The sequence below is a fragment of the Moschus berezovskii genome, chromosome 3, assembly GCF_049115385.1.
Source record: "Moschus berezovskii isolate FMDL1 chromosome 3, NW_MosBer_1.0, whole genome shotgun sequence".
Taxonomy (NCBI): Eukaryota; Metazoa; Chordata; class Mammalia; order Artiodactyla; family Moschidae; genus Moschus; species Moschus berezovskii.
In genome coordinates, this window is record NC_142462.1 from 92,370,928 (window position 1) to 92,477,889 (window position 106,962).

The following is a 106,962-nucleotide window of genomic DNA, read 5'->3' on the forward strand; positions in this document are numbered from 1 at the left end:
AACTGAAAATAATGATGTCATGTGACAGACTACTTTGCATCTTTAAAAGATGTAGATTATTTTTAGAAATGCAACATCAATCAGCAAGTGTCATTGAAAAAATAATCTGCATTATGGAAGTGAAAGTCACTCAGTTGCGTCTGACTCTTTGTGACCCTCTGGATTATACAGTCATGGAATTCTCCAGGCCAGAATACTGGAGTGGGTAGACTTTCCCTTCTCCAGGGGATCTTTCCAACTCCAGTCCAGGTCTTCCGCATTGCAGGTGGATTCTTTACCAGCTATGCCACAAGGGAAGCCCAAGAATACTGTAGTGGGTAGCCTATCCCTTCTTCAGTGGATCTTCCTGATCAAGGAATTGAACTGGGCTCTCCTGCATTATAGGCAGATTCTTTACTGACTGAGCTATCAGGAAGCCAATCTTCATTATAGCATCCATCAGGAATTTTGGATAGTATCTTTGCATGGATCTAAAATCAATCAAAACACTCTAAAAAATACACCAAGTAACTTTGCTTTAACCATTTACCTTGTATTTACCTTTCTTCCTCTTTAACATTATGCTTTTGCTTTCTCTGAATCTTTTATAGCAAATATGAGTGTACATATAAATAAATATGCATGTATACATACTTTAACTTGCCCCTTTATACTCAAAGGTAGTATACAGCATATACTGTTTTGAACTTCTCTGTACACACAGCCTAGAGCTCTTTTTCTCCTAATGTACAGAGATGCTTGAATAGCTAGGTGAATGTACAATAATTTATAAAATAATTTCGCCTCACAATACACTATTATCTTACACATTTTGCTATTATTTTTAAAATGCTGAAATCATAATAGTGTTTTATATCATTAAGACTGTGTGTATTTGTAATTTTGATGGAAAAAAGTGAAAGTGAAAGTTCAGTGGAAAGAATCTGCCTGCTAAAGCAGGAGACTCAGATTCAATCCCTGGGTAGGGAAAATCCCCTGGAGAAGGATATGGCAACCCACTCCAATATTCTTGCCTGGGAAATCCCATGGACAGAGGAGTCTGGTGGACTACAGTCCATAGGGTTGCAAAGAGTCAGCCATGACTTGGCGACCAACTTTCACTTCACCTTTTTTTTCCAATCACAAAGTGAATGTCGGGAGACTGTTGTGAAATGTAGGATTTTTCTAGTTGGACAAGTGAAAATAGATAAAACCTAATCTACTCAACTCCTTGTTGTTTAGTCGCTGAGTTGTCTGACACTTTTGGGACCCTATGGACTATAGCCCTCCAGGCTCCTCTGCCCATGGGATTATCCTGGCAAGAATATTGGAGTGGGTTGCTATTTTCTCCTCCAGGGGACCTTCCCAACCCAAGGATCGAACTTGGGGTCTCCTGCATTGGCAGATGGATTCTTTACTGCTGAGCCACTTGGGAAGTCCAGATCAACTCCTTGGTTCTTAGGAATTTGATCAGACCTCTTTAGATGAAATATGTGGCCCTGGTCTTAGAGATTTGGAACTTCCTTCACTGTGAAAAAACAGTGTATTTAAGTGTAGAAGGGAAGAAAGGGAAACGTGCAAATCACTGAAAGTTTTATTCAGCTGATGTCATAGTCAGGGCCCTACTGGGCATCTCTTCTCTGGTTGCCAACTTCTCAGAAAACTCCTGCCCCAACTTGCCCTGGACTGCCCTGGCCTGGGAGGTGCAGAGAGGGAAGGGCAGTGGAGCTGGGGGTGACAGTCTGCGTGGCAGAAGGAGGGGGCTGATGTGCTGATGTGTTGATCAGGTTTCATTTTCTCAGGCTTCTTTGTTCACCTGTTCTGTCGAATGTGGTTGATTTGTGGAAAATGCTCAAACTGGCCTCTAATGGTTGGGACTGTGCAAGGGGTAGGTGAGGTGTAGCAAGGAAATGAGAACAGTTAAACCACAGCCAACTTTGCTCACTTTCAAAGGGTCACAGCTAATGGAAGAAAAGATCCTCTGCAAGCACATGTGATTGTTATCAAACATACTCTAGACTGTGTGACCCGAATTCCTCATTATTTCTTTGTATAGTTCCTCTGACGAGCTCCTACGTGAGTTGGGAACTTTATGCTCAGGATGTTCCTATCTGCATCTTTATCTATGCTCATGACCCTGAAGAAAGCAGCAGACAGGACTCCTTGCAGCACTAAGATCATCCCTGACTTTCCACTAGCCACCTAGGATCTTCCATGATTTGTAGCTTTCTGAGGCTGCTACTTCTTGGTTTCATTTTTCTCTGTGTAGACTAGGTGACACAAGACCCGATCTTGAACCAAGTTTCATGGACAGATGTGACATGCTTGGTTCCTCACAAGAACAGAGATTTGGAGGCCTGATCTCACCTGCAATTGAGTCTACCATATACTAAGTCATATAAGTTCTCTAAAAGGGAAAAAGTGATTTCATAGTCAATCGGAGCAAGGCTTCCTAGGGGTACTAACATCAGGTGACAATGTAACGGGTGAATAGCAGAGGGCTGCTCAGACACATGAGCATGAAGAGCAGGTGTCCCACCCCTCCCCACCCAGCAGGCCCAGGATGGAGTCCACGTCCTGGACTCCATCTGTCCAGTCTCAGAGGGAAGCAGGGCTCTACTGCTGAGGTCATGGCTTCAGCTCTCACATTTTGACCTCCGGGCACATTCAAGTCACCTCCTTCATTCCTCTTGGTCTCTGCTCTGAGAGTCAACATCTAGGGAGACTTGCCCTCCTAGGAGGACTGGCAGCATCTAACGGGTGCAGCCAGTGTGTCAGGAGTGGAGTCCCTTCTCAGGTTAAAGTCACAGCCTGACGTCCAGCTCAGGCCCCATCTGTGGTCGTGCTGTAGACACGAGTCCACTCCCGACACAGGACAAATCAAGGTGATGACACTACTGAATTCTTGAGGTTTCAGTCCAAGCTCAGACTCAGCATGTTCTCCATGTAAGGAGCTCTCCCTTCTGAAACCCCATCCTCCCAGGGAGCCTCCGTCTGCATTTCTGTCCTGTGGCCCATTCTTAGACCAAGTGTGGACAGAGTTGATTCAGTTCAGTTCAGTTCAGATCAGTTACTCAGTCGTGTCCAACTCTTTGTGACCCCATGAATCACAGCACGCCAGGCCTCCCTGTCCATCACCAACTTCCAGAGTTCACTCAAACTCATGTCCATCGAGTCGGTGATGCCACCCAGCCATCTCATCCTCTGTCGTCCCCTTCTCCTCCCACTCCCAATCCTTCCCAGCATCAGAGTCTTTTCCAGTGAGTCAACTCTTCGCATGAGGTGGCCAAAGTATTGGACTTTCAGCTTCAGCATCAGTCCTTTCAATGAACACCTAGGATTGATTTCCTTTAGAATGGACTGGTTGGATCTCCTTGCAGTCCAAGGGACTCTCAAGAGTCTTCTCCAGCACCACAGTTCAAAAGCGTCAATTCTTCGGCGCTCAGCTTTCTTCACAGTCCAACTCTCACATCCATACATGACCACTGGAAAAACCATAGCCTTGACTAGACGGACCTTTGTTGGCAAAGTAATGTCTCTGCTTTTTAATACGCTATCTAGGTTGGTCATAACTTTCCTTCCAAGGAGTAAGTGTCTTTTAATTTCATGGCTGCAATCAGCATCCGCAGTGATTTTGGAGCCCACAAAAATAAAGTCTGACATTGTTTCCACTGTTGCTGCTGCTGCTACTGTTGCTAAGTCACTTCAGTCGTGTCCGACTCTGTGTGACCCCATAGACGGCAGCCCACCAGGCTCCCCTGTCCCTGGGATTCTCCAGGCAAGAACACTGGAGTGGGTTGCCATTTCCTTCTCCAATGTGTGAAAGTGAAAAGTGAAAGTAAAGTCGCTCAGTCGTGTCCGACCCCTAGCGACCCCACGGACTGCAGCCTACCAGGCTCCTCCATCCATGGGATTTTCTAGGCAAGAGTACTGGAGTGGCTTGCCATTGCCTTCTCCGGTTTCCACTGTTAGATCCACATAAATGACCAGTTTCCACCCAAGCCAGACCATTTCCTTCATGCCATTGGATTTTACTTGAATGACGGTACATAATGAAAGGAAACTGACAGACACGCTGCCTTACCATGAAGCATTGCATTGAAAGTTCTGTTTTACAAAAGCAACTGAAAATATAATTGAGTTCATTTGAATTCAAACTAGCTAAACTGGCTTCAAAATAAGAGTACTCAGACTATCTTAGGGGCTACATCTGTAAGAAAACTATTATTTCATGATACATAATACAAAATGTCTGGTACCTTTTATATATATTCAAAATCCATCATGTCTTCTTGTTGTGATCCCAGTACTTCAGGCCAAATACATAATGCAAAATAAGAAAAACAAAACTAATCATTTTGATATGTTCCGTATTATTACTTTTTACAGTAGTACAAATAGTGCATGTGCATGAGCTAAAAACCAGAAAAGAAATGTAAGGTGTTGAAAAACACAAAAAAGAAATCTGAGACATGAAACAAGAATTACCTTCTGCAAATTAAAACAGAAAGTGATTTTGCTTACAAATAAATGCTACTCAAATTTATTAAGAGATTTTTTGATCAGGAACACAGCACAAAACTTTTCTCCAACTTTTCACTAAGAGATCACTCAAGCTCACTGAATAGAGGGTGGACCTTAACATTATCTTACCAGCTACAGTCAGGTGTATGTATATGTGTGTGGATATGATACCATGTCTGTGAATCAATAAATTCTTTACTAGCCATTCACTAACATCAGCAGTGGGTGTCCTCATTTCAACTTTCAAAAAGGAGATACAATCTTCAGTTTTTTCCCTTCTGGTGACTTTCAATTACGTTGTTTTTTTTAATTAATAAATTTATTTTTTTATTGAAGGATAATTGCTTTACAGAATTTTGCTGTTTTCTGTCAAACCTCAACATGAATCAGCCATAGGTATACATATAACCCCTCCCTTTTGGAACTCCCTCAATTATGGTTTTTTTTCCGTGCTGAAAAAGACAAAACCTGCCCAAAATTTGAGATGCAATGAGAAAAGCAAAAACCTACATTTTACTCTGTATTTATAGCAGTTTATGTATCAAACATGAGCCGTGAGATAGACACTGAAGAGACCAAGGATGAGGTCACCCAAGAATTTACTTTAAAGCATTTTACAAAAGGATCATACTCTTCACAGGCCCACATTTTTGCTGTATGTCTGAACTGCTACTGCTAAGTCACTTCAGTCGTGTCCAACTCTGTGTGACCCCATAGATGGCAGCCCACCAGGCTCCCCCGTCCCTGGGATTCTCCAGGCAGGAACACTGGAGTGGGTTGCCATTTCCTTCTCCAATGTGTGAAAGTGAAAAGGGAAAGTGAAGTCGCTCAGTCATGTCTGACTCGTAGCGACCCCATGGACTGCAGCCTACCAGGCTCCTCCGTCCATGGGATTTTCTAGGCAAGAGTACTGGAGTGGCTTGCCATTGCCTTCTCCGGTATGTCTGAACACTGTTCTGGAAAAGAGAGGCCGGAGTGTCTTGGGAACCATGCATTCAGGGCAGGGCTCCTGTTTGCTGCAACTGGCTGCTTCTGCCGGCTTGCTTGCCCCTATGCCTGTGCCCAGATACTCCATTCAGTCCACTACTTTTCCCTCTTTTTAAAAAACATATTTTTAAAATAAAATTGACATAAATATTACATTATTCTCAGTTATATAAGATGCTGCTGCCAAGTCACTTCGGTCGTGTCCGACTCTGTGTGACCCCATAGACGGAAGCCCACCAGGCTCCCCCGTCCCTGGGATTCTCCAGGCAAGAACACTGGAGTGGGTTGCCATTTCCTTCTCCAAATACAAGATTGAAATTTGATATTTTATATATATTGAAATGGTCACCACATTGTCAATATCCCTCACTGTATATAGTTATAAAATTGTAAGATCTACTCTTTCCCTTTTTGGTTAAATGTTTAAGCAGAGTTACTGCTTTTATAATTGACTGTATGTTTATATGCTCATATTTGTGAGACTGAAATATTTCCTTTGATGTTTGGAAGGGACTGAACAATATTATCTGACCTGGATACACATGGATTTCCTCTGTAGCTGGACCACATCTGTCATCTCAGAAGCTCCAAAACACTCCAGTAGAGCTCTCTAAATCCACCACATAATTAGGGCACAAAATGGTAATTATCTCTCTCTCTCTCTCTCTCTATATATATATATATATACACACGACACACATATATACCATATATATATATATACATATATACCACATCTAGTTTATCTGTCCATCTGGTTTTGGGCACTTAGGTTGTTTTTGTGTCTTGGTTGTTATAAACAATGAACATAGAGGTGCTGGTATCTCTTAGTGTTTTTGTTTTCTATGGATAAACACTCAGAAGTGAGATTGCTGGATTATGTGGTAGTTCCATTTCTAACTTATGGAGGAAGCTCTATACTGTTTTCCACAGTGACTACACCAGTTTACATTCCCACCAACAATGCACAAGGCTTCTCTTTCCTCCACATCTTTAACACTTGTTATTTCCAGCCTTGTTGATATTAGCCATTCTGACAGGAGTGAGGTGAAATCTCATTGTTGTTTTGATTTGCATTTCCCTGAATTTCAGATAAACAAAATATATATTTTTAGTTTAAGTTTGTTCCAAATATTTCAAAGTTCCTTGCCTTATTTATTTTCGTTTTTTTTTTTTTTTTTTTAGAAATCTGGAAACCCAATATGAGGTGGCTTTTTACTTAGGGATGAACATACACTCTCTATCAAAATGATTCGTAATGCAGACATACACACACATATCCCTTTACTATTGAGAGTCAAATGCAGACCAACATTATAATCTTAATTTTAATAAAACAGGTTCAGTTCTTATTGGATTTGCTGTTTGTTGTCTCAAAGTTTGCTTACAGGTATAAGAGGAAAGGTAGATCAGGGAAAGACTATAGACGTTTCATCGCTAGAGAAGACCATGGCAGCAGCATTAACACTGAAAGCTTTAATTGCAGGGAACTTAGCCCGATTCAGGTCTGCTCACTCCACTAGGCAACAGGCAAGCTTTGTCCGTGTTTCTCCATCCACCCCCGACCTGATCCCTCTGCTTGCAGTTCTGAGCTTTCAGAGCTCAGGCTTCTCTTCTCCTGTGGGGGAGGTGGCTGCTCCCAGCCTGCCACAGGGGGCCCTGGAGAAAGCGGTTGGTGTAGAGAGGCGGGGCTCCTCCCAGGCTTCCCCCAGCACCCACCCATTCTGGGCTCAGCCTGGTGGTCTTTAAGAGAGGTCCTTGCTGACTCCCCTGCCTGTCACATCTGCCGGGAACCCCAGTCTTGCTATTGTCCCAGCCATGCTGCGGGCCCCAGCGCTGCTTCTGGTGTTCCTGGCTCTTGGTGAGTGTGTTGCCTGGATGCTTCTGGGATTTTTCGGCAATGGTGTGTGTGTGTGTGTGTGTGTGTGGTGTGTGGGGGTCATACTAAGAAATGCTGTTTCCTCTTCCTCATGATTTTTTGTTGTTTTTCCCATTGCAGTCACTCAGGTATCTTCCAACATGGAAGATGACAGGATGTCAATCACCAGGGCAACTGGGTCCTCTGCTGTAATCCCCTGTGATCTTCCTACACAAAACATCCAATATATCCACTGGTACAAATTCCAGGAGGGAACTGTACCCCGACGCCTTCTCTACTATGATGTCTCCTCCTCAAAGGTTGTGTTGGGACCAGGAATCAGTCCAGGGAAATACCACGGCTATGAAGGCACAGACAAGATGTATAAATTTGTAATCTCAAATCTTCAAGAAAGTGATTCTGGAGTGTACCGCTGTGCTGTCTGGGAGAAGTACAGTGGTTCAGCCTTCCTTTACACTGCACTGAAATTTTGCTTGTCGCTGGCAAAAAACAGCCCGGATACACAGGATAGACCAACCCCTGCCTCACTTCCTGCTGTCAATGCCAATTCTCTACTGTGAACAAAGTGAAATCCTGAGCTCATCGCCCATCCCCCAACTTTTATATTCAATTGTCACTCACCCCTCCCCACCAAAGCCACAGTTTTTTCTAAAACAAGGCTTCCATCTTCACGCCTCAGACAAGCAACTGTCAGGCTTCATCTTCTTTTAACTCACCTAGGAGCTTCTGGAGACTATTCAACCTCCTTTTTAGGAGACAGGGCGCCTAGGATTGATCTGTTAAGGGAAATATTTAGGAGAGCACGGAAAGGTTGGGAACCTCACAGTGGTTCAGTGTTTAAGAATCTGCCTTGGAATGCAGGGTACTTGTATTCTGGAGCAACTACACTTGCATGTTTTGAAGACCCTGTTCCACAACTAGAAGTTCCTGTGCCACAAGGGAAGACCCCACACGATGCAACAGAGATCCTGCATGTCGCAACTAAGACCTGATGCAGAAAGTAAATAAGTTTTTAAAAAATAATAAAATAAAAATCACAAACATAAAAAAAATGAAAAGCTTAGCTATACTGAATCTTTTATGTGATCATTATCCAGAGAAAATGGCTGGGAATGAAGCATCTTCAATATTCAGGCATATGAAGAGTAAGAAAAGATGCAAATGAAAACTTGGACTTCCTGAACCTCAAGCTGGTATCATATTTCTCTTGGACAAACTGATATTTTCCTCATATAACCAATCAGGGCATGGCTGACGTAGTGAAAGTATAGGAAAACAGTGATTTCTGTAACAATGTCAACCATTGTATTTTTCTTCCACTTTCTTTTGAATTCAGCCCACAGCCAGAACTATTCTGCATTAAACAAGTCAAGCCAGGGATTCTTTCCACCCCTACCCGCTACATTGACATGGCCAAGTCCCAAACTGGAATGAGATTTATCAGATTATTTTTTTTCTCAATAATTCATCTTAAAGAATGCTTTGGGTGAACAATTAGACAATAAATAGTATCTCTTTCAGCTGAAAAGTCATGCATGAAAGGAGTATGGCTTTCTTACTGGGCTAGATTTAAGGATGTGAAATTCCTGGTGGCTCAGCGGTAAAGAATCCAACTGTAATTAAGGAGCTGCAGGAGACCTGGGTTTGATCCCTGGGTCGAGAAGATCCCCTGGAGGAGGGCATGGCAACTCACTCCAGTGTTCTTGCCTGGAGAATCCCATGGACAGAGAAGTTTGGTGGGCTTCAGTCCATAGGGTCGCAAAGAGTTGGACACAACTGAAGCAACTTAGCATGAACAGAAATTTTCGATTCACATGTATGTGATCTCCTGTGTATTGGATCCTCCAAATTTCTATCAGAGCAGTGTTTCTTAAACTGTGGTCCATCGCACATGCATCAGAAGCACCTGAGTTGGATTAACAGTGCTAATTCTAGGTGGCACCCAACACCATGAATACAAACACAGGAATGAAGGCTGAAAATGAGCATTTTTCAATAAACTCCATAGCTGATTCTTATTCAAGTTGATTTTTAAGAACTGCTGCCCTGGTGGTAAAAGATAAAGTGACACATTTCTCTCTGAAATGGACAGGTTCCCAGCCTGACACAGAAATGATTTCCAGAATGGTACTCTTGGGCTTGTTCCCAACCCCAAAACCCTTCCTGTCTTGTTGCACCCTGGATGCTCCTGCTTTCCCAGGTCATATTTTTCCATGACAATCCCACAACCACAGGTCAAGTTTCAGGTTCTTCTTCTTTCTGTAATTGCAGGGAAGAAGGAATTGCAAACAAACCAACTTTAACTTGGTCCCCTGTACCAGGGACCATGTATTTTAACTATTTTACAACTTTAAAAAAGATTGAAGCATAAACTTATTGTCATTTGCATTTTTCTAATATTGTTTAGGTTTTGTTCTGCATATTTATTTTCCTGATCTGCTTTACATTGAAATTTTGTGTATTGGGAAAATGTGGAGAATTCTCTGCAAAGAGATTTTTTTTATGCAATGAATTTTTCCTGACTTCTGAGTTCTAGGAATTTTTTTTTCAAGGCAAAAGAGACTTGACAAATCTCTTGAGCAACAGAAAAGCATCAAGATGAAACACAAAGCTATGCCCTTTGATTACTGCATTTAGGGTTTCACTGCCCCATCTACCCTGCTGGGAAAGACAGAAATATTCTTCACAGGTCATGGAAAAGAGTAAAGGATTTCCTGTTCAATCGTGGGGCCTGAATTGAGAGGTTGGTTTGACTGGAGTTCTTCACTGGAATTCTTTTGGACACACTCCAGACCTCACTGCTAGCAACCTGAGAGCTGCTCAGAAATGAAAAACCCTTAGTGATAAGAACCTGAAGTTTAGGGTGTATGGTGGCAAGGAGGTCATTGTGCCTTAGCTGGGAGAGGATAGGTTCATGGAGGAGGTGGCCGCCATATTGAAAAAATTCAAAAGTGAATCAAGGATTTTTGGGGGCATCTGTACAAAGTCTTAATGGACTTTTTGTGTGCAGTTCAAAAATTGTAATGGAGCATGCCCTTTCTATCTCAAATGCCCATTTTTTCCCCCTAATATGCATAGGTGCCCCCCAACAGGATACACAATTACCCTATTCAGCATTCTCAGTTTCAATCTCTCCCTCAGGTAAAGGGTTGTAATAAGTGTTCCCAACTTTGAGGGTTTCTGGAAAATTCATGGGTCAATCCATGCATGTAATGAACTTAGACCCATGCTTGTCACACAGTACGAGTTCAATAACTGTTAGTACTTGTAATTGTTATCTGTGGCCTGGCCTGTATGTAAAGAATATACAGACGAAGCAGACAGGAGTCTTCCTCCCAGGAGCCACTTGCAGTCCAGACAGTTGAAGACAAAACTGCAGCCTTGGCTGAGATGGCCCCATTATTCTGTGCTTCCTCTGTGGCTGCTGGGGACACTTGGCAATGGCTGAGCACCAAGTAATTTCCAGACCTGAACTTGACCTCATTTTTCTGACTTAGGTACTATCATATCTTCCCCCACCCCTAATGCGTGATGAACTTGGGATTCAGAGAAACTCTGTAGCATTCAAGATCACAAAGGCATTGATATAACAAGAGATGCAGTTTGAAGCCAAGTATAAATGTCATTTAAACTTATGCTTTTTCCTACACTCTACCCAGAACCAACAAGAAGTAATGAAAGGATAAAGATGAGAAGTGGGGGAGTCAGGGTGATCTGCATATTCACAGAGATGCAGCATGTGTTCTTGCAAATGTATCCAGGTAGGAAAATTGATCCTTTAATGAAAATGGTTGGAATAGAAGGAATTCCCATCTTTTGGATAAAACATGATTAAGCAATATAACAGCTCACATATTTAGAAAATAATGATAGGAGTTGCACTGTTATTTAATATGTACCTCAAAGGAAATATCAAATTAAACTAATGATTTGTTCATTTCCTCTAGTCAGAAATTAATGAACCATTAAGAATGCTTTGTGGAGCCAGAAGATCCAAGTCAATATGTAGCTGAAAAGTGAGAGGGTCTATATATGTCACACTTGGCATGGCTGAACCAATAAGAATGATCAGTAAATAGCTTCTGTCGTTAAGTTTTCTATACTGAAGGGACAGATATTTGTAAAATAGCAGCCTGAATTTTCGATCATCCTCTATCTGAAAATTAGAAAGTTTACACCCAGCTCCTTCCTTGCCCTTGATTGCTGTGAGATGGGTAGGAATTTCCCTGAAGGATAAGGATGTGTGTGGGTACCCCACAACCTTGACCATGAAGCTTCATCACACAGAATGTGTCCCAGGATGTTAAAACATCTTTTTCTTTACTTTCAACCTTGCTAATGGTCATTTTATTTATCCCTTGTGAATTCCTTAGAAACTCTGACAAACCTGTTAATATTTTTTGCACCAGCCCTTCTATGCATCCCCACTGTGACTACAGTAACCTGGGCGCTCAGAGACCTCTCAGTGGCTCATGGCGACCATCTCTGAAATGTGCCTACTTCCCCGGGATTGCTCCCCTGACAACTAACCTTCCTGCTATTTTTCTTCCTAAAGCACAGATCTGATCATATCACTTTCTTCCCTACCATCGTCAGTATCTCCTCATCATCCATTCTTTTCTAAAAATATATATTTGAAAATGCTGTAAAAATTGCTCACATTCCTACTTCTTAAAAAATATCTATTAAGTAAGCATGTCTCCTGTTCTCTTTCTATTTGAAGTTTCTCTACCCAAGCAGTCAATTAGTCTCTTACTTGTTCCTTTTAACTCACATCTCTCAGTTCAGTTCAGTCGCTCAGACATGTCCAACTCTTTGTGATGCCATGGACTTCAGCACACCAGGTTTCCCTGTCCACCGCCAACTTCTGGAGCTTGCTCAAACTCATGTCCATTGAGTTGGTGATGCCGTCCAACCATCTCATCCTCTGTAATCCCCTTCTCCTTCTGCCTTCAATCTTCCCCAGCATCAGGGTCTTTTCCAGTGAATCAGTTCTTCACATCTGGTGGTCAAAGTATTGGAGCTTCACATGTCTAGACGTTTTTGAATATGAACTTCACTTATATTGTGTTTGATAGAAAACTATTTCTGTGTTCTCAACAGATAATCAATCATCCTGATCTAGTTTTAAGATAATCTCTTTGTTTCCCTACAATTTAAAAATGACTTACCATATTTTTATATCAACATATACTTGGAGTATTTGCTAGAGGATTTCTGTTTCATTTATGTCTCAGTATTCATACACCATTATCATATTATGTCAGTAACTTTGCAATAAGGGTTTAGATCTGTTAGGCCAAATGTCTATTCAATATTATTCTTAATCATATTTAATGTTATTTAACTTGCTAACCCTGAACACTTATACCATAGAACAAAAAATGAAATGTTTTCTTAATTCTCATAAGAATTATAGTAACTTCATAAATGTGAATTTAGGAAAGATCAGTATCTTTATGATATTTAGTTTTTCTTACACAAATATGATATGTCTCTTTATTTATTCAGGTTTAATTTTATGCCCTGGGCGCTCGGTCCGGGAGCATCCGACACCCACTGGGACGCAAAAGGCACTGGAGCCCCGGCGGCAGCGGTGGCGGTGGCGTGCAGGAGCGGCGCGCGGCACAGCAGAGCCTTCAGAAGTCTCAAAAGTGAGTTTTGTGGAGAGACGCCCCGCTCCGGCGGCGAAGACGCGGGAGACGCCCGGCTCCGGCGCAACCGACCACGTGCAGAATCGTGGATGAGAGGAGCTACCCCGCGCCCAGGGTTAGGGCGGTGGCTGAGAGGAGCTGTACCACGTCCAGGAGGCGGTGGCTGCTTGGGCACCGGAGGGCCGAGAGGAGCTGATCCACATTCAAAGCAGGAGGGGCGGCCTTGAGGAGATATCCCTCGTCAAGGTAAGGTACAGCGGCTGCACCTTGCTGGAGCAGCTGGGAAGAGATACTCCACGACCAAGTGGAATATAAGAATCCAGTGTTCTGGGGAGGAAGGAACAAGATGGCGGAGGGATAAGACGGCGAGACCACTTTCTCCCCCACAAATTCATCAAAAGAACATTTGAACGCGGAGTAAAGTCCACAAAACAACTTCTGAATACTGGCAGAGGACATCAGGCTCCCAGAAAAGCAGCCCATTGTCTTCTAAAGGAGAGAGAAGAAATCCAGCTCCACCCACCAGAACACCGACACATGCTTCCCTAACCAGGGAACCTGGACAAGTCACCCGTCCAACCCCACACACAGCGAAGAAACTACATAATAAAGAGAACTCCACAAACTGCAAGAAGAGGGAAAGGCCACCCCAAGCAAAGCAATATAAGCAAGATGAAGAGGCAGAGAAATACCCAGCAAGTAAAGGAACAAGATAATTGCCCACCAACACAAACGAAGAAGATATAGGGAATTTACCTGTTAAAGAATTTCAAATTTTGATGGTGAAAATGATTCAAAATCTTGAAAGCAAAACGGAGTTACAGATAAATAACCTGGAGAAAAGGATTGAGAAGATGGAAGAAAGATTTAATAAGGAATAAAAAAGAGTCAATATACAATGAATAATGCAGTAGATGAGATCAGAAACACTCTGGAGGGAACAAACAGTAGAATAACAGAGGCAGAAGACAGGATAAGCGAACTGGAAGATAGAATTGTAGAAATAAATGAAACAGAGAGGAAAAAAGCAAAACGAAAGAAATGAGGACAATATTAGAGACCTCTGGGACAATGTTAAACGCTCCAACATTCGAATCATAGGAGTCCCAGAAGAAGAAGACAAAAAGAAAGACCATGAGAGAATACTTGAGGAGATAATAGTTGAAAACTTCCTTAAAATAGGGAAAGAAATAATCACCCAAGTCCAAGAAACCCAGAGAGTCCCCAACAGGATAAACCCAAGGTGAAATACTCCAAGACACATATTAATCAAGTTAACAAAGATCAAACACAAAGAACAAATATTAAAAGCAGCAAGGGAAAAGCAGCAAATAACGCATAAGGGGATTCCCATAAGGATAACAGCTGATCTTTCAACAGAAACTCTTCAGGCCAGAAGGGAGTGGCAAGACATACTTAAAGTGATGAAAGAAAATACCCTACAGCCCAGATTACTATACCCAGCAAGAATCTCATTCTAATATGAAGGAGAAATCAAAAGCTTTAGAGACAAGCAAAAGCTGAGGGAATTCAGCATCACCAAACCAGCTCTCCAACAAATGCTAAAGGATCTTCTATAGACAGGAAACACAGAAAGAGTGTATAAACTTGAACCCAAAGCAATAAAGAAAATGGCTACGGGATCGTACTTATCAATAATTACCTTAAACGTAAATGGGTTGAAATTTCCAAAAAGGCTAGGAAACAATTCTCATAGCCATCAATAGTTCAGTGTTGAGTTCATGAATAGTTTTTAAAGTTTGGGACAAACTGTAGTATTTGCTATTTGAAGTACTATTTGTAATTGGCATATTACGATGTAACATTGGTCTTCATTTCCAACTTAAAACGCCTAAAAATGCCTAACAGGTTTTTAGATTTGTGAATTTTAGTTGAAATGTATTTTACGATGTTACTAAACTTGCAGAAATATTGAAATATTTCAGAGAACTTATTCACTGTACATTTAATTTATTTTATTTATAAAAGTTATGAACTGTAAAAAAAAAAATTTATGCCCTTTATAAAACCTTATACTCTTTCTTCTTATAGCTCTGAAATTTTCTTATAAATTTTACAAATGATTTTATAACTCTTTACTTACTCTTTTGCATTTTATTGGTAAAGCTTTTGTGGGTTTGGAAAAATAGGCAACTCCTAAAGCTCCTGATAATTTGATTCATGGTCTAGAATAAGGGAAAACAGTACAATTTACCAGAGTGGTACCTCAGATACCACTGAGATCTCAATAGGTCCAAATGGTATTTGACAACTCAAAGTATTAATACTAATAACTTAATTTTCAATTTAAAAAAGCTTTCTAAACAAAATATTCATCCAGATCTCTCATCTTCTCCTGTGTATTAGGGGCTCAGCTACTATGAATGGACAGTTGTCACTGTGACCTTCTATTTTCATTCTCAGGGCAAAGGCACTGCTTGGTGATAGGACTTAGGCCAGGACCAACCAGGTGGATCTGGCATGGACAGAGGGATACTTGACCTGTCTTGTGAGGGTCCTGGAGGATGAACAGCTCATCTGTGCTCAGAGGAGCACCCAGATGCCTCTGACAACCTTTTTTTGACCCTGATCCAAGATGAGTATCTCCAGATTACAAAACGGTCTCTAAGAGTCTTCTTATAACATACCAGAGAAATGTATATTGCTTTAAAGTTTTAGTTTCAATAAGGAATCTATTATTTCAAAGGAGAAAAAATTCTACAAATTTTTTCTTTTATCCTAGGGAAAGAAAAAAAAAAACTCATCACAGAACTTATTTTTTCATCTTGTGTTGCCATGGTAAAGAATGCTACCCAGTGAATGGAGAACTTTGCTCACATTTGACAAGTACACTTGTGATGGAGTATTTGCATTTTCAGTGACTGAAGAGTTTCCTCCTTTCAACAATATAGCCTCAAATCCCTAAGGGAGAAGTTCTGGTGTTTGTGAGAAGGAGTTTGCATCAAGGATGCAGTCTCAACAGTTTCAAAAAAGAGCAGTTTCAACAGAGTTGAACACATGGAAATTAAAAAAAAAAAAAAGGTTTAATTCTTTGAATACTATTACTGGAAATTTAGGAAGGCAGGTGGTTAACCCGTTGGTGGTGAACTCTTCTTTTCCTGTTTTTATTCCTTTCATCTTTCATCATTGTCTTCAATGATTTCTCCTCCATGGAAAGCAGATATTTGGGTCCATTTGTCTGAGGAAAATTAATAAAACTTCAGATACCATAAAACCTATGTTTAAGAACTTTCAAAAGAATCCAGAAGATCAAATTTCCAATGCAAAATTTTTAACTTCCAGTCATGATATGAAGTTAGGAGAAGGCTAAGATTATTGTAGGAGCTTCAACCAGTGTGACAGCGCAGGCTGGAAGAAGATATTTGGAAAAGCAACTGAGCTCATAGTAGCTTCCCCTGGTAAGTAATGTTTTTCTCTTTTTTGCCTTAGTTATGGGAAAGTGACAGGTGTTTTTTTTAGAGAAAACCATCTGTGTTGTGTGTTAAGTCGCTTCAGTCATGTCCGCCTCTTTGTGACTCTATGGACTGTAGCCTGCCAGGCTCCTCTGTCCATGGGATTCCGCAGGCAAAAATTCTGAAGTGGGTTGCCATTTCCTTCTCCAGGGTATCTTCTTGACTCAAAGATCTAAAGTATTCACTTTATCTAGCTGCCACATGCTTGGTCTTAGCGTATGAACAATAACTCTTCAGGTACTGGTCACTGTATATGGAAACTCAACTACTTTGTAAATGATTTATTCTCTCCTCAAAAACAGAATGGAATTTTTCTTTTAAAACACACACACACAAACATAAACTATTAAAATAGACTCAGACTAGATAGCAAAATATTTGAGAACCGTGTCTTTTTTATTGTTTCATTTATGTGTCAATATTCTTACACCATTAACATATTATGTCATTACATTGGTGTAAATTATTGATTCAATTTCCTTTTCTTCTAGACAATCTATTAAGTGGGATTCACTTATCTTAATTATTTCTTCTCTACAGTTTGAGATAAAACACAGTGTCCTTGTCTCCCAATACTTTACAAAACTACATTATCGGTTTTCATCTCATTCCTAAAATCAGTACATAAAAATTCTTATAGTAAATGACTGTAGAACATCAATAAATCCCATTTGTTATTACTGTAGCTTCTTCGAGGGAGGCTGAGATCAGTTGAAATTTATGCAGTCACATCTCTTGTTACATTGCCTGGATATGGATCAGTTTCATGGAATTTGGGGGCTCAATGAGCCCTGTTTTCCCTGGTGGCTCAGGTGGTAAAGAATCTGCCTGCATTGCTGGAAACCCAGGTTTGATTCCTCGGTGAAGAAGATTCCCTGGAGAAGAGAATGGTTACCCACTCCAGCATTCTTGTCTGGAGAATTTCATGGACAGAGGAACCTGGTGGGCTACAGTCCATGGGGTTGCAGAGTCAGACATGACTGAGAGATTTTCACTCCCTAACTTATGAGCCATATCAGCTCCAAAGTCCATGAAAACAGTTTACATGGTTGAATATCCTCATCTGCCCATTCTCTCAGCATTTATTTATTGAGGACAGTTTCTGTGTTGGATGCTGGAGATAAAAGAGTAAGATAGACAAAGATAGAGCAATTCCCAACATTCAAACAGTTTCTATTCTACCGGATGAGCTTTATAGGTTCTGACTTGATTGGGACCCATGTTCTGTGATCTGTGGCTGCTAAACAGACAGCAGATCTGGGATTGACGGGCTTGTTTCTTTCTTAATTGATGCAATAGTTATAGCTTATAAAACTCATATATTTTATCTGGTGGAAGAATTTAATGAAATGCCCTTAAGTCATCCCACTAAAGAGAATTTTAGTATCAGGTGCTATTTACTGAGAATCAAACAGCATAAGAAGTTTCAGTCCTGTATCTCATTCCTCAACAGGAATCATCTTATTCCCATTTCATACATAAGGACACTGAGGTTTAGAGAAGCTCAGTTACCAGCCTAAAGTCACCTGACAAGATACATTGCAAAGTTTAGGATTCAATAGGGATTTGTCTATTCCAAAGCACATGGTCTGGACTGTTATTGATGTTAGAAACATTTAAGTCATGTTTTTATATCATGAGTATTTACAGTTCCATAGCCTGACCTTTTCCAGTTTCCTCACCTGAAAAATCCCATGGTCAGAGGAGGCTGGCAGGCTACAGTCCAAGGGGTCTCAAAGGGTTAGACACAACTAAGTGACTAAGCACTCAGCCTCACCTTTTAAATGAGTACTTTGACTGACTACTTAGCAACTTATAATTTGCTTTCCTCTCACGTGTGAAAACAATGCTTCTGTTCCTCTTTGGTAATTAAAGACATATTCACTCTAAGTGACAGTCTTGACTAAGAACTGACTTTATACTGAAAAAAGTTATGGAAAGGAGATTTAAAAACATTCAGACACAATAGTGAGAAAAGATGGAACTCTACTCCCAGTGGATGTGAGATGAAAACAGAGGTAATCCAAGCAGCCCAGAGAGAGAAGGGACAGTTCTTCAGTTCTTGACACATACTTACCTTATGTGGTTTGCTGAAAGTCACCTCTGTGTCACAGTAGCAGGGTCAGTTTCTCCATATATTTATGTAAATATTGAAAAAAGTTGGACACAAATTCAAAACAGACACAGTTCTGTATATCTTGCATCTATCTCAGAACTAGGATTTGCAAACACGTTATCTGATTCCTCATGCTCTGTTGGAGTTCAGTTCAGTTCAGTTCAGTCTCTCAGTCGTGTCCGACTCTCCGCGACCCCATGAATCATAGCATGCCAGGCCTCCCTGTCCATCACCAACTCCCGGAGTTCACTCAAACTCATGTCCAGAGAGTCGGTGATGCCATCCAGCCATCTCATCCTCTGTCGTCCCCTTCTCCTCCTGCCCCCAACCTTTCCCAGCATCAGAGTCTTTTCCAGTGAGTCAACTCTTCGCATGAGGTGGCCAAAGTATTGCAGTTTCAGCTTTAGCATCAGTCCTTCCAATGAACACCCAGGATTGATCTCCTTTAGAATGGACTGGTTGGATCTCCTTGCAGTCCAAGGGACTCTCAAGAGTCTTCTCCAACACCACAGTTCAAAAGCATCAATTCTTCGGTGCTCAGCTTTCTTCACAGTGTAACTCTCACATCCATACATGACCACGGGAAAAACCATAGCCTTGACTAGACGGACCTTGGTTGGCAAAGTAATGTCTCTGCTTTTTAATATACCATCAAGGTTGATCATAACTTGCCTTCCAAAGAGTAAGCGTCTTTTAATTTCATGGCTGCAATCAGCATCTGCAGTGATTTTGGAGCCCAAAGAAATAAAGTCTGACACTGTTTCCACTGTTTTTCCATCTATTTCCCATGAAGTGATGGGACCAGATGCCATGATCTTTGTTTTCTGAATGTTGAGCTTCAAGCCAACCTTTTCACTCGCCTCTTTCCCTTTCATCAAGAGGCTTTTGAGTTCCTCTTCACTTTCTGCCATAAGGGTAGTGTCATCTGCATATCTGAGGTTATCGATATTTCTCCCAGCAGTCTTGATTCCAGCTTGTGCTTCCTCCAGCCCAGCGTTCCTCATGATGTACTCAGAATGTAAGTTAAATAAGCAAGGTGACAATATACAGCCTTGACGTACTCCTTTTCCTATTTGGAACCAGTCTGTTGTTCCATGTACAGTTCTGACTGTTGCTTCCTGACCTGCATACAGGTTTCTTAAAAGGCAGGTCAGGTGGTCTGGTATTCCCATTTCTTTCAGAATTTTCCACAGTTTATTGTGATCCACACAGTCAAAGGCTTTGGCATAGTCAAGAAGCAGAAATAGATGTTTTTCTGGAACTCTCTTGCTTTCTCCATGATTCAGCGGATGTTGGCAATTTGATCTCTGGTACCTCTGCCTTTTCTAAAACCTGCTTGAACATCTGGGAGTTCACGGTTCACATATTGCTGAAGCCTGGCTTAGAGAATTTTGAGCATGACTTTACTAGCGTGTGAGATGAGTGCAATTGTGCGGTAGTTTGAGCATCTTTGGCATTGCCTTTCTTTGGGATTGGAATGAAGACTGACCTTTACCAGTCCTGTGGCCACTGCTGAGTTTTCCAAAAAGTGCTGTTGGAGTTAGAACTTACTAAATTATCAAAACCCAAGGCAGACAAAGAAACATGCTATTTGTCATTTTATATAAGTTGCTTGTTTCCAAATTTTATTTGAGAAGATCTAAGATAAAAACACACATACAGGGACTTCCCTACTGGACCAGGGACTGGATCTCTGAATTCCCAGTGCAGGAGCCTGGGTTCATTCCCTGATAGGAGAACTAGATTCTGCATGCTGCAAAGAAGATCCTGTGTGCCACAACTAGAGACCTGGGGCAGTCAAATAAATGAATATTTAAACACACACACACACAGGTTCAGGAAGGGCAAAAATAGGAATAGAAAATCAAAGGCACTCATGGAAGTAGAAGGAAGACCTGTGAAGACCTGGCAGAAGCACAGGGTAAGATTTCATTCTCAGAGATAGGAGAGATATGTGTATGTTCTATCTCTATAAACAAGTGATTAAAAATTTTAAAAGTTGAAAAAATGTAGTGGAATAATATTTTTAATAAAGTGATAAAGAAGCACACCAAATTTTCCAATAAGCTATGTTAAAATAATATTAGAAAGAGATCTCAATGCAGGAGTCTTTGGGAGGAAAATGAAGTAAAAGGGGGACATTGGCTTCAACCTCTGTTATACAAAATGGAAGAAATGGTCTTTAAATAAATCCAGTTCTTCCTTCCAGGGCATCAACGTTACGAACATCACAAAGTTTAATGTCATTCAGAGATTACCCTGAAGAGAGGGTCAGGCAGGGAAGGTTTTCGTGATGCAATATGACTCTAGGAGAATTTGAGGACAGGTCCAAGGTTTAAATTTGTTATTACAATAAGTTTTGTGAGTTGACACATTTCCTTTCCTGATGTGGAAGGGTGTTTTCAAAGAACCTGGGCTTTGGAATCAGGTTGACTTGGAACTTCAGGTGCACCACTTACTGCTTATGTGAATTTGGGCAATTATTTTCTGGCCATAGTCTCCTAATCCATAAAGTGGGATAATAATATATACCCAGTAGGGGTTGTATGAAAATTGAATGAGATAATGTATAGCTATCATATTTGGTACATTGTCTTTGCAGATGATCGGGAATGTATATATGTACCTTCACTCAATTCAAATGTTAAGGGAGAACTGTATGCAGTAGGGAGATGTTTGCAGACAAGAACGCTGACTGAACAAAAATTCCCCAGAAAATACAGTTGTGCTTTTAACTCCTCAAATGGAAAGTTATCTTACTGTCCACTCACACACAAAAAAATGAATTTGGAGATATTTGTCTCTCTTTAGCATACTTTTTCCCACTTGACAAGAAAAATGAATTATAAATATGATTTTTAATATGTCCTATAGAGACATTTTTCATAGTTACCTGGTCTTCTCCCACCACATACTCCCATTCACCCTAAAACAGTCTCCATTATGATAGAATAAAATATATTTTTAAACAATAAATGTGTTCATGAAGGCTGGAAGTCTTGATATGGGGCAGTTAAAAGTCATACCCCATCGTAACATGTGGAGAAAGAACAAATGTCAAGGTTAATCCAGCCTCTGTTACATATTGGCTGGGACTTTAAGTTTTATGATGTCTTGAACCTCTCTTCCCATTGAAAATAAGAACAATAAAACACACCTCACCACCTACTGTGGATGAACAACCAGGCTATAATTGAATGACAAATTTTCTTCCTCTTACCACTTGCTAGGTTGTTCCAAATCACACCGATATTTGTGTCTGTGAGGTCAATCCTGGGTGTTCATTGGAAGGACTGATGCTAAAGTTGAAACTGCAATACTTTGGCCACCTCATGTGATGAGTTGACTCACTGGAAAAGACTCTGATGCTGGGAAAGGTTGGGGGCGGGAGGAGAAGGGGATGCCAGAGAATGAGATGGCTGGATGGCATCACCGACTCTGTGGACATGAGTTTGAGTGAACTCCGGGAGTTGGTGATAGACAGGGAGGCCTGGAGTGCTGTGATTCATGGGGTCGAGGAGAGTTGGATACGACTCAGCAACTGAACTGAACTGAATAACTCATTTTAATTACTATTTCATTTTCCCCTACAGATAGAGACCTTGATATAGACATGTCCCCCAAGCCCACTATGTTTCTTCCTTCGATTACTGAAATCAAGCGTGATAATACTGGAACATATCTTTGTCTTCTGGAGAATTTTTTCCCGCATGTTATTAAGGTTTATTGGAGAGAAAAAGGAGGCAACAGAGTTTTGCCATCCCAGCAGGGAAATACCATGAAGACTGCTGACACATACATGAAGTTCAGCTGGCTGACCGTGTCTGGAAACTCCATGGATAAACAACACATGTGTATCGTCAAACATGAGAAAAATAAAAAAGCAACTAATCAAGAGATTCTTTTTCCATCAGTGAATGAAGGTATGTGAATAGAAATATGAGTATAACCTCCTAGAACAATTTTTCAAAAGGATACGCCACCTCTTCTGTCAAGCATTAATGAAAAACAAATGCAAATCTTTCTTAAATTTCAAGCGATTTCCTTACAGAATTAAAAAAATAAGTGTAAGGTTTGAAATGTAGAAAAGAAAGAGAAAAGTTTACCTAAACTTTATCAGCCTTGGTTTCATCATCCAAAATATTACGGTCATATAAAGTATTTTGGGGTTGTTATACGGTTTAAATCAAACAACATATATGGAAGTACCTAACAATTTAGTACACTATAAACACACAAAAAGAGATTCCACTGTTGAAGATCGTAGTTTATTAGGAAGTAAGAATAATTGTATGTCTTTTATGAATGTTCTATTCATCAAACAAAGTCATCTAACTTCAATCTTGCTTTACTCAAACTGTAGTCCAGAAACGAGTCTTAACATCAAATTGATGTTCTTATGAGCGAGCCAGATCACAGATCAACAGAAAGCAGAGTAACTTGGCTACTGTACATTTATTAGGGTCCATGGTGTTAGGTTTTCAAGATTTGGATTTTTTTATATATCACTTGGAGTAAAATTTTGTGATTAAAGATCGGGTGAGGCTGGAGTATACAGACTTACTTACATTCTATATAATGAATGTATTTCTTGTCATTGGAAAATGCCTCTCGCCAACTTTCATTGCGGCCTAGCATGTGCCAGGCCTGAAGGGAGTATGAATGAACACACTCAGGTGAATTACTGTCCTTTCCATAATTACTCAAAAGTCCTAAGAGTCACTTAAGAGTCCTGCATATAAACATACTGACTAAAGGTCCCAGAGGGATCATATGAAGGAATCAGAAGCCCTTTTAAACAGTGGGAATCAAACCCATAACAGTATGTGCAGCCAGTTTTGCTGTGTGCCTGTCTGAATTTCTTTTTTTTTTCCAATCTGAATTTCTGAAGTAAGTCTTTATCTTCTCTGACCCTTTGTTTATGTCGTCAACAAATTAAGTCCAAACATTTGCTTTGGTCTTTTCTTGGAGCTGTGAAGAGCAAATGAAATAATGTCAGTGAAAATCCTTTGCTTTAGATAACATGACATAGATGTATTTATTCATATATTCATTACATTTTTATATCTTTTCCTAAAACTCTTTAAAAGTAAGATTACAAAATAGCCCTAAATTTTTGCTTTACCATAAGAAAAAGAAGGGAAGCAAATATGCAAAATGCTATTTTAATATAACGATGGACTTATTTGTCTTTATATTTTAATTTTTCTGGTGATCAGGGAAAAATAAGAATTAAAATAAGTTTCATGGTGATGATTATCATAAAGGAAATAAATTTCAGTTTATAATGTGTTTCACTTAGCACTTAATTGACTAGGCAATATTTCCCATTGACTACTCATGGCAGCAAAGCTAACGAGGGCATATCTATTAATGCCATTTTACAGCAAATTTCTAAGGAGGAACCAACATGACTATTGTGACTGTTTTCTTCCATCCAACAAACTATTATGTATTCAAACAAATATTTCACTTACATGTATGCCTTTTTAACTGGAGAAGGGAATGACAACCCACTCTAGTATTCTTGCCTGGAGAGTCCCATGGACAGAGGAGTCTGGTGGGCTACAAGTCCATGGAATCGCAAAGAGTCTGACATGACTGAGTGGCTAAAAAGTTGATGCCTTTCTAAAAATTGTAAATAAACCCAACTCTTGCCTCAGGTTTTTTTTTTTTTTAACTGTCTTTCCTTTTTAAATAATTTTATTTCTTTATTTATGGCTGTGCTGGGTCTTTGTTGTGCATGGGCTTTTCTCTGGTTGTTGTGAGTGGGGGTTACTCTTCCTTGTAGTGCACGGGCTTCTTGTTGTAGTGTCTTGTCGCGGAGCACGGGCTCTAGGGAGTACAGGCTCAGTAGGTGTGGTGCATGGGCTCAGCTGCTCCACAGTGTGTGGAATCTTCCTAGACCAGGGATTGAACCCATGCCCCTCGCACTGGCAGGCAGATTCCTATCCACTGCTCCACCAGGGAAGTCCTCCCCTTAGGTTTTCTATAGTTAAAGGACTATAAATGTGATTTGGCCTATTTTTCAGTCCCCAAAGGAATTGCACTGAAATGCTGAGCTCCTGTAATAAAATCATCATTGCTAAAAATATTTAAGAAAGGAAGCTTGTTTTGGTGTGGAATTCTGTTTTCTGTCTATAGATTAATTTTTCTGCATTTCTATGGATTATTTCTACAAAGTACTTTTCACAGCTTTGTCTCATTTAATCTCCCTCAAGGATCCTTAGAGTTCTGGCTCTGCCATCACTGATATGACTCTAAGCAAGTTACTTACCATCTAATTCTTATTTCCTCTTTTGTAACATGGAATCCTCCAAAATACACCTCACTCCAGTGTCAGTGGGAGATTAAATGACATATTGGATGTGCAGTATGTGAGCGAGTGCCTGGCACAGTAATAATCACTTAATGGCTATTAGCCTTATTAGTATTGTTTTCTTTATTCCCACACATACCATAACTGCAAGAGTATCAGATGCTGGAGATATGAGTGATATAGAAAGGTGTGGCTGGTTTTTTATTTTTCTGTGATGGGACATTTGCCGGAGCCAGACTCCTTCAAATAAGAGATTCTGTTTTATTTTCTGGGATTGGATGAATTATTTTTTTTTGTATTTATTTTATTATTATTATTTACATTATTGTATTGGTTTTGCCATACATTGATATGAATCTGCCCAGGCTGTACATGTGTTCCCCATCTTGAACCCCCCTCCCACCTCCCTCCCCATCCCATCCCTCTGGTTCATCCCAGTACACCAGCCCTGAGCATCCCGTATCATGCATCGAACCTGGACTGGCGATTTGTTTCACATGTGATAATATACATGTTTCAATGCCATTCTCCCAAATCATCCCACCCTCGCGCTCTCCCACAGAGTCCAAAAGACTGTACTATACATCTGTGATTCTTTTGCTGTCTTTATACAGGGTTATTGTTATCATCTTTTTAAATTCCATATATATGCATTAGTATACTGTATTGGTGTTTTTCTTTCTGGCTTACTTCACTCTGTATAATAGGCTCCAGTTTCATCCACCTCATTAGAACTGATTCAAATGTATTCTTTTTAATTGCTGAGTAATACTCCATTGTGTAAATGTGCCACAGCTTTCTTATCCATTCGTCTGCAGATGGACATCTAGGTAGCTTCCATGTCCTGGCTATTATAAACAGTGCTGCGATGAACATTGGAGTACATGTGTCTCTTTCAATTCTGGTTTCCTTGGTGTGTATGCCCAGGAGTGCAATTGCTGGATCATATGGCACTTTTATTTCCAGTTTTTTAAGGAATCTCCACACTGTTCTCCATAGTGGTTGTATTAGTTTGCATTCCCACCAACAGTGTAAGAGGGTTCCCTTTTCTCCACACCCTCTCCAACATTTGCTGCTTGTAGACTTTTGGATAGCAGCCATTCTGACTGGCATAAAATGGTACCTCATTGTGGTTTTGATTTGCATTTCTCTGATGATGAGTGATGTTGAGCATCTTTTCATGTGTTTGTTAGCCATGTGTATATCTTCTCTGGAGAAATGTCTGTTTAGTTCTTTGGTCCATTTTTTGATTGGGTAATTTATTTTTCTGGAATGGAGCTGCAGGAGTTGCTTGTATATTTTTGAGATTAACCCTTTGTCAGTTGCTTCATTTGCTATTATTTTCCCCCATTCTGAAGGCCTCTTTTCACCTTGCTTACAGTTTCCTTTGCTGTGCAGAAGCTTTTAATTTTAATTAGGTCCCATTTGTTTATTTTTGCTTTTATTTCCAATATTCTGGGAGGTGGGTCATGGAGGATGCTGCTGTGATTTATGTCGGAGAGTGTTTTGCCTATGTTCTCCTCTAGGAGTTTTATAGTTTCTGGTCTTACATTTAGATCTTTAATCCATTTTGACTTTATTTTTGTGTATGGTGTTAGGGAGTGTTCTAGTTTCATTCTTTTACAAGTGGTTGACCAGTTTTCCCAGCACCACTTGTTAAAGAGATTGTCTTTTCTCCATTGAATATTCTTGCCTCCCTTGTCAAAGATAAGGTGTCCATAGGTGCATGGATTTGTCTCTGGGCTTTCTATTTTATTCCATTGATCTATATTTCTGTCCTTATGCCAGTACCATACTGTCTTGATGACTGTGGCTTTGTAGTGAGCCTGAAGTCTGGCAGGTCGATTCCCCCAGTTCCATTCTTCTTTCTCAAGATTGCTTTGGCTATTCGAGGTTTTTTATATTTCATACAAATTATGAAATTATTTGTTCTAGCTCTGTGAAAAATACCGTTGGTAGCTTGATAGGGATTGAATTGAATTTATAAATTACTTTGGGTAATATATTCATTTTCACAATATTTGTTCTTCCAATCCATGAACATGGTATATTTCTCCATCTATTAGTGTCCTCTCTCATTTCTTTCACCAGTGATTTATAGTTTTCTATATATAGGTGTTTTGTTTCTTTAGGTAGATATATTCCTAAGTATTTTATTCTTTTCATTGTAATGGTGAATGGAATTGTTTCCTTAATTTCTCTTTCTATTTTCTCATTATTAGAGTATAGGAATGCAAGTGATTTCTGTGTGTGATGAACATAGATGCAAAAATCCTTAACAAAATTCTAGCAATCAGAATCCAGCAACACATTAAAAAGATCATACATCAGGACCAAGTGGGCTTTATCCCAGGGATGCAAGGATTCTTCAATATCCACAAATCAATCAATGTAATACACCACATTAACAAATTGAAAAATAAAAACCATATGATTATCTCAATAGATGCAGAGAAAGCCTTTGACAAAATTCAACATCGATTTATGATAAAAAAATAACCCAGAAGGCAGGAATAGAAGGAACATTACTCAACATAATAAAAGCTATATATGACAAACCCACAGCAAACATTATCCTCAATGGTGAAAAATTGAAAGCGTTTCCCCTAAAGTCAGGAACAAGACAAGGGTGCCCACTCTCACCACTACTATTCAACATAGTTTTGGAAGTTTTGGCCACAGCAATCAGAGCAGAAAAGACATAAAAGGAATCCAAATTGGAAAAGAGGAAGTAAAACTCTCACTGTTTGCAGATGACATGATCCTCTACACAGAAAACCCTAAAGACTCTACCAGAAAATTACTAGAGCTAATCAATGAATATAGTAAAGTTGCAGGATATAAAATCAACACATGGATGAATTATTTTGATGCTGAACTGATCTACTGAATTACATACAATCAGACCAACTCTTCCTGGATTGTAGGGCTCATTTTTTTAATGAATGTTTCTTTATCAGCAGATTATCTACTTATATATGTGTATTTTAATAACACATATATAAACACAAAAGCACATTGCCAAATAACAGGTGTGAAAAATTGACTATTAATTGTTCTCATTTCTTGTTGTTGTCTCTTCAGTTGTTACTACTACTAAACCTCCAAATGATGGTTTGAAGGATAAAAGTGGTAAGTTTTTGTATATGTTTTCCATTATGTCATGCTTCAGTCTTTTTATCCTTCTTATCCCACATCTCCTACATTGCTTTCTGATGAATTTCCCTTTTGAAGTCTACCTGGCTTAAAGTAAAAAGACCAATTACCTGCAATTGTGGGGCTCATCATTGTTATACTTATTGACTCTTTTGTCAGGAGAATATATTCTATCAGGGGAATACATATATGTGTACAGACATATAGACATAGACACAGACACACACATATATGTACAGACATATAGACAAACTAAAATAATAGGCAGGGACAGTTGATTATATGTTTTGTGTGTGTGTGTGTGTGTGTGTGTGTGTGTGTGTGTGTGTGTGTATGACTTCCCAATATTAAGAATCTGCTTGTAATGCAGGAGACCCGAGTTTGATCCCTGGGTCAACATCCCCTGCAGAAGGAAATAGCAATCCACTCCAGTATTCTTGCCTGGAAAATCCCATGAACAGAGGAGCCTTGTGGGCTATAGTTAATGGGGTCACTAGAGTTGGGCATGACTTGGTATTTAAATCACAACCATGGCTTCCCAGGTGGCCCAGTGGTAGGGAATCCACCTGCCAGTGCAGGAAATGCAGGAGATCGGGGAGATGTGGGCTCAATCCCTGGTTCAGGAAGATCCCCTGGAGGAGAAAATAGCAACCCACTCTAGTATTCTTTCCAGAAGAATCCCACAGACAAGGAATCTGACTGGTACAGTCCATGGGGTCACAAAGAATTGGACAGGACTCAGCAATGGAGCATGCACAGAGATGTCTATATGCACACACATATGCACATACATATCACACTGTCAAAAATAGATATACACAGTCAACTAATACTTGCTCTCCTTTCTTCTAGAAAAAGAAGTCCCTGATGTAAATTCTACAGAAGCATGTCTGAAAGATGAAAACAGTAAGTTTTTGTTTACTTTTGCTGTTATGTCAGCTACAGCACTTTTTCCCACCATATAAAATTAACTTTTGAACTTCTTTGGTTTAAGGTAAAAAAGTTATACTGTTGGGATTTGCAGAAATAGACTGAGTGGTATTTTAAGTAAATCAATCATCATTTCTTGGGCTTCCCAGGTGGCTCAGTGGTAAAGAATCTGCCTGCCAATTCAGGAGACACAGGTTCAATCCCTGGGTTGGGAAGATCCCCTGGAAAAGGAAGTGGCCACCCACTCCAGTATTCTTGCCTGGGAAATCCCATGGACAGAGGAGCCTGGTGGGCTACAGTCCATGGAGTCTCAAAAGAGTCAGACACAACTTACCCACTAAACGTTATAATTTCCTAGGGGTCATCTTAGCACAATAAATGCTGGTTTTGGTGTGAGATGACTCTAAATTAGAAACTGTCATGATAGACTCTGAACTGTTTACACATTGGATTTCATTTGTTAGTGTGGCTTTTGTTTCTAATGACCAGGGACACATGATATGTCTTTGCTTCTAGTATTTTGGTTGTGCTAGCAGTTAATACGTGAAATGACACTTACTGAAATCTTCTTATATGGAAGGTATTGTGCTGTGTCTTGCATGCATTTTCTGTGAATGTAATGTTCTCTTGACTAAACCCCACTATCCACCCTCTGTAAACACCAGAAAACTTCATGGATTGTAACTTTTGTAGCAATCTCACTAAGGCACAACATATAATGGCTTAGATACTTCCAAGTCAGCGATTCCACTTGATGTTTATGCTAAGACTTTTCCTGTCTGGAGTATTTATCGCATGTGGAGATGCAGGGCTCCAGAGCAGTTAAGAATGTGTTCTTTACACATTCAGGTTGCTGGGAATGAAATACGGTTTCTGGTATTTTCTAAATGTGTGACATCTGGCAAATTAATTCTCTTCATTCACAGTTGACTTGTAAAAGGGAAATGAAAATAACAATCTTATAAATTATTGTGAAATGAAGTAAGATTAGAGCTTTGCTTGCAAAGCTCTCAGAATAAATGTCTGATATTTGGGGTTAATGAGGATTAGCTGTTTTTATTACTTAGAGACATAGTGAGGGCAAAAAAATGCTAAAATCTCTTAAAAATTCTTTTTTCCCACTGCACTAATTCATTAAAAACACAAACTTAACTTTTATTCACTGGAAAAGAGTCTGATGCTGGGAGGGATTGGGGGTGGGAGGAGATGGGGACGACAGAGAATGAGATGGCTGGATGGCATCACTGACTCGATGGACATGAGTTTGAGTGAACTCCGGGAGTTGGTGATGGACAGGGAGGCCTGGCGTGCTGTGATTCATGGGGTTGCAAAGAGTCGGACATGACTGAGCAACTGAAATGAACGGAACTGAACTGAAGTGAATTTAGCAGAAGTTGTCGATTGGCTTGAACTTTGAGTTGAATTCTGAGTAGTTCTGGTGGTGGTGTGATGGTAGTGGTGGTCCTTGTTGACTGTGGGGATTGGTGATGCTGGGGTGTCACTTTATAATAGGTCGTCAGAAATAAATAATTGTGGCTTCCTTCCATCACTGTGTACTGACCTTTCAAAAGACCAGGCAACTAATCAAAGGACTTCTCCTAGATACCCTGCAGCTGCAGCTCATGAACACCTCTGCCTATTACACCTACCTCCTCCTCCTCTTTAAAAGCACGGTCTACTTTGTCATCATCACCTCCTGTGTGTTCAGGAGAACAGGTGTCTGCAGCAATCAGAAGAGCTCGTGACAGAGGGGCCCCATAAGAGGATCAACGTTCCTTCATCATCTATGGTCTCTAAAAGCTCTGCTGAGAATCTAGCCTGGTTTTTATTCTGGATTCAGGTTATTTCAATTCATGTGTTATTTTTATATTATGTCTTTATTTTGTAAGAGTTTTTCAAACCATTGGGCAAACAGACAGTTTGACTCTGTAACAAGAAATTCTGCCATTACTCAGGGGCAGGACCCTGGGCAGGTCTGGAGAGCCTCTCCCCTCACTGTCCCCACAACCTCATCAGCTCCTTGGGCTCCTGAATCTTCACGCCTTCTCAACGCACACAGTGGGTAGCTCCCCGTCTCTTCCCTCAGTGCCTCCCCCAGATCATGACCCTGACCCTCCCTGCCACACACCCTGGGGCTGCCAGCTTTGCTACTTGAATTCTGTACTTTCTATTTCATGATAGACACGATAAATAAAAAGAAAAACTCAAAAGTCTGTTTTTGTCTGTGTGTAATTTCATGAAATCTAACCAAGGTAAGAGACAGCATGACAACTGAGCAATTAAATTCAGCACTGGTTGTAATAATGATCAACAACACATTTCTAAGTCTTTCCCTGGGATGGTGGTTATGGTGCTTTCTTTGGGGCACTGGCCCCAAGGGGATCCATAGCCAAAGAAAGGTGCCTGAGTTCTTTCTCTTTTAAAGTCAGCGTATTCAGACTTATTGGTTCGGGATGTTCCTGTGGTGACTATTTGACACTTAGCATGCCTTTCACAGTGTGTGCTCAGATCTGTGCTAGTGTCTCAAAAGTGCTGCCTCCTGATCCTCATATTAACCCCGTGAGAAATGCACCAACACCAAAGGGGCATTGGGTGGGGGGTGAAGCACTCAGACCCTAATCCCTGAGGGCCTGCATTTGAACCCTGGGTCTGTGTTAGCATCTGTGTGACCCCAGGCAGTGATTTGAACTCTCTGTGTAATGAAGTTACACTCTGTCTCCTGGAGCAGGTTAAGTAGATAAGTTCATGATGCAAGCCCTAAGCAACATTAGCACCTACTGTTGGTAGCTCTACTGTAGAATCCACAATTACATAACTGCACTGAGAATTATCTCGAATCTCACTCCCCATGGACAGTTTAGATATGGATGGAACAGGGATTCAGTTGATACAGTTCACCTAGATAATCCCATTAATCCTACAAGCACCCTTGGAGGAAGGTACAGTTAGAGGCCACAGTTTTCAGATGGAAGAGGTTATCTGCTCATCACATCTACTTTTAAAGTAACAGTTATTTAGAACTGGGTTTCTCTGACCTCCGAGCCTGTATTTTGTTACCTAGCATCTCCAATTCACTGATAAGAAGATGAGGTCCCAGAGAGGTTATGAAATATGCCCAAAGTTAAATGGGGAGCAGTGCCAGAGTCTGCTTGGGCCAGGTCTGCCTGACTTAAAATCCTGCTCACTTTTTCAGTATACCAGTGGCTCTCTTACTATAGCTACAAATAAATGATTAGAAAAATAGATTGATAGACATATAAGAAAACAATGACTGATGTCCAGACTACATCACAGGCCAGGCATCAGACTTTGAAGGTCCTCCTTCATTAATCCTAATGCACAGCCGGGCTGAGGCATCAAGTGACTGAAGCGGTTCCAGTGCTGCCAGCTCAGATCTCAGGCGGCGAGAGGCCATCACAGAGCTCATTACAGAGTGTAGACGTGCTTTACTTGGAAAGTGACCTTCAAGCCCAGCCATCAATTTCCTAAGGGAACAAAATGTACTAAGATTTATGTTCACTTACTGAAGCCCACAATGAACCCCAGTCCCCAGTAAGAAGCTAAAAAATAAACTAAAAGACCACTATGTGTCTTCCAAAAAATATACATCATTTATTGACTACTCCAAAGCCTTTGACTGTGTGGATCACAATGAACTGTGGAAAATTCTGAAAGAGATGGGAATACTAGACCACCTGACCTGCCTCCTGAGAAATCTGTATGCAGGTCAAGAAGCAACAGTTAGAACCGGAAATGGAACAACAGATTGGTTCCAAATAGGGAAAGAAGTATGTCAAGGCTGTATATTGTCACCCTGTTTATTTAACTTATATGCAGAGTACATCATGAGGAATGCTGGGCTGGAAGAAGCACAAGCTGGAATCAAGACTGTAGGGAGAAATATCAGTAACCTCAGATATGCAGATGACACCAACCTTATGGCAGAAAGTGAAGAAGAACTAAAGAACCTCTTGATGAAAGTGAAAGAGGACAGTGAAGAAGTTGGCTTAAAGCTCAACATTCAGAAAACTACGATCATGGCATCTGGTCCCATCATTTCATGGTAGGTAGATGAAAAAACAATGGGGACAGTGAAAGACTTTATTCTCTTGGGCTCCAAAATCACTGCAGATGGTGAGTGCAGCCATGAAATTAAAAGACCCTTGCTCCTTGGAAGAAAAGTTATGACCAACCTAGATAGCATACTAAACAGCAGAGACATTACTTTGCCAACAAAGGTCTGTCTGGTCAAAGCTATGGTTTTTCCAGCCGTCATGTATGGATGTGAGAGTTGGACTATAAAGAAAGCTGAAAGCTGACTATAAAGAATTGATGCTTTTGAACTGTGGTGTTGGAGAAGACTCTTGAGAGTCCCTTGGACTGCAAGGAGATCCAACCAGTCCATCCTAAAGGAAATTAGTCCTGAATATTCATTGGAAGGACTGATGTTGAAGCTGAAACTCCAATACTTTGGCCACCTGATGCGAAGAACTGACTCATTTGAAAAGACCCTAATGCTAGGAAAGACTGAAGGCAGGAGGAGAAGGGGACAACAGAGGATGAGATGGTTGGATGGCATCACTGACTCAATGGACATGAGTTTGAGTAAACTCTGGGAGTTGGTGATGGACAGAAGGCCTGGCATACTGTAGTCCATGGGGTCGCAAAGAGTTGGACACGACTGAGCAACAGAACTGAACTGAACTGGTCTTAGAGATTTGGAGCTATTTCTTCATTGTGAAGAATCAGTGTATTAAATGTAGGAGGCAAGAAGGGAAATTTCCAAATCACTGAAAGTTTTGTGCAGCTGATTCCACAGCTGGGGCCCTGCTGGGCAGTGTCTCTTGTGGTTTCCAACTTCTCAGCAGGCTCCTGCCCCAACTTGCCCTGGGTTGCCCTGGCCTGGGAGGTGCAGAGAGGGGAGGGCCTTGGGGATGGGGTGATGGCCTGATTGACAGCAGGAGGGTGCTGGTGTGGCTGATGGGGTTTCATTTTCTCAGGGGTTTTATGTTTACGTGCTCTGTCAAATGTGGTTGATTCGTGGAAAATGCTCAAACTGGCCTCTACTGGTTGAGGCTGTGCAAGGGGTAGCTGGGGTGTCACAAGGAAATGAGAACAGTTAAACCACAGCCGACTTCCTGCAAGAAGCTCCTGTGTGAGCTGGGAACCTTATGTCCAGGATGTTCAGTTGCTGCACTTCTGTCCATGCTCAGGACCCTGTTCTGGAGGAAAGGGCAGACAGGACTCCTTGCAGCACTAAATTCATCCCTGATTTTCCACCAGCCACCTGGGCTCTTCCATGGTCTTGAGTTTCTTAGGCTGCTAGTTCTTGGTTCCATTTTCTCAGTATAGATGGGTGACACAAAACCTGATCCCCTGAACCCAGTGACATGGACAGACCGCAGATGTATGCAACAGTGACAACTGTGTGCTTTTTCAATAACAACAAAAATAGTGTGCCTTTTCCCTCATGAGAACTGAGATATGGAGGTCTCGGATTTACCTGTGCAATTGAATATCACATACTGAGTCATATTAAACTCTCCTAAAAGGACAAAATGACCTCAGAAGTAGCCTGAGCAAGGCTTACTAGGGGCACTGACATCGGATGACAATTTGACAGGTGAATAGCAGAGGGCTGCTCAGACACATGAGCATGAAGGGCAGGTGTCCCACCCCCTCCCCATCCAGCAGGCCCAGGATGAGGGTCCAGGACCTGGACTCCATCTATTCAGTCCCAGAGGGAAGCAGGGCTCCACTGCTGAGATCACAGGTTCAGCTCTGACAGTCTGACCTCAGGGCACATTCAAGTCACATCCTTCATTCCTCTTGGTCTCTGCTCTGAGAGTCAACATGTGGGGGCCTTCCCCTCCTAGGAGGACTGGCCGCATCTAACTGGTGTAGCTAGTGCGTCAGGAGAGAGCTCCTTCTCAGGGTAAAGTCAAACTCTGACTTCCCGCTTAGGCCCCATCCGACGTCGTGCTGTAGATGCAAGTCCACTGCTGACACAGGACGTACTCATTGTGATGACACCACTGAATTCCTGAGATTTCAGTCCAAGACCAGACTCTAGTGCTCCGCTCCCCCAAGTTCTCCACGTAAGGAGCTCCCCCTGCTTAGGACGCAGACTCCCAGGGAGCCTCCAGCTGCACTTCTGTCCTGTCGCTCATTCTTAAACCAAGCATGGATGGAGTTGATTAGATCCACACAAATGGCCAGTTTGCACCCAAACCAACACCATTTTCATCACACAGAGTTGAGGTTTTATTGAATGACACAAGTGAATAATTAAAAGAAACTGACAGACATGCTGCCTTCCCATGAAGCATTGCATTGAAAATTCCTGCTTAACAAAATCAGCTCACAGTATGAGTTAATTTTAGTTCAAACTAGCTAAACATAAGGAAAAACGATGGCAATGGTTTCATAGAATAGATTCAAAGTAAGAGTACTTGGAGTGGTTTAGAAGATATGTCTAAGAGAGAAATATCTCATGCTACATAATAGCTTGGTTCTTTTATATGTATTCACAATCCATCTTGCCTTCCTGTTATAATTCAATACTGTAGGCCAAATACAAATGCAAATCAGGAATGAAAATAATCATTTTGATAGATTCAGGGTTTTTTATTTTGTTTTATTTTTTGGCTGCAGTGGATGTGCTGAGTCCTAGCCACAGGACCAACAGGGAACTCCCGACATATTCTGTTTTCTTATTTTTTACAATTGTACAAATAGTGCATGTGCATGAGTTTAAAAACACAATAGAAAGGTAGGGTGTTAAAAAAGATGTTAAAAAGAAGTCCAAGACACAAAAGGAAAAAATACCCTCCATTCTGCAAATCAAAATAAAATAAAAATAAAAAGAGATTTTGCTTACAAAGAAATGCTACTCCAATATATTAAGAGGTCTCTTAATTAGGAACACAGCACAGGTCTTTTCATTAAGAGATCAGACTCAGTCTCATGAATACAGGGTGGATCATGACATAATCCTATCAGCCACAGGCAGGCAACTAAATCTATGGTGCCATGTCTGTGAGGTACTACAATCAATAAAATCTTTATTAACCTCTGAATAACATCAGCAGTGGATGTCACCATTTCAGTTTTCAAAAAGAATAACCAATTTCCAGTCTTTTTTCCCCCTCTAGTGACTTTCAGTGAAGGTTTTTCATGCAGAAAAAGAAAGAACACAAAAATTATTTGAGATGTAGCTGGAAAAGGCTAAATATTGCATGTTACTTTGTGTTTGTTTTCAATAACAAAGTCTATGTATTTCATGGGCTGTGAAATAGACACTGAAGTGTCTACATGATTTAGGCCACTCAAGAATTTATTAAAGCATTTTAGAAAAGGATCTACTCTTCACATACCTACATTTTTGCTTTATGTCTGAACACTGTTGTGGAAACAAGAGACCCAAGTTCGTTGAGAACCACAGATGCAGGGCAGAGTCTCTGTTTGCCTTGACTGTGGCTGCTCTGCTGGCCTGCCTGTTCCTATATCAACTGCCCTGCTACTCCATCCAGTCCTCTGCTTTCCCCTTCTGTTAGAAAAGATTTTATTAGCTTTCAGTGGGGCTATAATTGACATGAAACTTTACATTAGTTTCAGTTATCAGCATAATGATTCCATATTTGCATACATTTATAAATGGTCCCTGGGCTTCCCTGGTGGCTCAACGACATGAAGTTTTAAGATCTACTCTCTTTTCCCTTCTATGGTTAAATAATTATGCAGAGTCACTGCTATTACAACTGATCATATGTTTATTTGCTTGTATTTCTGAGGTTGAAATGTTTCCTTGGTGACTTGAGGGACTGAACAATGAATGTGCCTCGACTTGGAGGCACATGGAGCTGCACTGCTGGCACTGGACCGTGTCTGTCATCTCAGAAGCTCCAGTATGCTCCAGAGACATCCACTGGTGCAGGATCAGCACGGATCCTGGTACCAGACAGGGCGCCTGAGTCCTGGCTCTGCCTCTGTCAGTTGTGGGACTCTGGACCAGTCACTCACCCTCGGTCTCACCTGTCTCCGTGTAAGTGGAGACAAGGACAATACCATCCTCCCAGGACTGCTGCTTTCACTGCCTGCAGAAGTTAAGGTTTGTAGTTAAACCATGTCTGACACAGAGACATTCTGGCTACATAAATAAAAGTGAACTAAGTCATTATTTGGAAATTTGGGACTCTGGGGTGATTTTCATGCTTCACAGATTTATACCTGAAAGGAAAAGGTTAAAAAAATTTCATCTTATAAAATCACAGTCATATTCCTGAAATTTTACTTTGAATCTACTCAAAGAAAAGCTCCATATTTAACTACTTTGCCATATAGTTTCACTTTCAAAGACTTATTTTAAAAAAAGAGTTCTCATTGTCCTAAAAGTGGTTTTTCACTATCCTGCTTTTCTTCTGCTTCTCCTGAAGATCCTAGATGGTAGGAAAGGGGAAGGAGAAAAAGCACTGCATTTGATTGCAGTAACAAATGATTTCTGGTTAGAATAGAAAATAAGAGGTACGTAGGTTTAATCCTTGAAAGATTTAGGTTAACACAATGCCAACTGTAAACTAAAGTTTTATTTTATTTCTTGTCAGAGGAAAACCTGTATAACAGGAGCTACCTGTTGCACTAATTTGTCAAAAGGGGTTTCACATATGTCCATCTAAAAATATTCATCTAGACCAAGAACTATTATCCACCGTTCCTCCTCCTGCATCTCTTTACTGACAAGCTTATACAGGGTTTTCAAGTGCAGTTACTTTGGACTTTGGTACAAATAATTTACCCATCATATTTTGATAAATGGCTGTATTCAGTTAGTGAGAGTTCCTAGTGCAGAGATAAAACCGACAGTCATGCTCTCATGTTATTGCCAGCAACCACTGTGTTACCATCTTCCTTGGTCAGTGTCTCCTGAACCTTATATTGTTGTTGAATTTTACCCAGATATCCACTCAGGAGTTATCTCCAAACTACACTGCTATACATCTATTTAATATACGAATATGCTTGATATAATAACTAATATGTCTTTCTTTCTCTCTTGATACATATTAACATTCTGGGTATTTTTCCTATCTGTCTCTCTCTCTGTACTGTTGCACAATAACACTGTATAACAAACATCCCAAAGCACAGTGGTTTAAAACAGCAATCATTTATTAATCCTCATTAACTCTCTGGTCAGCTGGGCTGTTCTCCTGATCTAAGTCAGACCCAGGCTCCAGCCAACCCATCAGTGGAACACCAGGTGACTAGGTCAAGGTAGCCTGGGCTAGGATGAATCAGCTCTATATGAGGTGGGTCTTCATCCCCCAGGACTTGTTGTCATGACAATGGTGGGGATCCAAGAGACCTGCCAGAATCTCATTAGGCCTTTTAAGCTCTAGACTCAGACCTGGAACCCCATTCTAATGGGGGAAGAAACTGCAGCCTTTGATTGAGGGACTGTGAATTCACATTACAAGGAGTGAATTACAATCTGGAAAATTCGCCGAGAGGCACATTTGGCCTTTGAATGTCTCTTACTAAATGCAACTAACACCCATGATTCTGGGAGCTGCAAAAAGTAAATGACAGCAAGTATTTTGAAAAAGGAAATCATAAAGTTAGCACTACTGAACTGATGGTGCGTTCCTCTCATTTTTATTTTGGTCTCCCCTAGCTGGCACTCAGAGAAGCCTGAAGCCTGAATGTGCACAGAGAGGGATGGGGTGCCCAGTGGTCAGAAGCACTGCTTCTCTGTTTTTGCTTGTGCTTCTTTTGTCCTTTTCCATTCTCTCCCACTCTCACCATCCCACACCCACACCCCTAACCCAGGGCATCCCAGTGTCTGTGACAGCAGCAGTGACTACATGGAGGTTAAGCCCTGAGGAAAGGGACCTTCTTGCTCACACAGGAAACTGTGGTCCCAAGAGCACATGGAAAATCCCAGGGGCTTTTGTTCTCTCTGTCCTCTTCCTGGTTGGTGTGGAAAGGAGACACAGTTGCAGGAATGCACAGCAGAGCAAATATACTAAAGTCCACTTATCTGGTCCAAGAACCAGAAGGATGATTCCTGTGAGCTGGATAGTGGTGCAGAGCTTGCAGAGAGGAGAGAGATTAAGAAAGAAACCTCATATAAGGGAGTTTGACAGCTAGGATCACCGCCCCCCTAGCTGCCCATGGATAAAGTGAAAAAAGTGAAAGTGAAGTCACTCAGTTGTGTCCGACTCTTTGCAACCCCATGGACTGTAGCCTACCAGGCTCCTCCATCCGTCCATGGGATTTTCCAGGCAAGAGTACTGGAGTGGGTTGCCATTTCCTTCTCTGCTGCTGCTGCTGCTGCTAAGTCACTTCAGTCGTATCCGACTCTGTGTGACCCCATAGACGGAAGCCCACCAGGCTCCCCCGTCCCTGGGATTCTCCAGGCAAGTACACTGGATTGGGTTGCCATTTCCTTCTCCAATGTGTGAAAGTGAAGTCGCTCAGTCGTGTTCGACCCTTAGCGACCCCACGGACTGCAGCCTACCAGGCTCCTCCATCCATGGGATTTTCCAGGCAAGAGTCCTGGAGTGGCTTGCCATTGCCTTCTCCGATTTCCTTCTCTAGCACATGCATAAATATGATCCAAAACAGACTTTGCAAACTGATCTAAGTGTAAACAAACACCCAGGGCCACTGGGTGGCGCACACAGTGCAGTGTGAATAATACTGCTTTGAAAACTGCACTATCTGGACCTGCCCATCAAAGACAGGTAGGGATTTATATTCCATAACTGGATTAATTACCAGCCAAAAAAAAACAAAACAATGAAACATGTGCAAGATATAATCCAAAATTACTCAACTTATAGAAAGCCAGGAAAACCTCTATATATTAATGTAGAAAAGTCAGTTAACAGATGCCAATCCTTAAACAGGACTTCCCTGACAGCTCAGCTGGTAAAGAATCCCGGTTCCTGAATATCACACATGTTGGAATGACAGAGAACTTAAAATAGTTATGAGGACTGTAGGAGGAAATGGAAAGAGGGAGAGATATAAAGTAAAATAGGTAAGAGATACAAACAGAGAGATAGAACAGGAAAGACAGGTGGTGGACGTAGGCAAGTAGAGAGATAGGAAGAGTCAGAAATAGAGATGAGGACATAAATAGTAAAACAGAAGAGAGATTAAAGAGAGAGAGCAGGGGAAGAAGTCAGAGCTGAAAAGAAAGAGAGAAAGAGGGGGGTGTAGCAATAGGAAACAGAGAAGATCTGTGAACACAGACATGGCTAGACAGAGGGATATAAAGAATGGAGCATTGGGGAGACAGAGAAACAGAACAGTGATGGGAGAAAGCGAGTCAGTCAAGAGACAGCTGTAAAGCAGTCAGAAGAGTCATCTAAACCCTCCACATAATTAGGGGCCACATAATGACAATTTCATATATTCATATAACCACAGCTATTCATCTGTTGATGGGCACTTAGCTGTTATAAACAATGAACTTAGGAGTGCAGGTATATTTTAGTGTTTTTGTTTTCTTTTGATAAACACTCAGAATTGCTGGATCATGTGGTAGTTCCATTTTTAACTTTTTGAGGAACATCCATATTGTTTTTAGTAGTGACGGAACAAATTTACATTCCACCAAAAGTGTACTTAGATGGTAAAGAATCTCTGGTGGCTCAGATGATAAAGAATTTTCCTGCACTGCTGGAGACCTGAGTTCTATCTCTGGGTTGGGAAGATCCCCTGGAGAAGGGCATGGCAACCTACTCCAGTACTCTTGCCTGGAAAATCCTCATGGACAGAGGAGCCTGCTGGGTTACAGTCTATGGTGTCGCACAGAATCGGACACAACTGAGCGACTAACCACAGCAAAAGTGTACAAGGGTTCTCTTTTCTCCACATCCTCACCGACATGTGTTGTTTGTGTTCTTTTTGATAATAGCCATTCTGACAGATGTGAAATGCTATCTCATTGTTGTTTCGATTTGCATTTCCCTGAATTTCAGATAAGTAAAAAAATTTTTTCCTTTGTGGATGTTTCAAATATTGCAAAGTTCCTTGCATTTTTTTCTCCACAAAATCTGGAAACCCTATGAGATAGTCTTTTACTTGAGAATGAACATAAATCCTCCATCAAATTGTTTTATGAGGCATGCACACACACAAACACACATCTGTTTACTTTAAAAGAGAGTCAAATATAGACCAATATAACTGATATTAACTTCTTTTAATAAGGCTCATTCAATTCTTATTGGATTTGCTGCTCAAAGTCAGCTTACAGGTGTAAAAGGAAAGGTAGTTCAGGAAAATGATATAAAGATGTTTAATCACTGGAAAAGACCATGGCATCAAAGTTAACACTGAAAGGCTGAACTGCAGGGAATTTAGCCTGATTCAGGTTTTCTCACTCCACCAGACAACAGGCAAGCTTTGTCCATGCTTCTCCCCGCAGCCCCCAGTCTGACTGATCCCTCTACTTGCAGTTCTGAGCTCTCAGTGCTCAGGCTTCTCTTCTTCTGGGTGGGGGATGTGTTCTCCGCCTGCCACAGGGGCGTATTCAAGAGAAGGATTGGTACAGAGAGGCGCAGCTCCACCCAGGCCTCTTCCTACACCACCCTCTCTGGGCTCAGCCTGGTGGTTTTTACGAAAGATCCTCCTTGACTCCCCTGCCTGTCACATCTGCTGAGAACCCCAGTCTAGCTCACTGTCCCAGTCATGTTGCAGGCCCTACTGCTGCTTTTGGTTTTCCTGGCTCTTGGTATGTGTGTTGCCTGGATGCTCAGTGGATTTTTCTGTATTTTGTGGTACTGGTGGGAGCAGGGAAGGGTCATACTAAGAAACTGGTGTTTCCTCTTTATCATTATTTTTTGTTGCTTTTCCCATTTCAGTTACTCAGGTATCTTCCAACGCGAAAGGGGCCCAGATCTCAGTCACTAGTAAGACTTGGGAGACTGCTTCTTTCACTTGCGATCTTACACAAGATGCCACATATATCCACCTGTACAAACAACAGGAGGGGATGGCTCCCCGACGCCTTTTCTACTACAATGTCTACTACTCCAAGATTGAGTTCGAATCAGGAATCAGTAAAGCAAAATACACTGTTTATAAAGGCACAGGAAGGAGCTACAGATTTGCAATCCTAAATCTGGAGGATAGTGATTCTGGCATGTACTACTGTGCTGTCTGGAATAGGCACGTCAGTTCAAACTTCCTGTACACTGCACTGGAAATTTTGCTTGTGGCTGCCAAGTGCAGCTCTGGTAACAACCCCTGCCTCACTTCTTCCCCCAAATTTTCTTTACTCTGAACAAAGAGAAATCCTGAGCTCAATGCCCATTTCTGAAGCTATATATTCCATGGCCACCTCCTTCTTCTCCACAACAGCCATAGTTTTTCCTGAAAACAGACCTTCATCCCCAGGCTGTAACCAAGCAATCTAGCAGGCAGCATATCCTCACTCTCCCAGGAACTGGTAGAGTTCATATAATTTTTTCTTTATGACAAACAGGGCATCTAGGATTTATTTCTTAGGAGACACATTTAGAAGAGTAAAATGGAAAGGTTAGACAATATGGAATCATTAATTCCATCATTATCCAGAGAAAATGGCTGGGGATGGAACATCTTCATTATTCAGGAATATGAAAAATAAGAAATGATGGAATGAAAACTTGAGACTTCCTAAACCTCAAGCTGGTATCTGATCTCTCTTTTGGACAAATAGATATTTTCCTCATATAACCAACTAGGGCATGACTGACATGGTGAAAGTGTAGGAAAAAAATGATTGTTTTAGGTAAGCCAGCCATGGTATTCTACTTACGCCTGCTTTTGAAGTTCAGCCCACAGCCGAAACTGGTCTGTCTGGTAACAGATAAAGCAGTATGTCTTCCTTTGAAATGGGCCAGTTCCCAGCCTGACACAGGAGTGCATTCTAGAAGAGTGCTTGTGAGCGTCCTCCCAACCAAAAAGCCCCTCCTCTCTTATTGCACCCCTGGGCACTGCTGCTCTCCCAGGTCATCATATTTGTCCATGATAACCCCACAACTGCAAGTCAAAGCTTCAGGTCCTTCCACTTCTGTGACTGCAGGGAAGATGGGATTGGCTAGTTAATGCACCTACTTTAACTTGCTCTATTGCTCAGTAAGTTCTGGGAGTTGGTGATGGACAGGGAAGCCTGGCGTGCTGCAGTCCATGGGGTTGCAAAGAGTCGGACATGACTGAGTAATTGAACTGATCAGCAACCACATGGTTTAACTATTTGCAGCTTTAGGACAGACTGAAGCATTAAATATATTTTAATTTAGATTTTTCCAGTGGTGGTAAGATTTTGTTCTGTACATTTGTTTCTTTGATCTGCTGTGATTTCAATTTCTGTGTGTGCAGGTAAGGTAGCAATCTTAATATGGAGATCCAGTTTCTTCCCCAGTTACTGACAAATACATCATTACACCTCTGTTTGTCATCATCACGTAGTGATAACTATCTTTTCATATGCTCACAGGGTCCTTGTTTGCTCCCTCCTCTTCCACTCTCTATCTGCTTATACAGGCCAGTTTCTCCAAGGGCACAACTAGAGGTGGCAGTTACTGTGTACGCACAAGAAACACAATCACAATCATGTGTAGGATAAAAAATATGCTATACACAACCTGTGTGTGACCAAGACATCAGAGAAAATAACACACTTGAAGACAATAAAGATGGAAGTGAGTGAAGTGAAAGTCGCTTAGTCATGTCTAACTCTTTGCTACCCCATGGACTATGCAGCCCATGGAACTGTCCAGGCCAGAATACTGGAGTGAGTAGCCTTTCCCTTCTCCAGGGGATCTTCCAACCCAGGGATCAAACCCAGATCTCCTACAGTGCGGGTGGATTCTTTACCAGCTGAGCCACAAGGGAAGCCCAAGAAGACTGGACTGGGTAGCCTATCCCTTCTCCAGCGGATCTTCCTGACTCAGGAATCGAACTGGGGTCTCCTGCTTTGCAGACAGCTTCTTTTCCAGCTGAGCTATCAGGGAAGCCCCAAAATAGAACACCATAAAGACCTGTGGCACACAGCAAAAGCCGTTCTAAGAGAAAGGCTTATAGTGATACAAGCCTACCTCAGGAGACAAGAACAACCTGAATAAACAGCCTAAACTAACACCTAAAAGAACTAGAGAAAAGAAGAACAAACAAACCTAAAACTAAGTAGAAGGAAAGAATAATAAAGATCATAGCAGATATAACTAAAATAGAGCCTAAAAGAACAATAGAAAATATCAGTGATATTAAGAACCGGTTATTTGAAAAGACAAATTGGAAAATCAAACTTATCAAGTAAAAGAGAGAAAAATCTCAAATATGCAAAATTAGACATGAAATAGAAGAAACTGCAACTGACACCATCAAAATACAAATGATAATAAGACATTACTGCAAATAATCATTTGCCATGCAAAAAAACAACCTGGAATAAATGGATAAATTCTTAGAAATGTAAAATCTCTCCACTTAACCAGAAAGAAAGAGAAAATATAAATACACCATCAGAAATGAAACTGCATCAGTAATCAAAAGCGTTCCAAAAACAAAAGTCTTGGACCAGACAGCTTCTCTGATTAATCCCATCTAATATTTATAAAAGAACATCTGTCTCAAAATATTCCAAAAATATCAAAGAGGAAGGAACAATTCCCACCACATCATCAAAAATTAAATATTAAGTAGTGATGTCTCCTAATGTTTAGTCCTTAAGTCACGTCTGACTCTTTGCAACCCCATGGACTATAGCCTGCCAGGTTCCTCTGTCCATGGGATTTCCCAGGCAAGAATACTGGAGTGGGTTGCCACTTTCTTCTCCAGGGGATCTTCCTCACACAGGGATCAAACCCATATCTCCTGCATTGGCAGGTAGATTTTTTTTTTTCCTATTTTATTTTTTTAAACTTATTTATTTTAATTGGAGGCTAATTACTTTATTGTATTGGTTTTGCCATACATTGACATGAATCTGCCCCAGGTGTACATGTGTTCCCCATCTTGAACCCCCCTCCTACCTCCCTCCCTATCCCTTCCCTCTGGTTCATCCCAGTACACCAACCCCGAGCATCCTGTATCATGCATTGAACCTGGACTGGCGATTCATTTCACATATGATAATATACATGTTTCAATGCCATTCTCCCAAATCATCCCACCCTCACCCTCTCCCACAGAGTCCCAAAGACTGTTCTATACACCTTGTGTCTCTTTTGCTGTCTCGTATAGAGGGTTATTGTTATCATCTTTCTAAATTCCTATATATATGCGTTAGTATACTGTATTGGTGCTTTTCTTTCTGACTGACTTCACTCTGTATAATAGGCTCCAGTTTCATCCACCTCATTAGAACTGGTTCAAATGTATTCTTTTTAATTGCTGAGTAATACTCCATTGTGTAAATGTACCACAGCTTTCTTATCCATTCATCTGCAGATGGACATCTAGGTTGCTTCCATGTCCTGGCTATTATAAACAGTGCTGCGATGAACACTGAATGGAGTACATGTGTCTCTTTCAATTCTGGTTTCCTCGGTGTGTATGCCCAGGAGTGCGATTGCTGGGTCATATGGCAGTTCTATTTCCAGTTTTTTAAGGAATCTCCACACTGTTCTCCATAGTGGCTGTACTAGTTTGCATTCCCACCAAGAGTGTAAGAGGGTTCCCTTTTTTCCACACCCTCCGCTGAGTCACCTGGAAAGCCAAAGATGTCTCTTTCCATCTTCTCATTCCAGGTTTCTCTACCCCAAGATCCAATCAGTCTCCTACTTGTTCCTTCTAGCTCACATTTCTCGATGCTTTTTAATATAAACCTAATACTTTCAGGTGTATAGGCTAGGTTTAGGAAAGGTAGAGGAACCAGAGATCAAGCTGCCAACATTCTTCAGATCATAGAGAATGCAGGAGAATTCCAGAAAAACATCTACTTCTGCTTCATTGACTATGCTAAAACCTTTGTGGGAATCACAAGAAACTGTGGAAAATTCTCAAAGAGATGGAAATACCAGACCTGTCTCCTGAGAAACCTGAATGTGGGTCAAGAAGCAAGAGTTAGAACTGGACATGGAACAACTGACTGTTTCAAAATTAATAAAGGAGTATGACAAGGCTGTATATTGTTACTCTGCTTATTTAACTTATATGCAGAGTACATCCTGGGAAATGCCACGCTGGATGAAGCACAAGCTGTAATCAAGACTGCTGGGAGAATTACCAACAATCTCAGATATTCAGATGATTCCACTCTAATGATAGAAAGTGAAGAGAATCTCAAGTGTCTCTTGATGAGGGTGAAAGAGGAGAGTGAAAAAGCTGGCTTTTTCAACATTCAAAAAATGAAGATCATGGTATTTGGTCCCATTACTTCATGGCAAATAGAAGGAGAAAAAGTGGAAGCAGTGATAGAATTTATTTCTTTGGACTCCAAAACTACTGCAGACTGTCACTTTAACCATGAAATTAAAAGACACTTGCAACTTGGAAAGAAAACTTTGACTAACCCAGATAGTGTGTTAAAAAGCAGAAACATCACTTTGCCAACAAAATCTGTATAGTCAAAGGTACAATTTTTCTAGTAGTCATGTATGGATGTGACAGTTGGATCATAAATAAGGTTGAGTACCCAAGAATTGATGCTTTCGAATTGTGGTGCTGGAGAAGACACTTGAGAGTCACTTGGACTGCAAGGAGATCAAACCAGTCAATACCAAAGGAAATCAACCCTGAATCTTCATTAGAAGGACTGATACTTAAGCTGAACCTCCAATACTTTGGCCACCTGATGCAAAGAGCTGACTCATCAGAAAAGAACCGGATGCTGGGAAAGATTGAAGACAAAAGGAGCAGGGGGCAGCAAAGAATGAGATGTTTAGATAGCAACACTGACTTGATGTACATGAGTTTGAACAAACTCTGGGAGATAGTGGAGGTCAGAAGAGCCTGGTGTGCTGTAGTCCATGGGGTTGCAAAGAGTCAAACATGACTTCGCAACTGAACAACAGCAACACATTTATACGGTATTTGATAAAGAGCTATTTTTGTTCTCCCAACAAATGATCAGTAGCTCAAAGCCAGTATGAAAACAATCTCTCATTTCCATACAATTTAAAAATTCCTTATCATATTTTTATATTAATATATGCTTGGAGTGTTTTCTGTAGGACTTTTGTTTCATTTATGTTTCAAAATTCTTACAACATAATTAGCTCAACCCCAATCCTACAACATACAACAACAACAAATAAAGTTTATCTTAACTCTGATTGGAATTACAGTCAATTTATGTGACTTTAGGAAGGATTAGCATGTTTATGATATGGAGTTTTTCTTTCATGAATATGATATGTCCCTCCACTTATGCAGGCTATTTTCAGCCCTTTAGTAAAATCCTGTACTGTTTTCTTCATATGGTCTTGTATTATTTTGTAAATATAATCAAAGATTTTATAACTGTTTACCTATTCTTTTACATTTTACTACTTAAATTCTTCATGGGTCTTGGAATACAGACAATTCCTAAAGCTTCTGAAAATTCTGCTCATGGTCTTAGAATAAGGAAAAACAGAAGACAAGATGTCAAAAAGGAGATGAGTGGGCATCACTCATGTCTATAATAGATGCAAAGAGTATGTCAGCCTCAAGTACTAATAACCCGGAATTCTCAATTTAAAAAAAAAGATGAGATATGCTTAGTTGCTCAGTCATGTCCAACTCTGCAACCCCATGGACTGTAGCCCGCCAGGCTCCTCTTTCCATGGGGATTCTCCAGGCAAGAATACTGGAGTGGGTTGCTGTTCCCTCCTCCAGATCTTCCCAACCCAGGGATCGAACCCAGGTCTCGGCATTACAGGCAGATTCTTTACCTTGTGATCCACCAGGGAAGCCCTTAAAAAAAGACTCCTTCCTAAATATGATTTTCATCCAGGTCTCTCATCCTTTTCTATCGTGTTGGGTGCTGTGAGTGGACAACTGCTCACCATGATCTCCTCTTACTTTCATCCTCAGGGCAGAGGCATTGAGTGCTCATGGGCCTCAGGCCAGGACTGGGTGGATCTGCCATGGACACGGGAATCTCAGGGCCTGTCCTGTCTGGATTCTGGCAGACGGACTGTTCATCTGTGCTCAGAGAAGCACTCAGTTGCTTCTGGCTATTTCTTTTTCCTCCTGATCTAAGGTGAGTGGCTTGAGATTACAGAACAGCCTCTAAGAGTCTTCTTTCAACATATCAGAGAAATGGATATTGTTTTCAAGTTTTAGTTTTAGCAAGGATTCTAATCTCAAAGCAAACAGAATTCTACAAAGTTCTTCCTTTATTCTAGGAAAAATAGTAAGTCATCATAGGACGTATTTTTTCATCTTGCATTGCGTGGTAAAGAATTACATTATTCAACAAATGGAGAACTTTGTTCACATTTCTCAAGTACACTTGTGTTGGCATATTTGCATTTTCAGTTACTGAAGAGTTTCTTCTTTTCAGAAATACATTCTTAAATTGCCAACGGAGCAGCACTGGCGTTTGTGGGAACAGAAGAGCCTTTCCTTTGATGTAAACTCTGAGCTGTTTCAACAGAGTTGAACACCTGGAAAAAAAAAAGTCTTAAATCTTTGAATACTATTCCTGGAAATTTAGAAAGGCCAGGAGTTAACTGTTCGGTGCCAATGATGTGTTCTTTTCCTGCTTTTACACTTTTCATCTATTATCTGTGTTTTCAATGATTTCTCCTCTGTGGAAAGCAGATATTTGGGTCCATTTATCTGAGGAAAACTAATAAAACATCAAATACCACAAAACCTATGTTCAAGGACTTCCAAAAGAACCCAGAAAATCAAGTTGCCAGTAAAAAGTTTTTAACTGCTAGTCATGTCATGAAGGTAGGTGAAGGCTGAGATTATTGTAGGAGTTTCAACCAGGTTAATGGCTCAGAATGAAAGAAGATACTTGGAAAAGGAACTAAGCTCATAATAGCGCCCCATGGTAAGTAACTTTTTTCTATTTTTTAACTTGGTCATGAAAGACTAACAGATGCTTTTCATTTTATTTTATTTTGGGGGCTTGTGGGATCTTAGTTCCCTGATCAGAGATCGAACCCAAGCCCATGGTAGTGAAAGTGCCAAATCCTAACCCCTGGATAGCCAAGAAATTTCTGACAGATGCTTTTTAGAGAAAAGCAATTTAGGATTCCTCCTTATCTGACTGCCACATTCTTGGGCTCAGAATACAAACAGCAATTTTTCAGCTACGGATCACTGTATATGGAAACTAAACTAATTTGGAAATGGTTTATTTTCTCTGCTTGTAAGCAGTTGAAACTTTTCTTCTGGAAAACACATACACATACAGAATAAGATCAGGCTAGATAATAAAATTCTCCAGGCAAGAACACTGGAGTGGGTTACCTGCTCCAGTGTTCTTGCCTGGAGAATCCCAGGGACAGGGGAGCCTGGTGGGTTTCCGTCTATGGGGTTGCACAGAGTCGGACACGACTGAAGCGACTTAGCAGATAATAAAATATTCTGAGGACTCAGTTTTATTGTTTCATTTATATTTCAATATTCTTATACCATTTTCATGTTCCTTATAATGTTAGTGTAAGTTTTTGGTTCAGGTTCCTTTTCTTGTAGATGGTCTATTAAGTGAATTACTCTTCTCTTAATTAGCTCTTCTCTAGAGTTTGAGATAAAACTGCTCCTTTCTCCTAATAACTTGCAAAACAAATATAGATTTTTCACCTCATCCCTAATAGCAGTGCAAAAAGATTCTATAGTAAACGACTATAGAGCTTTGATAAATCTCACTTCTTGTTACTCTAGCTTCTTAGAGGTAGGCTGATATTCTTTAAAACTTGAGCTATTGCATCTCTTTTTTAAATTAATTAATTTTTTAAACTGAAAGATAATTGCTTTACAGAATTTTGTTGTTTTCTGTCAAACCTCAACATGAATCAGCCATAAATTTCCTGGATATGGACAAGTTTGTCAGCTTGAGTCATTTCACCTCCAAAGTCCTTGCAAATGGTGTGCATGGTTACATATCCTCATTTGCTCTTTCATTCTCTCAGCAAATATTTATTGAATTGTTTCTGTGCTGGATGCTTGATAAAAGTGTGAACATGACAGATAGAACAAGGATAATACTCAAACAAACCATTTCTATTCTAGTGGAAAAGTGTTTGAAATTCTGGCTTAATGGGGACCCATGTTCTATGATCTGTGGCTGCAGAGAGGCAGGACACCTTGATGAACTTGTTTCCTTTCTTAATTGATAAAATAGCTGTTGTTGTTACTGAGTCATTAAGTCATGTCCAGCTCCTTTGTGACCCCATGAACTGTAGCCTGCCAGACTCTTTCTTCCATGGGATTTCCCAGGCAAGAATACTGGAATGGGTTGCCATTTCTTTCTCCAGAGGATCTTCCTGACTCAGGGATCGAACTCATGTTGCCTACATTGGCAGGCACACTCTTTAACACTCAACCACCGGGGAAGCCCAATGTAATAGTTATTGCTTGTAAAGTCTACACCTTTTGTTTGGTGGAAGACTGATGAAATGGCCTCGAAACCATCCCATTAAAGAGAATTTTAATATTAGTCAATATCAGCTATATTTACTGAGGGCCAGGCACCATGATAAGTATTTCAATGGCTTGTCTTTTCCTCAACAGGAATCCTTTCATTCTCATTTCATAGATAAGGAAACTGAGGTTTAGAGAAGTTCACTTAAATGCTGTAAGTCACATGACTAGTTACTGTTGGCAAAGTTTGGGATCCTGCCTTGTGGCTCAGCTGGTAAAGAATCTGCTTGTAACGTGAGAGACATGGGTTCGATCCCTGGGTTGGGAAGATCTCCTGGAGAAGAGAAATGCTATCCACTTGAGTATTCTGGCTTAGAGAATTCCATGGATTGCATAGTCCATAGGGTCGCAAAGAGTCGGACATGACTGAGTTACTTTCACACTCACACAGAGACTTGTTTATGCTGAAGTAAGTGGACTGGACTATTACATGATATTAGAAACACTAAGTCATGTTTTTATATCCTGAATATTTACTTTCTGTAGTCTGACCTGGATCCTTCAATTAACTACAGTATTGTCATAGTGCATTCTTTGTATTGCTACTCATATGTGAAAACAATGCTTTTGCTTTTAATTATGGCACTGAAATGACCTCTCTTTATGCCCAAAAGATCATGCAAGTCATATTGAATATGCATTTATCAAATATTCAGAATATGTGTCAGTTCTATCTCAATACAAAAGAAGCAAGAAAAAGAAATAAAGTAGAAAAAAATATAGTGGAATACATACTTTTTGTTAACTGATAAACACACCAAATTTTCAAATATGATATGCTTTTCTCTCCAAAATTAGAAAATAATTTCAGTGCAGGAGTCTTTAAGAGGAAAACAAAGTAAAAAGTGGACATTGTAAAACAAATAAAAAGGGGACATTTCCTTCAACATCCATTTTATAAAATGGAAGAAATGGTCTTTAAACAAATACATTCATACTCCCAGTATATCGATGCTATGTCCTGCAACACTTAATGTTATCCACAGATGGTGACTCTCAGCAGGTAAGGTTAGGCAGGCAATGTTTTAGTGATCCAACGAGACAGTAAGAGGATTTGAGGACCAGGCATCCTCATTTGGACCAGGCCATTCCTCTTAGTCATTCTGTCCTAAGGTTCAGTGCCCAGAGTTGCAAGTTGAACTTTGGGCATGTTAGGTAGAAGTCAGTTTGAGGCTGAAATTTTGGGTAAATCTTGGAATGCCAGTAGATGTGCTGTTAATGGGGGAAAAATGCCATTTATTTTGGAAAATACCAGTGAAGAAGTTCCACGTACTGATTGCTTCAGCCAATGTTCTCTTTGACTTTCTTAAATGTGGAAATACAGCAAATAAGAATAAACAAATGATTGCCTATTAATTGGGTATGTGAAAAGCTGTGGTGATGGTTTTGAGAGCTCTAGACATATTACAGCATAGAGCAAAACAAACAAGTCATTAGTTGCTACAAATCTAATTGCAAACCCCAAACACTGAATTCCTATTGGGGTATGCAAAGTTTGGTCCCATGATATTAAAATGTCATGTTGGACCACACAATGATCAGAAATAAAAATGCTAATAATAATGATAATGATATTAATTTTTATAGTATCTTATCTCCATATTATTTTTATTCAAATCACTCTTCAGTTCTTGTTTTGTTTTGATCTCATTGCAACAGTGATAAGGACGTTCAATTGACTTAACAGTAATATCATCTTTTACAAATAAATGAAGCATCTAAGGCTTTAGCTTATTTGATTTGCTCAATCCCAGAACTTGTTAGGAGCAAAATGAACTAGGACCAGAATCCTGGTGTCCTGAATTACAAGCCATCATAATTCCACTAGAATTTGAAGAAATCAGTGAAGCTAAATTAGTCTAAAGTTTTTGATACAGCCTGAATCACTGTGTAATAATTACGTGAAAAACTTCAACGTTGGAACAAAACTTGTCGTCACAGGTAGGTATCAGAGAATGTAATTTTTTTCCAAGGTAATAGAGGGGAAGTGAGGAACAATTAAATGAGAATGAAAGTCTTAAAAAATGGGTATGTGGTTTGGGACTAGATTTAGGAGAGATTTTACAAGTCCATATAGTAAAGGAGTGTGTAGACAACACTGCAAATATTGTAATAGGATTTGGCTTTGTATCCATGTGGACTTCAATAAAGGACCCATGTGGCATTCTTGCCTGGAAAATCCCACAGACAGAGGAGCCTGGTGGGCTATTGTCCATGGAGTCGCAAGAGTCGGATATGACTTAGCAACTAGACAAAACAATAATGTATTATATGTAATAGTCATGAAAGTGTTTGGCCCAAGGCTGAAGTTTATCATTACAGCTAAGTTTTGTGAGTTGACAGGCTTCCTTTTCTGAAGCTGAAGGTGTATTTTCAAAAAACATGGGCTTTCGAGTCAGGCTGACCTGGAATTTCCGACCCACCACTAACTACTTATGTGAACATGGGGGTGATTCTGGCCTCAGTCTCCTAATCCATAAGATAGGATAACAGTGTATATTCAGCAGGGGTAGTAGGAGAATTGAATGAGATAATGTGAATAAAGCACTAAGCACCTGGGCTAACACTTCATAGGTGCTGGATAGGTGTTTATTCAAATGTAAAGTGAAAATGGCATCCAGGAGGGAGAGTTTTTTTGCAGAGCTGTTGACAGAACGGACATTCTTCAGAGAATGCAGCTGTACTTCTAACTCCTCAAATGAAAAGTTTTCTTACTGTCCACTCACACACACACAAAATTGAATTGGGGGGGGGATGTGTCTCTCTTTAGCAGGTTCTTGTCTACTTAGAAAGAAAAATTAGATTAAAATATATTTTTTTATATGTCTTATTGTTCTATGTGGTTTAAATCTTAATCCTTTAGCTTAATTGGTATCATTTCTAACAACAATATTTATTGGCTCTAAAATATATAGTCAATAAGCTTGGGCTTCATGCTCATATTTATCAGAAAAAAGTTTTAATTTATAAAGAAAGTGATCAAGAAGTGAAGTCAAATATAGAGGGAAATATCATGAATTTGAAACTGCTATTTAAAGATGAAATAGTTCTAATTATCTAATTTATAAAAGAAAAATGAGAAGAAAAAAGAGAACACATTAATATCAACATAGTATATGGCTGAAGAAATACACAGTGTCTTGCTATGATACTAAATAAAATACTACTTGTTCTAAAAGGAAGATGTATAACATTAAAATAGGCACATTAAGATCCAACTATATTTACAGCATGAGTATCAACACTGTCTGTTTACTGATTTAGTAGAAAAATCAGGTGCTTTGCTGCACAGGCAGAAATTCTGAATAATTCTTTTCTTCTCATGTGAGAAGTCCAATTTTTCTTTTCTTAAGATATTTCCCAATGAGGGGATTCCCTGGTGGTTCAATGGTTAAGATTCCATCTTCTAGTGCAGGGGGCACAGGTTCAATTCCTGGTTGGGATATACACTCTATTCAATAGGTGGAAAAAGAGCAAATAGTGGTGCTCCAAAGCAGTTCAGCAGCCTTATAGGGTAGGTTCAAATTGAGGGGGTACACTGAGAGTCAAAATATTATGTATTATTACTGAAGATAAAACTTTAGATGAAATTCCAAAATAAAATGTGCTTTTGGTGAACACTTTCTGAATTGAGACAACATTCTGATAAATGCATTACTTGATTAGTTTAGTGTAAGAGCATTTCTGAAAATAATGTGTGCTCAGTTGCTTCAGTTTTGTCTGACTCTGCGACCCATGGACTGTAGTCCACTGGGCTCCTATGTCCTTGGGATGCTCCAGGCAATAATACTGGAGTGCGTTGCCATTTCCTCCTACAGGGGATCTTCCCAACCCAGGAATTGCCGCTGAGACTGGGGAAGCTCTTCTGAAAATAATACTTTTTAAAAAATGGAAGTATAGTTGATTTACAACATTGTGTGAGTTTCAGGTGTACAGCAAAGTGATTGTTATATATGTGTGTGTGTGTGTGCGTGTTTGTGTGTGTATGTCTGTGTAGTCTTTTTCAGGTTCTTTTCCATTATTACAAGGTTATTACAAGATATTGGATATAGTTCCCTGTGCTATATAGTAGGTCCTTATTGTTTTATCTATTTTACATATAGTATTGTATTATCTGTTAATCCCAAATTAGGAGTTTGGGGTTAATTATACATTTTAAATAGAAGTTTTAGAAATATAGCTATCTTGTTTCCATATTCAAGGCACTGTAAATAATGTACTGCTCTACTAAAACATCTGGAGTGGTTCAGATGTAAAATTGAGAGGTTAAATAGAATTAAAAATAAAGAGAATTCCAACACTTCAGAATTGGACATGGGACCCACATTTGGAGAGAAAAGTTAACTTCATACATTGTCACATACCCATGGACACTGACTCCATTTTAAAAAGCAACTGCATATCACTTTTTAAAAATGATAAACTTCTCTGGGTGTTTATTTTTGTGGGGAATAAAATAAATACGGTACATTCCAGAATCAGTTAAATGAAGAATGAATTTCTACAGAGTTTCAGAACATGAGAATGTGTCATTTGGCCAAAGAGAGCATAAGTTATAATACAAGATAAGATGGGAAAGGGAAGTAGTTTAGAAGGCATTAAAGATTCTCACAGATAGAGAAACCATCAGAGTTACCTGGTCTCCTCCTCCATCCCCATTCCCACAACCCACCCATCTACTCCAATAGAGGCTCCACTATGATAGAGCAAAAGAGATTTTTTTTTTTTAAAATCGGGATTTCCCTGGCAGTGCAGTGGTTGGGAATTTGCACTTCTACTGTAGGAGGCACAGGTTCAATCCATGGTGCAGGAACTAAGATATGGCATGCTACATAGTATGGTCAAAAAACAAAAAAATAAAGCTGAGAAAATGATGTGTTCATGAATTTTGGAAGCCTTGATATGGAGTATTTACATGGGGTATTTAAAAGTCATATGCCATCTTTACAAATGGAGAAAAATGAAGGTCAAGGTATAATCTAGCTTCACTACTTAATAGCTGTGACTTTGGGCAAGTTACATGAAGTCTTAAACTTTTCTTTCCATCAAAGATAAGAACAATAATAAGCATCTGACAATCTATTGTGGATGAAAGGCCACGATCTATTGTGGGCTTCAGTAGTTGTGGCACATGGGCTCACCCTTGAGCACTGGTTCAATGATGCCTTTCTTTTACTACTCGCTGTGCTGTCCTCTGTCATTCACCTGTGTCCGACTTTTTGCTACCCCATGGACTGTAGCCTGCCAGGCTCCTCTGTCCATGAAATTTTCCAGGCAAGAATACTGGAGTGGGTTGCCATTTCCTTCTCCAGGGGATCTTTCCAACCCGGGGTTTGAACCACATCTCTTGTGTCTCCTGCATTGGCAGTGGATTCTTTTCCACTGGACTACCAGGGAAGCCTTATTACTTGCTGCTGCTGCTGCTGCTGCGTCGCTTCAGTCGTTTCTGACTCTGTGCGACCCCATAGAGGGCAGACCACCAGGCTCCCCCGTCCCTGGGATTCTCAAGGCAAGAATGCTGGAGTGGGTTGCCATTTCCTTCTCCAATGCATGAAAGTGAAAGTGAGGTCACTCAGTCGTGTCTGACTCTTAGCGACCCCATGGACTGCAGCCTACCAGGCTCCTCTGTCCATGGGATTTTCCAGGCAAGAGTATTAGAGTGGGTTGCCATTGACTTTTCCTATTACTTGCTAGGTTTTTCCAAATCTCAAAATGTTGGTGTTGCTCTAATGATTCCTTTTAATTATATTTTATTTTCTCCCACAGATAGAAACCTTGCTACAGACATTTCACCCAAGCCTAAGATTTTTCTTCCTTCAATTGCTGAAATCAACCACAGTAAGACTGGAACATACCTTTGTCTTCTGGAGAAATTTTTCCCTGATATTATTAAGGTTTATTGGAAAGAAAAGGATGGCAACAGAGCTCTGCCATCCCAGCAGGGAAATACCATGAACACCACTGACACATACATGAAGTTCAGCTGGCTGACCGTGACTGCAAACTCCATGGATAAAGAACATATATGTGTTGTCAAACACGAGAGAAATATAGGAGGAATTAATCAAGAGATTCTTTTTCCTTCAATAAATGAAGGTATGTGAATAAACATAAATATAACCTCCCAGAACACTGTTTTTCAAATAAAATACACCACTTTTTCTGTTAAGCATTAATGCAAAACAAACAAATGTCTTTATAAAATAAAGTTTTATTTAATAGTAGCATAAATGTTCTGCTATCTCCCTCATAGAATTAAAGTGGAATAGGCTTTGATACATAAATGTGAAAAAAATTTTACTTAACCTTTTCAGATTTGGTTTCCTCTTGCAAAATATTAAGATCATAGTGATGTTTCTTAAAGTTGTTGTATGGATTTAAGGAAACAACATCTGTGAAAGTATCTAGCAACTTAGCAGATAACAAATCTCCACTGTGGATGACCTTGGCTGATCAGGAAATGAGAACGTGTATGCATCTTTCCTGGTGGCTCAGAGGTTAAAGCGTCTGCCTCCAATGCGGGAGACCCGGGTTCGATCCCTGGGTCGGGAAGATCCCCTGGAGAAGGAAACGGTAACCCACTCCAGTATTCTTGCCTGGAGAATCCCAGGGATGGGGGAGCCTGGTGGGCTTCCGTCTATGGGGTCACACAGAGTCGGACACGACTGAAGTGACTTAGCAACAGCAGCATGCATCTTTCGGGAATGTTCTACTCAGCAAATAAAGTCAGTGTCACTTTAATCCTGCTTTATGCAAGGTACAATTCCAAAACAATGAATTATTAAATGATAAAATGGTGTTTGTATGATGGAGGCAGATTGCAATTCAACAAAAAGTAGATTAATTAGACTCCTGGGCTTTTACTATGTTTTTAGGTTTTTGAAATTTGTATTTTCAGTTCAGTTCAGTTCAGTTCAGTCACTCAGTCGTGACCGACTCTTTGTGACCCCATGAGTCACAGCACGCCAGGCCTCCCTGTCCATCACCAACTCCCGGAGTTCACTCAAACTCACGTCCATCGAGTCGGTGATGCCATTCTCTGTCATCCCCTTCTCCTCCTGCCCCCAATCCTTCCCAGCATCAGAGTCTTTTCCAGTGAGTCAACTCTTCGCATGAGGTGGACAAAGTATTGGAGTTTCAGCTTTAGCATCAGTCCTTCCAATGAACACCCAGGATTGATCTCCTTTAGAATGGACTGGTTGGATCTCCTTGCAGTCCAAGGGACTCTCAAGAGTCTTCTCCAGCACCACAGTTCAAAAGCATCAATTCTTTGGCGATCAGCTTTCTTCACAGTCCAACTCTCACATTCATAGGTTTTTGAAATTTGTATTTTACATACTGCCATAAGATAAGCTAAAATTTTCTAATTAGAGATGGGGTGAGGCTAACGTATACAGACTTACTCTCATTCTATATAAAGAATGCATTTCTTGCCATTGGAAAATGCTTCTCACAAACTCTCATTGCAGCCCTAGCACGTGCCAGACCTGGAGGGAGTGTGGATGAACACACTCAGGTGAATTACTCTCCCAGAAGGATGCACTATAGTCAAGAGAATATACTTGTTTCTTAATCACTCAGGGTTACTCGTCATTCGGGCAAGGTGTCCCAAAGGAGACCTTGTGATGCAGATGTTGGGCAGAGGGCTGGAAGTGCGTTGGCCCTGGCAGTGGTCCTGTAACTCATAGGACTCTGGACTGAAAGTCCTCAGTATTCACCTAGCAGACCAAACGCCCCAGAGTATCCCTAATTAGGAATCATTTCTGTGCCTTTCCCTGTGGTTAGGAAGCCCTTTTTAAGCAGTGGGAACCATGTGCTTAATCAAATGTACATAGACTTTTACTGGGCACCAGTCCGAATTTCTGAAGCAAGCCTATCTCTTCCCTGATCCTCAGCTTGTTCAATGATCAAATTAGGTTTGAACACTTGCCTTGGCTTTGTCCTGGGACTGCGATGAAGAGCAAATAAAATAGCACCAGAGAAACGTTCCAAAGCATGACACAGATGTATTTATTCTCATATTCATAAAATCTATTTGTATCCTTTCCTAAAACTAATTAAAAGTAAGAATACAAAAACAGCCCTAAATTGTTATTTCTAATCTTGTAAATCAGTTCAGTTCAGTTCAGTCGCTCAGTCGTGTCCGACTCTCCGCGACCCCATGAATCACATCACGCCAGGCCTCCCTGTCCATCACCAACTCCCGGAGTTCACTCAAACTCATGTCCACAGAGTCGGTGATGCCATCCAGCCATCTCATTCTCTGTCGTCCCCTTCTCCTCCCGCCCCCAACCTTTCCTAGCATCAGAGTCTTTTCCAGTGAGTCAACTCGTCACGGATAGAGAGGTAGCAAATTTGCTAGTTGCAGTCTAATGTAACCACAGCTCTGATTGTCCTACTAGGTTTTAATTTTTCTTGTAATCAGGAAAAAATGAGTCACTGTGACAATTACCATATTGGAGAGAAGCTCCAGTTCATAATGTGTTTTACCAACACAATTTCTGAAACAAATGCTTTGCAAGGGGTTCTAATGGCAGTAAAACTAATGAGGGCATTTCTGCTAATGTCGTTCTACAGCAGATATCTAATGTTGTTTCTTAGAAGCTTTTTGTTTTTGATAAAAGCTAAGAATATAACATGGAAGTACAGACTGATGAAATGATTTTGAAGAGAAATAAAATTAATCTGGTCTTAGTTTTCAACCAGCCTTTACTGATAAATTTAACTTATCATAAACACATGAAGTTTATTACAAAAATTTGTTTATTGTTTCTACCTCAATCAATGCATGGTAATAAGAAATTTATTTATCTTTTAAATAATTTAAAAAATTTATTTATTTTATATTTTGCTGCACTGGGTCTTCATTGCTGCACGGGCTTTTCTCTTTTTGCAGTGCGTGGGCTTCTCATTGCAGTGGCTTCTTTCGTTGCAGACCATGGACTCTAGGGCTTGTGGGCTTCAGTAGTTGTGGCACATGGGCTCAGTAGTTGCAGCTCCCAGGCTCTTGAGTGCAGGCTCAATAGTTGTGGTGCATGGGCTTAGTGGCTCTATGGTGTGTGGGATCCTCTCAGATCAGGGATCAAACCCATGCTTCCTGCATTGGCAGGCAGATTCTTTACCACTGAGCCACCAGGGAAGCCCCTCATTTACCTTTTAATGAATAAAATCATTGTAAGGAAAGAAAGGGACTTACTAAAGTCAGTTCTTGAGGATACTTTAACATCAAAACATGACTCTACTTGTATTTTCATTCTTGGGATTTACTCCAAAGCATTCATACCTCAAATCCACGTTTTAGATTATAGGGAAAAAAAAATCTCATCGAGGGCATAAAAGACATACCAGACTGTATCCATATGGACATGAACCCATCCAGGAGAAAAGCGATAAACCAAACAACTTCTGTGATTGTTTTCCTCCATCCAACAGTCCATGATCTTTTAAAAAATTTTTGTACTAATATGGTTGCATTTTTGTTTGACATTACTCATGAATAAAATTCTCATTTCAAGTTTTATCAAGTCAGATAACTAAAAATGTGATTTGATCTATTCTTTTACTCCAGAAAGAAATGCTGAGCTCCTGTAATAAAAAGGTCATTGTTAATAATTAAGATCTCGAGAAGAAAAGATGTTTTTAATGTCCACAATGGTGGAATTCTGTTGTCTTTACATAGGTTAATTTCTCTTTCTAAGGCTTATTTTTAGAGTACTCTCCACTTGCTCTTTCTCATTTAATTCCCAACATCCATCCTTTGACTGCTGTCTCTGCCACCACTGGTATCACTGATATGACTCTCTGCCAGTTACCCTCTAATTCTTATTTCCTAATCCTCCAAAACACAAATCACTCCAGTGTCACTGGGGGATTAAAGAAGATAATGCATGTGAAGAGTTAAGGGAGTGCCTGGCCCAGTTACAGTCATTCAGCTATGAACGTTATTAATATTGCTTTGGTCATGCCCATAAGCCCCACAACTACAGAAAAATCATGTCCATGAGCCAAGGATACTGAGGATGTATGTGCTTTGGAAAGCTTCAGCTGCTTTCTTTTGCTTGATGGGAAATATGCCTTAGCCTAACTCCTTCAAACATGGGATTCCCTTGAGGACTCTAGCTTTGAATGACTTTGATTTGGTAGCAATTCTTCATCTCAGCAGTGGGTGCTGAAGTCATGGAGCAGTCACTTTTCCTGATTACTTGTCTTTGCAACAAGTATTTCTCCAGCACCTACTTTGTGGTAAGCACAGTTCCAGGAGCTTTGAATACAGGAGGAAAATAAGATGCCATTGGGTATTACCCTTCAGTTATGGTAAAATGTAGCCTTCATGAACTTCAACATTTCCATGTATAGAAAATCATATGCAAATGAAATCTATGAATTACATGGAATCAGACCAACTAGTTTTGGAACTGTAAGGCTCATATTTTTAATAACTGTCTCTCTCAGCAGATTATCTATATACATACATATATATGTATTACAATAACACATGTATAAACACACACAATGTCAAATAATGGGCACAAATAATTGACTAATACTTTTTTTCATTTCTTGTAGTTGTCAGCTCAATTGTCCCTACCACTGAGTCTCCCAGTGACTGTTTAAGCCATGAAAGCAGTAAGTTTTCGTAGATGATTGCCTTTATGTCATGCTTTAGTCTTTTATTTCCTTTCTAATCTATTTATCATTTGAACTTCTCTGGCTAAAAGTACGAAAGACCAATTATCTGGAATTGTGGGGCTCATTGTCATAGTTTTAATGACTATCTCTGCTATCTCACTGTCAGCAGATTATATACATACATATATATATATATTCATATTTATATATACACAGACACACACATTTTACATACATATGTACACATTGTAAAATAATAGGCAAGGACAACCGATTAATACTTGCTTCCATTGTTTCTAGAAGTTACCGGTACTGGTTCTAAAAAAACTTGTCTGAAAGATGAAAGTGGTAAGTTTTTGCCTATGTTTGCCTTTATGAAATCCTACATTTTTTCCCTCCTGATCAAATTACCTCTTGAACTGCTTAATGGTAGGAAAAAGCAATTATTTCTGGAATTGTGGATTTCATACATTTAATCAGAGTATCTCTCCTATTTGTGCTAGCAAATTTTACCTTATATATACATATATATTAACACACATATACTTAATCACATATGTGCCACTGTCTAATAGATATGAACAACTGACAATGCAATTAATACTTGCTCTCCTTTCTTCTAGAGGTCACTGTTGAAAATAATTCTACAAAAGTGTGTCTGAAAGATGAAAACAGTAAGTTTTGCCTTTGTGTCATATTACAGCACTTTTCCCCTCTAAATAAACTTAACTTTTGAACTTCTTTGGTTTAAGATAGAAAGCCAGAAAGTCTGGATATTGCAGAATGGATGGCATCATATTTTAAGTAAATCCATCATTCCCTAAGAGTCATCTCAGCACAGTAAATGCTGGTTTTGGAGTTTTGAGGATGCAGGGATAGGTTCTGAATTATTTCAACAGTGGACTTCACTCAGTTGCGTAGCTTTTGTTTGTAGTGACTAGAGAAATGTGATATCAAGCTGCTTCTAGACATTTGAGTTTTTGCCCTTGCTTGCATCTAATACGTGAACTGACACTGAAAGCTTGATATACAAAGTGTATTGTTATATCTTTCACGTATACTCTGCTCCTCATAACCACTCCTATGAGGTGATACAATAGTTTCCCAACATTTTGCAATCAGGGCAATGTGCCAAAATTAGTTCAGTCCTTTGTACAAAGTCACACAGCTAGATCTGGGGATTCAACTTAGTCCATCTGAATCAATGGTTCACACAACTTACTCAGGTCTCTATTCCTCCTCTAAGAGGTGGACATAGAGCAAGAATCCCACAGCCAAGGTCCTGAGGCAGGATGAACTCATGGGCAGGGCTGTTAAGTGCATGGGCTTCCCCATATCACAGACGCCAGTTCTTTTATTATTAGCTTCATGAAAAATGGGTAAAATACATTTCTGAGCAATACTGCCCTCATATGCCAGTTGGAAACAATAATACACTGACCTCAGTTATTGGAGATATAAGATCACATATGTGGAGTGTCTCTGATAGGGTATCCATTTAGCTGGCACAGAATCAGTACTAGTTGGTGGCCCCTTCTCCCTACATGAAGGTTCCAAGGGCATTTGGAATCTCTGGCTCTAGCCCTGCTGATCCCTACTCCATTCCAAGTATCAGGGGACCCAGAATTCAGCTGATATCTGACCTGACCGAGGGGAGTAAGTTATGAGCAGGTCACCTCCTGAGATCCTTTCCATACCAAATGCTAGTGATTCTGGAGTTCTGACTCTATGAAGATGAAGTGTGGCAAAGAGAAATTTTCAAAGGAAGAAACTCAGTCTTGAGATTAATTGAGTAGCCAAGTCAGGCCCATCATTAGTGCTGTTAATTGCTTTTTGACAGCATATATTTCTTGCAAAACTTCAAAGACACATAAATGCAATTATCCTATAACATCACAGCCATGATGTTAGACATTCAAAACAGACAGGTGAGTGAGGCATGAGCTCCTGATGTTTCAGGAATTTTGGACTAAAGACCTTCTTCCATTTGATAAAATAGTCTCTTTACCAAAATATCACAACCAGATTTCCATAACTTGTATCCTTCTTAGGAACCTCATTTACAAACAACATATAATGGCTCAGTTCAGTTCAGTTCAGTCGCTCAGTTGTGTCCGACTCTTTACTACCCCATGAAGCACAGCACGCCAGGCCTCCCTGTCCATCAACAACTCCCGGAGTTCACTCAAACTCATGTCCACAGAGTCGGTGATGCCATCCAGCCATCTCATTCTCTGTCGTCCCCATCTCCTCCCACCCCCAATCCCTCCCAGCATCAGACTCTTTTCCAGTGAGTCAACTCGTCGCATGAGGTGGCCAAAGTATTGGAGTTTCAGCTTTAGCATCAGTCCCTCCAATGAACATCCAGGATTGATCTCTTTTAGAATGGACTGGTTGGATCTCCTTGCAGTTCAAGGGACTCTCAAGAGTCTTCTCCAGCACCACACTTCAAAAGCATCAATTCTTCGGCGATCAGCTTTCTTCACAGTCCAACTCTCACATCCATACATGACCATGGGAAAAACCATAACCTTGACTAGATGGAACTTGGTTGGCAAAGTAATGTCTCTGCTTTTGAATATGCTATCTAGGTTGGTCATAACTTTCCTTCCAAGGAGTAAGCGTCTTTTAATTTCTTGGCTGCAATCAGCATCTGCAGTGATTTTGGAGCCCAAAAAAATGAAGTCTGACACTGTTTCCACTGTTTCCCCATCTATTTCCCATGAAGTGATGGGACGAGATACCCTGATCTTCGTTTTCTGAATGTTGAGCTTCAAGCCAACATTTTCACTTTCCTCTTTCACTTTCATCAAGAGGTTTTTGAGTTCCTCTTCACTTTCTGCCGTAAGGGTAGTGTCATCTGCATATCTGAGGTTATTGATATTTCTCCCGGCAATCTTGATTCCAACTTGTGCTTCTTCCAGCCCAGCGTTCCTTATGATGTACTCTGCATAGAAGTTAAATAAGCAGGTGACAATATACAACCTTGACGTACTCCTTTTCCTATTTGGAACCAGTCTGCTGTTCCATGTCCAGTTCTAACTGTTGCTTCTTGACCTGCATACAGGTTTCTCAAGAGGCAGGTCATGTGTTCTGGTATTCCCATCTCTTTCAGAATGTTCCACAGTTTATTGTGATTCACATAGTCAAAGGCTTTGGCATAGTCAATGAAGCAGAAATAGATGTTTTTCTGGAACTCTCTTGCTTTCTCTATGATCCAGCGGATGTTGGCAATTTGATCTCTGGTTCCTCTGCCTTTTCTAAAACCTGCTTGAACATCAGGAAGTTCACGGTTCACATATTGCTGAAGCCTGGCTTGGAGAATTTTGAGCATGACTTCACTAGCGTGTGAGATGAGTGCAATTGTGCGGAAGTTTGAGCATTCTTTGGCATTGCCTTTCTTTGGGATAGGAATGAAGACTGACCTTTTCCAGTCCTGTGGCCACTGCTGAGTTTTCCAAATTTGCTGACATATTGAGTGCACCACTTTCACAGCATCATCTTTCAGGATTTGAAATAGCTCAATTGGAATTCCATCATCTCCACTAGCTTTGTTCATAGTGATGCTCTATAAGGGCCACTTGACTTCACATTCCAAGATGTCTGGCTCCAGGTGAGTGATGACGCCATCGTGATTATCTTGGTCATGAAGATCTTTTTTGTACAGTTCTTCTGTGTATTCTTGCCACCTCTTCTTAATATCTTCTGCTTCTGTTAGGTCCATACCATTCTGTCCTTTATCGAGCCCAGCTTTGCATGAAATGTTCCCTTGATATCTCTAATTTTCTTGAAAAGATCTCTTGTTTTTCCTATTCTGTTGTTTTCCTCTATTTCTTTGCATTGATCGCTGAGGAAGGCTTTCTTATCTCTCCTTACTATTCTTTGGAACTCTGCATTCAGATGCTTATATAATGGCTCAGATCCTCCCAAATCGGCAATTCAACTTGATGTTTACACTTAACTTTGATGTCTGGTGTGTCAATTGCACACAGAGTTGCAGAATTACAGAGCAGCTAAGAATTTGTTCTTCAAAGTCATGTTGCTGGGATTGAAATGTGGTTTCTGGTACTTTCTAAATATATGACTTCAGGCAAATTATTTTTCTCTGTGCTCAGTTTACTTGTAAAATGTGATTGAAACTATAATCTCATGCTCTGCTGTGCTTAGTAACTCAGTCATGTTCCAACTCTTTGTGACCCCATGGACTGTAGTCCACCAGGTTCCTCTCTCCACTGGGATTCTCTAGGCAAGAATACTGGAGTGGGTTGCCATGCCCTCCTCCAGAGGATTTTCCCAACCTAGGGTTTGAACCTAGGCTTCCTGCATTGTGGGTGGATTCTTTACCATCTGAGCCACTAAGGAAGCACAATAATTTCCTAGGTTATCTTAAAACGTATATAAGAGTAGAATTTTGCATGCAAAGCTCTCAAAATAAGTGTTTGATATTTGATTAGTCATTAATGAATATAACCTGTTATTATTACTCAGAGATGTGGGAAGGGGCAAAAAAATGCTAAATGCTATTTATCACAAATATTTTTCCCTTTGGACTCATTCTTTAAAAACACAACTTTTTTTTTTTTTTTTTAATATTTTGGAAGATTCTAGTGGATTTAGCTGAGGTTGTTGATTGACTTGAATTGCCACCTGGGTTCTGAATTGTCCTGGAACTGGTGGAGCTCATGGTGCTTGTACTTGTTTTCTTTGGGGTTTGGTGGTACACTTCACAGTAGGTCATCAGAAATGAATAATTATGACCTCCTCCCATTACTGTGTACTGACATTTCAAAAGAACAGGTAACTAATCAAAGGACTTCTCCTAGATACCCTGCAGCTGCAGCTCATGAACACCTCTGCCTATTATACCTACCTCCTTCTCCTCCTCAAGAGTTTGGTCTACTTTATCATCATCACCTCCTGTGTGTTTCGGAGAACAGGCATCTGCTGTGATGGGAAGAACCTGTGACAGAGGGTCCCCGAAGGAGTCAGCTTTCCTTAATCATCTGTCATTACTGAAATTCTCTGCTTGCTTTTTGGATTTGGGTTATCTCAGTACATATGTGCTTTTTCCCCTTTTATGTCATTATTGTGTAACAATTTTTCAAACGCTGGGCAAACAGACAGTTCTATTCTGTAACAAGGAATTCTGCTATTACTCAGGGAGCAAGGACCAGGGCGGGTCCAGGAGAGCCTCTCCCACCACTGTCCCCAACCTCATCAGCTCCTTCCACCCCGAGTCCTCGTGCCTCCAGGGTGCACAAAGCGGGCAGCTCCCCATCTCCTCCCTCAGCATCTTCCCCACGACCACGGTCTCGACCGTCCCTGTTACACATCCTGGGGCAGCCAGCTTTGCTACTTGAACTCTGTACTTTCTTTTTCATATTAGGCACAATGAGTAAAAAAATAAATAAAAAATCCACACATTTGTCTGTGTGTACTTTAATTTTATGAAATCTAACCAAGGTAAGAAACATCATGACAACTGAGCTATCAAATTCTGCATGGTTGTAATAAGGGTCAATACCATATTTCTAAGTCTTTCCCTGAAATGGTGGCCATGGTGCTTTCTTTGGGGCACTGGTTCCAAGGGGAGCCACCGCCAAATGAAGGTGCCCAGGGTCCTTCTCTTTCAAAGCCACCACATTCACACTCATTGGTTTGGGACGTTCTGATGGTGACAGTGTGACACCCATCATGCCTTGCACCGTGTGTGCTCAGACTGTACCAGTGTCTCACAAGCACTGGATCCTGATCCTCACATTAACCCCGTGAGAACTGCTCCAGCACCAGAAGGTCATTCGCTGGAGGGTGAAGCACACAGAGTATGTCTCCCAAGGGTCTGGGATTGAACCCTGGATCTGTATTAGCATCTGTGTGACATCAGGCAGTGATTTGAACTCTCTGTGCCATCATTTCCTCATCTGCGTAATGAAGTCACAGTGCCCTGTGCTCAGTTTACTTGTAAAGTGGGACTGAAACTAGTACTTTCATGCTGTGCTATGCGTAGTCACTCAGTCATGTCCAACTCTTTGTGACCCCAAAGGGTAAATGAGTAAATGAATTAATCATGCTTCATCCATGCAAGTTCTCAATAACATTAGCATCTACTAGTGGTAGCTCTACTGCAGAAATCATAGATTTCACACATACACAAATACACTGACATTCATTTCAAAATTTACTTCCCCACAAAGTGATTAGATGCAGATGGAATAGGGACTCAGTTTCTACTGTTCATCAGGAATTCCATTAAACATCTAAGAGTGCTTGGAGGAAGGAACAGTTAGAGTCCACAGTTTATAGGTTGGAGAGGTTAATTTGTCTGTTCATGGTCATTATTTTGTAAGTAAGAGTCATTCAGGTTTTTCTGAACTCAGAGCCCATATTTTGTTACCTAGTATCATGTGGCTTTCCACTGACTCACTTTCTATTGGGGGAAAAAACCAAACAAACACAGCAAAACAGAAAACGTACTGCTTCCTTACTAAAGGCTTCTTCCAGGGATTCATTGAGGATTTTCTTAAGGACATGTGGGTGCATCTGTCTTTTCCTCATGTATATACTCTGGTATCACCATAGCTGCCCTCTTGATTGTCAACATGGTGGAAATCCTGCCTTATTCTGTGTGTAGATTTACAACTTCTTTTAAGGTGAAATATTTGTTCATGTCTTTCAACCATTTTTTTTTTTCTATTGAGTAATAATACTAACAGACAGAACACTCCTTATATGCATTTCTCTGTATTTCTATAAACAGAGACATAAAACAAGAAGTTCAATTCATGGTAAAATGGAGAAAAAATAAGTGATTGTATATTTTCTATTTTCTCTAATGAATCCTTTTAAAGGAAAAGTTTTAACGTATTAGAATAAAACACTCTCTCATTTAAAACCAAGGAGGCTTTTTGTTTGTTTCTTTGTTTATAATCAGCTTCAGTGTGTATGAAACAAGTTCTTAGGACACTAAACAGAAGTTCCTCATTTGAAAGCAAAAAAGACCAACCATATATAAGATAGAGGAAATCCAGTTTAGATCGGCTCCACTCCTTGCTTCCCACTAATTTGATCAGACCTCTTTAAACAAAATAAGTCACTCTCATCTTAAAGATATGGAAATATTTCTTCACTGGAAAGAAATAATGTAGTAAGTAAAGAAGTCAGGGAGTTTCCAGGTCATTCAGCGGTAAAGAAGATAGATTAGTTGCTCAGTCATGTCTGACTCTTTGACTCCATGGACTGCAGATTGCCAGGCTCCTCTGTCCATGGGATTTCCCAGACAAGAATACTAGTGTGAGTTGCCATTTCCTTCTCCAGAGGATCTTCCTGACTTAGGGATGGAACCTGCATCTCCTGCATAGCAAGCAGATTCTGTACCATCTGAGCCAACAGGGAAGCTCTAGCAGTAAAGAATTCACCTGCCAATGGACAGAGGAGCCTGTTGGGCTACAGTCCATAGGGTCGATAAAAGTCAGGCACAACTCAGTGACTAAACAAGAATAACAAGAGAGGAAACTTGCTTTGGCTATTGTACATACTGCTGCAACGAACTTTGGGGTACATGTGTTCCCTCAAATATGGTTTTCTCCAGATATAAGCCCATGAGTGGGATTGTTTGATCGTGTGTAGCATGCTCGGTTGCTCAGCCATGTCCAACTCTTTGTGACCCCATGGACCATAGCCCGACATGTTTCTCTGTCCATGGGATTTTCCAGGCAAGAATACTGGAGTGGGTTGCCATTTCCTCCTCCAGGGGATCTTCCAGATCCAGGATCATATGGCAGTTCTATTACAATATGGATGGATTTAGAGATTATCACACTAGGTGAGGTAAATCAGACAGAGAAAGACAAATATCATATGGCATCACTTATACGTGGAATGTAAAGTAATGATACAAATGAACTTGTATTAAAAAAAAGAAACAGACTCACACACTTAGAAAACAAATCTATAGCTACCAAAGAGGAAAGATGGGGGGAGGATAAGTTAGGAGTTTAGGATTAACACATACAGACTACTAAATATGAAAGAGATGATCAACAAGGACCTACCGTATAGCACAGGAAACTCTCTTCAATTTTGTATGATAACCTACATGAGAAAAGGATTTGGAAAAGAATGAATATATGTATTAATATAACTGACTTTGCTGTACACCTGAAACTAACACAACACTGTAAATGGACTGTACTCTGTGTGTGTTAGTTGCTCAGTCCTGTCCGACTCTCTGCAACTCCACAGACTGCAGCCCCACCAGGCCCCTCTGTCCTTGGGATTCTCCAGGCAAGAAAACTGGAGTGGGTTGCCATTTCCTTCTCCAAAAGGAACTATAGAAAGAAAGAAAGTGAAGTCGCTCAGTCATGTCCAACTCTTTGCAACCCCATGGACTGTAGCCGACCAGGCTCCCCCATCCATGGAATTGTCCAGGCAAGAATACTGGAGTGGGTTGCCATTTCCTTCTCCTGACTATACTCTAATATGAACTAAAAATTAAATTGAAAAAATGAAAGCAATACATTTTAAAAAGAGGCTAAACCTACATATCTCTGAAAATTTTGTGTAGCTGATTTCCCTGCCAGGGCCCTGCTGGGCAGTGTCTCCTGTGGTTTCCAACTTCTCAGCAACTTCCTGCCCCAGCTGCCTTGGGCTGCCCTGGCCTTAGTGGTGCAAAAAGGAGAGGGCAGTGGGGGTGGCGGTGGTAGCAGGAGGATGCTGGTGTGGCTGATGGGGCATCATATTCTCAGGCTTCTTTGCTCAAAACCACATTTTGGTTGATTAGTGGAAAATGTTTAAAGGCAAACAGATCCCACCAATTGGGACTATGCAACAGCTAGCTGGGGTGTCACAAAGAAATGAGAACAGTTAAACCACAACCAGCTTTGCTCACTTTCAAAGGTCACAGTTAATGGAAGAAAAGAGTCCTCTACACAGGCATGTGATTGTTAGCAAACAAACTCCAGGCTGTGGCTCAGGTTCCCCATTATTTCTGTATGCACTTCCTCCACTATGTCCACGTAAGAATCCACCTGCAGTGTAGGAGACCTGGATTTGATCACTGAGTCAAGAAGATACCCTGGAGAAAGATATGGCAACCCACTCCAGTGTTCTTGCCTAGAGAATCCCATGGACAGAGAGCATGGCAGGCTACAGTCCATGGGGTTGCAAAAGAGCTGGACAGGACTTAGTGACTAAACCACCACATACATCCTATGTGAGCTGGGAATCTTACCCCCCAGGATGTTCAGATGCTGAACATCATCCACAGTGTGTCCATCCACAACAGTCTATCCACATCATCCACAACAGTGTCTCCATCCACACTCAGGACCCTGTTCTGGAGGAAGGAGCGGACAGGACTCCTTGCAGCACTAAGATCATCCCTGATGTTTCACCAACCACCTGGGCTCTTCCATGATCTGTGACTTACTGAGGCTGCTACTTCTTCATCTCATTTTCCCAGTGTAGACGGGGTGACACAAAATCCCATCCCTGAACCCAGTGACATGGACAGACCACAGGTGTGGGCAACAGCAATTTGCTTTGTTCCTCAAAGACAGTAGTAAGGAGGCTTTGGGTTCACCTGTGCAATTAACTGTCGTATATGGAGTCACCTAAGTCCCGAGGTTCTTTAATTGCCTGTGCCTACAGAATGTCCAGGCTTCCCTGCTAGCTGCTCATAAAGAATCCACCTGCAATTCATGAAACTCCGATTTGATTCCTGGATTCAGAAAGATCTGCTGGAGAAGGGATAGGCTACCCACTCCAGTATTCATGCCTGGTGGCTTAGATGATAAAGAATCTGCCTGCAATTCAGGAGACCTGGGATGGATCCCTGGGTTGGGATAATCCCCTGGAGGAGGACATGGCAACCCACTCCAGTATTCTCACCTGGAGAATCCTTATGGACAAAGGAACCTGGCAGACTATAGTCCAAGAGAGTTGGACACAACTGAGAGACTAAGCCAAAGGCTAACAGTTTTGCCAAGAGAACGCACTGGTCATAGCAAACATCCTCTTCCAACGACACAAGGGAAGATTCTACACATGGACATCACCAGATGGTCAACATAGAAATCAGATTGATTATATTCTTTGCAGCCAAAGATGGAGAAGCGCTATACAGTCAGCAAAAAACAAGACTGGGAGATGACTGGGGCTCAGATCATGAACTCCTTATTGCCAACTTCAGACTTAAATTGAAGAAAGTAGGGAAAACCATTCAGGTATGACCTAAATAAAACCCCTTATGATTATTCAGTGGAAGTGATGAATAGGTTCAAGGGATTAGATCTGATAGAGTGCCTGAAGAACTATGGACAGAGGTTCGTGACATTCTACAGGAGGCAGTGATCAAGACCATCCCCAACCCAAGAAAAAGAAACAAAAAAAGGGCAAAATGGTTGTCTGAGGAGGTCTTACAAATAGCTGAGAAAATATGAGAAGCTAAAGGCAAAGGAGAAAAGGAAAGATATATCCATTTGAATGCAGAGTTCCAAAGAATATCAAAAAAAAGAAAAAGCCTTCCTCAGTGATCAATGCAAAGAAATGGAGGAAAACAATAGACTTGGAAAGACTAGAGATTTCTTCAAGAAAATTAGAGACCAAGGGAACATTTCATGCAAAGATGGGTACCATAAAGGACAGAAACAGTATGGACATAAAAGAAGCAGAAGATATTAAGAAGAGGTGGCAAGAATACACAGAAGAACTATACAAAAAAGATCTTCATGACCCAGATAACCATGATGGTATGATCACTCACCTAGAGTCAGACACCCTGGAATGCAAAGTCAAGTGGGCCTTAGGAAGCATCACTACAAAAAAAGCTAGTGGAGGTGATAGAATTCCAGTTGAGCTATTTCAAATCCTAAAAGATGATGCTGTGAAAGTTCTGCACTCAATATGCCAGCAAATTTAGAAAACTTAGCAGTGGCCAAGGACTGGAAAAGGTCAGTATTCATTCCAATCTCAAAGAAGGGTAATGCCAAAGAATGTTCAAATGACTGCACAATTGCACTCATCTCACACTCTAGTAAAGTCATGCTCAAAATTCTCCAAGCCAGGCTTCAACAGTATGTGAACCATGAACTTTCAGATGTACAAGCTGGATTTAAAAAAGCCAGAGAAACCAGAGATCAAATTGCCAATATCTGCTGGATCATCAAAAAAGCAAGAGAATTATAGAAAAACATCTATTTCTGCTTTATTGATTATGCCAAAGACTTTGACTGTGTAAACGATAACAAACTGTGGAAAATTCTTCAAGATATGGGAATATCAGACCACCTGACCTGACTCCTGAGAATCTATATGCAGGTCAAGAAGCAACAGAACCAGACTTGGAACAACAGACTGGTTCCAAATTGGGAAAGGAGTATGTCAAGGCTGTATACTGTCACCCTGCTTATTTAACTTATATGCAGATTACATCCTGCAAAATGCTGGACTGGATGAAGCACACACTAGAATCCAGATTGCCAGGAGAAATATCAATAACCTCAGATATGCAGATGATACCACCCTTATGGTAGAAAGTGAAGAGGAACTGAAGAGTCTCTTGATGAAAGTGAAAGAGGAGAATGAAAAAGCTGGCTTAAAGCTGAACATTCAGAAAACTAAGATCATGGCATCCCGTCCCATCACTTCATGGCAAATAGATGGAGAAACAATGGAAACAGTGACAGACTTCATTTTCCTGGGCTCCAAAATCACTGCAGATGGGGACTGCAGCCATGAAATTAAAAGATGTTTGCTCCTCGGGAGAAAAGCTATGACCAACCTAGACAGCATATTAAAAAGCAGAGACATTACTTTGCCAGCAAAGGTCCATCTAGTCAAAGCTATGGCTTTTCCAGTAGTCATGTACGGATGTGAGAGTTGGACTATAAAGAAAGCTGAGCACTGAAGAGTTGATGCTCTTGAACTGTGGTGTTGGAGAAGACTCTTGAGAGTCCCTTGGACTGCAAGTAGGTCCAGCCAGTCCATCTTAAAGGAAATCAGTCCTAAATGTTCACTGGAAGGACTGATGCTGAAGCTGAAAAGCCAATACTTTGGCTACCTGGTGCAAACAACTGACTCATTGGGAATGACCTTGATGCTGGGCAAAATTGAAGGCAGGAGGAGAAGAGGACGACAGAGGATGAGATGGTTGGATAGTATCACCGACTCGATGGACATGAGTTTCATCAAGCTCAAGGAGTTGGTGATGGACAGGGAAGCCTGGTGTGCTGCAGTCCATGGGGTTGCAGAGAGTCAGGCAGGACTGAGCGACTGAACTGAACTGACTGAACTGAACTCAGGAACTAAGCACAGCACAGCCTCGAATGCTCATTATGGTTTGTGATCTTTTATTACAGCCCTGCCATCTAGTGGCCAATTACTCAAACTGTAGGTACAGTATCTAGGATGAAACTAAGCTAATATGCCATGTTACTCAAACACAAAATTTTAAAGCTACATTCAGTATCACAAGAAAAAGATACTACCTAACCACTTTCATCCATATGCAAATCTGTTTTTCAACTACTGAAATATTCCGACTTTAACTCTGCTTGAGTGGAATTAATTCACATGTATAAGGTTTTTGAAAGTGAAAGTGATAGTCGCTTAGCCATGTCCAATAAGGTGTTTCACTCCAATATATAGCATTTTAATTTTAAAACAAGGAATATTTAATGTCCACATTGCCCACCTTTTATATTAAATAATGTCCTTTTCCAACCAAGCTCAAACTTTGCTGTTTTTTTCCTTAGAGACTTCTCTTCCTAACGAGTCTAAGCCATTCGACAAAATGCCTACCAGGACACCAAACTCAGCTACATAGCCAGATCTCAGGAAAAGCTCCACAGCTAGGATGATTCATCATCTGATTGGAGCCAAAACTGTTCCACAATTTGGATTGAAATAAGCAGTTTTTACACTGGAGGAGGGCATGGCAACACACTCCAACTTTTAATCAATACGTTACTAATGTGGTTATAGGACTGACTGAATTGATCCATCAATTCAACCAAGTAGGTTAGAAAATTAATCTAAATATTAAAAACATTAATTTTGAAGAAGCATTTTCATCACTAACTCATTGCCTTCACCAATTATATGTTTCCAAATGTCTCATTCATACATTATTCTCCTGTTAGAATAATACTGTTAACTAACAATACAGATTGGATGGGGGGACACGAGAATGGAAAAAGGATGAGAGATAAGGGTTGGCAATTCAGTTTCAACTTTACGATTTAGCATTTGAGAGATCATAAATATATTACCAACTCATACTTATGAGTTATGAAGTGTATCTGCCTTAGCAGGGAGGCATAACCAAATGTCTCTAAAATATGCTGAATTGTTCTGTCACTTATCTGTTCTGCTGAGATCATTAACATGTTTTGAAGCCAAATGTAGCAGATGCATAAATTCTCAGATATTTCTCATTCTTTCTAATCTTATCTCCCGATACATCATTGATTTGCAAGATGAATATTTAATTTTACTACTACAAACTTACCAGTGGCATGACCCCATTTCTTTATTCTCAGATATTTTAAATATATAAAGAAATTAAAAATATTATTTAGACCAACTACTCATCGCACATGTGGACGGACTGAGGTTTTGAGAGGCTTGGGTGCCTTGTCCAAGGTAATGGAACTAATTGTAGCAGATGATTCTAGCGCTCTCAGCTCCTGACAGACTAGCAGTCCTGCTGCTGCTGCTGCTAAGTCACTTCAGTCGTGTCCGACTCTGTGTGACCCCACTGACGGCAGCCCCACCAGGCTCCCCCATCCCTGGGATTCTCCAAGCAAGAACACTGGAGTGGGTTGCCATTTCCTTCTCCAATGTGTGAAAGTGAAGTCGCTCAGTCGTGTCCGACCCTTAGTGACCCCACGGACTGCAGCCTACCAGGCTCCTCCATCCATGGGATTTTCTAGGCAAGAGTACTGGAGTGGCTTGCCATTGCCTTCTCTGAGCAGTCCTGAGGGCACACTGAAAATTAATGCCTGAGGCTAACACACCATTGAGAGTGTTACCAGATGTGGGCATGCATGCTAAGTTACTTTAGTTGTGTCTGATTCTGTGCAACCCTATGGACTGCCAGGCTCCTCTGTCCATGGGATTCTACAGGCAAGAACATGGGAGTAGGTTGCCATGTCCTCCTTCAGGGCATCTTCCTGACCCAGGGATCAAACCCTTGTCTCTTAAGTCTCCTTCATTGACTGTTGAGTTCTTTACCACTCTTGCCACCTGGGAAGCCCCATTATGAAATAAGCCTGTCACCACTAATCCCATCGTCATCACCTCCCCAGGTATTCAATACTTCACCAATCTGCAGGAGGCCCAGCCTCTCGAACTGGTTCTTTTTCTCACAAATTCTATTTGTCTTCTCCATTTACCTCTCTTCTCACACAAACCCTTCCAGTGTCTCCTGTGACTCCAACCTATGACCAGCTGTTCCCCTTTCTTCAAATATTCCCTCCATCTCTTTGCTTTTACTTAAAACCTACCTGGGTCCTGACCAAACATCAGGGCCAGGAGTTGAGGTAGGTGTGTTCCTTGCTACTTTCAAATTATCTCACCCTTTCCCTCCTGCAAACGTCTCTGTTCTTTTAATGCTAACATCATTGGGATATATAGCATTCCTTCTATGTCTTCTTCCACTCTTCTGCTCACCTCCTGGTCACACATCCTCATTCACTAGTCTTCTGTTCCCAGAAAAGTCTTCTATTCCATTTGGTTTCTGACCTTTATCCTTGGTGATTTCAATAAGTGGATGACCCATCAAAAAGCCCCAGCTTCTCAATTTCTTGATTTCCATAATCCACTCTCATTTACCTTTTCCCCCTTCAGTCACTTGTTTTATGGTCACACCCAGGATCTTTACATCTTTTTAAAAATGTGAACCTTTTCATGTAGAAAGATCTAATTTCCTCCTGCATAGCTGTGCACGTTATTGATACAAGTACTTCCATACAACCACATGGTTCTTCAATGATGTGGAGGCATTTGATCCCTTTATCCTGCCACTTTCTTGTCATCCATCAATCCCCTCTCATCACTTTCTATCTTCTTCAGCACAGATTCTATTATCATCGGCATAGGGCTCCTCTGCAAACACTTTCTACTCACAGTTCCTTCTTTCTCTCAATTGAGCTCACCCTATAAAACCCCAATCCATGTGTGAATACATCTTGCTTCAGGGTTTTTTGCACCCCAACAAGAAAAAACTAGTAGTCATAGGAATCACACAGATGACTCGTTTTGTTTTAAATTCATAATCTCAGGCCACAGTTTGAATCTTGAGAGGACCCAGAAATCTTGTTACATTTCTCTAATAAGTCAGTTTTTCTGTTCCCTGGGATGATGGTGGTGGTGATGGATCCTTTCTCTTCAATTGGGGAAGTGGAGGCAGTGAGAGCAAATTGCTCATTCAAGAAAGTTGGCAATGATGAAGAAAGGGGTAGAGAAATTTTTGTCTAATGCTTCAGTTTTGGGCCAGGTGGGTTCTCAAATAACAACCATTTTGCAAAATATTGTCTTTATATTATCAAAAATAAAGGACAGAAATAAATATCTTTCTTTTTAAGGGAATATCTGCAAACTATCTTGTTAATATAGCACAACAACACTAGGACCTTGGTTCAATTGATAAAGAAAATGAATAACAGAGTTGGAAAAATTGAGAAGAGAAGATCTGTGAGATCTAGAATTTGCTGGGTGTGATGCTAACTTAGATAGATCTTCACAAAGTGGGCTTCTTGATATTGTTATCCAGCTGGGATCTGTCATTCAGCCTTTCAAACTTAGAAATTTAACCTCATCAATGTGAATATAATTAGCAGTCTCAGGAAGCTGATTCCACTAAAGAGGCTCATCAGATCAAGCTGATTTGGGATGCGAGAAAAAAAAGAATTTCTTTAAATTTTCATCAGAAATGTACTTATACAAATCAGAAACAGCATTAAATTATTCTATTTCTATAAATTTTCCTAACTGTAAAAGTGTCCCTTCTCTAATAATTTCCTTTGGGTAATTTTCTAAAAGAGGAAATACTGTTAGAGAACACATTGAAAGATCTCTATACTGCTAAATTAACCAGTTTTACTCTAGATTATCTGTCCAAATGTGTGTTATTACATTTTTGGGTAATAAAAAAATCTGAAAATAAAAAAAAAAGACTACTGTTTAAGCCACTTTACTTATTTATATGTATGCCAGCACTTACTATCACAGCTTCTAAATTATGATGTATCTCAGTAAGGTCTAAAACAACCCATGCCATCTTGGCCTGTTACTGAAGATTGCAAAAGTATTATCTTGTTGTAACATCAGCCCTGGTCTGATTCAGGAAACCCTGATATGAATGCTAGTTCAATCTTTAAAAGACACTTTTAAAAAAAGACTATAGAAAATATGAGTTGTTTGTATGGAATATTCCTTAGTGTAATATCTTTAAAAAGAAACCAATTCTCCATGGAAATAAACTAGTGAGTCTTTCATATAATTTTATTAAAAAAAAATGTTCTGATGGCACACTTAAAGGAGTAACATTAAACTACTTACTCCTGTGTATGTGGTGAGTTTTAAACCATTTTCTCAGATATAAAAATGTATAGTTCTTTTGGACCTACACCAAAATGTTTATTTTGCACAGCTCATTCTATTCAACATGTAGCCTTGACTTGCAATGGTCCTGGGCAATGCTCTTTGTCCAGAAAGTTTGTAAACATGGGTCTCTGAAAAAATAATTATATTTTGAGTCATAAGACTTTAGGATTTCTCTCTGAAAGGATAGCAATTATAAATGTCAGATATCTTTAAACCTTTATTTCCAAATTGAGGTTCATGGTTATATTTTTAAAACATTAAGCAAACTCAAAAAGAAAAAGATAGTCTAATAGTATTTTAGATACGATAGCTATTATATACAGGGGCTATGATTCAGTTCAATATAACTAAATTTATAAGCTACTTGGGTATCTTAATATTGGAGTTTTGCTGCATCCTAAAGAAGAGTGGATACTTGTTGGCTTCTTTCACAGCATCCATTTCCCCTTTTTATCCCCTTGGAACTCATTTTCAACAGAGCACCCCTATCCCCAGTACAAAGCAGTTGTGTGGTTTGAGACAGTAGATCCCACCCCTGTCTTAGGTCCAGCAAAGCATCTTGCACCTGATCACAGTGGCTGGTTCAAGAATGGGCATTTTGACCAATGAAATATAAGACTTATTAAGTCCTCCAAGGGAGCTTCCTTGCTCTTCTGTAGGAGCTTCAGGGACTTGTAGACAGTGTGAGAAGAGTGTCAGGCCCCATAACGCTACCATGAGGAGATCTAGGGTATAAATGAATCCAGCACCCAGAGGAGGACAGCGCTCCAAGAATCAAAATGAAGTTGGTGCTCATTTCGGCAACATGAACCTATAAATCAAGATTCCCACAAAGCCTAAAATTAGGAGTCTGTGGACAATTCAGTTACATTAATTGATATACATTTTTGCTTAGGCTGGTTGAGCTTTGCTCTCATTCACAGTGAGCTAGAAATCTGCCTGCCTCAGCCTTCCCAAAAGAGAGACAGATACGTGTTATGGAAGCCCAAGTCACTGTCCTAGGGTGAGGACAAAAATACATGGTGTCAACTCACACACTAACATTCCCTGCGGGTCAGACTGAAACTACCCTCAATGAGCCCTTACCTGTGAACTCATCCCTGCTTGGTCTCCCTCCCTTCCCCTCTTGCTTGCTTCTTTCACTTCTTTACTGGTTTCACTTGGAAACACTTCCTTAGTACATCACTGACATACAAATAAATTCTTGCTTCAAGCTGTGTTTCTGGGGACTCTGTCCTAAGACACTCTTCTAAACAGAAAGATCTATAGATTGCCAGACTCAGAGGGGTAATATGATAGGGACAGTGTTGCTAAAAGGTGGGTAAATTGTCACCATCCCAACATGATTTGAGGAACACTTGTTTAAGGATTTGAATGCCACTAGTACTGATTCATGGGGTTGCAGAGAGTTGGACACGACTGAGCGACTGAACTGAACTGAGTACTGGAAATGCTTACATGAATGACTTATCTGTAAACTTTGGGGCTTTACAAATTTACCATTCAACACCCAGTTATCCCAGGAAAGAGGCATGGGTAGCACAAATCTTGTTCTTCATGACCAAAATCACCAAGCTGAGTGTAGCCCAGGCTTCTGGATGCCACTACTAGATCACTATGGGGTTAGGGTAAAGGAGGGCTGCTGAGGCACAGTCAGATAACGGGGTCATCCTTGTGCTTAATTTGTTGCTGCATCAAGGATTCTGACTGAACTGTCAGGCAGTAGCCTGATTAAGGGACCAGAGATAGGTGTTTCAGTTGTTCAGACTAGTTCAGGTTGTTAAGTAACAACCCACTTTAAACCAACTTAGGTAGCAGCAGTGATTGCTTGCCCAGGGATATTTGAAAAGGCCTGCATAGACAGGTCTATGCAGAGACGGGGCAGAAGACCCATCTCATCCTTTGCATCATGTGAAAAAAAGATGGTCAGGTGAAATCAGATGATGACTAGAACTGCAGTTAGGATATGGCTATCCTCAAACTGGAAAATTCTTAAAGAGATGGGAACGCCAGGCCACCTTCCCTGCCTCCTGAGAAATCAGTATGTGCGTCAAGAAGCAACAGTTAGAAATGGACATGGAACAATGGACTGGTTTCAAATCGGGAAAGGAGTATGTCAAGGCTGTATATTGTCACCTTGCTTATTTAACATATATGCAGAGTACATCATGTGAAATGCCAGGCTGGATGAAGCACAGGCTGCAATCAAGATTACAGGGAGAAATATCAATAACGTCAGATATGCAGATAACATCACCCTTACGGCAGAAAGTGAAGAGGAACTAAAGAGCCTCTTGTTGAAAGTGAGAGAGGAGAATGAAAAAGCTGGCTTAAAACTTAGCATTCAAAAAACAAAGATCATGGCATCCAGTCCCATCACTTCATGGCAAATAGATGGAGAAACAATGGAAACACTGACAGACTTTATTTTCTTGGGCTACAAAATCACTGCAGATGGTGACTGCAGCCATGAAATTAAAAGACACTTGCTCCTTGGAAGAAGAGCTATGACCAACCTATACGTCATCTTAAAGAGCAGAGACATTACATTGCCAACAAAGGTCCATCAAGTCAAAGATATGGTTTTTCCAGTAGTCATGTATGGATGTGAGAGTTGGACTATAAAAGAGCTGAGCACTGAAGAATTGATGCTCTTGAGCTGTGGTGTTAGAGAAGACTCTTGAGAGTCCCTTGGACAGCAAGGAGATCCAACCAGTCCATCCTAAAGGACATCAGTCCTGAATATTCACTGGAAGGATTTATGCTGAAACTCCAATACTTTGGCCACCTGATGTGAAGAACTGACTCATTGGAAAATACCTTGATGCTGGGAAAGATTGAAGGCAGGAGGAGAAGGGATCAACAGAGGATGAGATGGTTGGATGGCATCACTAACTTGATGGACATGAGTCTGAATAAGCTCTGGGAGTTGTTGATGGTCAGGGAGGCCTGGTGTGCTGTGGTTCAGAGGGTCTCAAAGAGTCAGACACAACTGAATGACTGAACTGAACTGAACTGATCCTCAAACGCAGGTAAGATATAGGCCTTGTTGAAAGGAAGAAGTATTCATGATATCTAGCTTAGTCTGCGTTGCCCCAAAGGTAGACCCTGAGGCAAGAATTCAAGTGCAGTTAGTTCATTCGGGGGAAGCCAGTACGGGAGTGAGAAGCATTAAAAGGAAGGAAGGCAGGCAGTGAAAAGTGCACTATATGCTGGCTACGACATTGAGTGACTGGAGATAACCCATCTGAAGTATCCCATCTGGTTGATGACCGGCATCTACAAACCCTTCTTGACAGTCATTGACTGAAGACTACTTTCTGGGGGTGTTAATTCCCCAGAATTTCCAACCTGCCACACGTACGCAAAAAAAAAGTCCTCAGATATGCACATATCAACAACTCCAAATGACCAGAGTACACTGAAATAGTTTTGAAAGAATTAAAAATGGTTGTTATTATATATACTACCTTCCGAGAAGTTGAGCTGAACAGGGCATACAATTAGCCCAGGTTAAAAAAAAAAAGTGACCAAGGCCTCACATTCACAGCACATCCAGAAAAGATGTGCATGGGTTTGCAGAGCTCATGATGGATTAACTTTCCAGCAGTTTTCATGGAATGCATGATAACATTCTTTTTTAAGTGAAAATAAAGTCAGTTGATGGGTTTGATAAGTATGGATTTTTGTCATAAACTTTAAGTTAAATCTGCAACTCCAAGGTTTGAAAGAATAAATCTTTTAAAAGCATATAAACAAAATACTATGTGACAGGAATTATATTCTTTATAATTAATAAACTTATAATGCAAAAACTTAGGATTTTAAAGTAAGTTTGTATAATGAGGTTTTGGTTTAAATTTTTTTTTTAAGTGTTTGAAGATCATTGTAGCTCACTGCTAACCCAACACTTCCAGAAGATTTCTGGATTCAGAATTCCTAGTTGCCAACTTGAAACCAGAAACCAACTTGAGCTGATTCAAGTAGGAAGGGAAGTAACTGAAGGATACGTAGGATCTCACATAGTTGTGGGGCAGGCTGGAGGACAAGATCCAGAAGTTACATAACCATGTACCGTGTCCCAAACACACAGCAAAGCTGGGTTAGTAGTCTGTGGATAGCACTGCAAAACAATACAGACTCAGGCTTGCACATCAAAATACTGCTGGTGTTACCACATGCCCTGGATGCCACCAGGAACATCAATGGCATGGCTCCTTTATGAACTTGCTCTTGCTGAAGGTGTATGACCATAAGAGGCTGTTCTCCTTAGGTCAGGTTGTCATAAACCTGAGTCTAGGTCTCTCTTGCTATAAGAAACAGCAAAAAAAAAAAAAAAAAAAAGAACTGATATAATGAGCTGTATGTCCCTTTCAAACTCACAATGTAGGAAATTCTCAAGAAATAAGAGAGCTCTGCTGTTGAACAGCTGGAAAATAAAGATAAATACCCCTTACAAATGGTTGTTTTTCATTTGAATTACTACCTTCTGTTTTCCAAAACAACTATCTGCTTAGAATTTCTTTTAATCCACTGTGCTATGACATGTCTGTGGTTTTTAATTGAGTTCCTGATGCATATGTTAAAAAGCAGATCATTATTTTCTATCATTATTTTTTATGCATGAAAAAATCCCATTACAGGAGTTATTATCACATGGGGTAATGACTTGGAAAACGTTTCTCTGATTCCAGAGTGACAATTTAACAATAGGAAGAAAGGGAGAGAGGGAGGAGACACCACAGACATTCTTCTGAAGTCTTATATCTGAGTTTTGGTTTGTTTGTTATTCTGAATTGTTAAATTCAGAAAAGTGGAGGAACCATATCTCAAAGCTGGTCAAAATGGGCATTATGGTCATATCTGAAGTTGACCAGGATGATGAATTAGCTTCCTTCCCTGATGGGAAAATTAGTGTGCCAACTTTGCAGAGGACAATTTGGTAACATGGATATTTAGAAATCTCATTTGCTGAAATTAGAGGACAGAGGTCTGCAAATTTTCTGTTAAGAGCCAGATACTCATTATTTTGTGGACCATAGGGTTTCTGTCACAGCCACCCATTGTCATCCAATAGCAGCCAGCATACATAACACATAAACTAACAAGTGTGACTGTATTCCAATAAAACTTTCTAAAAAAATTTGATCTGTGGGCTGGTTAGAGATGTTTAACATTAACAATGCAGATGCCTACTACTGAAGAAAAATACATGTGCCAGAGGCATTTATTACTGAATAAAATCTTTAAAATTGTTGAATTTTATCAGGGACCAGCCTCGATATGGCCCAGGGTATCCTCGGGATGAACGGCATTGGCGTCAGCGAGAGAGAGAGAGAGAGAGAGAGAGAGAGAGAGAGAGAGAGACAGGGGCTGATGATTCCTTGGTTTACGCTGGAAACCAATAAAACCCCAGCAGGGGGTTTGCTCTGTTTACATAGGCCGCAGGCGCCCTCTCGAATCACTGGAGGTACCCCACCAGGGCACCCCCTCGAGTGGGTCTTAGAAGCCCAGGCAGATAAGTAAACTCAGAGGGCCCAGCGCTCCAAGGATCTCAACCAGAAAAAGGAGAATAGAGAAAAGGACGGAAAAAGAGAAAGAACGACACGGGGAGACCAAGCTTCAGTGAGCAAGGCCCAAAACTTTATTTTCCAGTGCTGCTTTTATACCCTAAGTTGTGCACATAAAAAATAGAGAAAGAGAGGTATAGAGTCACGCCAAAATCACGCGGGGTCAGCAGTCTTGACCCTTATTAGGATCAGGGCTCATTTTTGTATGTCTTGTGATATACAAAAGTTTTGGGTGGTTTACATCATCTTCTGGCCAGGTGGCCTGCTAACAGTTTATGGCCCTCTCTCCTAACAAAGGTTAGTTAGCTAGAAAAAGTCTTATATTTTTTTAAGATGATTTTCCTAAAGTCAGGTGCTAGACACATGACAAAGTTACATTCCTATAAGGCACAGGTGTAGTGAGCTACAAGAAAGGAATTTATTAACTTAAGATCTGATGTGGTTAAATCAAAGGCTACTACTTATATTCTCTATATGTGATTAATATATTTCCAAGGATACAATAGATAGAGGAAACTTTGCAGCAAGCATTGATTCAACAATGAAATCTTTTTTAGTACTATTCTAATGATTTTAACTTCTTCAACAGATTTCTGTATTTTAGAATATTAGGCTTTCTGTCCTTGCATGGCTGGGAGGCTATAAACAGTCACACTCATAGTTGTAAGAGCCTGGACAAACTTGTCATGCAAGTTAGAAAGCTATCAGAGGGGCTTGGATTGGAACACTCCTATTAAGCCGAGGAGAACTTTTAAACTACAGCTCTGAATTAATGTTTTCAGAGAAAGGTGGTTGGGGGAAGCCCCCGTAAGTATGAGAGGACTTGGTAAGAGGCGTAAGATAGTAAGGCAGTCAGACTCTGGTTTTCTTTGGGGTAGATGCTCAAGTAAGTCCAGGGGGTTCCTCGAGTCCTGATTAGCCTTTGCCCGACAGGCCTCTTCCCCAATTGACCTTTGCCACGGGTAGGATTTCCCTCGCTGGCTCCCGGCAGAATTTGCCTCTCTGTAACTGTGGCAGAAAGTGAAGAGGAACTCAAAAGCCTCTTGATGAAAGTGAAAGAGGAGAGTGAAAAGGTTGGCTTGAAGCTCAACATTCAGAAAACAAAGATCATGGCATCTGGTCCCATCACTTCATGGGAAATAGATGGAAAAACAGTGGAAACAGTGTCAGACTTTGTTTTTTTGGGCTCCAAAATCACTGCAGATGCTGATTGCAGCCATGAAATTAAAAGACGCTTGCTCCTTGGAAGGAAAGTTATGACCAACCTTGATAGTATATTAAAAAGCAGAGACATTACTTTGCCAACCAAGGTCCGTCTAGTCAAGGCAATGGTTTTTCCTGTGGTCATGTATGGATGTGAGAGTTGGACTGTGAAGAAAGCTGATCACCGAAGAATCGATGCTTTTGAACTGTGGTGTTGGAGAAGACTCTTGAGAGTCCCTTATACTGCAAGGAGATCCAACCAGTCCATTCTAAAGGAGATCAATCCTGGATGTTCATTGGAGGGACTGATGCTAAAGCTGAAACTGCAATACTTTGGCCACCTCATGCGACGAGTTGACTCACTGGAAAAGACTCTGATGCTGGGAAAGATTGGGGGCGGGAGGAGAAGGGGACGACGGAGAATGAGATGGCTGGATGGCATCACCGACTCTGTGGACATGAGTTTGAGTGTACTCCGGGAGTTGGTGATGGACAGGGAGGCCTGGCGTGCTGTGATTCATGGGGTCGCAGAGAGTCGGACACGACTGAGCGACTGAACTGAACTGAACTGAACTGTCCTCAACAAGAATCTGAAGGAAAACTCACAGTGCCCACATCTGGGCCAGTAACTTCACGTGACCTCTTGTTTACATCACAGTCTTTATTTTGTCATTCTATTGGGCATATCCCTGGGACAACAGTGTTAAAGTTACAGTGCAGTGCTTGACCACTTAGGTTAAAAGACTGGCTTTGTCATTTACTAACAAAATGACTTCGAAGAAGATAAAATCCAGAATAGAAACCAGCAGAACCACGAACACATTCATAGGTGAGATGGAGGCTGAGACGAATACAACTGAATAATTCATCAAGACTTAAGATTTCAGTAAACATTGAACACACACCACTCCTCCTTGTCCAGGCAGTGAAGTAAACCTTACATCACCAGTATATGAGTAAGAAACACATATGAAGTAGATGGTAATCTAGGCTGAAAAACTAATGCTTACACCTAAAAATTCTGGGGAGAGGTTTAGAAGGACTCTGTGAGCAGTAGTACTTACATTGTTTATAAAGGGTCAAATATGCTCCAATTCTCCCTCTATCTGATAGTACAGTTACTTTTCTCAATGAGTTTCTTTAGTCAAAATCCACAAAGATAATAAATTAAGTGGTTGTTCATCTCCATTAATTTTTTATTGCTGCTATAACAAATTATCTCAAATTTCATGGCCTCAACAAGAAAACTTTATCACTTTACATACTGTAAAGTCAGAAGTCTGGTATGGGTCTGACTGGACTATAATCCAAGGTGTTGGCAGAATGTCTTCCTTTTTGGAGGCTCTAAAGGAGAATGCACTTCCTGTTCACTTGTTTTTTGGGCAGAAAAGGGTATGCTTCTCTTCCTGGGAACAAGATACTTGTTTTCTTCCTGGCTGAATACTAAGGGCTATTCTTAGCAAGAAACCAGCACAGTCCTTGGCTCCTGGCTGCCTCCTTCTTTTTGAACTTCAAAGCCACCAGCAGCAGAACCAGATCTCATGTAGGATTCTCAGACCCACTCTCTTGCCTCCCTCTTCCAGTTTTAAGGATTCAAGTGATTAGAGTCGGGCCCACTCAGATAATTCAGAATATTCTCTGCACCGAACACCCTTAACAGTAACTACATTAGCAAAACCCATTTTTGTCATATAAGGTAATAATCACAGGTTCCAGGACATCCTTCAGTGGGGGAAAGGGTGTGTGTGTGTGCATTATTCTGCCTACCACAATACATGTCCTATCTGCTTCTCCTACTCTTCTCAGTGGGATTGATATCTGAAAAATGTTGAGCTGCCTTTGTTTATGCTTGGATATCAATTCCTTCTGATCTTTGAAAAAGTCTACCTTACACGGGACGTGGACGTGCTGCTGATCATCTGTAGATACAGACTCAAATTTTGTCTTGTGAGTAAAAGTTACTTTATTTCTAACTACTATAGAGTACTGAACTAGAATCAAGAAGGCCTTCACTGTTGGCTCTGCTATGTGACCCTCAGAGACTCTCTCAGCTTCTTTGGGACTCAGTTTCCTATCCACCAAAAGAGAGAAGTGAATTTGGAAATTCCTAGACTTTCTTCGAGCTCTTAAAGTCTAAATTCATGGTTTGGGGCGGGGGGGGAAGGCAGCAGAGGTGGGAGAGTAATTGTATTATAGGTAAAAAATCAAACAACTACAGCAAAACTTATAAAATGAGAATTTTCCCAGAAAAACATCTTGCAGAAAAACCCAAATGAACTTTTTGACCAACCCAGTAGTAAAGTAAAGCTTTGACTTTTTCTTTTTTTTAAACTCCATACATATTTTAATGTAATTTCAGGCATTTGCTTTCCATTAGTGACTCAAGGTAACTTGGTTTTGTCAAGACAATTCTTATATGCTTCATGCTACCACTCCGTTTCCAAGAGTTCTCCCTTGTGGCTCAGAGGGTAAAGAAAAATCTGCCTACAATGTGGGAGACATAGGTTCAATCCCTGGGTTGGGAAGATCCCCCAGAGAAGGGAATGGTAATCCACTCCAGTATTCTTGCCTAGAGAATTCCATGGACAGAGGAACCTGGTGGACTACAGTCCATGGGGTCCCAAAGAGTTGGACATGACTCAGCATTTACACTTTCTTTCACCACTCCATTTTTCTTTCTATACTTTCTCACATTATTCATACCTCATAGGCTAACCTCAATATAACAATAAATTAGCTTTGATCTCTCTCACAACATTGTATCTGCAACAAATCTAAATCGATCTATGCTTTCAGTGTGGACTATACCATCAGAATCAAGTTTAGGTTGAAGATCGTAGACATAAGTCAAGTAATTTCTGCCATAAATATCATTTTCCAAGTCCATCATGCTAAAATCAGTGAAAAGACAGGATAATTTTACCTCTGCAATCCAAGCTGCTAAAGACAGTTATCTTTAAGCACTCAGCTTTAAAGAATGTTCCTTAATCTGCTTTGCAGTAGTGATTACACAAAAATAGTAATTTACACACGCACACACACAAAGGATACTGAAAAGGTGTAAGTCTGGGTGCTGCATTTGGATTAGTTGCACTCTTTCAGTTCAGTTCAGTTCAGTTCAGTCGCTCAGTCGTGTCCGACTCTCCGCAACCCCACGAATCACAGCACGCCAGGCCTCCCTGTCCATCACCAACTCCCGGAGTTCACTCAAACTCACGTCCATCGAGTCGGTGATGCCATCCAGCCATCTCATTCTCCGTCGTCCCCTTCTCCTCCTGCCCCCAACCTTTCCCAGCATCAGAGTCTTTTCCAGTGAGTCAACTCGTCGCATGAGGTGGCCAAAGTATTGCAGTTTCAGCTTTAGCATCAGTCCCTCCAATGAACATCCAGGATTGATCTCCTCTAGAATGGACTGGTTGGATCTCCTTGCAGTATAAGGGACTCTCAAGAGTCTTCTCCAACACCACAGTTCAAAAGCATCGATTCTTCGGCGGTCAGCCTTCTTCACAGTCCAACTCTCACATCCATACATGACCACGGGAAAAACCATTGCCTTGACTAGACGGACCTTGGTTGGCAAAGTAATGTCTCTGCTTTTTAATATACTATCAAGGTTGGTCATAACTTTCCTTCCAAGGAGCAAGCGTCTTTTAATTTCCTGGCTGCAATCAGCATCTGCAGTGATTTTGGAGCCCAAAAAAACAAAGCCTGACACTGTTTCCACTGTTTTTCCATCTTTACTTGCTATTTAAATCAAGTTGCCCCAAGTTGTATGAATCAAGCACCCTCTCAGGCCAAAGTCAGAGGAGGCATAAGACAAACCTGCCTGGTGGCTCAGTGATACAATATAGAAGATGTGGGTTCGATTCCTGGGTCGGGAAGACCCCTGGAGAAGGAAATGGCAGCCCATTCTAGTATTTTTGCTTGGAACATTCAATGGACAGAGGAGCGTGGCAGGCTATGGTCCAAAGAGTCAGACATGAGCACACAGCCCAAGCCACAGGACTGATGCTAAAGCTGAAACTCCAATACTTCGGCTACCTCATGCAAAGAGCTGATTCACTGGAAAAGACTCTGATGCTGGGAAGGATTGGGGGCGGGAGGAGACAGGGATGACAGAGAATGAGATGGCTGGATGGCATCACCAACTCGATGGACATGAGTTTGAGTGAACTCTGGGAGTTGGTGATGGACAGGGAGGCCTGGCGTGCTGTGATTCATGGGGTCGCAAAGAGTCGGACACGACTGAGCAACTGAACTGAACTGAACCAAAGTCAAAGACCAGATACGCAGTTGAATAGTAGCAGTCTGCTGTGTTAGAACACTGTTTTGTGTGGTATAAATCAGCTCACATGTGATTGTTAAATAGGGGAATAACATTAGAATAGTGCAGAAAGCAGGTTGGTATGTAGGTAATTTTTCCTAGCACTTTAATGTCCTGTGCTACCAAGAACCAACAGCTAAAAGTCACACGGCTGACTGATGGATTACTCCTGGCCTGGAATAATATGGTACCCAAATGACACCTTTTCACTCTATGGCATCCCGCTGTCCCCTCAGCTTAGCTCAGCCATGTACTCCATTTTAATAGTGCTTATTTTGCATTTCTCCTAGATCTGCAGAAAAGAAACAACAGACAACAGGTCAGAGCCATCTGTCTCTGGCATCTCTAATTTTGTGCAGAGTCTGCAACTTTTGAGGGTGATGCTCTTCTGCCCTTGCTTCCATCATTTAGCAGTGTCTCTCTTCCATAAACTGTCATTTGTCAAGACACCTCCAATTTTTTTTTTAAAGGTATAGCTCTCTAAGTTACTATAGCATCTCATTGCGTGAGTGCTCAGTTGCTTCAGTTGTGTCCGACTCTTTGCAACCCAACTGACCATAGACTGCCAGGCTCCTCTGTCCATGGGATTCTCCTGGCAAGAACATTGGAGTGTGTTGCCATGCCCTCATCCATAGGACCTTCCCAACCCAGGGATCGAATTCGCTGTCTCTTGCATCTCCTGCATTGGCAGTGGGTTCTTTACCACTAGCGCCACCTAGGAAGCCCTAGCATTTCTTTACTTATCAGGAATTTCACATATCACGTCCTTTTAAATGTATTCTTCTCATTTGGACTGTTATTGTCTCTGTTAATGCTGTCCACTGGTTCTCTAACTTTGCTGCCTGTTACCATCACTTGTGGACCTTTTAGAATCCTGATGCCTAGGCTCTCCCCTCATACCATTTAATTTAGAATGTCTGGGGGTGGGAGCCAGGGCATTAGTAGTTTTCAAATATTCCCATTGTGTTTTCAATGAGCAGCAAAGTTTGAGAACCACTGCTCTATTTCAGTTGTTCAGGGTTTGAGTGGTCTTTCCCCGACCCATTTTTTCCTTAAGGTCTGTTATTTTAAGTGAGCTTTTTTTTTGAATGTGAGGATTTTCAGGAATGTACTTCACACTGTAGCCAAAATGTTTTACCATTTCAAATTTCCAAAATATAAATAATTTAAAGAATGCATAAAAATATATTTAAGTATTTCATTAATATGCATTATTGAAGATCCTCTGGAAAAGGAAATGGCAACCCACTTCAGTATTCTTGCCTGGAAAACCCCATGAACAGAGGAGCCTGAGAGTCCATAGTCCACAGGGTCGCAGAGTCAGACACAACTTAGTGACTGAACAACAACAAACAATAACCTATAAATGACACAGTGGGGCTCCTGAGATAGACTGGCTCTCCAGATCTTTAGGATAAAGCGCATGCCACAGCTGGTGTAGCCGGTATGTTTGGTGACCTCACCACTGTCTGGTGCACAGTGTGTGTCACACCTACACAATTCTACAACTTGGTCCCCCTCCACTTTATTTACTAGCAGCTCTGTCTTTTCCTGGGTCTCCCTACTCTTGCCATTCTTCCGATTCACCAACCACTATCATTATGCTGCCCTTGATTTGCTGGCTGCCTCTCTGCCTGTCTTAACCATTATCTTTGAATCACATGCTTTCTGCCTTTCTACTCCTGCTGCTACAAATCAGAAACTCACATCGTCTTGCTAGTCTTCTAATCCTCACTTTTTACCTCTCTAAATAATTAAAGTCAGATTAATTTTCCTAAAGTGCATCTGTACTTTTTCCTCAAGCTACAACTTAAGTCTTGGCTTTTTCATAAAATGGTCCAAGATTCCAACACACATCCACCTTCTTCTTCCTGAATCAATTAAAATGCATACTGCTCAATTTGTCCAATCAGAAAAAAAGAGACAGTGAGCAAAATTAGTAGTACAAGCCCTGGGACTGAGTAAAAGGTTACCTGTGATATAATCTATGTCCATGAGCAATAAGAACTGACATTAATAGAGTGCTCATTACATCCCAGGTTTTATAAGAATTACTTTTAGTCCTCCAACAATTTGAAAAAGTAAGTACTATCATTTCTCCATTTTATAGATAAGATAACTGAGGTAAAGGTTAAGTAATCCACTCAGAGGCTCACTGGATCCAAATTCAAACAGGCTAGCTCCTGAGGTAGTGTTCTTAATCAAAACCCTACACCTGCTTCTCAAGTAGCAAGTTCCGTTCAGTTCCGTTGCTCAGTCGTGTCTGACTCTATGCGACCCCGTAGACTGTAGCCTCCCAGGCTTCTCCGTCCATGGGATTCTCCAGTCAAGAATACTGGAGTGGGTTACCGTTTCCTTCTCCAGGGGATCTTCCCGACCCAGGGATTGAACCCAGGTCTCCCGCATTGGAGGCAGACGCTTTAACCTCTGAGCCACCTTTTTCCCAAATCTTAAAAATGGCATAAAAAATGTGTTTTAATACCTAAAAGGAAAAAATCCATAATATATGAAAAACACTTTGTAATTTACACTATTAAATGAACTAATGTTTTCACATCAATTATCTTTCTTTACAATTTGGGATATTTATTATTTTTCCATACACTAATTATTTCATGCTTATAAATAAAGCTCTGTACCTATTCAGGAATTTCTTTGTAAGGAGAAATCAGGGTTTATTTATGTCCTTTTCTGCCTTGGAAAATCCTAGAAAAGATCTATTTAATATACATTGCTAATTGGTTGACACTTTTGGAACTTGTAGGAATACAAATTGATACAAATAAAAGATACATTAGATTAAAAGTAATATTTTAATTTTCTATTATTGTCATTTTTTCCCATGAACCATTCAGATTCAGTTTCCTCAGAATCTACCATGAGTCTGATTCTTTGGGTTAATGAAAGAGAACAAGATACAAAGGGAAATGAGTTATGTCCTGCCTTTCAAGGGAATTAACCAGACAGAGACTGATTTTATACACTTTTGTTTCTACTAATGGAAAGTAACTTCAGGAAAGTCAGACATCTAGCGAACTCCTCTCTACCCTTTCCCATTTCTTTTCGGCCCTATTCTTGATAAATCTTGATTGCAGTTCTAGATACATGTAGTTGGATTACAAGTGAGAGACAGATTCATGAATGGGTTGGGAGAGACAAAATATTGAGCCAATCTTAACTGAACTAAATATAAAAGAAAAAGTTTTCTGCTCAAAGTTTGAATTCAGAACTAATGGACTAAAATGAGTGCTCTTAGTAAAATAAAAAGCATTCCAGCATACTTTGATGTTTTAACAGTGACACAGTTTCATTCAAATGAGTAGCACTTTGATATGTTTTATTTAAGTTCAAAATTTCATTGTGCCCCTTGGGAAAGAAACCACCTGCCAATACAGGAGATGTAAAAGCCATGGGTTTGACCCCTGGGTCAGGAAGATCCCCTGGAGAAGGGCATGGCAATGCACTCCAGTATCCTTGCCTGGAGAATCCCATGGACAGGGAGTCGGATACAACTTGGCGACTGAACTTGTAGTTTAGGTATGTAGTTTATGATGAAATTAGTTCTGTAAGTTACTATATAATGTTAATAAACATTTTCACATATAAACACACTCTAAGAGGTGAAACACTACATGGGTTATACATTTTAAATACTTAGTATAATTTGCTGCTGTTGTTCAGTCGCTCAGTCCTGTACAACCCCAAGGACTGCAGCATGCCAGGCTTCCCTGGCCTTCACTATCTGTGGGAGTTTGCTCAAACTTAGTACAATACTTTTTAAAAACTCCTTACTAATGATACCACATTTATCACTAGATAGTACTTTGGTTTTCTTTTAGTTCAGTATCTAACATCTGCACATCACATGATAGCTTCATTTTTCTTTTAATTTACAAAATATACTGCACTTGCATTTACTACCACCACCACCACCACCATCCCCCCAAACAAACAAACAAAAAACTGGGACATGCACCACCTAATTTCTGACTACATGTGGTTTCAAACAGGTCAAAGTAAGTTTCAGTATATAAAATACTAAGCATTTGGGAATGATCTGTAGGTAATTTTGTGAGTGTGCTGTAATGAAAACAGATGCTTTTCAGAAGAAAACTGCTGACATTGCAAGAGTTTTTAAACCTTCACTTCTTCAGTTAAGAAACAGCACACCTGTGAAAATGACTATACTACCAAACACAATCTACAAATTCAATGTGATCCCTATCAAAAACCAATGGCATTTTTCACAGAACTAGAACAAAAAATTTCACAATTCATATGGAAACACAAAAGACCCTGAATAGCCAAAGTACTCTTGAGAAAAAAGAATGGAGCTGGAGGAATCAACCTTCCTGACTTCAGATTATACTAAAAGCTACAGTCATCAAGACAGTATGGTACTGGCACAAAAATATAAATATAGACCAGTGGAACAAGACAGAAAGCCCAGAAATAAACCCATGCACCTATGGGTACCTTATTTTTGACAAAGGAGGCAAGAATATACAATGGGGCAAAGCAGCCTCTTCAATAAATAGTGCTGGGAAAACTGGACAACTACATGTAATAGAATGAAATTACACTTCCTAACACCAGTCCATTCTAAAGGAGATCAGTCCTGGGTGTTCACTGGAAGGACTGATGCTAAAGCTGAAACTCCAATACTTTGGCCACCTCATGCGACGAGTTGACTCACTGGAAAAGATTCTGATGCTGGGAAAGGTTGGGGGCGGGAGGAGAAGGGGAAGACCGAGAATGAGATGGCTGGATGGAATCACTGACTCGATGGACATGAGTTTGAGTGAACTCTGGGAGTTGGTGATGGACAGGGAGGCCTGGCGTGCTGTGATTCATGGGGTCGCAACGAGTCGGACACGAATGAGCGACTGAACTGAACTGAACACTATACACAAAGATAAACTCAAAATGGATTACAGACCTACATGTAAGACCAGAAACTATAAACCTCTTAGAGGAAGACATGGGCAGAACACTCGATGACATAGATCAAAGCAAGATCCTCTATGACCAACCTCCTAGAGTAATGGAAATAAAAACAAAAGTAGCAAGTGGGACTTGATTAAACTTAAAAGCTTTGGCACAGCAAAGGAAACTAGAAGCAAGGTGAAAAGACAACCCTCAGAATGGGAGAAAATAATAGCAAATGAAACAAATGACAAAGGATTAATTTCCAAAATATACAAGCAGCTCATACAACTCATTACCAGAAAAACAATCAACCCAATCAGAAAGTGGGAAGAAGACCTAAACAGACATTTATCCAAAGAAGACATACAGATGGCGAACAAACACATGAAAAGATGCCCAACACTACTCATCATTAGAGAAATACAAATCAAAAACAATGATATATCCCCTCACACTGGTCAGAATGGCCATCATCAAAAAGTCTACAAACAGTAAGTGCTGGAGAAAGTGTGGAGAAAAGGGAACACTCTTGTACTGTTGGTGGGAATGTAAATTGATATAGCCACTATGGAAGATGGTATGGCGATTCCTTAAAAAACTAGAAATAAACCACCATCAGTTCAGTTCAGTCTCTCAGTTGTGTCCAACTCTGCGACCCCGTGAATCACAGCATGCCAGGCCTCCCTGTCCATCACCAACTCCTGGAGTTCACTCAAACTCATGTCCATCAAGCTGTTGATGCCATCCAGCCATCTCATTCTCTGTCGTCCCCTTCTCCTCCCGCCCCCAATCCCTCCCAGCATCAGAGACTTTTCCAGTGAGTCAACTCTTCACATGAGGTGGCCAAAGTATTGGAGTTTCAGCTTTAGCATCAGTCCTTCCAATGAACACCCAGGACTGATCTCCTTTAGAATGGACTGGTTGGATCTCCTTGCAGTCCAAGGGACTCTCAAGAGTCTTTTCCAACACCATAGTTCAAAAGCATCATTTCTTTGGCGATCAGCTTTCTTCACAGTCCACCACATGACCCAGCAATCCCACTCCTAGGCATATACCCCGAAGAAACCAAAATAAAAAGACCCATGTATCCCGTTGTTCATTGCAGCACTATTTACAATAGCTAGAACATGGAAGCAATCTAGATGTCCATTGACATGATGAATGGATAAAGTTGTGGTAAATATACACTATGGAATATTACTCAGCCATAAAGAGGAACACATTAGAGTCAGTTCTAATGGGGTGGAAGAAACCTGAGCCTATGACACAGAGTGAAGTAAGTCAGAAAAAGATACATATCATATACTAATGCATATATACAGAATCTAGAAACAAGGTACTGAAGAATTTATTTGCAGGGCAGCAATGGAAAAACAGACATAGAGAATAGACTTATGGACATGGGGAGAGGGCAGGAGAGGGTAAGACGTATGGAAAGAGTAACATGGAAGCTTACATTACCATATGTAAAATAGATAGCCAACAGGAATTTGCTGTAGGTCTCAGGAAACTCAAAAATGTGCTGTGTATCAACCTAGAGGGGTGGGATGGTGAGGGAGATGGACAGGAGGGAAAAAAAAGAAACAGCACCCCTAACTGACATCATAAGGCAACTTTGTACAAAGGAAAAATAACTCTGGTATTTTGTACATGGATTTTCTTGTCTAACTTCAAATCTTTTGAATCTAGAGTACCAAAGTAAAATAAATATGTTTTGTAGTAACACACATAAATGTCCAAAATGATAAATGGGGTAGAATCTAAGGAAACTGAGGCCCAGATGAGTTGATGTCACCTGTGCAAGGATACACAACTTCATAGCACAGCAGGACTACAACCTAGTCTGCTGCTTATTTAGCAAGCTGTTTCAGAATCAGTCCTTTCCAGGAATAAGCAGTGGGCCTGCCAGCCTTTTAAAAGTAACTGATTCTATAACCTGAGGGGAGGGAGACTTTGTGGTGTGGTAAAACACTGTTCCCTAAGGGAGACTCACACTCTACCATTTGGATTCAGTCCCTGGTAGCTCAGACGGTCAAGCCTACAACGTGGGAAACCCGGTTTTGGTCCCCGGGTCCCGAAGATCCTCTAAAGAAGGAAATGGCAACCCATTCCAGAACCCTTGCCTGGAAAATCCCATGGACGGAGGAGCGTGGTAGGCTACAGTGCATGGGGTCGCAAAGACTCGGACACGATCGAGCGACAAAATAAATGAGTGATAAGGCCGCCCCTGCAGCATTTTTAATTTTTTTTTTAACAACAAAAACATTTGTATTCGATGCTTTTGAACTGTGGTGCTGGAGAAGACTCTTGAGAGTCCCTTGGACTGCAAGGAGATCCAACCAGTCCATTCTAAAGGAGATCAGTCCTGGGTGTTTATTGGAAGGACTGATGCTAAAGCTGAAACTCCAATACTTTGGCCACCTCATGCGACAAGTTGACTCACTGGAAACGAGTCTGATGCTAGGAGGGATTGGGGGTGGGAGGAGACGGGGACGACAGAGAATGAGATGGCTGGATGGCATCACTGACTCGATGGACATGAGTTTGAGTGAACTCCGGGAGTTGGTGATGGACAGGGAGGCCTGGCGTGCTGTAATTCATGGGGCAGCAAAGAGTCGGACACGACTGAGGGACTGAACTGATAGCCCATTAATAATGATTAACAATGTTTGATAGTTGCAGGTTAACACTATACAGCACTTTTAGAAGCAAATGCAAACATGCTTTTTAACTACTGACTTCTCCAGATATGTATACCATACGTTTACAACTTGTGGAACTTTGTCCGGGGTCGTTTAGCTTCTAAAAAGTTAACTTTCGGCCTCCGTAGCACAAAATTAGGGATTCCACATCCCGGCGTCTACACTTCATACCAGAACAGCCCTCATCGCTCTACTTGGGACAAAAACACCTCATTAGGTTTTCTCCTGCCTTCCCCATCTTCTCTCAACATTTCCCCTTAGTAACTTCTGCCACTAAAGCCTTCCATTTCGCTATGAAGCGCGCTCGCCCACCTTCTCCCCTTTTTCAAGGAGCTTCTTTCTTTCTTTCACCGCCCGCTCTCTTTAGTTCTCTCAAGACGACCCGCAAGAAACACTGCAGAAACATACTGCACACGCGCATTAAGGTCGTCGTCGCTTTGCATCTCGGGAATGCTTGGCCGGTTTCTTTCAGTCTCTGATTCGTGGAGGCCGCCCTGCGGTAGTTCTCGCGGTATTTGCTGCCGCCAGTCGGCGGGAGAGGCTGCTGTTTCCTGGCGGTCCTTTCTAGCTCATCTGGTCGCCCGGGCTGTTGTGTTTGCAGTTGCCAGGTCGCGTATCATGACGTCCGCCTTGGAGAACTACATCAACCGTATCCTTCAGCCGGCTGCCGCGGGCATTAGCCAAGGCCTTGGTGAGGCCCACGTCTGCCCCGGAGTGGACCAGTGCTGGAAGGGCCAGGGGTCGGGATCGGCGGGCGGTTGGGGCACCGGGCCACTGACGGGCTTGGGGCCCGGGGTGGGGATACAGAGGTTAAAGATCTGGGACCCATCAGGCTCACCCCTGGGGCTGGAACCCGCAGCTCCTGCGGGCCCAAGGCGTCTTTTAATTTGAGGGAGAACCCTAGCAAAACCGACACAATTATTCCGATCTTTTCCGTGTCGCTATAGAAATCAGTTATTGATTCACCCTTTCCACTTCCCTCGGGCCTATACATTCACGTTTGGGAATAAGATAAACAGTTTACCAGGTGCGACGGTGGACTCGTAAATCTATTTTGTTTTATTCATAGGCTTTGCTCAGTTTTCGGGGAATAGCAAAAACTTTACAGATGATGTAAAAATTGAGTATCTGCCCCTTTACCAGTTGAAATCTCAACTTTATTGTTGATGTAATTAAAATAATGCTTCATGTTGTAATAGATCGCCTTGTGGGGCAAATAACTTTTAAAAGCTCCTGTAATAGTACTCTATGCACCATTTTAAAGTCTCGGGACAGAAACATTACGTTGTGCTCTCATGTACAAATTTGGGACAAAAGTGGAATGCTAAAGGTTTTTCTTTTTAAATGATATAAGCATATTGGTACTTGTGATATTGATTATAGTTTCTTTTGAATTCCACAAGGCAGGTCCTGGAAGACAGTGTCTTAACGTACATTAAATCATTTGACATTGAATAGTTTAGCACTGATCCAATTTTCGTTTCAGAGATGAAGAAACAGGTTTAAGAAAAGGAAAAATATCTTGCTCAATTTTCATATTTGCAATATTCCCCCATTAAAAATGAGTACCAAACAGCCCAGCTGTTTTAAGATAAAATACACTGATCTCATAAAAAGGATGTTCTTTTTCTATATTTCCTTTTTTAGATTGTGTAGTTGTCACAGAATTAAAAACATACAGTTTTATGTTGTAAATGTGGCTGTGTTAAATAGCTGTATCTTAATTCTGTCACCTTTTCCCCTAGTAATTTTAAACCATTTCCATACCAGATTTTAAGTTTTCAGTTTGCATTCCCTCAGAAATGCTTTCCTTGATTCAGTTGTCAGGAACTGTTGCTGTCATTACTTCTGATGGGAGAATGATTGTGGTAAGTATTTGGTGTATTCATTCTCTGCTTTCTTTTAGGCCTTTCTGCCTGTGATGCTCAGTTGTCCCAGACTCTTTGTGACTTCATGAAGTGTAACCTGCCAGGCTCCTCTCTCCATGAACTTTTCCAGGCAAAAATATTGGAGTGGGTTGCCATTTCCTACTCCAGAGGATTGTCCCAACTCAGAGATCAAACCTGTATCTCCTGCGTCTCTTGCATTGGCAGGTGGATTCTTTACTGACGTGCCACCTGGGAAGCCCACTCTTGTAGGCTAATTGGTTGTAAATTTTTATGTACAACCTCTGATTTCCAGTGCCTAGGCACCAGAATACACCTGCATTGCAGTTTTCTTATGATTCAGCTCTTTATCTCTTTGATAAATAGCTGCCAATCCGTTTTTTTTTTTTCATTAATAAACATTGACTGTAAGTTACATACAAGACTTCTTCAGCTTGGATGAATAACAGAATCTGCCCTCAGAGAACTTCTGGTCTAGTCTGCAGATATCTGTCTATATTTTGTGTTTATCTTCCTTCATCTTTTATTTCCTTCCCCATTCAGTCCTCTGACATCTACTACATGAATCAGACAGTTGTTTTTTTAAATTGTGTGTGTGCGCTTAGAAACTTTTTTTTAAAGATTTAGATACTGCCTCTATATAATGAACATTTTTAAGACATGTACGGTGTTAATCTTAAGATAGTCTTAGGTTGTATTATCTCGTGTTTCTGTAGAATAAATTATGATGAATATCTAAGTTTATTTCATCTCATTTTTCCTTTTTATCACTGTATCCCATTTTAATTCCAGAAAAGTCTTGGATTCTCTCCTTGATCTGAGGCATTTATTCCATGATTTTTGGCTGCTTAATTTCATTTATAATTCATGATTGTTAACTTTCAAAAAAGTAATAAGGCTGCTAAAATTTATTGTCTTATATAATTCATAGAATTTGTTTTTCTGTCCTCCCACTCTGCAATTCTGTTTTTGTTTTCTTTTTAATCCTTGGGATTTTTCTCAGTGGGTCCTTAAGTGTCAGACTTTGCCATTTATTAAACATATGTCAGGTACCAGGCATGTCACATGTGTTATATCACTTAATCCTAGTACAACTCTGTGAAGAAGAACTAGCCCTGCATTCTAAGCTAAGAACCTGGATCATAAAAAGAGTCACTTCCTAGAGTCATATGAATGTATGTGGCAGAACCAAACTTGGATTTAAACTGGATTTGACTCCAAAGCCTAAGGCCAGTGGCCTTGCTTCCTTAATCAAGAGGGCAGTCACGGTTTTATTTTTTTAAGGTACCTCACATTGTATTTTGTCAAATTAAGAGAGTTTGAAATATTTTAATCTCAACTTTGAGAAGCCTATCGCTATTAATATTTGCAAATAGTTTTTTAGTTTGTGGAAACCTCGAGTTTAATTTTTTTTTTTAACAGGATAGATGATAAATTGGAAACTTGTTTTAACTTTATAGAAGGAAAACCATTTAAAAAGAACATTTTGAGAACTAAAGTTCAGCAGTTCTGTATTCCTTTGACACATAGTTCACTTGATAGAATTTGTTGAGTCACTAAGTTATGTCCAACTCTTTGTGACCCCGTGGACTGTAGCCCACCAGGCTCCTCTGTCCATGGGATTTCCCAGGCAAGAATACTGGAATGGTGCATCTTCTCCAGTGCATCTTCCCAACCCAGGAATTGAACCCACATATACTGCATTGGCAGGCAAATTCTTTGATGCTGAGCCAGCAGGAGAGCCCACTTGATGGAATGTGTGTGTCTACTCAGTTGTGTCCAATTCTTTGCAACCCCATGGATTGTAGTCTACCAGACTCCTCTGTCCATTGAAACTTGATAAAATAGTTACTTGTAAGATGAAGCCACGAAGCTATGTATGAGTGTGGTAACAACTATTTGCTAACTAGTTTAGTAAATGCTCCACATTTTGCTTCTTTTCCAAATTTTAAGTTAACATTTTCTCTTTATCTTGGTCTAATTTTACATATTTTGAGTTTTAAAACATGAAGCTTTAATAAGAGATTTAACCAACCAAGTTGATGTTCTTCAGAAACTGAAATAACATCTGAGGTACTGTGTTGTAATATGCCTGTGTCTTCCTTTATTAGCCATGATTCTTCTGTAAAATTCTGAATATTTCCTTCAAGTTCTAGAACTTTCCAGTTGTGATCATATTTGTGTCTACTGTTACTGAGTTATTAGGGGGATTAAATAAGTAAATCCATATGCAGCCCATAGAATACTTTGGCAAGTACTAAGTACTCATCTAGCCTTAGCTATTACTACTACCAGTTGAAGTTTGTATATGTTTATGGGATTGATTTGAATCTCTGAAAAGTAGTAAATTATATTTGTTTGTTCGTAGTAGTGTAACGTAGAAGTTCCGTGGTCTTGCTTTGAAGCTAGCCTTTCATGTTTTGGATTCTAGCTCTGCTAATTTCCACCCATGAAACCGTGAGAGATTACTTCTCTGTGCCTCAATTTTTCTTCTCTGAAGTGGGAATACATATAATATCTACCACAAAGGGTAGAGATTGGTTGAGATAATGAGAGATTGGTCAGCATGTTTACTGACATGTAACATGTATGATACTATTACATTACTATAGCTGCTGTGTATAGGAGTATTTCCCTTAAGTTTTCCTTGTTTTAGTTTGTATCTTTAGAATAGTCCCTTCTGGACAGCCTGAAGTTTTATGCTACTTCCTTGGAAGTGAACTAGTACATGGGGTCCTTTGTAATTCTCAAAAGCTCTGCGCACTAGCAGAGGCTTGGTACCCCCCTCCCCCTTAAAAAACCAAAAGGTAAGTTTTGTGCCAAGAGTACTCTTGGTCATAAAGAGATATTTTATAGTAAACTTGTATGTATATTAAAAGTAGGTCCTCCTGTTGGAATACCTGGCAGCTAAAATGATGTGGTTGAATTTACACATTCAGATAATTTGTCTTTTTTCTCTTGAATATTTTCTTTACAGGGAACACTGAAAGGCTTTGACCAGACCATTAATTTGATATTGGATGAAAGCCATGAACGAGTGTTCAGCTCTTCACAGGGAGTAGAACAAGTGGTATTAGGGTTATACATCGTAAGAGGCGACAATGTGTAAGTAAAATGTCTTTTTTAAGGCAAGTAGCTCAGATTGTAAAAGCATCCACCTGCAATGCAGGAGACCTGGCTTCAATCCCTGGGTCAGGAAGATCCCCTGGAGAAGGAAATGGGAACCCACTCCAGTGTTCTTGCCTGGAGAATTCCATGAACAGAGGAGCCTGGTGAGCCCATGGGGTCTCAAAGAACTGGACATGACTGAGTGACTAACACACAGCAATATACAACAGGTGCACTGCTTTGCTGTATGGAGAAGAGATTTCTATCTACTGAGATTTGTCCATATTTCTAATAGTTAAATAGCCTGAATAGGGTCCAGAAAGAGCCCTGCCTTAACACTGGATACTTCTCTGGAGGAGGTTCTTAAAATATTCTTCCAAAATATCCCTAATTTCAGAGGAACATAAATACACCTCTGGGCTAGAGTTTGAAAATGTCTTTGAAATCTCTTTGTGAACAGATTTAAATAATGCTTTATAACATAGCTGAATTTATCCATTTTTTCTTTTAATTTTTAGTATAATTGGCACACTTAAGCTGTCCCATGTTTATGTCGTGGCCTCAGTTAACTTGTGACACTGATATGACAGCTTGAGAAGATATATTTTAGTGGTAACAGTATAAGAAAAGTACAACAGTGTAGAGCAATACTGTCCAATACAGTTTTAGGGGATGATGGAATGTTACATATCTGTTGTATATCTACGTTGTCCACTGTAGTAGGTACTAACCAAGTGTGTGGCCACTGGGTACTTGAAAAGTAGCTGGTGTGACTGAAGAAATGAATTTTAGATTTTACTTAATTGTACTTAATTTTAATAGTAACACGTGGCTAGAAGCTGCTGTATTAGTGCAGTTACAGAGACTGGAAGATTGTTGAATCACTTTACTAGTGAGTACTGTTTAAAATTAAAACATGTCTGGAAGGCAGCGAAAGATATATTAGCATCTCAGATTACTTTGTTGGACAAGTAGAATATGGAAGAAAATCACCTTTAGATGGATAAATTATTTGATCTTTAATCAAAACCAGAGGTTTATAAAATATCCTATAGAGATAATATTTAGGTGAAGTGAGCTGTAAAGAATGGCAGGTAGAGCCCAGGTCTCCTGATCAGAACACACTGATTGTACTGAGGCTCTGCATAATAATTGAGTTTAAGATGATTCCTCCTATTTTAATTTATTTTAATTTAAAAAAATTTTCTCTTTTTTTGAACTTCATTTTTAAAAAATTTAAAACATTGCTGTAGTCCCAGTGATGTGCTGGAGCCATTTTATACTGCTCACCAAAGCAGATTTTAATATTTTGGAAAATTTTACAAGCTGATTGACTGATGTCTTGTTGGTAGCTTAAAATTGGCTGTAGTAGGATTATTTTGCACTATGGATATCAGTTAACACTGCGAATCAGTCGGCCCCTTTTCCTTGAAGAACTGGTTTTAAAACATTTTTCAGCACTCCAGTCTCATCCATAAGGATTTTAAATGACACTAGATTTTTAAAGATGGAAGTAAGGTCTTGATTTGTTTCATATTGAGAAAACTGAACATATTCTTCTGCAGTTTGGTATTTCTCATTTATTAGAGAACTGAAGACTATATAGTTTAAAGCAAAATCAGGCAAACTCTGTGTAACATATTTATCTGTAGAATTTACTTTCAGTAAAGCCAGACAAATTTGAACAACCAGTCTCTTATGGAATAATGTTTCAAACATGTCCCCTTGTCTGAATGTAACAATACCTATATCCAGCTAGAGATATTAGTTACCTATCCAGTACTCTTGCCTGGAAAATCCCATGGACGGAGGAGCCTCGTAGGCTGCAGTCCCTGGGGTCGCGAAGAGTCGGACACGACTGAGCGACTTCACTTTCACTTTTCACTTGCATGCATTGGAGAAGGAAATGGCAACCCACTCCAGCGTTCTTGCCTGGAGAATCCCAGGGATGGGGGAGCCTGGTGGGCTGCTGTCTCTGGGGTCGCACAGAGTCGGACACGACTGAAGTGACTTAGCAGCAGCAGCAGCAGCATGGCATTAATGAAATTAACGTTATATGTATTATGTTAGTGTTGAATCAAGGAAAAAATTTGCTGACTTTTAACCCTAGTCAGTCACAAGTCATTCACATCAAATATCATTTGTTAGATACCTAAATATCTGTTTTGTCATCTTTGTGTGGAAGAATTGCACTTCTTTTGTTGTTGGGTTTACACTGCGTAAATTGAGAAACCATGAAAGGGAAACTAATAGATATTATATTGATGGATATGTTCACTGAAGTTACTCAAATAATAGAAATTTTATTTGCTTGTTTAGTAGTGATTTTTTGATGCTCCCCCAACCCCACCGTACCTTGCCCATTCCCAGAATAGTCCTTCAGTTCAGTTCAGTCTCTCAGTCGTGTCTTGACTCTTTGCGACCCCATGAACTGCAGGCTTCCCTGTCCATCACAAATTCCTGGAGCTTGCTCAGACTCATGTCCATTGAGTCAGTGATACCATCTAGCCATCTCATCCTCTGTCATCCCCTTCTCCAATAGTATTCGGTGAAAATCAGAATTGAAACTCTGGGGTTTTATACCATTATCTATCCCATATGTGTTTTTTTTTCTTTTAAAGACTTGTGACTTTCCTTTAAAAACTCTTCCCTTTAAAGACCAGTCACACTGTATGCAGTTCATCCTTTAATCTTCGTTCCTCTAACAGTGTTGCCTTCAGTTTGAGTTTTGTGACTTTAATGTACAATTCACTACCTTATGAAAATGTTTTTCACTTAACTAGTAGTTCTTTTTACTATCTCCTCTCAGTTTTAGTCAGAAATGAGATTGTTCTGATTTTTTTCTTTCCTTCTCCTTAACAGTGCAGTCATTGGAGAAATTGATGAAGAGACAGATTCTGCACTTGATTTGGGGAATATTCGAGCAGAACCTTTGAACTCTGTAGCACACTGAGGAAAAACTACGTATATCAGACAGCTGTAAATCTTTGTACAGAAACTGATTATTCTGAGATTGATGGTCAGAATTTTTAGGAATGTGTAATTGTGGATTTTGACTCCATGTTGATTCATTGTAATATGATATGTAAATTAAAATATTTCTACATTTTCTTGAAAAAAACTTTTTTTTAGCCTAAATAATAGACTTGGTAGCTTGGTTTTATTTTTCTATTAAATATTAATAGTAAAGAAATCTGATGATTACTTTGAGAACTTTTAGAAAAGATATTCTACTATTTTAATATTTATGGAAAGTTAGTTGAAAAGAGAAATTCATGTACTATATAAATTAAACATACAAACCAAAAGTGCAGGATACATATTTTTTTCCCCTGTTTTTTTAAGTCATGGAAAGGTAAATCTTGTCTTGTGTAGCTCTCTGAACCATCCCCATTTATCACACTGCCCTGCTGGTTGCTCTGTAGCACTTTAGAAATGTGGGTAAAAGTGTGTTCGGTTGAGAAAAGGAAAAATGCTAACACGGTTGTGTATATTACCTGACAAAAATTTATTCCATATAGTCTTAAAAACCATCTTACCTTTTAAGAATTGGGGAATTTCTAGTAGTAAAGGAATTTTTTTGTTATTTATAAATGTGAGTAAATATATTTTGAGGCAGTGCTTGCTATTATTGTCAACAGCTTTTCATGACTCTCTAGTTCCATAAACCTATTTAAAAAAGAAGTAAACATGTTTTCTCCAAGCTTATCAGGCCTATTCTTTGGTTGATTCTTGGAGTGAGTCAATTAAATAGATAAGTGTCCCTTCTTTGCTCAACTGGTTGTGTATACTTTCTAAAGGATCCCTAGAAACAGAGCTATAAGCAGTGTTTAGATACCCAAGCTAGTCCACAAAAATTGTCAAGTCATATGTAGGTCAAAGTGTGTAACTTTGTGGTAAGAATAGAAAAATATTTATTTTCTTGTAATTCAAAATTTCAATAGTTTCTTTTTAATGAAAGTAAAGTAGAAGTTGGCAAGCCTTTTTTGTTAAATTGCAGGTAATATTTTAAGCTTTGAGGGCCATATGGTCTCTGTCACAGTTACTTAAGTCTGTTGTTACAGCATGAAGATAGCCAAAGATAATACATAATAGATGATAGTTGTAGCTGTGTTCCAATGGAACTTTATTTATGATAACAGGTGGCAAGCTGGATTTGGCCTGTAGGCCACAGTTGTTAACCCTTGGCTCACAATGAAAAATACAAGCTCAATAGGAAGAGATGATGACTGATCTGTATAAATTCTGGAAAGGGTTTCTGGAATGGATCCTGTCAGAGTTCAGAGGTGGATTTTATTGTATTTCTTTTTTTTTTGTAATATTGAAATCCCTACTTATTGAACATAGTAGTTCTTTTGGTTCACAAAACATTTTCCAGAGGAAAATATCTTCACTTTTCACAAAACTAAGACCTGTAAGGAGAGAACTGTTAGATAGTTTTCTCCCTTGGTCATGAAGCACCAATACCCAGAATAACTTGGTTGATGTTCTGATGTTCAGGGCTGTCTCTGGGAGGATTAGAGGAAGGTTAGCTAGTATTGGCTATCCACAGATATTTGGCTTTTGTAGTATAAGGTTTTATAATCAATTTAGTTATAAAATCAAAACAATGCAAAGTGGGTAAAGCAAATAGGCCACTTTAATTAGGGATTGTAAACCAGATGTTCTGTTTAAATAAGTAATGTATTTTAAATTAGTCAACTAATTCCAAAAGGAAAGAATACAGCTCGTTCAGTTGCTAAGTAAAATGTATTCTAAGTATAAACGATGTCCAGAATTAGATGCTTTCTCCACATACTTGACCTAACACAAATAACACACACCATAATCCCTCTCCCTCATAGTAAAAATTTTCCTCCATATGATGTGTCCTGGGGTCAACAGGGGATAAGATGGTTAGATAGCATCACCGACTTGACATGAATTTGAGCAAACTCCGGGAGATAGTCACCCCACTCCAGTACTCTTGCCTGGGAAAACCCGTGGACGGAGGAGCCTGGCGGGCTGCAGTCCATGGGGTCACGAAAAGTCGGACACGACTGAAGCAACTTGGCAGTCTCTGGGCCTTCACTTTTGAAATTAGTAGGGAGCATTTACCGAGTTCCTAGCGTGGTCTAGGCGTGATACCAAGTGCTTACATTACGGATCATTTTACATGTGGGGAAACAGACAACAGGGTTAGGTGTGTGAGGTCATACTTGTAATAGGCTTTTAATTGAAGCAGGTTTTTTGTATTCCTTATATAGCCTCTCAGCTGCTGCTGCTGCTGCCGCTAAGTCACTTCAGTCGTGTCCGACTCTGTGTGACCCCATAGACGGAAGCCGACCAGGCTCCCCCGTCCCTGGGATTCTCCAGGCAAGAACATGAGTGGGTTGCCATTTCCTTCTCCAATGTGTGAAAGTGAAAG

At 40.4% G+C, this 106,962-nt stretch overlaps 1 protein-coding gene and 2 gene segments (V, D, J or C); all 3 read left to right on the forward strand.

The window, feature by feature from the left end:
- The first annotated feature begins 7,203 nt into the window (after positions 1–7,203).
- LOC129552093 (T-cell receptor gamma chain C region C10.5-like) lies at positions 7,204–30,762 on the forward strand. The segment is given in 7 exon segments: positions 7,204–7,351; positions 7,490–7,799; positions 16,387–16,442; positions 22,206–22,535; positions 28,016–28,063; positions 28,940–28,993; positions 30,620–30,762. Coding segments are annotated over 7 exon segments (984 nt in total).
- A 10,863-nt stretch (positions 30,763–41,625) lies between these two features.
- Positions 41,626–66,194, forward strand: LOC129551962 (T cell receptor gamma constant 1-like). The segment is given in 8 exon segments: positions 41,626–41,762; positions 41,893–42,203; positions 48,962–49,004; positions 56,366–56,695; positions 61,166–61,225; positions 61,529–61,576; positions 61,852–61,902; positions 66,052–66,194. Coding segments are annotated over 8 exon segments (1,029 nt in total).
- Positions 66,195–97,069: 30,875 nt separating this feature from the next.
- LSM8 (LSM8 homolog, U6 small nuclear RNA associated) lies at positions 97,070–104,676 on the forward strand. Its single transcript, XM_055421164.2, has 4 exons — positions 97,070–97,210; positions 98,389–98,429; positions 101,425–101,552; positions 104,418–104,676. Exons 1-4 carry the CDS (start codon positions 97,180–97,182, stop codon positions 104,506–104,508), a joined length of 291 nt encoding a protein of 96 aa, XP_055277139.1. The 5' UTR covers positions 97,070–97,179; the 3' UTR covers positions 104,509–104,676.
- The last annotated feature ends 2,286 nt before the right edge of the window (positions 104,677–106,962 follow it).

Coding starts and splice junctions, on each gene's coding strand:
- LSM8 (XM_055421164.2), top strand. CDS start 97,180: ATGACGTCCGCCTTGGAGAACTACATCAACC. Junction 98,430..101,424: donor CTGATGGGAGAATGATTGTG/GTAAGTATTTGG, acceptor TTTTCTTTACAG/GGAACACTGAAAGGCTTTGA. Junction 101,553..104,417: donor ATCGTAAGAGGCGACAATGT/GTAAGTAAAATG, acceptor TCTCCTTAACAG/TGCAGTCATTGGAGAAATTG.